This window comes from Balaenoptera musculus, chromosome 13 (genome assembly GCF_009873245.2).
Source record: "Balaenoptera musculus isolate JJ_BM4_2016_0621 chromosome 13, mBalMus1.pri.v3, whole genome shotgun sequence".
NCBI classification, from domain to species: Eukaryota; Metazoa; Chordata; class Mammalia; order Artiodactyla; family Balaenopteridae; genus Balaenoptera; species Balaenoptera musculus.
In genome coordinates, this window is record NC_045797.1 from 13,792,041 (window position 1) to 13,899,768 (window position 107,728).

At 38.0% G+C, this 107,728-nt stretch overlaps 1 protein-coding gene, 1 long non-coding RNA gene and 1 pseudogene across 3 annotated transcripts; 1 reads left to right on the forward strand and 2 right to left on the reverse strand.

The window, feature by feature from the left end:
• Positions 1 to 47,330: 47,330 nt before the first annotated feature.
• Positions 47,331 to 48,016, reverse strand: LOC118906193 (annotated as a pseudogene).
• Positions 48,017 to 73,339: 25,323 nt separating this feature from the next.
• On the reverse strand, positions 73,340 to 86,034 carry LOC118905895. Its single transcript, XR_005022363.1, has 3 exons — positions 85,909 to 86,034; positions 74,033 to 74,197; positions 73,340 to 73,369 (listed from the first exon to the last, which is right to left on the reverse strand). It is a non-coding gene; the product is annotated as an uncharacterized LOC118905895 (long non-coding RNA).
• Positions 86,035 to 86,183: 149 nt separating this feature from the next.
• On the forward strand, positions 86,184 to 105,849 carry RNF103 (ring finger protein 103). Of its 2 annotated transcripts, XM_036872865.1 has the most exons (4): positions 86,184 to 87,368; positions 89,794 to 89,933; positions 98,358 to 98,473; positions 103,832 to 105,849. In XM_036872865.1, the coding sequence occupies exons 1-4, from the start codon at positions 87,143 to 87,145 to the stop codon at positions 105,405 to 105,407; spliced, it is 2,058 nt and encodes a 685-aa protein (XP_036728760.1). In that variant the 5' UTR covers positions 86,184 to 87,142; the 3' UTR covers positions 105,408 to 105,849. The 2 variants fall into 2 exon arrangements, with proteins under 2 accessions (XP_036728760.1, XP_036728761.1); XM_036872866.1 differs by lacking the exon at positions 98,358 to 98,473 and having other exon boundaries at positions 86,758 to 87,368; positions 103,832 to 104,046.
• Positions 105,850 to 107,728: the final 1,879 nt, after the last annotated feature.

A 107,728-nucleotide genomic window follows, 5' to 3' on the forward strand; every position in this document is an offset into this window, starting at 1 on the left:
TGTTAACACCTAGGTCAGGGCTGACTTTTCTTTCCTCTCCCATGATTTAATCAACACAGGAAAAGCACTCTAGGTATTTGTTAAAGGAAAGAAAATAAACAAGAGGAGAAGAGGCCTCAAATTTAACCGAGGAGAGAAAAATAGTACTTTTAAGGGCAGAGATCTTTATGTTCTCTCCTTACTTTGTATTGGCCCTTCCTACCCAGTGCACAATTGCTTTAAGCCTAAACCTTGATTTCTCAGAGAAGGGTCTCTAGAAGCAACATTCGAAAAATTCCATTTTCAGAACAACTGCAAATTATTTTTCTATGATTGCATTTTTACCACACAACAAAAAATAATTCACTCACACACGAACACCAACCAGCCAACAAACCAAAACCCCAGCCAGTATCAAATGGAGTCCTGCCCCATATTTTGTTCAATCTAGAGAACCTTTCATTTGCAATTATTCTGGTCTTTGCATTGGTCCTCCCCTCCACTCCAGATTCCTTTCTCTGTAACATTTAAGAAAACAATCCAAAGAAAGAAAGACGAGAGAAAGAAAAACCCTTTGTCTTATGACCAAAATACATGTTCATTGTAAGAAAATCAGAAAGTACAAATAGGTAAACAGAAATAATCAACCCGTGAAATCCCAAGACCCAGAAAAAAAGAAAAATCAGTTTTAACATGTGGGGTGAATTTCCAGAGTTTTTCCTGCATATACACATAGACCCATATGTGAAGGGTAGCTCTCGTTATATGTAACTATTTTGTAAACCACTTTTACTGTCCACTTAACATTTCTCTAACAAAAGGAAGTTTCTAGAACTGCTTGTGCCATCTTTTTGAAATGTTTAATAGTTAACTATAACTTAGCATTCACCCTTATTCTCATATGTATTCTTTTCATTTTGACTTATTCTTAGCTTGAAACTAGACAGAGGCAAGATAGAAAAAGTCAAAATTTCATCTTTCAGATTTGAGAATCTATAAAAAAACTGCTTTAAAAATATGCTTTTATGCAAAATGCACTTTCAGATATGAGTAAGAAAGACTATGTTTATAATTGTAAAAAACAGACCTTGTGAAAGAGACCTTGCTCATTTACTGACTGTTCTAGCTGACAGCCAATATGAAAGTAAGGTTAAATTGACAAAATGCATTATTATGAAATACTGGATTACAAAAAATAACATTCCTTTTCATCATTTCTTTAAAAATCGATTTTCATCATTTTTAAGCCAAAAAAATAATCTCCACACGGACATATCTGGAAATTGCTACTAAGAATAATTTAAGAAATGGGTGGACTTCCCTGGTAGCGCAGTGGTTAGGAATCTGCCTGCCAATGCAGGGGACATGGGTTCGATCCCTGGTCTGGGAAGATCCCACATGCCCCGGAGCAACTAAGCCCGTGCGCCACAACTACTGAGCCTGTGCTCTAGAGCCCGCAAGCCACAACTACTGAAGCCCGTGCGCTTATAGCTCGTGCACCGCAACAAGAGAAGCCACAGCAATGAGAAGCCCGTGCACCGCAAGGAAGAGTAGCCCCAACTCGCCTCAACTGGAGAAAGCCCGTGAGCAGCAACGAACATCCAACGCAGTCAAAAATAAAATTTAAAAAAAGAAATGGGTGAAAGCATAACTACTAGCAAAAAATATTGATCTGAATGTTTTTCACTTCTTTTATATCTCCTCTGTGGTTTGGGGTATATTGCCACTTACATGCCTGTTTGCCGACATGGATGATACTTGCCTGCCATAATGACCTACTGTTAGGGATTGGACAGGCAGTGTTGACAATAATGCCTTTCCTTCTGTATCCATTATCACCTTCTTTCAGCATCACTAATGTTTGTAGAAGACAGCCTCTCTCACCAGCAAAGCCCACCCCAATGTAGCCATCACCCCTTCTGTAAGCCACTCACTGGTTGCCTTCTAGTTTAGATACCCCCTTATAGATCTCTACGAGGATGATATGTAGGCATTGCCCTCGTATATGACGTCCCGTAGGGAGGTATTTACACCGTTTGGACCTGCTCCCTCAAGTTTTATTGGTCTGAATCTTTTTCTTTTTGGAATCCTGGTGTCTTTCTGTACTTTGTTTCCTGCTCACTCTTTTGTGTGGTTTACCAGGTCAGGGGTAGCCAGAAGGGTGCTAGCACTGTAACCCTGAAGTAATTCATGCAGCCCCTCTCAGGCCCAGTTTCCTTACATATAAAATGAGAAGCTTGAAATAGATGACCTTTAAGTCCCTTCCAGTTCTAGAACTACAGAGATGTCAGTGTTTATTAAGCAACATGTGAGGTACTGCACAGCCGAACAGGAATGGGTAGATGCACCCTCCCTGCTTTTGAAAGCTTTGATTCTGAATCATTACTTCCTCATTATGGAAATGCAATGGGCTTCCCCCCACCTGGCTTTGTTTATTTATCCTAGCAATAATAATAGCTGCCATTTATTGAGTGCTTACAATATGCCAGGCACTTTGCTTTAAATGTGTGATTATCCAAAGCAATCTTTTCAAGTAAATATTATTTTTATCCGTATTTTACAGATGAAGAAACTGAGGCAGAGAGGGGTTAAGTAATTTCTCGAAGATTACACAGCTAATACACAGTGGAGCTGGAATTTGAATTTGAATCTGTCTGACTCCAAAACCCATAAGCAGTGTACCTCAAAAAAGCAAAATTATGCTCCATGATTACTTGTTAACATGGGGTTTCTAATAAAACAAAAGATCATTTATCCTAAGTAGTGTGGTTAGGTAATAGGAGTCTAGGGCTAAAATTCACAAAAATTGTAACACTTCTCCTTAAGATTCTTTGGTAAGAATCTTAACCAAACAGCCTTTTTTTTTTTTTTTTTTAAATAACAATATCTACTTCACCCACCTTGCAACATCACTGAGTTATATATATTTATTTATAAAGTAATATAAATATGTTTTCAATAGTAAATGTATACATGTAATTAGTAAATGTATAAGAATATATATGTATATGTAGATATATAGAAAGTACTCTGTAAACCATGAAGCCCTATAAAAATTTGGGGTGCCGTTATTTCCTCTTATTATGTATGCATTTGATTCATCTGTTTATGTATCTTACTATGCATCTCTTCAGGGCAGAGTCTAGGTTGTAAATTGTTGAAGTACAAGTTTCATGACTTCTGACAACCTGGGGGAGACTCCAGATAGTAAACTAAGCAAATGCTTAAAAATGGCCTTTTGAGACTTCCAGTTCCACAAACATGAAGTAATCCCATTCCTCCAGGCTGTTCCTAAAAAACTCTGGACATAGCACAGAAAACAAACATAGGAATGTTTTGAAAGGTAGGAAGAACATACATAGGAACAAACATAGGAATGTTTTGAAAGGTAGGAAGAAGTTGGGCTGCATAGGGGTCTTGGGACTTGAGAAATGCCATGGTGGTAAATTCACAGGTTTCCTCTCATATCTCAGATGGGGCACTGCAGAAACCTTCAGCCCAGCACCACAAACAGGCACAGACAAAAGCTCCAAGAAAAGCCCTAACCAACGAATGGAAAAAAGAGTGGCCTAACGATGAAAACTTTGTTGACAATATCTGTCCTACTCCAGCCAAACACACAAAAAACTGCATCCTCTCCCCCTAGCATGGTATCAGCAGAGCTGAGCAGGGACTTAATTTTCCACTCAACCCCCTTTAATCCATGGACGTGGAGGCAGCACTCCAATTCCTCTGCAGGATGGTTTTGGCAGGGCTGAGTCAGGGAGCTGATCTTCCATCTCCTGCCTGGCAAAAGCAGGTGGTGCTCCAATTCCCCCAGCAAGTGGTATCAAACACGTTGAGCAGGGAGCTGAGCTTACAGCCCCATTAAGAGGCAACAAGACAGTGGGAGTTGGTGCCCTGATTTCACTGGGAAGTTGTCAGTGGAGCAAGGGGAGTGTTGAACTTCCACCCCACCTATTTGCAACAAGGCAGCGTGAGTCAGTGCTCCACTTTTGCCAAGGTGGTGTTCGCAGGGCTTAGAAGCTAAACATACATACCCAGCCGCCCATGTGCTAAATCTCAACAGGGGACTGCCTGCTAAAGAAAAAGGAAAAAGAAGACAAAGATGAAATGTGATCCAGAGCTTTGTTAATATGCTATCAAGAATGTCCACTATCCAATTTTTTAAAAAATTACTCATCCAACAACCAGGAAAATCACAACATGAGTGAGAAAAGACAATCAATAGATGCCAACAATGAGATGAATCAAATGTTGGAATTATCTGATAATTATGTTAAAGCTATCAAAAAAACAATCATTTACAAACTTTTTTTTTTTTAAAGAAATTCACGTTCTTTTATTTATTTATTTATTTATGACTGTGTTGAGTCTTCGTTTGTGTGCGAGGGCTTTCTCTAGTTGCAGCAAGTGGGGACCACTCTTCATCGCGGTGCGCGGGCCTCTCACCATCGCGGCCTCTCGTTGCGGAGCACAGGCTCCAGACGCGCAGGCTCAGTAATTGTGGCTCACAGGCCCAGTTGCTCCGTGGCATGTGGGATCTTCCCAGACCAGGGCTCGAACCCGTGTCCCCTGCATTGGCAGGCAGATTCTCAACCACTGCGCCACCAGGGAAGCCCCTACAAACTTTCTTGAAACAAATTAAAGACAAATAATTCAGCAAAGATATAGAAATTATTAAAAGAATGGAATGGAAATGATAGAACTGAAAAATACATAAGTAAAATTAAAAACTTGCTGTTTGGGCTCAATAATAGAGTGAAGATAGCAGAGGATAGGATCAGTGAACTTGAGGAACAGACCAGTAGAATTTACCCACTCTGAACAACAGAGAGAAAATAGTCTGGAATAAAATGAACAGAGTCTCAGTGACTGTAGGGTGTTTTGTTTTTTAAAGTAACAATCATATCACTGTCGTCACAGAAGGAGAGGAGAATGAGAGGAAGACTTAAAAAGTATTCAAAGAAATAATAGCTGAAAACTTCCCTAACTTGGCAAAAGATATAAACCTATGAATTCAAGTTGAACAAATACCAAATACTGTTAGATAAACCCAAAGAATTCTACTTCAAGACATATGATAATTAAACTTCTGAAAAATAAAGAAAAAGAAAATATCTTGAAAACAGCCAGAAAGAAATGACACCATTTTGTATAGGGGAAAACCAAAACAAATTGCAGCAGATTTCTCACCTGAACCACAGAGGCCAGAAGGAAGTGGCACAACATTTTTCTCTTTTATTTTGAATTTTAGAATTTTATTTTTTTTTATACAGCAGGTTCTTATTAGTTTTCCATTTTATACATATTAGTGTATATATGTCAATCCCAATCTCCCAATTCATCAGACCACCACCACCACCCCCCCTGCCACTTTCCCCCCTTGGTGTCCATACATTTGTTCCCTACCTCTGTGTCTCTATTTCTACCCTGCAAACCAGTTCATCTGTACCATTTTTCTAGGTTCCACATATATGCATTAATATGATATTTGTTTTTCTGACTTACTTCATTCTGTATGACATAGATCCATCCACATCTCTACAAATGACCCGATTTCGTTCCTTTTTATGGCTGAGTAATATTCCACCGTATATATGTACCACATCTTCTTTATCCATTCATCTGTTGATGGGCATTTAGGTTGCTTCCATGACCTGGCTATTGTAAATAGTGCTGCAATGAACATTGGGTTGCATGTGTCTTTTTGAATAATGGTTTTCCCTGGGTATATGCCCAGTAGTGGGATTGCTGGGTCACATGGTAATTCTATTTTTAGTTTTTTAAGAAACCTCCATACTGTTCTCCATAGTGGCTGTATCAGTTTACATTCCCACCAACAATACAAGAGGGTTCCCTTTTCCCCACACCCTCTCCAGCATTTGTTGTTTGTAGATTTTCTGATGATACCCATTCTAACTGGTGTGAGGTGATACCTCATTGTAGTTTTGATTTGCATTTCTCTAATAATTAGTGATGTTGAGCAGCTTTTCATGTGCTTCTTGGCCATCTGTATGTCTTCTTTGGAGAAAAGTCTATTTAGATCTTCAGCCCATTTTTTGATTGGGTTGTTTGTTTTTTTAATATTGAGCTGCATGAGCTGTTTAAATATTTTGCAGATTAATCCTTTGTCTGTTGATTCGTTTGCAAATATTTTCTCCCATTCTGAGGGTTGTCTTTTTGTCTTGTTTATGGTTTCCTTTGCTGTGCAAAAGCTTTTAAGTTTGATTAGGTCCCATTTGTTTATTTTTGTTTTTATTTCCATTACTCTGGGTGGTGGGTCAAAAAGGATCTTGCTGTGATTTATGTCAAAGAGTGTTCTTCCTATGTTTTCCTCTAAGAGTTTTATAGTGTCCAGTCTTACACTTAGGTCTTTAATCCATTTTGAGTTCATTTTTGTGTATGGTGTTAGGGAGTGTTCTAATTTCACACTTTTACATGTAGCTGTCCAGTTTTCGCAGCACCACTTATTGAAGAGACTGTCTTTTCTCCATTATATATCCTTGCCTCCTTTGTCATAGATTAGTTGACCATAGGGGCGTGGGTTTATCTCTGGGCTTTCTATCCTGTTCCATTGATCTATATTTCTGTTTTTGTGCCAGTACCATATTGTCTTGATTGCTGTAGCTTTGTAGTATAGTCTGAAGTCAAGGAGTCTGATTCCTCCAGCTCCGTTTTTTTCCCTCAAGATTGCTTTGGCTAGTCAGGGTCTTTTGTGTCTCCATACAGATTTTAAGATTTTTTGTTCTAGTTCTGTAAAGAATGCCACTGGTGATTTGACAGGGATTGCATTGAATCTGTAGATTGCTTTGGGTAGTATAGTCATTTTCACAATATTGATTCTTCCAATCCAAGAACATGGTATATCTCTCCATCTGTTGGTATCATCTTGAATTTCTTTCATCAGGGTCCTTTCTCTCTCTCTTCTCCTTCTGGGACCCCTATAATGCGAATGTTGTTCTGTTTAATGTTGTCCCAGAGGTCTCTTAGGCTGTCTTCATTTCTTTTCATTCTTTTTTCTTTATTCTGTTCTGTGGCAGTGATTTCCACCATTCTGTCTTCCAGGTCACTTATCCGTTCTTCTGCCTCAATTATTCTGTTATTGATTCCTTCTAGTGTATTTTTCATTTCAGTTATTGTATTGTTCATCTCTGTTTGTTTGTTCTTTAATTCTTCTAGGTGTTTGTTCTTTAATTCTTCTAGGTCTTTGTTAAACATTTCTTGCATCTTCTCGATCTTTGCCTCTTTTCTTTTTCTGCGGTCCTGGATCATCTTCACTATAATTATTCTGAATTCTTTTTCTGGAAGGTTTCCTATCTTTACTTCATTTAGTTGTTTTTCTGGGGTTTTATCTTGTTCCTTCATCTGGTACATAGCTTTCTGCCTTTTCATCTTGTGTGTCTTTCTGTGAATGAAATTTTTGTTCCACAGGCAGGATTGTAGTCTTCTTGCTTCTGCTGTCTGCCTTCTGGTGGATGAGGCTATCTAAGAGGCTTGTGCAAGTTTCCTGATGGGAGGGACTGGTGGTGGGTAGAGCTGGGTGTTGCTCTGGTGGGCAGAGCTCAGTAAAACTTTAATCTACCTGTCTGCTGATGGGTGGGGCTGGGTTCCCTCCCTGTTGGTTGTTTGGCCTAAGGCGACCCAACACTGGAGCCTACCCGGCTCTTTGGTGGGGCTAATGGCGGACTCTGGGAGAGCTCCCGCCAAGGAGTACTTCCCAGAACTTCTGCTGCCAGTGTCCTTGTCCTCACATTGAGCCACCGCCACCCCCTGCCTCTGCAGGAGACCCTCCAACACTAGCAGGTAGGTCTGGTTCAGTCTCCTATGGGGTCACTGCTCCTTTCCCTGGGTCCTGATGCGAACACTACTTTGTGTGTGCCCTCCAAGAGTGGAGTCTCTGTTTCCCCCAGTCCTGTTGGAGTCTTGCAATCAAATCCCACTAGTCTTCAAAGTCAGATTCTCTAGGAATTCCTCCTCCCATTGCCAGACCCCCAGGTTGGGAAGCCTGACGTGGGGCTCAGAACCCTCACTCCAGTGGGTGGACTTCTGTGGTATAAGTGTTCTCCAGTTTGTGAGTCACACATGCAGCAATTATGGGATTTGATTTTATTGTGATTGCGCACCTCCTACCATCTCACTGTGGCTTCTCCTTTGTCTTTGGATGTGGGGTATCTTTTCTGGTGAGTTCCAGTGTCTTCCTGTCGATGACTGTTCAGCAGTTAGTTGTGATTCTGGTGCTCTCACAAGAGGGACTGAGCGCACGTCCTTCTACTCCACCATCTTGAACCAATCTCGGCACAACATTTTTCAAGTACTAAAAGGAAAGGATTGTCAACCCAGAATTCTATGTCCAGTGAAAATATTTTTCAGTAATGAAAGGGAAATCTTGGCATTCTTGTTGAAGGAAAACGAAGAGAATTTGTCACCCGCAGACATACCAAAAAGAATATTTTCCAAACAAAGAAAACAAAAAAGAAAATTGGAACATCAGGAAGAAAGAAAGAACATAATAAGCAAAAATATTGGTATGTACTATAGACTTTCCTTCTCCTCTTGGGTTTTCTAAATTTCTAAATTTACAGTGCAAGCAAAAATTATAACACTGTTCGACGTGGTTCTAAATATATGTAGAGTAAGTATTTAAGACAATTACATTAAGAGGGAGGGCAACACATAAAGGGAGATAAGGTTTCTATACTTAACTTGAATTGGTAAAAGGACACTAGTAGACTGTGATACGTATGTATAATGTTATACCTAGAGCAACCACTAAAAAAAAAAATTTACAGAGTAAAATTTAAAATACTGTAGATAAGGGGAAAATGGGGAGTTACTGTTTAAGGGGTACAGAGTTTCTGTTTGGGATGATGAAAAAGTTACCAAAATGAATAGTGGTGATGGCTGTCTGACACAGTGAATGTACTGAGTTTCATATTTCAAATGATTAAATATGGTAAATTTTATGTTATGTATATTTTGCCAAAATTTTAAGCATAGGTAATTAAAATAGTTAATTAAAAAAAACATAGCAGTGGTAATCATTTTGCAATATATAACTGTATCAAATCAACATGTTGTACATCTTAAACTTACAGAATGTTATATATCAATTATATCTCTGTAAAGTTGGGGAAAAACACTATAGATAAATCAAAAGGTAATTCTTCAAACATGTTCAAGTAGGAACTTCCCTGGTGGCATAGTGGTTAACAGTCCACCTGCCAGTGCAGGGGACACAGGTTTGAGCCCTGATCAGGGAAGATCCCACATGCCGCAGAGCAACTAAGCCCGTGCACCACAACTACTGAGCCTGTGCTCTAGAGCCCATGAGCCACAACTACTGAGCCCACATTCCACAACTACTGAAGCCCACGCACCTAGATCCCATGCTCCGCAACAAGAGAAGCCACTGCAATGAGAAGCCCGCTCACTGCAATGAAGAGTAGCCCCCGCTTGCCACAACTAGAGAAAAACCTGCACACAGCAACGAAGACCCAACGCAGCCATAAATAAATAAATAACTAAATGTATAAAAAAACGTTCAAGTAATCCACAGTATGTCTAGGAAAAAGAAACCAGAGAAACAGAAAACAAAGAGAAGACACAGAAAGCAAAAAATAGAATGGCAGACTTAAGCTCTAACATATCATTAATTACATTAAATGTAAATGATCTAAATACACCAATTAGAGGACAAGATTGGCAGAGTGGATTAAAAAACATGACCTAACTATATTATGTCTACAATAAGCTCATGTCAAAAATAATCATATAAGTAGACTGAATGTAAAAGAATTTTAAAAGATATCATACAAACATTAATCAAAAGAAAGTAGGAGTAGCTATGTTAATATCACATAAAGACAACTTCAGAGCAAAGAAAACTACCAGAGATAGAGGTGGCCATTATATCATAGTGAAAGGGTCAATCCACCAAGAAGACATACCAATTAAAAATATGTATGCACCAGACAACAGAGATGCAAATTATGTGGAACAAAAACTGACAGAGCTAGAAGAAATAGGCAAATTCACAATAATAGTTGGAGACTTCAACACCCTTCTTTCAATAGTTGATAGAACAGCTAGACAGAAAATAAACAAAGATATAAAAGAACTTAACACCGCCAACAACCAGTAGGATCTGATCAACATTTATAGATACCAACCCAATAACAGCAAAATATGCATTCTTTTCTTTTTTTAATTTATTATTTATTTATTTATTTTGGCTGCACTGGGGTTAGTTGTGGCACACAGGATCTTTGTTGTGGCATGTGGGATCTTTTTTAGTTGCGGCATGCAAACTTCTTAGTTGCGGCATGCGGGCTTCTTAGTTGCAGCATGCGAACTCTTAGTTGAGGCATGCATGCAGGGTCTAATTCCCTGACCAGGGATGGAACCTGAGCCCTCTGCATTGGGAGCTCAGAGTCTTACCCACTGGACCACCAGGGAAGTTCCAAAATATGCATTCTTATGAGGTGTCCATGGAATATATATCAAGATAGATCATATCCTGGGCCATAAAACAATTCTCAGTAAATTTAAAAGAATTTGAAATCATACTGCATATGTTATCCAAACACAATGGAATCAAACTAAAAATGGATAACAGAACGATAACAGGAAAATAACAGGATAATAACGATAACAGGAAAATCTCCAAACACTTGGAAACTAAACAACACACTTCTCAATAATACATGGGTCAAAGAAAACTCTCACCTCAAGAAACTAGGAAAAGAAGTGCAAGATAAACTGAAAGCAAGGAGAAGGAAGAAAATAATAAATATAAAGAGAGAGATGAATAAAATTGAAAATAGGAAAACAATAGAGAAAATCAGTGAAAGAAAATTAACAAACCTCCAGCAAGATTGACAGTGAATAAAAGAAGACACTAATTATCAATATCAGGAATTAAACGGGATATCACTACAGACTCTGCTGACATCAAAAAGATAAGGAAATACTACAACTCTATACATATAAATTTAACAACTTAGATGAAATGAGCCAGTTACTCAAAAACACAGACTACCACAACTTGCTCAATATGAAACAGATCATTTGTATTTTTTTGTTGTTTTTTTATTTGTTTTTTGTTTTGTTTTGTTTTTTTGGTCACGTGGGGCTTGTGGGATCTTAGTTCCCCAATCAGGAATTGAACCTGGGCTTGGCAGTGAAAGTGTGGAGTCCTAACCACTGAACCACCAGAGAATTCCCTAAAACAGATCATTTGAATAGCCCTACAGCTATTAAGGAAATTGAGTGCATAATTTTTTAACTCTCAGAAAAGAAATCTCTAGGCTTACATGGTATCTCTGGAGAATTCTGCCAAAACTTTAAAGAAGAATTAACACCAATTCTATACACTCTCTACAGAGAATACCTAATTCATTCTATGAAGCTAGTATTACCCTGGTACCAAAACCAGATAAAGACAGTAAGCCAAAAGAAAACTATAAACCAATATATCTCATGAACTTAGTTGCAGTAATACCCATGAAATAGTAAATTCATTCCAGCAATGTGTAAAAAGATTTATATACCATAATGTACAAGGAATACAAGGCTGTTTCAGTGTTCAAGTATCAACTCATAAATCCACCAAATCAACAGGCTAAAGAAGAAAAAGCATATAGTCATATCAATTGATGCAGAAAAGGCATTTGACAACATCCAACATCTGTTTGTGGTAAAAAGACTCAGTAATGGGAATTCCCTGGTGATCCAGTGGTTAGGACTTGGTGCTTTCACTGCCAGGATGAGTTCAATCCCTGGTCGGGGAACTAAGATCCTGCAAGCCAAGTGGTATGGCAAAAAAAAAAAAAAAAAAGGCCTCAGTAAGCTAGGAATAAAGGGGAACCTTCTCAACTTGTTAAAGAACATCTACAAAAACCTACAGCTAATGTAGTTACTGGCGTAAGGCTGAATGCTTTTCCCCTAAGATGTCCTTGGATGTCCATTTTCACCACTATAGTGAAGTGGCTAGAAGCTCTAGCCAGTTCAATAAAGCAAGAAAAAGAAATAAAAGACATGACATACATATTAGAAAGGAGGAAATAATACTGTCCCTATTGCCAATGATGTTAGTGTCTACATAGAAAATTCCAAAGAATTTACACACACACACACACACACACACACACACACACACACACACACAATCCCAGAACTATTTAGTGAGTTCAGCAAGATCTCAAGATACAAGGTCGATGCACAAAACCCAATTGCGTTTCTATGTATTGACATTAACAACATGTGGAAACTGAAATTAAAAACACAATGCCATTTACAATTGCTCCAAAGAAAAATACTTACATATAAATCTAATAAAACATATACAACATCTGTATTCTGAAAATTACAAAATGCTGATGAAAGAAATAAGAGAAGACCTAGACAAATGGATAAACACATTGTGTTCATACATTACTCAGTAAAGATATGAATTCTCCCCAAATTGATTGCTATAGATTTAATGCAATTCTGGTCAAAATCTCAGCAAGGTATTTTATAACATAGACAAGCGTGCTGTAAAATTTATAGGTAAAGGTGCAGGACCTAGAATAGTTATAATAATTTTGAAAAAAAAGAATGAAGTAGGAGGAATCACTCTATCCAATGTAAAGTCTTAATATGTAGCTACAGTAACCAAGACTGTATGGTATTGGCACAGTGATAGACTGATAGATCAATGGAATAGAATAGAGAACACAGAAATAGGCCCACACAAATATGGCCAAGTGATTTTTAGCAAAGGTTCAGGAGAAATTCAGTAGAGGAAGGATAGCCTTTTCAGCAAATAGGGCTGGAGTTATCGGGCATTCATAGGCCAAACAGAAGTGAACCTCAACCTAAGTCAAACACTTTTTACAAAAATTATCTCAAAATGGATTATGGACTTAAATGTAAAACAGGTCATGTAAAACTTAAAAAAAAAAAAAAGTTGGCCAAAAATCTTTGGTGCATAGGGATAAACAAAGAATTTTTATATATGACACTAAAAACAGTATCCATAAAATGAAAAACTTGTTCATGAACCTCATCAAAATTAAAACCTTTTGCTCTGTGAAAGATCCTGTGAAGAGGGTGAAAAAGACAAACTATAGACTGAGAGAGTATAATTGCAAACCACATATCTGACAAAGAACTTATTTCTGGAATACATAAAGAACTCTCAAAACTGAACAGTTTTAAAAAAAAACAGTCCAATTAGAAAACGGGCAAAGGGGACTTCCCTGGTGGTACAGTGGTTAATCCACCAGCCAATGCAGGGGACATGGGTTCGAGCCCTGGTCCGGGAAGGTCCCACATGCTGAGGAGCAACTAAGCCTGTGCACCACAACTACTGAGCCTGCACTCTAGAGGCCGCGAGCCACAACTACCGAGCCCACATGCCACAACTACCAAAGCCTGCCCACCTAGAGCCCATGCTGCACAACAAGAGAAGCCATCGCAATAAGAAGCCTGCACACCGCAATGAAGAGCAGCCCCCGCTCACCTCAACTAGAGAAAGCCCATGCACAGCAACAGAGACCCAATGCAGCCAGAAATAAATAAATTATTTTTAAAAAACACAGGAAAGAAAACAGGGAAGGACATGAACATACGTAGCACTGAAGAGGATTTACAGATGGCAAATAAGCACATAAAAAGCTGTTCAAAAATAAATAGCAATTATACATATACATGTATCTATTCTTTTTCAAATTCTTTTCCCATTTAGGTTATTACAGAGTATTGAGCACTTTGCTGTACACCTGGAACTAACACAACATTGTTAGTAATCAACTATGCTCCAATATAAAGTAAAAATTTTTTAAAAACAAGAAAAAGGAAAAAAATTAGCAATTAGCAAAATACAAATTTAAACCACAATGAGATATCACTATATACGTATCAGGACGGCTAAAATAAAATGTAGCAATATGCCAAATGAGGGTGAGGATGCAGAGAAACTAGATCACTCACACATTGCAGATGGGAATGTAAAAAGATACAGCCATTCTGGAGAAGAGTATGGCAGTTTCTTATAAAACTAAACTTGCGCTTACCATGTAACCCAGCAGTTGTTTACAAAAGTTTTATTTGTGATAGCTCCAAGCAGGAAACAACCCAAATGCCCTTCAACAGGTGACTGGTTAAACAAACTGTGGTACATCCATACCATGGACTATTACTCAGCAGTTAAGAGGAGTGAACTGTTGATAACACATGACGGCATGGATAAATCTCAGGGAATTATGCTGAGTGAAAAAAAAGCCAATCTCAGGAGGTATTTTTATGCAGCATTCTTGAGTGACAAAATTACAGCGATAGAGAACATATTGGAGTTTGTCAGGGATTGGGGACAGTAGGAGGGGCAGGGGTGGCTGTGGCTACATAAGAGTAACGAGGGATCTTTGTGATGGAGCTCTTCTGCATCTCGATTCTGATGGCCACACGATTCTACCTATGTGATAAAATTGCATAGAAGTAAGCTTCAGCATATACACACACACACACACACGTGCATGTAAAATAAATAAGTTTGATGGGTTGTACCAGTGTTAGTATCCTGGTTGTGATATAGGCCTATGTAGGATCTCTCTGCAGATTATTCTAACTGCATAGGAGTCTACAGTTAACTCAAAAAATTTTTTTACCTGGCCTTTTGAGAATAATTATGATAATGAAGGGGAAAGGCAACCACTCTTTATGTCCCTACTTATTATATCTACATCTTCTTCTCTTTGTTTTTAGGTATACCTGGTTCCTTTTTTCCAGTGATTAATTCTGAGTTATGTTTAGTCCCCCTTCTTCTATCTTCTCCATTTTTCCTGTCAAATAATCAATAGGTTTTTTGGGCCTGATGCAAGATTATTTAAAGTTATATTTAAATATAGAAACTATGATCATAGTTCTCAAACTTTTGACTGATTTTCCTTACTGTCCCAAGGGAAATAAGGAGAGTGTTGTGCTCTCTAGTGGACAGCACGTGAGAAGTATGTAAACAGTGAGCGTCTGTTGCTACCAAAGAAATGCCTCCATTACTAATCCTCTAAATCGTCTTGTGTGTTGAAACAAGTGAAGGGATTGTTTTCTGCTCAACTCATTCTGAGCTCCTGCCTTTACCCTTGGTTGAGAATCAGGCATTATTCTTTTTGGAAAAGAGTAACAGCTTACTAGAATTCCAAGAGGGTAATGTTTACCAGTAGAAATAAAGGTCAGGATATAAGGAAGACCACATAACTGATTACAAACATTTGAAAGGAATAGTAACATGTCCTTGGCAAGTATGGCGTCGTTTTGTGCCCCCGTACCTCAGCATATGCTATTCCATCTGCCTGGAATGCCTTCCTTCCGTCTTTCAAATCCTGCTTAGGTGTCTGAATCCTTCTGACCCCTTTCTTTATCCTACAGATATAATCATTCCATGTGCTGTACTACTCCTACAAAGAATACATACTTATATTGTGACATATAAAATGGAAAGAAGCAGTGCAATACAGTGATTAAGAACTTGAACTCCGGCACCAAACTGAGTTTGAATCTCAGTTCCACTATCTGTATGACCATGACCAAGTTATTTAACCTCTTGTTGCCTCAATTTCCTCATCTATAAAATGGTGATAGTAATAATATTTACCTCATAGAGTTGTTATAAGATGAAATTAATCAATATATATAAAATCCTTAGAAAAGTACCTGGCATGTAATAAGCACTATATTAAGTGTTAGCTATTGTCTTTATGTATATATTTATTTCACTTAATCAGACCATAAACTACTTGAGGGCAGTGTAAGTTATCTATTGCTATATTCAAATTACTCTAAAACTTAACGATTAAAACAACAAACATTATCTCATGGTTTTGTGGGTCAGAAATCTGGGAACACTTAGGTGGGTCCTCTGGTGCAGGGTTTCTCACGAGGCTGCAGTCAAGGTGTTGGCTAGGTTGGCAGTTATCTGAAGGCTCGACTAGGGGAGGATCATGTGGGTTTTGGCAGGATTAAATTCCTCATGGATTGTTGGACCGAGTTCTCAGTTCCTCACTACCTGTTGGCCACCCTCGGTTCCTTTCGACTGGGCAGCTCACAACGTGGCAGCTGGCTTCCATTGAACAAACAAGCAAGAGAGGCTGAGCAAGAGATGTCACCCTAATTTTATACCCTAATCTCAGAAGTGACATCCCTCACCTTTCCTGCATTCTATTTGTGAGAAGCACGTTACCAGGTCCAGCCCACATTCAAGGTGAGGGAATTACACAAGAGCAAGAATAAGAGGAGGCAGGGCTCCACAGAACCCATCTTAGGGGCTGCCTCCCTCCTCCCACGTGCAAATTACACTCATTGCCTCCCAAAGTCCCCCAAAGTCTCATCTCATTATAGGCAGAGACTGTAACTACAGCTACCTTTTCTTATGGGTTTGAACAAAGGGAAAACAGTAACATTCTTCTTTGTTTTGAAGGAAAAGTATAGAATCTCTTGTCACCAAAACTTAAGCTATGTGAACAAAATTCTATAAACAAAAATGTATTAAAGAACAAGATTTTTTTTAGCCGTTATTTTTTTTTAATTTTTATTGGAGTATATTTGATTTACTCTTAGCACTTATTTTGGATGCCCTGAAATCTTTTGGAGAATTTAATAACTACACAAATTTTAAACATTCATCATTTGATTTCATTTCCATGTTTGGTTTGAGTGTAAAGATATTCCAAGAGATCAGGAGGTAAAACTTAATTTTACATCTTAAATTTCAATAAGCTCATCCATGTAATATTTATCTCGTCTATTTATAGTTGGTTTCATAATGCCAAGGAATGTGGATAATTTAAACTCCTTTTTCCAAAACAACTCCTGATCATGGTTGTCCAAGAAGGTACAACCAACTAAAACACAGCATTGTATTCAAATAGAACTCTTCTCATCTAGCCATCTCCAGGGCATTTCTCCAATCTCTAGCTATAGGTGCATTCATTCACCTGTGATATGAAAGAAACACAGAGTAGGTATATGACATACCTTGCTTTCTATCCATGAGACATATTTTCCCAAGGCATAAGCAAAGCCATCTGCTTTGCCATGGAGCCTCTGGTTGGATGTGTAATAGCTGTTGGAGAGGGTGTTGGAGAAAGGGCAGAGGGAAGGGGATTTCTCCTTATGAAGAGCTGAGTTCAGTGCCTTGAGACAAACCAGAGGAGTTGAACTTGAAGCCGACAGGTCTCCTCAAGGGGTATGTATTGATGGCACAATAATTAAAATCTACTTTTCTTGTTCCCAGTCCAGAAAACTTTTTTTTCTGTTTTAAAACTTTGGGATTTTAAGACAAACTTAAGTTTTTAGATTTAAATTATCAATATAAAGGGAGATTTTCAAGCTACTTCATCTATCAGCACTAAAAACCTGTAGGGATCTTCAGGATAGTAGTTTTATTTTTCCTGAGAAGCTATGAAGGCTATAATTCATAAAAAATCAAATGGTGTATTATAAATAGTAAATAGTTCTGTCAGTGGACCGCCAGTCTCCTGAAATAGCACTTCTAGGAATCTCTGAGCAATGCCTACTTACTAAATCCAGTAACGTTCCTGTCCTGCTTGCTACTGACCCATTTGTTTTCAAAACTTCTTCCCAGCATGAACCTTCAGTTCTGATCTAAATCAATCTCCTCATTTTCTCTGCTCACACTGTCCTTGCTTCTGTCCACACCCCTCTGCTAATCTAATGCCCTTTTCTCAAGCCTCTGAAGTCTGATCCTAACCCTCAGAGCCCAGCTTATATTACAGTTTTTCCTTGAAGCCTCCCCACACCATGGGAGCCCTCCTGGATCTCTGCCTCCTGTGGATTACTCTTGCAGATAAAATTTGTCACTGCTTATTTTGGCTCTTAACCAAATATTCTTTCTTTAGTTATCATATAACCTTTTCATGAGTGAGTGTACATCACAAAGCTGTCATGTCATGATATTTGTTTTCAATTTTCAAAGACCTGTGGAGGGACTTCCCTGGTGGTCCAGTCGGTAAGACTCCACGCTCCCAATGCAGCGAGCCTGGGTTCGATCCCTGGTTGGAGAACTAGATCCCACATGCATGCCGCAACTAAGAGTCCACATGCCACAACTAAAGATCCCACATTGCTGCAACTAAAGATCCCGTATGCCACAACTAACACCTAGCACAGCCTAAATAAATAAATACTAAAAAAAAAAAAAAAGACCTGTGGAGATTAATAGGTTGTAAAGTGGGAGTTTGTCCTGCAGATGCTGTACAACACTACCAGGTGGTGGTGAACAGTGCTGCATATTCTTGAGATTGAAGGGTGCAGAAACAGAAGAATGTGTCTTGACTGAATTAAATCGTAGGTTTCTGCCTGAAACATTGAAATTAGACTTCCAAATCACAGTACAGAAATAAACTAAAACAACTTCAAATTAAACATGTAAAGCTGGTATTTCTTTAGAGTATCTTACTAAAAATGTTATATGGTGTATCTGCATGTGCACGCATTTGTATGTCTGTATTCTATGATACATGTGGATTCCTTTCCTCGTGGTTTCTTAATTATTTCTGAAACTATAATTTTGAAATTTTCCTGAATTTTTACTTAAACTAAGTCATTTTGTGGGCAGTTTGTCAAGTTTACTACCTTTTCTGGCAAGAGTTTTATCGTGACTACTGCTGGGCTCAGAAGTAAAACATCTACAAACTTCTGAACTAAATTGTAATAATGGTGACAGGTTTTATTCACCCTTCTTGGGTACCTTCTCACAGAATTTTCCAACCTGTCTCTCACTTGCTCTCCAGTCATTTCTCAGTACAAAATACACAAGACACTGTTTTATAGTCAGCAGCCAAAAATTCTTATATATTTTCCACCAAACAGAAGATAATACTCAGCCACTTAGGAAAATTCATCTTAATTTTACCCTCTCTCATGGCCATCTCAGGCAGGGAGTCCTTTAGGCATTTTTTATTTACTAACCTAAGTTGCCAATTTAACAACTTTTTCCCTTGGCAAATTATAGTGTGTGTGTGTGTGTGTGTGTGTGTGTGTGTATGTGTATGTGTGTGATTTCAGTGGTTTCTTCATATTACATTTAAAGTGACAGTATCCCTTTTGGGAGACAGAAAAATAGCTGGTTTCATCATACTCCATAACTAAATTATAGGTTTTTTAAAAAATAAATTTATTTGTTATATTTTTGGCTGCCTTGGGTCTTTGTTGCTGCACACGGGCTTTTCTGTAGTTGCGAGTGGGGGCTACTCTTTGTTGCGGTGCACGGGCTTCTCATTGCTGTGGCTTCTCTTGTAGTGGAGCACGGGCTCTAGGTGCTCGGGCTTCAGTAGTTGTGGCACACGGGCTCAGTAGTTGTGGCACACGGGCTCAGTAGTTGTGGCTCACAGGCTTAGTTGCTCCGCGGCATGTGGGATCTTCCCAGACCAGGGCTCAAACCCGTGTCCCCTGCATTGGCAGGCGGATTCTTAACCACTGCGCCACCAGGGAAGTCCCTATAGACTTTTTAAAAAATTTTCTCTTTCCTGCACCTCTCCCAACTTAGCGCAAGTGTTTAAGTAGTATAGTATGTAGTCCTAAATTAAAATTCTGTTTAAAATTCAAAAATTAGAATATGTCAGGGCACTAACTGCTACAAAAAGTTCTAGACCTCCTCCCCTACCATTAATATTACCACAGTATTATAAATTGCGTTTGTTGGAAATGAAATTTTAATTTTTAAGACTAATAAATAATTAGCAATTTAACAAATTACATTTAATATTTGTTGATGAGAGTTTACAACAGTGAAGCTGCTAAATTTCTCAGCATGTTGCCCTTATCCACACACAACAAGTGAAAAGTGCTCTCCGTAAGAGACTCCATGTTCTCGCTGCGATCAGAGTCCTGGTTCTCTCTTTAGAATTAAGGGAGCGTCCAAAATTCAAGATTCAATACTGTTGGAGAAGAAGTGATAAAGCCTTGATCCAACAACTCCCAAGAATGAAAATTCTGGAACAATTTCCTGGGCTGGTCTTCTTCTCCTGTTACCCAGCCTCTGGACCCAGAAGGAGTTGAGAGGAAATGTCATAATAGAGTTGCTCTATTAGTTATCTCTTGCTACATAACAAATTATCCCAAAACTTAAGAGCTTAAAACAACAAACATTAATTGCCTCATTTAATTTCTGAGGTTCAGGAATCCAGGAGTGGCTTAGCTGGGTGGTTCTAGCTTAGGGTCTTAAAAATAGATGACTCATTTATATATACATATGTATATGTATATTTATATATAAATGAGTCATCTATTTTTATAAATTTATATAATTATATATAAAATTGCAAAAAAGTGAGCACATTTTATTTTACATGAACATTGCATTTAATCAGAATGTATCATGTGTTTCATTATCATTTCAATTAACTTCTGATTTTTTTTTTTTTTTTTGCCTCTTTGATCAGGTCTTTATTCAAAATTAGCTGTCCAAACTGATTTGACCTTTACCGAATAAACAAATTTAAGTTTATGCAGCAGCCTTCTTTTCCTCTGTGGTGGGTTTCTTTTCTGTGGGCTTCTTTTTAGCAGGCTTCTTTTCAGCTGCTGGTTTCTTGGTCAGAAGAAAGGCTATAAAAACTTTTTCAGACAGCACAGGTTTGCTCCTCCCAGAGAAATGCAGCAACATCGCAAATAATTAATAAATGGGAAAAAAGACTAATGAAAGCATCAGTGTCAAATCATGGGGCAGATTAAGCAGAGAGCCATTAAATTGACATTGACAGGCCATAGTAGAAAGAGGAAGATGATGAAGTACAAAGGGCATGGAACATGGAATCAGAAGTCTGGCCTTCCAGCCCAGTTCTTCCAGTTGTTTGGCCTTAGGTAGGACACTTACTTCTCTGTGACTTTGTTTCCTGAACTATAAATTGAGGAGATTAGAAGATCATGGTACCAGAAATCTCTTCTTAAAATGATGTAGCTTTGTGTGTCTAAGCTCTAATTGGCAAGACATAGAAGTATACAAGACAATAAAGAAAAGGCAAACAAAATACACACTTTAAGGAAATAACTGAAGAAAAAACTTCTGAATCAAACAAGCAAACAACTTAAAGGTCAAGAAAGTTCAAGCTGCCTCCAAAGAATAATGATCAAAGAAAAACTCATTCCCACCATTCTCCCACCCCCAGTCAAGCATATTTGAAAGAATAATTGATCATAAATTAAGCAATAAATGAAAGTCTAATTATAATAAAAGATATGAACTCCGCATTTTCAAAAGATTATAATAAATTTAACAAAGGTACAGTAGATTTGAACAATACAATGAATAAAATGTAACTGATTGAAAAAAATCTATAAATGTACTTCCTTTCAGATGAAAAGATTCAAATGAATCTTTTATAAGAACTACACGATAAGCATAAAGAGTATCAATTCTATAAATGACTTTACACAGTTTCAAATAATTTTTTTAAGTACCTAACCATAAGGGAAAATAGTAAAACATTATTTTTACAAAGGTTCTCTTCAAAGAAGAAATACAGGGACTTCCCTGGTGGTGCAGTGGTTAAGAATCTGCCTGCCAATGCAGGGGACACAGGTTCGATCCCTGGTCCGGGAAGATCCCACATGCCGCGGAGCAGCTAAGCCCGTGTGCCACAACTACCGAGCCTGCGAGCCACAACTACAGAGCCCGCGTGCCTAGAACCCGTGCTCTGCAACAAGACAAGCCCCTGAAATGAGAAGCCTGTGCGCTGCAACAGAGTAGCCCCCGCTCGCTGCAACTAGAGAAAGCCCACACGCAGCAACGAAGATCCAATGCAGCCAAAAATAAATAGATAAAACAAATTTTTTTAAAAAACTTATGAAAAAAGAAGAAATACAGACTATAATAATGGAATTTTAAATTAGCTGTATTGAGGTATAGTTAACATACAATAAACTGCACGTATTTAAAGTGTACAATTTGACAAATTTTGACATATGTATACACCCATGAAAACATCACCACAATCCACACAATGAGCACACCCATCACCCCCAAAATGTTCCTTGTGCCCCTCCACAATCTCTCCTGCACTGCCCTGCCTCCTGCCCATCCACATGGTCTACTTTCTGTCACTATAAATTACTTCACATTTTCTAGAGTTTTATATAGATGGAATTATACAGTATGTACTCTTTTTGCCTGGCCTCTTACTCAGCATAATTATTTTGAGATTCATCCATGTTATAACTTGTATGATCAATTCATTCATTTTTATTGCTCAGTAGTTTTCTACTGTATGGATATACCACAATTTGTTTATCCATTCACCTGTTGATGGACATTTGGGTTGTTTCCAGTTTGAGGCTATTACAAATAAAGCTGGTATGAATATTTGTGCACCAGTCACTGTATGGACATACACTTTAATTTCTCTTAGGTAAATGCCTAGGAATTGAATGACTAGGTTATATGGTAAGTGTATGCTTAAGTTTTAAGAAACTGACAAACTGTTTTTCAAAGCGCTAGTACCATTTTTCTTTCCTACCAGCAGAATGTAGGAGTTATAGCTCCTCCACATCCTTGCCAACACTTGGTATGGACAGTCTTTTAAATTAGACATTCTAATTGAGGCATAGCGATATCTCGTGATTTTAAATTTGCATTTCCCTAATGCTAATGATTTTTAAGCATCTTTTCATATGCTTATTTGCCATCTGTGTATCTTCTTTAGTGAAGTATCTTCTTTTGCCCATTTTTTATCGGTTGTCAGGTTTTAAAAAATTTTTTAGTAATCTTGAGAGTATTTATATATCCTGGACACAAGTCCTTTATCAGATATGTAACTTACAAATACTTCTCCAAGACTGTGCCTTGTCTTTTCACTCTCTTACCACTGTTTTTCAAAGTGCAGAAGTTCTTGATTGTGGTAAAATCAATTTTTTTTTCTTTAATGGATTGTGCTTTTGGTGTTGTTTCCATGAAATCTTTGCCTAACCCCAAAACGTAAGATTTTCTTCCATATATTCTTCTAGAAGATTTATAGTTTTAGGTTCTGCATTTAGTTCTATGAACTAGCATGAGTTAATCTTTCTGTGTAGTGTGAGATATGGATCAAAGTTCTTTTCTTTCTTTTTTTCTTTCTTTTTTTTTTTTTGGCATATGGATATCCAATTGTTCCAGCAGAATTTGTTGAAAAGAAATGTAATTTCTTTGGATGTTTGTGAAAACTCAGTTGTCTGTATATGTGTGGGTCTATTTTTGGCCTCTGTGTTCTTTCCATTCATCTGTTTGTCTATCTTTTTTTTTAAAGCATTTTTAAAAATTTATTTTATTTATTTATTTTTGGCTGCATTGGGTCTTCGTTGCTGCACGCGGGCTTTCTCTAGTTGCAGTGAGCAGGGGCTACTCTTCGTTGCAATGCACGGGCTTCTCATTGCAGTGGCTTCTCTTGTTGCAGAGCACAGGCTCTAAGCACGTGGGCTTCAGTAGGTGTGATGCATGGGCTTCAGTAGTTGTGGCTCACGGGCTCTGGAGTGCAGGCTCAGTAGTTGTGGTGCATGGGCTTAGTTGCTCCGCAGCATGTGGGATCTTCCCGGACCAGGACTTGAACCCGTGTCCCCTGCATTGGCAGGCGGATTCTTAACCACTGTGCCACCAGGGAAGCCCCTGTTTGTCTATCTTGATACCAATTCCATATTGTCTAGATTACCGTAGTTTTACAATGTCTTGAATTCAAGTAGTGGAAGTTCTTCAACTTCGTTCTCCTTTCACAGAGTTGTTTGGCTTTCTAGGTACTTTGTATTTACGTATGAATTTTATAATCAACTTGTCAGTGTTTACAGAAAAAGCCTATTGGGATTTTGGTTGAGATTGCATTTAATATATAAATCAGTTTGGGGACCGTTGGCATTTTAACAATATTGAGTCTTCCAACCCATGAACAAGGTGTGTCTCTTCCTTTATTTACATCTTTTTAAATTTTTCTCAGCAATATTTTGTAGTTTTCAGAATACAGCTGTTATACATCTCTTTTTCAGGTTAATCACTAAGTATTTCATATTCTTTATGCAAATATAAGTGGTCTTTTAAAAGTTTTTTCAGTTTCCAATTGTTCTTTGACCATGTATGGAAATAGAATTGAATTTTGTATATTGACTTTATATCCTACAACCTTGCTAAACTCACTTCTAATTAATGATCACTTCTAATACCTCTTTTGCAAACTCCATTGGATTTCCTAAATGATCATGTCTGCAAATAACAATAGTTTTACTCTTTTCTTTTCAATCTGGATTCATTTTATTTTGTTTTCTTGCCTGATTTCATTGGCTGTACTTTCCAGTACCAAGCTGAATAGCAGTGGTGAGAATGCACATCCTTGTCTGTTCCTGATCTTAGGGAGAAAGTATTCAGGCTTTCACCACTAAGTATGACAGCAGCTGTAGATTTTTTTTTAGATGCCCTTTATCAGGTTGAGGAAATTCCCTCATGCTTTTGTAATTATTGATATAGTTAGGTTTAAGTCTATCATTCTGATATGTCTTTTCTAATTGCTCCATATGTACCTTGTTCTTCTTTTCTTCATTTTCTTTGGATTGAGGATTTTTTATGATTCCTTTTTATATCTTGAGTTGGATATTGGCTATTACTTTTTCTGTTGTTCAATGGTTGAGTTAATGTTTATAGTATATTTTCCTTGATGCATCACAGTCTACCTTGAAGTGATATTATGCCACTTCATGTATAGTATACAAACCTTAAAATAGTATACTTCTACTTCTTAGCTCCTGGCTTTTATGCTATTGTTGTCATGTATTAGAGTTAATACATGTATTAGAAACCCCACAATACATTGTTCTTATGTTTTCTTAAACAGTTATCTTTTAAAGATATTTAAATAAGAAAAAAGGGCAAATATTTACCCATATAGTTACCATTTCCAGTGTTTTTCATTCCTTTACGTAGATTTATATTTCCACCTGATACATTTTTCCTTCTGTCTGAAGGACTTCCTTTAACATTTATTTCAGTCTAGGTCTGCTGGTGATTAATCCTTTCATTTTCTATGTATTTCAAAAAGTCTTTATATTGCCTGGGTTTTTTGTTTTCTGGGGGTTTTTTTTTTTTTTTGGCTGTGCGGCATGTGGGATCTTAGTTCCCCAACCAGGGATTGAACCGTCACCCCCTACATTGGAAGGTGAAGTCTTACCCACTGGACCACCAGGGAAGTCCCTAGGCTGACAGATTTTTTTTTTTTTCTTTTAGTATATTAAACATGCTGCTCTCTGCCATCTAACTTGCATTGTTTCCAAAGAGAAATCTGATGCTTCTTTGTGTCTTTCTACATAACTTGTATCTTTTCTTTGGTTGGTTTTATCACTTTTTTTTGTAAACTGATAATGATGTACCTTGGTGTAGTTTTTGTTATATTTCTTGTGTTTGAGATTTGTCAAGCTACTTGAATCTTTGAATTTATAATTTTCATCAAATATGAAAAAAAAAAAGTTGGACCATTGCTTCTTCAAATATTTTGCAGATCCCCACCCTGTCTCCGTTGAGGACTCCAATTACATTTATATTAGGCTACTTGAAGTTGCCCCAAAGATCACTGATTTTCTGTTCCTTTTTTCTTGAATTATTTTTTAAATCTATGCTTCAGTTTGGATAGTTTCTATTGCTATGCCTTGATGTTCACTTATCTTCTTTATGTCAATTTATAATCTGCCATTAATGACATCCAGTTTATTTTTCACCTTAGATACTCTACATATTCAATTAGGTGTTTTTTAAGTATATTTTATGTTTCTACTTAAGTTTTGAACATATGGAACACAGTTATAATAAGTCTTTTTTTTAACATCTTTATTGGAGTATAATTGCTTTACAATGGTATGTTAGTTTCTGCTTTATAACAAAGTGAATCAGCTATACATATACATATATCCCCATATCTCCTATAATAACTCTTCTAATGTAATTGACTGCTAATCTGACAGCTGTGTAAGTTCTAGTTTAGTTTTGTTTTATTGATTCAATCCTCATCAAGGGTCATATTTTCCTGCTTCTTTGTATGTCTAGTAATCCTCAACTGGCTGCCAAACATTGTGAATTTTGCCTTGTTGGGAAGTGGCTATTTTTATTCCTATGAATATTCTTGAACTTTGTTCTGGAATGCATTTAAGATAATTGGAAACACTTTGATCCTTTCAGGTCTTTCTTTTACAATTGTTAGGTGAGACCAGGGCCATGTTTAGTCAAAGGTTAGTTATTTTTTACTACTGAGGTAAGATCCTTTTGAGTACTCTACCCAACGTGCCATAAATTATGAGACTATTCAGTTTGGCTAATGGGAACAGGCCCTATTCCTGGCCCCCTGTGAGTTTCTCTAATCCTTTTGGATGGTTAATTCCCAAGCCTTGAGTAATTTCCTTACACATATGCACTGATTAGCACTCTGCTCAATACTCAAGAGGGACATTCTGAAGATCTTCAGGGTTCTCTTTTTGTATCTCTCTGGTACTCTGTCCTGTGATGTATAGCCATCTGGGTCTCTCCAGACTCTCAGTTTCATTTCCTCCATTCAGGGAGTCCAGTGAATCCCCTTTCTAGGCTCTAGACTGGAAACTCTCTAAAGGTAAAAAGCCGGGACAATTATAGGGCCTACCTCATTTGTTTCTTATCTCTCAGGAATCACCTTCTTTCATTGCCAGTGTGCAATATTGAAAATTATTGTTTCAAATATTTTGTCTGGTTCTGCTGTTGTTGCTTCAGATGGGAGGGTAAATCCATTTCCCATTACTCCACATTAGCCAAAAGCTCAAGTCCATTAGTCTTTTATAAGAACTATACAATAATCTTAAATAAGCTTAAATTCTACAGAGAATTATGTGTGTGTGTGTATATATATATATATATATATAAAATTTTATACATATACCAAATTATGTGAGTAAATGACAAAAATTATGTTAAAAGTAAATATTCTCTTCAGAAAGTCCAGAAATAATAATGGCATATTTTTAAACAATGGAAATCCTAGATAAAACATTTAAAAATCACTGGAATAGAGCCAAAAACAATATGTTTGCTTCAAATGCTTACACTGACAAGAAGAGAGAAAAGAGAAACCCAATTAGTCAAATTATATTTTAGAAAAATAGAAAAGGAAACTAGGAAAGGTATAGTAATAAATTTAAAAGTAGAAATATAGTATTGGAAAATGATAACTTAGTATGAAGGATAAATAAAACTTAAAATTAGCTCTTTGAAGAATAAAATACAGGTAAACTATCAGCCCAACTAATTTTTTTAGAGCACAGAAAGTACATAAATTAAGAATGCCCAAAATGAGGAAGAAGATATTGCAACCAATAAATACATGTATAGGGAAATGATGTAAGCCAAAATGCAGTAGTCTCCCCTTATCTTCTGTTTTGCTTTCCCCAGATTTCAGTGACCAGCAATCAACCACAGTTTGAAAATACCTACAATACAATAAGATATTTTGAGAGAGAGAGAGACCATATTCACATAACTTTTATGACAGTATATTGTTATAATTTTTCTATTATATTAGTAGTATTGTTGTTAATCTCTGAGGTTGCCCAATTTATAAGTTAAACTTTATCATATGTATGGATAGGAAAGAACATAGTATACATAGGGTTTGGTACTATCCGAGATTTCAGGCATCCACTGGGGTTCTTGGAATGTATCCCCCTTGGATAAGGGGGGACTACTGTATTACTTACTAGTTATCATTGGGAGCTGGGGTTACATATAACTTTTATTTATCTCTTTCTCTGTTGTATGTATGTGTGTGTCTGTGTGTGTTTTACATTTTCTGCAAAGAACATATGATACTTTGTAATAAAAAAGGTATTTGGAAAAAAAGTTTATGCAACAAGATTTAGAAAACTTAAAGGAAGTAAGAAGGAAAGAAAGAAAAACGTTTATCCAGTTGATTCACAGAAGGAAAAATTGGAGTGGCCAAGAAAAGATTAAAGAGATGTTCACACTTACTAGTAATCAGAGAACACAAAATAAAACAATGTGAGAACATTCCACATCTTTGAGTTTGCATAATTTAGTAAGTCTGATAATGCCACGTGCTGGCAAGGATGTAAGACCCAGGAGCTCTTATATTCTGCTAGCAATAGTGTAAACTTATAATGTTGCACTTTGGTTCTCTGGGAAACAGGCTCTGAGACAGAGATCTGTGTATGGAAGATATTGGAGAGTGTGCTTGGGAGCAATACCTGTAAGGAGGGAGAGAAGTAACATTCAGCAAAAAGAGAAGTTGAGCACTCCTTACTCCTCTTCCCCAAGACCCTGGCAACCATGAATAGGCTTTCTATCTTTATGAATTTTATTTCATATGAATGTAATCATATGACATATGTCCTTTTCTGAATGGCTTCTTTTACTCAGCATGTTTTCAAAGTTCATCCATATTGTAACATGTATTAGTACTTCATTCCTTTTGATGACTGAATATTTCATTGTATAGATATATCACATTTTGCTTATTCATTCATTAGTCAGTGAATACTTTGGTTGTTTCTGCCTTTTGACTATCATGAATAGTGCTGCCATGAACATTTATGTGCAAGTGAACATCTATTTTCAATGGGTATATAGCCAGGAGTGGAGTTGCTGGGTCATATAGTAATTCTATTTTGAACTTATTGAGGAACTGCTAAACCGTTTTCCATAGTAGCTGCAACATTTTTCACCCTACCAGCAATGCATGAGAATTCTACTTTACCCACACCCTTGGCCAACACTTGTTATTTTCTGGGTTTTTTAATTATTATTATTATTATTATTAAAGCCATTCTACCCGATGTGAAGTGGTATCACATTGTGGTTTGAGTTGCATTTCCCTAATGACTAATGACATTGAACATCTTTTCATGTGCTTGTTGGTGATGTGTGTATCTTCTTTGGACAAATGCCTATTCTGAAGTGTTTTTTTTCTATCACCATCCAACAATTCTCAGCAGACACTCACAGGGTGTCTTACAAATTTAACTCAGTTCTGACACTATCTACCTGGAGGTAGCATCAGATCCCACAGGTTAAGGACCCGGTCCCATAAGACTGCTCCCACATCAGACACCAATCAAAACGCTAGACATTCCACAGCCCCCGCCTCCAGTTTGATCATTTGGTTAGAATAGCTCACAGAATTCAGGGAAATGTTTACTTAGGTTTACCAGTTTATTATAAAAGATATTATAAAGGATCCAGATAAACAGCAAGATGAAGAGGTACACAGAACGAAGTCTGAAAGAGTCCCATGCACAGAAGCTTCTGTCCCTATGGAAGTGGTATATGCCATCCTCCAGTATATGGATGATTTTACCTGCCCAAAAGCTCATCAAATCACGTGTTCAAGAGTTTTTATAGAGCTTAATTTGCAGATTCTCCCTCTCCTTCTGCCCCATTCCAGAGGTTGATAGAGGGGACTGAAAGTTCCAACCTTCTAATCACTTGACATTTGTGGTGACCAGCTCCATTCTGAGGCTATCTAGGGGCTCACTCTAAGTCACCTCATTGGCATAATAAACTCCCTGTGCTCTAAAGGGGGCTTCTTAATGAATAACAAAAGATACTTCTATTACTCAGGAAATTCCAAGGGTTTTAGACACTTTGTGCCAGGAACCCAGAGACAATCAGCAAATATATTTCTTATTATACTGCCCCTATTTAAGTCCTTTATCCATTTTAAAAATTGGATCATTTGTTTTTTTGTTGTTGAATTTTAAGACTTTATACATTCCAGATACCAGGCCTTTATCAGATAATATTGTTACTGAACAGAACTTTGGTCTACTCACCTGCTGCACAGCAAAGCCAATCTACTGACACCAGGTTATAGTGAAGGAAAGTACAGTGTTTGTTGCAGGGCACCAAGTGAGGAGAATAGGCAGCTAATGCTCAAAAGACCTGAACTCCCCGATGGCTTTCAGGGAAGGGTTTTAATGGCAATATTTGAGGTGATGGTTGCAGCTCGTGGACTTTCTTCTGATTGGTTGGTGGTGAGGTAATGGTGATGTTTCAGAAATCTTAATCATCAACCTTCTGGTTCCAGCCAGACTGGGGTCTACGTGCTTGTGGTCAACATGTAGCCACCATCCTCCACCTGGGGGGTGCGGGTCTTGGCTCCTTCAGAACAACTCAAAGATCTGCATCAGATTGTTATGTATGTCCCTTTGAGGAGGAACTAGGACTCTGTTTTATCACTGAACTATTGTTTAAGCTATCATTACTTTTTTTGCTTGATTGCTTTTCCTTTCTTTCTGCATTCCCTCACTTCCCCAACTAGTAACTGTTGAATCTGCTCTTTGAAACTTAGGGAAGGCCTAGGAGAATAAATCCTTTTTCTACAAACAAGAAACAGGGGACACAGAGGGACTTTTGTACCCAGGAGGGCCCTGCAGGGTCCTGCTCAGTTTCAATATAATTTACAAATATTTTTCTCCCTTTCTCCAGGTTTTTTCACTCTCTTTATAGTGTGCTTTGGTGTACAAAAGTTTTTAATTTTGAAGGCTGGTTTATGTATTTTTTCTTTTGTTGCTTGTGATGTTGGTGTCATATCTAAGAATCCACAGCCAAATTGAGGTCATGAAAATTTACCCCTATGTTTTCTTCTAAGAGCTTTTCAGCTTTATCTCTTATATTTAGATCTTCGCTGCATTTTGAGTTAATTTTTGTATATTGTGTGAGTTATGGGTTCAATTTCATTCTTTTACATGTGGATGTCCAGTTTTCCCAGCATCATTTGTTGAAGAGACTATTCTTTCCCCATTGAATGGTCTTGGCACCTTCGTTGAAAATCAGTTGACAACAGATGTATGGGTTGTGACTAGGAATTCTGTGATTAAAACGGTAGCTTCCAAAGTGGGTATATACACCCCTGAAAGTATTTAAAATGATCTGTTAGGATACAGAAAGAAATTTTATAAGCTATATATACTTTTAATTTAATATATAATTTATAAGATATGTGAATTAAAATTATATATCATTAAAATAACAAATTAATCATATTAGTATTTACTTTGCTAAAAAAAAAAATTCCACTGAGTAAATCTGAAGATCTAGTTGACTTTATTCAACGATTCATGAGCAACATCCCATCTAGTAAAGAGAAAGGACTCTCAGGGGTTGTACAAAATGGAAGGTTTTTGTAGGCAGAAGGAGAGTGGGACAAGAAGGGATTAGCAAAAGAAAAAAAAAGGATTGTTTTAGGCCAAGCCATCTTCTTTTGTGGGGAAGGGAACAACAACACGGGGTGGGGAGGTTTTTTTGTTTGTTTTTGGTTTTATTTGGCTACGCTGCACAGCACGCTGGATCTTAGTTCCCCACCAGGGATCGAATCTGTGCCCCCTGCAGTGGAAGCACGGAGCGCTAACCACTGGACCGCCAGGGAATTCCCCAAACACAGGTTTTATTATGCATTCTTCCTCTGGGGGAAGGGGGAGTAGAAAGGCCCACGTGACAGATTACCTCACTGGTGCTGATCAGAAAATCCCAGACTGGCCCACTAAGATTACATTCCTGGGGAAGGCCAAAACTAAAATTAGGTCAGGTATTAAATCTAGGTTTGGTATCCTGGGCTTTAGCAAAAGTGACACCACTTTGGGCCTGTGGTTTTCTCTTTAACAGCTTTATACATTGACCCTGTGATATACCTTTTCTTTTATTTTCTGTATATTGTGACATATCACAGTGTATTTGCTACAGGGTGTCATGAACATGATTAATCTTAGTTTTTTAAAAAAAGAATTTTCAGTGCTAGACCCTCTACAATATTTTGTATTGACATGGGAAAGCACAAATGCAATTATTTGATACCACACGGAGTTTCACTAGCATAATCTTTCTCAATCTTTTCCCTCTAGAGGAGCTCTTGGAATAATTTTCAGGTCTCAGAGAACATCTGTATAATTTTTTTTTCTTACAGCTCATAGTACATTAGCATGATCGTTAAATTGTAGATATAACAATCCAATAATAATTTCCAATGATCTTTTTTATTTAATTAATTTATTTATTTGGTTGCACTGGGTCTTAGTTGTGGCATACAAACTCTTATTTGCGGCATGCATGTGGGATCTAGCTCCCTGACTAGGGATTGAACCCAGGCCCCCTGCATTGGAGCGCGGAGTCTTAACCACTGCGCCACTCCAATGATCTTTTGAGTAGAGAATAATTTTTTTTTGAGGATCTGTTTATTTTAGCTAATTGATTAGCCTACTATGTTGTGAGGTTCTTCCTACTAACAAAAGATGTTGTTAACTTATAATACCTACTTGATTTTTTATCTTAACCAACTATTCTGAAATTCTTATCACAAATTCCTACTAAAGGATATTCTAATGAGGTTGCTATGTGGTATATGATGTGCGCGAGTATTTATTTTCCTTATTTAAAATTAAAATTTCTTTTAACCATCTGTCTTTGAAAAAGAATCAGATAATTAAGATTAGCTTACCTTTCTTGAAATCTATCTCCTTATTGCCTTGTCATAAATATTTAAAACTCATGAGGCAAATATAATACATTTTTGTTAAATAATTGGCTTAAGACAAAATGAAATTTAATTTTTTAAAGGTAGGGGAGTAGATTTAATTTACGTGAAGGTCATAAATTGATTTTAATTAATGTTATTTACAATATGAAATTTATTGACAATGCTGAAAGTTACTAAAATTATAAACCAAACGATATGAATAAAAATATCACCTAAGACAGTTTGATTCAAGATTGTATAAAAGCATTCCCTTGCTGAGTGACATGATCAGGCTCCCATGTAGGTCTAGCAACTGCAAAATTATTATAGGCATGTTAATTTCATGATCTCTTTTATCAGACCATATAAAAGCATTAATACTACTCATTATGAAAGTAAAAGTAAAGAATGAAATTAACCTCTTAATTGAAACCTGTGCCTGTTTGTTTGTTTTTTTTTTCTGGTCCAACACACAGATTTTTTTTTTCCATTGGGGTATAGTTGTTTTATAATGTTGTGTTAGTTTCTACTGTACAGTGAAGTGGAGTTCCCTGTGCTATACAACAGGTTCTTATTAGTTATCCATTTTATACATATTAGTGTATACACGTCAATTCCAATCTCCCAGTTCATCCCACCCCCCAACCCCCGCTTTCCCCCCTTGGTGTCCATACGTTTCTTCTCTACATCTGTGTCTCTATTTCTGCCTTGCAAACCAGTTCATCTGTACCATATTTCTAGATTCCACATATATGCGTTAATATACGATATTTGTTTTTCTCTTTCTGACTTACTTCACTCTGTATGACAGTCTCTGGGTCCATCCACGTCTCTACAAGTGACCCAGTTTCGTTCCTTTTTAATGGCAGAGTAATATTCCGTTGTATATATGCACCACATCTTCTTTATCCATGCTTCCATAACCTGACTATTGTAAATAGTGCTGCAGTGAACATTGGGGTGCATGTGTCTTTTTGAATTACGGTTTTCTCTGGGTATATGCCCAGTAGTGGGATTGCTGGGTCATATGGTAATTTTATTTTTAGTTTTTTAAGGAACCTCCATACTGTTCTCCATAGTGGCTGTATCAATTTACATTCCCATCAAGATTGCAAGAGGGTTCCCTTTTCTCCACACCCTCTCCAGCATTTGTTGTTTGTAGATTTTCTGATGATGCCCATTCTGACTCGTGTGAGGTGATACCTCATTTTAGTTTTGATTTGCATTTCTCTAATAACTACTGATGTTGAGCAAGTTTTCATGGGCCTCCTGGCCATCTGTATGTCTTCGTTGGAGAAGTGTCTATTTAGGTCTTCCACCCATTTTTTGATTGGGTTGTTTGTTTTTTTAATATTGAGCTGCATGAGCTGCTTATATATTTTGGAGATTAATCCTTTGTCTGTTGATTCGTTTGCAAATATTTTCTCCCGTTCTGAGGGTTGTCTTTTTGTCTTGTTTATGGTTTCCTTTGCTGTGCAAAAGCTTTTAAGTTTCATTAGGTCCCATTTGTTTATTTTTGTTTTTATTTCCATTTCTCTAGAAGGTGGGTCAAAAAGGATCTTGCTGTGATTTATGTCAAAGAGTGTTCTTCCTATGTTTTCCTCTAATAATTTTATAGTGTCTGGTCTTATATTTAGGACTTTAATCCATTTTGAGTTTATTTTTGTGTATGGTGTTAGGGAGTGTTCTAATTTCATACTTTTACATGTAGCTGTCCAGTTTTCACAGCACCACTTTTTGAAGAGACTGTCTTTTCTCCATTGTATATCCTTGCCTCCTTTGTCGTAGATTAGTTGAACATAGGTGTGTGGGTTTATCTCTGGGCTTTCTATCCTGTTCCATTGATCTATGTTTCTGTTTTTGTGCCAGTACCATATTGTCTTGCTTAGTGTAGCTTTGTAGTATAGTCTGAAGTCAGGGAGTCTGATTCCTCCAGCTCTGTTTTTTTCTTTTCCTCAAGATTGATTTGGCTATTCAGGGTCTTTTGTATCTCCATACAAATTTTAAGATTTTTTGTTCTAGTTCTGTAAAGAATGCCACTGGTAATTTGATAGGAATTGCATTGAATCTGTAGATTGCTTTGGGTAGTATAGTCATTTTCACAATATTGATTCTTCCAATCCAAGAACATGGTATATCTCTCCATCTGTTTGTGTCATCTTTAATTTCTTTCATCAGTGTCTTATAGTTTTCTGAGTACAGGTCTTTTACCTCCTTCCGTAGGTTTATTCCTAGGTATTTTATTCTTTTTGTTGCAGTGGTAAATGGGATTGTTTCCTTAATTTCTCTTTCTTACCTTTCATTGTTAGTGTATAGGAATGCAAAAGATTTCTGCACCTTCATTTTGTATCCTGCAACTTTACCAAATGCAATGATTAGCTCTAGTAGTTTTCTGGTGGCATCTTTAGGATTTTCTATGTACAGTATCATGTCATCTGCAAACAGTGACAGTTTTACTTCTTCTTTTCCAATTTGGATTCCTTTTATTTCTTTTTCTTCTCTGATTGCCGTGGCTAGGACTTCAAGAACTATGTTGAATAAGAGTGGCAAGAGTGGACACCCTTATCTTGTTCCTGATCTTAGAGGAAATGCTTTCAGTTTTTCACCATTGAGAATAATGTTTGCTGTGGGTTTGTCATATATGGCCTTTGTTATGTTGAGGTAGGTTCCCTCTATGCCCACTCTCTGGAGAGTTTTTATCATAAATGGGTGTTGAATTTTGTCAAAAGCTTTTTCTGCATCTGTTGAGATGATCATATGGTTTTAATTCTTCAATTTGTTAATATGGTGTGTCACATTGATTGATTTGCATATATTGAAGAAGTCTTGCATCCGTGGGATAAATCCCACTTGATCATGGTGTATGACCCTTTTAATGTGTTGTTGGATTCTGTTTGCTAGTATTTTGTTGAAGATTCTTGCATCTATATTCATCAGTGATACTGGTCTGTAATTTTCTTTTTTTGTAGTATCTTTGTCTGGTTTTGGTATCAGGGTGCTGGTGGCCTTGTAGAATGAGTTTGGGAGTGTTCCTTCCTCTGCATTTTTGGATGAGTTTGAGAAGGATGAGTGTTAACTCTTCTCTAAATGTTTGATAGAATTCACCTATGAAGCCATCTGGTCCTCGACTTTTTTCGTTGGAAGATTTTTAATCTCAGCTTCAATTTCATTACTTGTGATTGGTCTGTTCATATTTTCTATTTCTTCCTGGTTCAGTCGTGGAAGGTTATACCTTTCTAAGAATTTGTCCATTTCTTCCAGGTTGTCCATTTTATTGGCTTGTAGTAATCTCTCATGATCCTTTGTATTTCTGCAGTGTCAGTTGTTACTCCTTTTTCATTTCTAATTCTGTTGATTTGAGTCTTCTCCCATTTTTCTTGATGAGTCTGGCTAATGGTTTATCAATTTTGTTTATCTTCTCAAAGAACCAGCTTTTAGTTTTATTGATCTTTGCTGTCCTTTCCTTCATTTCTTTTTCATTTATTTCTGATCTGATCTTTATGATATTTTTCCTTCTGCTAACTTTGGGGTTTTTTTGTTCTTCTTTCTCTAATTGCTTTAGGTGTAAGGTTAGGTTGTTTATTTGAGATTTTTCTTGTTTCTTGAGGTAGGCTTGTATTGCTATAAACTTCCCTCTTACAACTGCTTTTACTGCATCCCATAGGTTTTGTGTCGTCATGTTTTCATTGTTATTTGTCTCTAGGTACTTTTTGATATCCTCTTTGATTTCTTCAGTGATCTCTTGGTTATTTAGTAGCGTATTGTTTAGCCTCCATGTGTTTGGGTTTTTTTACGGTTTTTTCCTGTAATTTATTTCTAATCTCATAGCATTGTGGTCAGAAAAGATGCTTGATACAGTTTCAGATTTCTTAAATTTACTGAGGCTTGATTTGTGACCCAAGATGTGATCTATCCTGGAGAATGTTCCATGTGCACTTGAGAAGAAAATGTAAGCTGCTGTTTTTGGAGGGAATGTCCTATCAATATCAATTAAATCTATCTGGTCTATTGTGTCATTTAAAGCTTTTGTTTCCTTATTAATTTTCTGTCTGGATGATCTGTCCATTGGTGTAAGTGAGGTGTTAAAGTCCCCCACTATTATTGTGTTACTGCTGATTTCCCCTTTTATAGCTGTTAACATTTGCCTTATGTATTGAGGTGCTCCTATGTTGGGTGCATATATATTTATAATTGTCATATCTTCTTCTTGGATTGATCCCTTGATCATTACATAGTGTCCTTCCTTGCCTCTTGTAATATTCTTTATTTTAAACTATTTTATCTGATATGAGTATTGCTACTCCAGCTTTCTTTTGATTTCCATTTGCATGGAATATCTTTTTCCATCCCCTCACTTTCAGTCTGTATGTGTCCCTAGGTCTGAAGTGGGTCTCTTGTAGACAGCATATATATGGGTCTTGTTTTTGTATCCATTCAGCAAGCCTGTGTCTTTTGGTTGGAGCATTTAATCCATTCACCTTTAAGGTAATTATCAGTATGTATGTTCCTATTACCATTTTCTTAATTGTTTTGGGTTTGTTTTTGTAGGTCCTTTTCTTTTCTTGTGTTTCCCACTTAGAGAAGTTCCTTTAGCATTGGTTGTAGAGCTCGTCTGGTGGTGCTGAATTCTTTTAGCTTTTGCTTGTCTTTAAAGCTTTTGATTTCTCTGTCGAATCTGAATGAGATCCTTGCCAGGTAGAGTAATCTTGGTTGTAGGTTCTTCCCTTTCATCACTTTACGTATATCATACCACTCCCTTTTGGCTTGCAAAGTTTCTGCTGAGAAATCAGCTGTTAACTTTATGGGAGTTCCCTTGTATTTTATTTGTCGTTTTTCCCTTGTTGCTTTTAATAATTTTTCTTTGTTTTTAATTTTTGTCAATTTGATTACTATGTGTCTTGGCATGTTTCTCCTTGGGTTTATCCTGCCTGGGACTCTCTGTGCTTCCTGGACTTGGGTGGCTATTTCCTTTCCCATGTGAGGGAAGATTTTTACTATCATCTCTTCAAATATTTTCTCTGGTCCTTTCTCTCTCTCTTCTCCTTCTGGGACCCCTATAACTCAAATGTTGCTGCATTTATTGTTGTCCCAGAGGTCTCTTAGGCTGTTTTCATTTCTTTTCATTCTTTTTTCTTTATTCTGTTCTGTGGCAATGATTTCCACCATTCTGTCTTCCAGGTCACTTATCCATTCTTCTGCCTCAGTTATTCTGCTATTGATTCCGTCTCATGTATTTTTCATTTCAGTTACTGTATTGTTCATCTCTGTTCATTTGTTCTTTAATTCTTGTAGGTCTTTGTTAAACATTTCTTGCATCTTCTGAGTCCTTGCCTCCATTCTTTTTGCGAGGTCCTGGATCATCTTCACTATCATTATTCTGAATTCTTTTTCAGGAGGTTGCCTATCTCCACTTCATTTAGTTGTTTTTCTATGGTTTTATCTTGTTCCTCCATCTGAGACATAGTCCTCTGTGTTTTCATTTTGTCTATCTTTCTGTGATTGTGGTTTTTGTTCTGCGGGCTGCAGGATTGTAGCTCTTCTTGCTTCTGCTGTCTGCCCTCTGGTGGATGAGGCTATCTAAGAGGCTTGTGCAAGCTTCCTGATGGGAGGGACTGGTGGTGGGTAGAGCTCAGTAAAACTTTAAGCCGCTTGTCTCCTGATGGGTGTGGCTGTGTTTCCTCCTTATTGGCTGTTTGGCTTGTGTCCACCCAGCACTGGAGGCTACAGTCTCTTTGGTGGGGCTAATGGCGGACTCTGGGAGACCTCACGCCAATGAGTACTTCCCAGAACTTCTGCTGCCAGTGTCCTTGTCCCCGTAGTGAGCCACTGCTGCTCCCTGCCTCTGCAGGAGACCCTCCAACACTAGCAGGTAGGTCTGGTTCAATCTCCTCGGGGTCACTGCTCCTGCCCCCTGGGTCCTGATGCGCACATTATTTTGTGTGTGCCCTCCAAGAGTGGGGTCTCTGTTTCCCCCCCAGTCCTGTCAAAGTCTTGCAATCAAATCCCACTGGCCTTCAAAGTCCAATTCTTTGGGGATTCCTCCTCCCATTGCTGGACCCCAAGGTGGGAAGCTTGACGTGGGGCTCAGAACCTTCAGTCCAGTGGGTGGACTTCTGATATAATTGTTCTCCAGTTTGTGAGTCACCCACCCAGTGGTTATGGGATTTGATTTTATCTTGATTGTGCTCCCCTACCATCTCACTGCAGCTTCTCCTTTGTCTTTGGATGTTGGGTATCTTTTTTGGTGAGTTCCAGTGTCTTTCTGTTGATGATTGTTCAGCAGTTAGTTGTGGTTCCAGTGGTCTCTCAAGAGGGTGTGAGCACACGTCCTTCCACTCTGCCATCTTGAATCAATCTCTCCTCCACAGATTTCATTTTCAACTGAAATGAGACAATTTCTGATGCTTGTTAAATAAGAAAAAAACTTATTTACACATTTAAGAAAAGTTAAACACGTCAGCAAACTGTTCATTGTTTTTCCATAAATAGCAGGATCCTACTTTTTCAGAGGAATCCAGAACTTATTAACCTCATCTTGAGTATACAATTAGACTGCATCTCAAAAAGTCCTTCTCTTCTCCAAAAGGCACAGTTCTCAGGCTGAGCAGCAGGTTCAGGTTATGTCAGTTGCCTAAGTTATCACTTGTGTATACAGGGAGTGTGATTCAGCATGATTCTGTGGTTCTTCCAGGAGGTTTTCAATAAGATGTGAGGTTTGCAGAGACCCTTCTTCACCTTCAAACCTAATCAACAGTGGAAACACATCAGTATTTCCCTTTGCAACATAATTTGTCAAAAGATTCCATTTTTTCTAAATCCAAGAACCTTGCCTCTTGAAGTTAAAATGTTTTCTCCAAGGTTTTATGATTCATCTTTTAGCCCAAACACCTACTGAGAATTCTTTCTCTGCTAAACCACTATATTTCTGTTTGTAGCAGATTTATGTGCTCTTTATCCATGTGTCCATGCAGTTTATAAAATATTCTCAATTGTATTGGCCACTTTTTAATAAAGTTGACTGTTTTTGTCACATCATGTAGACTTTTAAAATTTCTTCTTTAATAGGCTTTGACACCAGCACCTCACTGTGGAAAAAACAATATGTTGTGAACAAAGTCAGAATTTTCTTTGTTCTTTAGAGGCAAAGCCTCTCCTGGGGACAACCTTTGGTGGGCCCATTCAGTACAGATGCCCACACAGTTCTTCCAGGTCAGATCTTTTGATTCCAGATACAAAGACAAAATATTAAATGTATCTTGGCCTTGACTTGTTTAGGGAGCTCCTTGCAGAAGAAGAAGAAAATGTTCTCAATTTTCACCATTTTTTACAAATCTTACCAATGTTATGCTACAACATTTATTGGTAAAATATGTTGACTCATCAACCTGGATAGAAAAACAATTGTTGTTCAGTCTATCACACAAAACTTTGTTGGTCTAATGTTATGTGTCCCTAATATGTTGACTGATTATACTGCTGGGTGATTTTTCCTTTTCTGGACAATAAATAAATGCTACTAAATAACATGCTTTCTGAGCTTTTTCACCAATTGTGACTTTTTTTTCTTTCCTATGTTTTTATTGAAGTATAGTTAATTTTCAGTGTTGTGTTAGTTTCAATTGTACAGCAAAGTGATTCATATTTATATATATATACTTTTTCAGATTCTTTTCCATTATAGGTTATTACAAAATATTGAATATAGTTCCCTGTGGTGTACAGTAGGTCCTTGTTGTTTATCTGTTTTATACATAGTAGTGTGTATATGTTAACCCCAAATTTTCTATCCCCTTTGGTAACTATAAGTTTGTTTTCTATATCTGTGAGTCTATTTCTGTTTCATAAATAAGTTCATTTGTATCATTTTTTTAGATTCCACTTATAAGTGATATCATATGATATTTGTCTTTCTGTGTCTGATTTACTTCACTTAATATGGTAATCTCTATGTCCATCCATGTTGCTGCAAATGGCATTATTTCATTCTTTTTTATGGCTGAGTAGTATTCCATTGTGTATATATACCACATCTTCTTTATCCATTCATCTGTCTATGGACATATATGTTGCTTCCATGCTTGACTATTGTAAATAGTGCCACTATGAACATCGGGGTGCATGTATCTTTTTGAATTCAAGTTTTCTTCAGATATATATCCAGAAGTGGGATTGCAAGATCATATTGTAACTGTATAGTTTTTTAAGGAACCTCCATACTATTCTCCATAGCGGCTGCACCTATTTTCATTTCCACCAACAGTGTAGGATGATTCTTTTTCTCCACACCCTCTCCAGCATTTATTATTTGTAGACTTTTTAATGATGACCATTCTGACCAGTGTGAGGTGATACCTCATTGTAGTTTTGATTTGCATTTCTCTAATAATTAGCAATATTGATCACCTTTTCAGGTGCTTATTGGCCATCTATATGTCTTCTTTGGAGAAACGTCTAGTTAGGTCTTCTGCCCATTTTTTGATTGGGTTGTTTGATTTTTTTGTTTTTGTTTTTTATTAAACTGTGTGAGCTATTTTGTATACTTTGAAAATTAATCCCTTGTTGATAACATCGTTTGCAAATATTTTCTCCCAGTCTGTAGTTGTCTTTTCATTTTGTTCATGGTTTCTTTTGCTGTGCAAAAGCTTTTTTAAATTTATTTATTTATTTATTTTTGGCTGTGTTGGGTCTTCGTTTCTGTGCGAGGGCTTCCTCCAGTTGCGGCAAGCGGGGGCCACTCCTCATCGCGGTGCACGGGCCTCTCACCGTCGCGGCCTCTCTTGCTGCGGAGCACAGGCTCCAGATGCGCAGGCTCAGCAGCTGTGGCTCACGGGCCCAGTTGCTCCGCGGCATGCGGGATCCTCCCAGACCAGGGCTCGAACCCGTGTGCCCTGCATTGGCAGGCGGACTGTCAACCACTGCGCCACCAGGGAAGCCCTGTGCAAAAGCTTTTAAGTTTAATTAGATCCCATTTGTTTGTGACTTTATTTTTTTTAACAGTGGTTACTCTGTTTCAAGATTCCAATAGCCACTTAAAATAATCAGCCCCCTTACTTTTCAAATGACTGGGATTTGAAGTTAAGTATCTTTGCAATTTGTGGGAGACACTGCTTACTTTGTAAGCTGTTTAGTACAGACATGCACAAAGGAATAGAACAACTTGGATTATCAGAGTCCATTGTCCCCAGGTACAATGAGATGCTTCAAAAGATTGAAACTCTTCATCGTAAACTCGATCAGACTCTTTCTCTTCCATCTTACAACTTGTCTTTAAAAGTAATCCTGTTGGACAAACACACATGTTTAAGAACACAAACACTAATAAAATATGAAATGGTAGATTGTTATAAATAACTTTATGAGAAGAATTACTGCAAAATGTGACATTTTTACTGTGCAATTCAGTTCTAACTAACGCAACCCATGCTTTCAGTGATTATAGTTTATGAATAAGTGAAATGAATAACAGCAATGTTATAAGAAATGGGAGGGAGGCATTGATAATACTCTGTTATAAAGTACTTGCACTACCCATGAAGCATTATAGTGAATTAGTTGTAAATGTAGATTGCAAGCCCTAGGGAAACCACTTTAAAATATTTTTAAAGAAGTATAATTGATATGCCAAGAGAGGAGAAAAAATGGAATCATATAGAATGCCCAATTAAAACTAGAGAAGGCAGAAAGAGTGGAAGACAAAAAAGAAACAAAGAATAAGGGCAACAAATAGAAAACACTTAAAATATGGTAGATATTAATCCAACTATATCAATAATTAAGTGTGAATGGTCTAAATACAACAATTAAAAGACAGAGACTGTCAGAATGGATAAAAATGCAAGACGCAACTATATGCTGTTGAAAAGAACCCCATTTAAAATATAAAGATACAGATTAAAAGTAAAGATATGGAGAACAATATACCATGATAGCACTAGTCAAAAGAAAGCTGGTGTGACGCATGAATTTCACACAAAGCAGACTTCAGTGCAAGGAAAATTATCAGAGATAACAAGGGGCATTACACAATGATAAAGAGGTCACTTCTCCAAGAAAACATAACAATCCTTAATGTGTACGCACCTAACAACAGAGCATCAAAATACATGAGGCAGAAACTGGTAAAACCGCAAGGAGAAATACATGAATCCACTATTATATTTGGAGACTTCAACACCACTTTATTAGTATTGGAGAGTTACAGCGGGCATAAAATCAGCAATTACACAGTTGAACTAAACAGCACCATCAACCAACTGGATCTCATTGGTACTTATAGAATACTTCATCCAACAAAAATAGAATACACATTCCTCTCAAGCTCACATGGAACGTTCACCAAGAAAGACCACATACTTACTCATAAAATATACCTTAACAAATTAAAAGAACAGAAATCATATAGCATATGCTCTCAAATGACAGTGGAAGTAAACTAGAAATCAATAACAGAAAGACAGCTGGAAAATCCCAAAATCTTTGGTAGTTAAATAACATATTTCTAAATAACAAAGGAGTCGAAGAAGAAGTTTCAAGAGAAATTAAAAATTATTTTTAAAAAAATTAAAATGAGAATATAACTTATCAAGATTTGTAGGATACAGTGAGAGCAGTGCTTAGAGAGAATTTTATACCACTAAAGGCATATATTGGAAAAGAAGAAAGATCTAAAATTAATAATCTAATTACCTTAGGAAACTAGTAAATAGTAATAAAATTAGTAATAAAAAATTTTTGAACTATTAATAAATATTAGAACAGAAAACAATGAAATTGAAAACAGGAAATCAACAAGAAAAAAAATCAATGAAACCAAAAAGCTGGTTCTTTGAAAAGATCAGTGAAATTGATAAACCCCTAGTCAGGATAACCAAGAAAAAAAGATAAGGCACAAATTACTAATCTCAAAAGTGAAGAGGGGCCATCACTACTGATACCATGAACATTAAAAGAATAGTAAAGGAATGTTATGAACAACTCTGTGCCCACAAATTTGATAACTTGAATGAAATGGACCAATTTCTTGAAATACACAATCTACCAAAACTCACACAAGGAGGAATAGGCAATATGAGTAGGCCTAAATCTATTAAAGAAATTGAATCAATAATTAATAAACTTGCAAAACAGAATGCACCAGGTCTAGATTGTTTCCCTGGTGAATTTTATCAAATATCTAAGGAAGAAATTATACCAATTCTCTATAATCTCTTCCAGAAAATAGAAATAGAGGGAATACTTCCTAACTCATTCTATGAGGCCAGCATTACCCTAACCAATTACCAAAACCAGAGAAATATATTACAAGAAGGAAAAAAAAAAACTACACAGTGATATCTCTCATGAATAATGGTGCAAAAATCCTCAATAAAATGTTAACAAATAGAATCCAATAATGTATTTTTAAAATGTATACACTATGGCCAAGTGGAATTTATTACTCCACGTATGCAGAGCTTGTTCAATATTTGAAAATCAATCAATATAATCTACCACATCAGCACACTAAAGAAGAAACATCATATGATCAAATGCAGAAAGAACACTCAACAAAATCCAACACCCATTTATAAAAAAAACTCAGCAAACTAGGAATAGAGAGGAACTTCCTAAGCTTGATGAAGAATATGTATAATAAACCTGTAGCTAACATCATACTTACTGGTGGAAAGCTAGACTCTTTCCCTCTAAGATCAGGAACTAGGCAGGGATGTCTCCTCTCACCACTCCTATTCAAATTGTACTAAAAGTCCTTGTTAAAGCAATAAGGCAAGAAGAGTAAATAAAAAGTATACAGGCCAAGAAGGAAGAAATAAAACTTTGTTCATGCAGATGATATGACTATCTCTGTAGAAAATCTCAAAGAATTGACACGGTAGCAACAACAACAACGAAGTCCAAAATTCCTGGAACTAATAAGAAATTATATCAAGGTTGCCAAACATAAGGTTAACATACAAAAGTCAATTGCTTTGCACAGCAAAGGAAACCATTAACAAAACAAAAAAATAACCTATAGACAGGGATTGCAAACGATGTGACTGACAAAGGGTTAATATCCAAAGGGTTAATATCCAAAATATACAAACAGCTCATACAACTCAATATCACAAAAGCAAACAACTTAATTTAAAAATGGACAGAAGACCTAAATAGGCATTTCTCCAAAGAAAACATACAGATGGCCAAAAAGCACTTGAAAATGTGCTTTCAATATCACTAATTATTTGAGAAATGAAAATCAAAAGCACAATGTGGTATCACCTCACACTGGTCAGAATGGCTTTCATCAAAAAGTCTATAAATAATAAATTCTGGAGAGGGTGTGGAGAAAAGGAGCCCTCCTACATTGTTAGTGGGAATGTAAATTGGTGCAGCCACTATGGAAAACAGTATGGAAGTTCCTTAAAAAACTAAAAATAGAGTTACCATATGATCCAGCAATCCCACTCCTGAGTATATATCTAGAAAAACATAAAACAAAAACTGTAATTCAAAAAGATACTTGCACCCCATTGTTCATAGCAGCACTATTTACAATAACCAAGACATGGAAGCACCCTAAATGTCCATCAACAGATGAATGGATAAAGAAGATGTGGTATGTATATGTGTGTGTGTGTGTGTGTGTATGTGTGTGTATATATATATATATATATATATACACACATACACACACACATATATACATATATATGTATATACATATGTATATATATACATATGTGTGTATATATATACACAAGGGAATATTACTCAGCCATAAAAAAGAATGAAATATTGCCATTTGCAGCAACATAGATGGACCTAGAGAATATTATATTTAATGAAGTAAGTCAGAGAAAGATAAATACTATATGATATTACTTATATGTTGAATCTAAAAAATAATACAAATGAATCTATATGCAAAACAGAAACAGACTCAGAGACATAGAAAACAAACTTATGGTTACCAAAATGGAGAGGAAGGGAGGGAGGGACAAATTAGGAGTATAGAATTAACAGATACAAACTACTCTACATAAAACAGATAAGCAATAAGGATTCACTGTATAACACAGGGAATTATATTCAATATCTTGTAAGAACCTATGATGGAATAGAATCTGAAAAAATATATGTAACTGAATCACTTTGCTGTACACATGAAACTAACACAATATTGTAAATCAGTTACACTTCCAAAAAACAGTCAATTGCTTTGGTATGTGCCAGCAATAACCAATTGGAATTTTAAAATTTAAAAATTACACCATTTACATTAGCACCCTCCCCCCCTCAGAAGGACATACTTAAGTATAAATCTAACAGAATATGAACAGAGCTATTTAAAGAAAACTACAAAACTCTTATAAAAGAATTGTGGAAAGGAGATCAATATTATTAAGATGTCAGTTTTTCATACTTGAAATCAATGCAATCACAATCAAAATCCCAAGTTATTTTATGGATGTTGACAGATTCTAATGTTTAGAGAGGCAAAAGACTCAGAAATAGCCAACACAATATTGAAAAGAAGAACAGGGAATTCCCTGGTGGTCCAGTGGTTAGGATTTGGCACTTTCACTGCAGGGGCCTGGGTTCTACCCCTGGCTGGAGAACTAAGATCCCGCAAGCTGCATGTGGCCAAAAAAAGAACAAAGTTGGAAAACTGACACTACAGAACTTTAAGACTTATGGTAAAGCTACAGTAATCAAGACAGTATGATATTTGGCAAAAGAATAGATAAATAGGTCAATGAAAAGAAATAGAGAGCGCAGAAGTAGAATCACACAATATAGTCAACTGATCTTTGACAAAGGAGCAAAGACAATTCAATGGAAAAAGGATAGTCTTTTCAACAAATAATGCTGGAACAACTGGACATCCACATGGAAAAAAAAGAATCTGGGCATATACCTTACATCTTTCACAAAAATTAACTCAAAAAGGATCATAAGTCTAAAGGTAAAATGCAAACTATAAAACTTCTAGAAGATAACAGAAGAAAAAATCAGCACAATCCATGAAAGAAAAATCTGTGAAGTTGAACTTCAAAAAAATTAAAAACTTCTGGTCAGAGAAAGACACTAAGTGAATGAAAAGACAAGTCAAAGACTAGGGGAAAATATTTGCAAGACACATACTTGATAAATGACATATATCCAAAATATACAAAGAACTCTTAGAACTCAACAATAAAAAGACAACCCAATTGTAAAATGGGCAAAAGATCGAGCAGACACCTCACCAGAAAGACATACATATATCAAATAAGCATATGAAAATATGCTCACCATTATATGTCATAAGGGAATTGCACATTAAAACCAATGAGATACCACTACACACCCATTAGATTGGCTAAAATCAAAACATTGACAACACCAAATGCTGACGAAGTTGTAGAACAACAGGAACTCATTGGGGGTGGGAATACAAAATGGTACAGTCACTTTGTAGGGTTTTTGTTTCGTTTTGTTTTTGTTTGCTTTTTCCTAGTAAAAAATTGTATTTACTTAGAAGCATTCAGAATGTCAACAAAAGAGCTGCAACTTTTTTTCTTTCTTTTGCGATTATGGACTGGTATTCAGTTAACAAAACAACAATTATTTCATATAAGCTGCATCAGAGACAACTGAAGATGAAAAAACTACCATCCCCATATATAACTAATTTGTGCTGTGCACCAACAAGAACCTGCTTTAAATTTCCATGCCAATTTACAACCCCCATACCGTACCAGGCAAGGTTAGTGGCTGTGGAAAGTACCACCAGGACACAGCTATCTAAATACACATTCAGTAGTGTGTTAACTGTACAAAAAAAGGCACTGTACAGTTCAAAAACAAATCATACACAGCCTTAACATTTCAATTTTTTTCTTTAAAAGGGGTGAGTTGTGTACGGGGGGGTTAAATACTTTATGGACAAGAAAAAAAAACTGCACTAGAACCAACTTATTCATCATCTTCTTCTTCCTCTTCATCCTCATCTTCCTCATCTTCCTCTTCTTCCTTCTTTTTCTTTCTTTTCTCAGCCTTGACGATTCCCTTTTTTGCTGCATCAGGCTTCCCTTTAGCTCCTTATGCAGCAATATACTTTCTGTACTTTTCCTTCAGCTTAGGAACCTTCTTCTCATAAAGCTGCTTTTCATCTGCAGCAGTGTTACTCCACATCTCTCCCAGTTTTTTTGCAACATCACCAATGGATAGGCCAGGATGTTCTCCTTTGATTTTTGGATGATACTCAGGACAAAACAAGAAAATGGCTGAAGGAGACCTCTTAGGTGCATTGGGATCCTTGAACTTCTTTTTTTGTTTCCCTTTAGGAGGAATATAAGTTTTCATTTTTCTTTCATAACAGGCCTTGTCTGCCTTTACCATGTCTTTGAATTTTCCTTTCTCTTTAGCAGACATGGTCTTCCACCTCTCTGAGCACTTGTTAGAAAACTCTGAGAAGTTGCCTAAAATATCTGAGTGCTTCTTCTTGTGCTCCTCCTAGCAAGTTTTACAAAGAATGCATATGATGACATTTTGCCTCTCGGCTTCTAAGGATCTCCTTTGCCCATGTTTAAGTATTTTTCCTCAGCGAGGCACAGAGTCGCCCAGTGCCCGTCTGGCTCTCACTTGCCTGGGCACTGTCTCTATGGAGCTCAATGACTGTATAGCCACTTTGGAAGACAGTTCGGCAGTTTCTTACAAAACAAAACATACTCTTACCATACAATCCAGCAGTTGCACTCCTTGATATTTACCTAATGAGTTAAAAACAAATTCACATCAAAACTTGTACACGTGTTTATAGCAACTTTATTCATACCTGTAAACACTTGGAAGCAACCAAGATGTCCTTCAATAGGTATATATATAAACAAACTGTGGTATATTTATACAATAGAGTATTTTTCATCATGAAAAGTAATGAGCTATGAAGCCATGAGAAGACATGGAGTAACCTTAAATGCATATTTCTAAGTGGAAGAAGCCAGTCTGAAAAGCCTGCATGCTGTATGATCCCAACTATACAGCATTCTAGAAAAGGAAAAATAGAGACAGTAAAAAATCAGGATTCTCGGGAAAAGAGGGAAGGATGAACAGGAGGAGCACAGAGAAATGTCAGGACAGTGAAACTACTCTGTATGATACTGTAATGGATACATTACATTATACATTTTTCAAAACACATAGAATCATACAACACAAAGAATGAACCCTAATGTAAACTATGGCCTTATTTAATAATAATGTATCAATATTCATGTATCAATTGTTAACAAATGCATCACACTAATGCAAGATGTTAGTAATAAAGGAAACTGGGGAGGAAGGAGTTGGATAAAGAAGATATATGTTTCTCTAAACCTAAAACTGTTCTAAAAATAAAGTCTATCAATTATTTTTTAAAAACTCTATCTCCAGAGTTAATTTTAAAAAGGTAAAAACTTTTAAACAGGATTTTCTAACCTATTTAAAAGTTTCTAAAGCACTCTAGTGGGTTTTGAACACATTTATTTAAAATGTAAATGTAGCATATTCTGATTAGCTTGCAGGAACAATTGATTGTCATTAGGGAAGATGAAAATTGACTAGCCAAATTTCAACATAAATTTTTGCATAATTGTTGGATGAGATTGAAATATAAATCACTTGGAATTGATTATTTTTGTGAGGTGTCTTTTACAGCTATTTTAGATATTAAAACAAAACTTTAAATCCCTATGAAACAAAATGTCAAATCCAGATTTTAGCTAACATTTATTGTTACTGTGTACCAGACACAGTTCTGAGCACTTTATATGTATTAATGATGTATAGTATTCCAATAAAAATCCAACAGGTAGGTACCACTATTCATCCTATCATCCTATTTTACAGATGAAGAAACAGAAAGAAAGAAGAAAGAAAGAAAGAAAGAAAGAAAGAAAGAAAGAAAGAAAGAAAGAAAGAAAGAAAGAAAGAAAGGGAAAGAGAGAGAGAGAGAAAGAAAGAAAGAAAGGAGGGAGGGAAGGAAAGAAGGAAGGGAAAAAGAAAAAGGGAAAAACGGTTAGGTAACATCATCAAGGTCATACTGACTTTAAGTGGACTAGCTGAGATTTGAACCCCAACAGTCTGTCTCTAAAACTTATATAAATTATTTTAAATATAAATAGATTAAGTACTCCAATTAAAAGGCAGAGGCTATCAGATTGGATTTAAAAATCAAGATCTAATTAAATGCTGTTTACAACATACGTACTTCACATTTAAATACACACATAGGTTGAAAGTAAAAGGATGGATAAAATATACCATGCAAACATTAATCATAATAAATCTGAAATGGCAATGTTAATATCAGACAAAATAGACACAAAACAAAGAGTATGAATAGAAAATTAAATGGGACATTTTCATGATAAAAGGGTCAATTCATCAATAAGACATGAACATTATAATATGTACACACCTAATAAAAAAGTTTCAAAATACACTAATCAAAAACTGCAGAACTAAATGAAGACACAGACAAATCCACAATCATGTTTGAAGAGTTTAATATCTTTCTCTCAGTAGTTGATAGAACAAGCAGGCAAAAAGTCAGTAAAGACACAAGAGTTCAACAATACTATTAAGTGACTTGATCTAATTGACATTAATAAAACATAGAATACACACTCTTTTCGTGTGGAAATCATCATCATAAAGAAAATCTTGCACATGTTCATTTTTTGTAATAATGAAACACTTGAAACAAAACTAGAGAATTCGTAAATAGTAGCATTTTTTACAAAGAAAAATCATACAGCAGCTAAATAATCAGAGCTAATTTCATTCATATGGATCAATATGGATAAATCTAAAAAATCTAATAATGAGTAAAAGAAGCAAGTTGCAGAATGATAAGTACAGTGTGATACCAATTTATTAAAAGCCTTAAAACATACAAAACAATGTTGTATTTTAGTTATGGATACTACATACTTAATGAAAATGCATTGGCTGTTTGGAAATGACATATTGCCACTTTAGGACAGTGGTTACCTCAAAGAAAAAGGGGAGGGAAATGAGATCAGGCATTCAAATGTATTAGTAATATATTTTTTTAAGAAAAAAGGAACTAATAAAAATTACTTTTGCCATTACTTAAAATATTGAAAAACTAGATATTATCATAGTGATTGACTGTAAGAGAATCCAACATTCCACCTACACCTATGTTGCTGAAAGCCTCTGGGGCAAACCACACAACCAAGCAAGATGGTGTCCTCTCAAATTGATGATTGAGTGTTTTGGGGGAGAGAGTCTTAGTGCCCTTCCTTCCATCTCAAAGGATGAGATGGCTCTCTTCCTATCCAATCCGTCTATGTCTACATATAATCCCCATCTCCTAGTCCCAACTCCAGGATCCTGTTCCATCAGTTATTGCCTCCCTCTCATGCTTGTTCAATCTCTTGCTCTTGATAGCCTATGAACATGCTCAGATCTCTGTTAATTAAAAAAGAAAACTGACCTTGGCCTTGATAATGTCATCTTTCTTTTTACCTGCAACTAAATTTTTCAAAAGGAAAGTCTAATTACCGCCATCCATTTTCTCAGCTCGCAGCAATCTGGCACCCACTCCTATCACTCCTTTGAAACTGCTGTGGCAAGCTCACCAATGATCTAGTTTCCAAATCCAGAGGTTATTATGCAGTCCTTATCTCACCTACCTCTCTGAGACACTCTCTTTCTGAAATTTTTAACCCCCGGACTTCTAAGAGCCACAGCTTTCCCATTTATCTTGGTCCTCTCTTCTTCAGGCTTCTTCTTTGGCTTCTCATTGCCCACCCCCTCCACCTCAATGACTATTCTAACTAACCTTATCTACCTTATCTCTTCTTCTACCTATGTGCTGGTGATCTCCCAAATCTCTGCCTGTAGCAGGACCACTTCCAGACTTCTAGACCTATGCATCCAATTGACAAATAGTCCTCTCCACCTGGACATTCCACAAATATCTCAAATTCAACAAATACAAAATAAACTCATTAGCTTTCCTATGGTGCTATCTCCTCCTGCTCCCCATCTGCATTCCTTGTCTTAGTCAATGCATCTATGGCCACCCTAGTTACCCAGCAGTTAGATCTTCCTAATTCCTCATCCCCCAAATATCAACACACACTAAGTTTTGTTGCTCCTGTGTTAGTTCAGGCCCAGCTCATTTCTCACCTGTGCTATTGCCATAGTCTTCTGCCTAGAAATCTACCTGCAGGGTTTTCCTCAAACCATCCATTCTCCTCCCTACTGCCAAAGTCATTTTTCTAAAATGCAAGTTTGATAAGTTCCCTCTCTTGCTTCAGATCCCTCAATGGCTTCCCTCTGTCCATGCCACAGAGTTCAAGTTCCTCAGCATGTCTCACAAGGTCCTTCATAATCTAGCCCCTGCTCACTCATTCAGACTCATCTCTAGTCCCTCCTCTGTTATACTCCAATAGTAATCAAAGAAATTAATATTGAAACACTTCTAAAGTATCAACACACAACTATTGAGCTATTAAAATAAGTGAAAAAACGTTTAAAAAACTTTATTTAATAGCACCAAACTGAAATTACTGAAATGTCCACCAAAGGAAGAATGGATAAGGAAATTGTGGCATCCTCAAGGGATAATATTACCAATAAAAAAGAATGAGCCACTGCCATACACAACAAGAACATGGATGAATTTCACAGATATAATAATGAGCAAAAGAAGGCAGACACAGGAGAATACAATCTGCATGGTTCTATTTATATGAAGTTCAAGAGTAGATGGAAAGAGTGATGGAAACCAGAATAGTGGTTACTTCTGGGGGTGGTATTGACTGGAAAGGAGCACAAGAGAAATATCTGGGGAGCCGGAAACATTCCAAATCTTCATCTGGGGGTGACTACATGGATTCTGTCTATCTCTCTATCTATGTCTATCTATCTCCCTCCCTCTCTCTCTCTCTCTCTCTCTTTGTAAATATTAATCAAGACATATAGTTAAGATTTGCATACTTTGCTGTATATATGCTACATCTTAATTTAAAAATTGCTGGGAAGTCCCTGGCAGTCCACTGGTTAGGACTCGGCGCTTTCACTGCCATGGCCCAGGTTCAATACCTGGTTGCAGAACTAAGATTCCACAAGCCACGCAGCACAGCCAAAAAATTAAAAATAAGCAAAAAATGCTAAATTTTTAGAAAGTTTGATAGCTGGGTATGGAGAGACAGATATATTGCTGGCTCCACTGTAAATTGATAACAATCTTTTGGAAAACGGTCAGGCAATATGTAATGAGAATTAATACTTGACATCATTTCACCCACCAATTCCACTTTTGGTAAAAAAAAATTTCCTAAGAAAATAACACGGAAAAAATTTAGAGAGCACTTGTAAAAACATGTTTAGAACAGTATTATCCACAAAAATGGAAAGTTGTATACAAACCAAATGTCCAATTACTGGGAAAAGTTTAAGTAAACTGTGGTAAAGGAATACAATAGAATTGCATATAACCATTTTAAATTGTCTTGCAACTTGGTCAAATACATAAAAAATTATATCAAAATAATAATTCCAAAATTAGAATGCAAATATAATATACCAAATTATATCAGTTATCTATTATGCCCTACAAACTACCTACAATTTAGTGGCTTTTTTTTCTTTTGGCCACACCATGCAGCTCATGGGATCTTAGTTCCCCAACCAGGGATTGAACCCACTCCCTCAACAGTGAAAGTGCAGTCCTAACCACTGGACTGCCAGGGAATTCCCTAAAATTTAGTGGCTTAAAACAACCATTTTATTTGCTCACACTTCTGTGGGTTAGCAATTTGGTCTGAATTTAGCTGCATGGTGTTTTAGCTGGCCTGACCTGGGGTCACTCTTGTGATTGTAGTCATCTGGCCGCTCGACTGGGGCTGGATGGTCTTAGACGGTTTCATTCACCTGGCTGGAGTTTGGTGCTGGCCGAAGGGTAGGCCTTTCTCTCTACATACTCTCTCATAGCAAGGAGGGCAGGTCAAGCTTCTTCACAGGATGGTGGCAGCATTGCAAGGGGGCAAGAGCAGAAACTGCAATCTCTTGATCAAAGCCAGTCATAAGCCAGTAGAGATTCAAGAGGGGAGGCAATAGACTCTATACCTTGATAAGAAGAACATCTAGGTCACATTGCAAAGGGTGTTATGAGAAGGGATGGTGGAGTATGTGGTCATTAAACAACTTACACACCAATGATTCACAGCCAATCCCACAAGGAACATATTAATCATGTGTAGTACGCTAATAAGGATTGAAGAAAGATCCAAAAAGCTGTAGCAAGTTGTTTTATACATATGATTTTTTTTCTGTAAAATTGTTTGCAAATTGTTTTTAGAACTAAGAAAAGAAATTTACATACCAAAATATATTCATTTGACCACATTAAAAGAGAACACAGACGACTATTTTGTGCACAAGCAGTGCTCATAAAAGGTATCAGATAAGTAACTCCAGTGTTTCAGATTCTATATTTAATGACAGAACAGATATGGCAGGGACCGAATCAGCTTTCCAGGAAGCTTCAAACAAAGATTTTCTGAAAGATTCCCCACAGTTTGTGATAGAAGAAAGTGCTACATACCTGCTTATGAGCAAAGGTTTTTATTTCACCTAGGACTTCTTAGTAGCACTGGCCTACACTACCAAAACAGGTTCCCCACTCATTATTTCAGATTTCTTCCACTCACTGAACATGTGTCCTCACATTCTTATTTCTAAAAACTTTGTACTTTACATCCATACTCCTTTGCTACCCATTATTGTATTTATTTTACCATTTTGTTCTGATTTCTTCTTGCTTATATGCCTAAGATTTCTCCTAGATATAAGGATGTACAGCCCCTAAAACTTAGTGTGACTAAACTGAACTCATGTCCCCCCAAACCTGCTGCTCTTTCTGCCCCCCTGGGTTAGTGACATCTTCATCATTTTAGGCACATCCAGGCTCAAAACTCTGGAGTCACCTCCATTCCCTCCCTCTCCCTCTTCAGCTAGCATCCTGTTGGCTTCCTCAGCCAGCTGAGTTGACCTTTGAAAAGCCTCTTCTGACTGCTTCCATTCTAATCCCCAAGGAAGCCCAATTCAGGACCTTATTAACTCTTGCCTAATTACAGCTGCCTCTCATCTCTTCATGATTTTTTTTCCATGCCTCATGCTGACATCTGCATTATCCTTATAAAATAGACCAGTCCAGGTACCCCAATCAGGAAATTCAAGTACCACTTGTCTTCTAGGTTATAGACAGAAGGGGATATTTACCTCCTTCCCTGCCCTTAGCAGCTGAGGTTTTGTGACATAAAAGATTGGACACCAAGCTTGAACTCTTGGAGAGTCAGGAGGAGAGTCTGAGGGTTGAAGATGAGGTACATCTAAGGTTATGGGGTAATACTTTGTGGATCAAAATGTCGTCTACAGACCAACAGAACCAGTAGCACGTGCGAGTTTGCAAAAATGCAGAATTTCAAGAGCTACCCCAGACCTACCCCAGAGTCAGGATCTGCATCTTAGCACTATCCATGTGATTTATGTGCACACTAAAGTTTGGGGAGCATTCTAAGGGGCACCCTTTGTGCACTACTTTAATCCTTTTGGCCTCAGATCTTACTCCAGTGGAGACTCCTGGAGCTTAGTTTCGCAAAGTAGTGTAGCCTACATGAGATTGCCTGCCCTCAGGGCAGGGCCAGCTTCATGCGTCTGAGATGGGTCTGTGCACTCACACACAGAAGGGCCCCACACTGGGTCTAATTCTCTGCTGTCGCCATCTTGAAATTGTCAACGATTTTTGAACAAGGGGCTCTGTATTTTCATTTTGCACTGAGTCCTGCAAATTATGTAGCAGGTCCTGCTCCAGAATAGGGAGAAACAGCAAAGTCTGGGTCACAGGCTGAGTGATTTCTCTTTAGGACATCCATAAGCTCCCAGACTCTTCTATGATCCTAATGGAATTGGGAGGGTGGGGAGAACTCCTCCCCAACACCTTCATCTGGAACGAAACTGGGTTTTTGCAACTCTGACAAATGGGGGAATGAAGCAAATTTGATTTGATTTTGGAACACAAAAGAGTATAATAGTACTTGCATTTCAGGTTACAGAGCAAATTATTACCCCTTCCATGAAGACTTTATTATGTCAGGAGTATATTTCAAATTCTGTGGTGGCTTTCCATTACCCAGAAACTAAAGTACAAACCTTGTAGTAAAACATTCGAGGTTTTGTTTGATCTAATGCCACCCTAGTCTACTACCCACTAAATTCTCTCTTGAACCTTAAAGATGGGGGATAGGGAGTGGAGGGAGTCAAGTCTTCCCTCCACCCCCATCCCCCGTCCACCCAGACCACATACTTGACTCCAAATAGCCAACCCTGATATTAGGTTCTTATGAGTACACAGAAACTTTAAGCATTTATACAAATAAATAATATGCACTTTGTTTCCTTTTCTTATACAAAAGGTAGCATACTGTATTCACTGTTCTCTCCATTATTTTACTTATGCTACTGTCCTTAGCTTGAGATATTTTTCTATATCATCTTCATTACTATGTCAAGCAATCTTCAACACTCATTGCAAACCCCTTGCCTGAGCATTCCCAAATCCCACTAGTTGCAATTTAAGATTATGTTCCTGGGAAATTAAATAGGAACTGTATAACTGAACTGTAATTAGCTGTTCATTATCTCAGAAAGTGTCTTAGTTTTGACTTAAAAATGGCATTTCATATGGGTAATCAGATAGATTTAAATTTAAATAGACTTTTCCCTCCCCTCTTTAGATTGCTATAGGATCCTTTTCTTACTGAGAAGCATAGCATTTAGTGACCTATATTCTTTTATTCCAACACTTCGCATCAATAATATTAACCTTGTATGAATCTAAGTCTTTCTAGGTTTGTAACTGTCTTTTTTTTCTTTTTTCTTTTTGGCTGCGTTGGGTATTTGTTGCTGCGCGCGGGCTTTCTCTAGTTGCGGCAAGCGGGGGCTACTCTTCATTGCAGTGCGTGGGCTTCTCATTGCGGTGGTTTCTTTTGTTGTGGAGCACTGGCTCTAGGTGCGCAGGCTTCAGTAGTTGTGGCACATGGGCTCAGTAGTTGTGGCTCACGGGCTTCGTTGCTCCGCAGCATGTGGGATCTTCCCGGACCAGGGCTCAAACCCATGTCCCCTGCACTGGCAAGCGGATTCTTAACCACTGTGCCACCAGGGAAGGCCCTCATGATTATCTTTTATGCCTACGTCACACACGGCTCTTACTCAAGAGTACTGACTCTTACTGCCTCCACAATCCTTATGACCAGCACAACCTGCACAGGTTGTCATCAACTTTACAACCCACTGCTTAGGTAAGCAAAGCATGAAGTCACTCAGGCATTGCAGCTGGTATTGCTTCCAACTATGTGGGTTTTTTGGTTTTTTTTTTTTCTTTCTACACTGCTTGCTAGTTCTAAATGAGGTCATAACAACAGCAGTTGGCACATCACACAGATCATGTTCTCTAATTAATCAATAACCTCATCACTAATTCAGGTTAGGAAAACTTGTGCTGAAGACCTCCTCTTGCAGATGGACTCTCCATACCCAGCACATATGCCCTCCAACAGCTCTGGGCCCACAGCCAAAAAAATCAGTGACCAAAAGGGAAGAAAAGAAGACCAGTCCTGTTAGAAAATGTTTGGATAAGGATTCTGATTGTCTTGGCTGGGGTCCTATGCCCATCCCTGGACCAATCACTGTGTCAAGAGAGATGGAATAATATTATTGCCCACTGCTATAACAAGGACCACATTATTAACAGAAGAAGCTGGGGAGGCAAATGTATCCTGAATAGATAAGAACACTAATTTCTACTCCACGTTGATTTGAAACAGATTCCCTGACCTTCACCTTCACCAAGTGGGTTCTTTTTTGTTTTGTTTTGTTTGTTTGTTTGTTTGTTGGCCATGCAGCATGTGGAATCTTAGTTCCCCGACCAGGGATCAAACCCATGCCCCCTGCATTGGAAGTCTTAACCACTGGACTGCCAGGGAAGTCCCACCAAGTGGGTTTTATTTTACCTCTTGTGTTATATACAGGCATACCTTGCTTTATTGTGCTTCACTTTACTGTGCTTCACAGATATTGTGTTTTTTACAAGTTGAAGGTTTGTGGCAACCTTACATTAAGCAAGTCTATCGGCACCATTTTTCCAAAAACATTTACTCACTTCCTGTCTCTGTGTCACATTTTGGTAATTATCACAATATTCCAAACTTTTTCATTATTATTATATTTGTTATAGTGACCTATGATCTTTGATGTTACTATTGTAGTTGTTTTGGAGTGCCATGAACCATGCCCATACAGGATGGTGAACTTAAGTGTGTGTGTTCTGGTTTCTTCACTGAATGGCCATTCCCCTGTCCCTCTCCCTCTCCTCGGGCCTCCCTGTTCCATGAGACAGAACAATATGAAATTAGGCCGGTTAATAACCCTACAATGGCCTGTTGGTGTTCAAGTGAAAGGAAGAGTCACAAGTCTCTCACTTTAAATCAAAAGCTGGAAATGATTAAGCTTAGTGAGGAAGGGATGTCAAAGCCAAGATAGGTGGAAAGCTAGGCCTCTTGCATCAAACAGCCAAGTTGTGAATGCAAAGATAAAGTTCTTTAAAGAAATTAAAAGCACTGCTCCAGTGAGCACGTGAATGATGAGAAAGCAAAACAGCCTTATTGCTAATATGGAGAAAGTTTTGGTGGCCTGGATAGAAGGTCAAACCAGCCACAATGTTCCCTTAAACCAAAGCCTAATCCAGAGCAAGGCCCTAACTCTCTTCAGTTCTATGAAGTCTGAGAGAGGTGAGGAAGTTGCAGAAGAGAAGTTTGAAGCTAGCAGAGACTGGTTCATGAAGTTTAAGGAAAGAAACCATCTCCATAACATAAAAGTGCAAGGTGAAGCAGCAAGCGCTGATGTAGAAGCTGCAGCAAGTTATCCAGAAGATCTAGCTCAGATCATTAATGAAGGTGGCTACACTAAACAACAGATTTTCAGTGTAGATGAAACAGCCTTCTACTGGAAAAAGATGCCATCTAGAACTTTCATACCTAAAGAGGAGAAGTCAATGCCTGGCTTCAAAGCTTCAAAGGACAGGCTGACTTTCCTGTTAGGGGCTAATGCAGCTGGTGACTTTAAGTTGAAGCCAGTGTTCATACACCATTTTGAAAATCCTAGGGCCTTTAAGAATTATACTAAATATACTCTGCTTGTGCTCTATAAATGGAACAACAAAGCCTGGATGACAGCACATCTGTTTACAACATGGTTTACTGAATATTTTAAGCCCACTGTTGCAATCTATTGCTCAGAAAAGAAAGATTCCTTTCAAAATATTACTGCCCGTTGACAATGCACCTGGTCACCCAAGAGCTCAGATGGAGAAGCATGACAAGATTAAAGTTGTTTTCATGCCTGCTAACAATCTCCATTCTGCAGCCTATAGATCAAAGAGTAATTTTGACTTTTAAGTCTTATTATGTAAGAAATAGATTTTATAAGGCTATAGCTGCTGTAGACAGTGATTCTTCTGATGGATCTAAGCAAAGTAAATTGAAAACCTTCTGGAAAGGATTAACCATTCTAAATGTCATCAAGAACATTTGTGATTCATTGGAAGAAGTCAAAAGATCAACATTAACAGCAATTTGGAAGAAGTTGACTTTGAGGAGTTCAAGACTTCAGTGGAGGAAGTAACTGCAGATGTGGTGGAAATAGCAAGAGAACTAGAATTAGAAGTAGATCCTGAAGATGTGACTGATTTGCTGCAATTGCATGGGAAAACTTCAGCGAATGAGGAATGGCTTCTTATTGGATGAGCAAAGAAAGTGGTTTCCTGAGATGGAAACTACGCTTGGTGGAGATCTATGAATATTATTGAAATGAAAACAAACAATTTAGAATATTACATAAAAGTAGTTAATAAAGCAGCACAGGGTTTGAGAGGATTGACTCTCAAAATTTTGAAAGAAGTTTTACTGGGGGTAAAATGCTATCAGACAGCGTTGCGTGCTACAGAGAAATCTTTCTTGAAAGGAAGAGTCAATTGATGTGGCAAACTTCACTGTTGTTTTATTTTAAGAAACTGCCACAGCCATCCCAACCTTCAGCTACCACCACCCTGATCAGTCAGCAGCCACCAACATTGAGGCAGAGACCCTCCACCAGCAAAAATATTATGACTCGCTGAAGGCTCAGATGATCACATTTTTTTATCAATAAAGTATTTTTAATTAAGGTATGCACATTGTTTTTTTAGACATAATGCTATTGCACACTTAATAGACTACAGTATAGTGTAAACATAACTTTTATATGCACTGGGAAACCAAAATATTCACGTGACTTGCTTTATTGCAATATTTGCTTTATTGCTGTGATCTGGAACCGAACCCACAATATCTCCGAGGATGCCTGTAAATAATTGTCACATACTTGTTATATAAATAAATTTAATCTCTTTTCCACAAGAAAACCTTCAAATATGTTAACAGCTTATTTGTCCTCCCTGTTTCTTCCCTTCTCCAGCCAGTAACCCCACTGCTGGTTTCCTCCTAGGTCTGGCCGTTCCTTCTTCTTCTCCTTCTCTGGCCCTTCTTCCCTGAGCCTTTCCCTACCCCACGATGTGGTCTTTTGTGGGTTTTTCCCTTGACACTTTTCTCTTCTTCACTCTCTACATTCTCCCTGGGTCAGTTAGCCATTGCCTGCTGCTCTGTCACTAGCACACCACACCAGCATTTCCTATGCTTTCAGACCTTTCTGACTCTATGCTTTTTCTGACAGTGTTTACCTTGTCACAGTTAAATAAAATCATGCAACACCTCCACTTAGGAATTGTATACATTATTTATTTTATTTTATTTTATTGAATAACTTTGCCTTACAATGTTGTAATTTCTGCTGTATAGCAAAGTGATTTATTTATTCATTTATATATTCTTTTTCCTATTCTTTTCCATTATGGTTTATCACAGGATATTGAATATAGTTCCCTGTGCTATACAGTAAGACCTTGTTGTTTATCCAACCTATATATACTAGTTTGAGAATTTTATAAATTACTTAATCATTTGTATAAGTTAGGATTGTATTTGCTTGCACATAAAAGATAGCTGGTGGGACTTCCCTGGTGGCGCAGTGGTTAAGAATCCACCTGCCGGTGCAGGGGACACGGGTTCGATCCCTGGTCCAGGAAGATCCCACATGCCACGGAGTGGCTGGGCCCGTGTGCCACAGCTACTGAGCCCAAGCACCACAACTACTGAAGCCCACGCGCCTAGAGCCCGTGCTCCGCAACAAGAGAAAACACTGCAATGAGAAGCCCACGCACCACACGAAGAGTAGCCCCCGCTCGCCGCAACTAGAGAAAGCCCGCACGCAGCAACGAAGACCCAATGCAGCCATAAATAAGTAAATAAATTTATTTTTTTTAAAAAAAGATAGCTGGTGTCTTGGTCCATCTGGGCTGCTATAACAAAAATACCACAGACTGGGTGGCTTAAATAACAAACACTTACTTCTCGCAGGTCTAGAGGCTAGGAAGTCCAAGATTAAGGTGTGGGCAGATTTGGTGTCTGGGGAGGGCCTGCTTCCTGGTTCATAGACAGTGGTCTCAGCAGACAGGGCAAGGCAGCTCCCTGGGGTCTCTTTTACGAGGACACTAATCCCATTCGTGAGGATCCCACCTCATTACCTAATGACCTCCCAAAGGCTCCAGCCCCTAATACCATCACATTGGAGATTAAGTCAACATGTGGATTTTGGGGAGACACAGACATGCAGTTTATAGCAGCTGGCTACAGCAGTTCAAAAAAGTAAGTTGTTTCTATGCCTCAAGTCACAAGAAGTTAGGAGGTAGTCAGTGTATTGCTAGTGTAGACCCCCCCAGCACCATCCATAACCAGGTTCCTACGACAATTGATGTTCTACTATTTCTCTGCACTTCATGAAAAAGTACTTTGTAAACTAAAAAGTGCTGTATAAGCATGAGTTGTTAACAATTAATCCTTAGATTTTCAATCCAGACTTCCTGAGGTCCTCTCTTCCACTGACTTCTGAGCCTGCACCCCTCCTAGCACCTTCACCCTCCAGCCTTGGCATGACCTCCCTAAAGCCCCTCTGTTTGTTTGTGGAAAATGTATTGGTAAGAACAATTTTACAAGATAAACAGCAAAAATACACTATTAATTGCTTCACCTTTTCTTGGGTAGCCTTTTCCTTTTTTTCTATTTCTTTTATTTGTAAACATTGGTTAATGTTTCAAGCTCCCCAGCTCTGGAGAAATCCTCCTGCCTAGCCCTGATTACCCTGAGCTACCTACCCTAATCCCAATCTAGATATGGAAAGCAACTGCATTTGCATTGTGTTCACTGCTCAAAGAAAAAGGGACAATAATACATGAGTTTATCACACTCTTCTCTCGCGGAGCTTGTTGAAAGTAACAGCATGAGCACTGACAGTGGGAGTTGTAAATTGGTACAACTACTTTGAAGGGACATTTGGAAAACATATCAAGATGTCTTTTAAATGTTCACATCCTTTGATAAGGTAATTTCTCTTCTATAGAATTTCTCCTAAGGAAATTATCAGTGATAATAATTTGTAGAATCATGTGGTAAAGTCAAAGATGGTCAGCAAAGCCTTGTTTGGAGTCTCAAATTATCAGAAATGTTGAAAATTATGGGATTGATCAAACAGATGATCATATATCCATGATGTTGCAGAAATGCATCAACTTGAAATGAAAAAAATTCAGAATATATTGGCAAGTGAAGAAAACAATTTATATTAAAGTGTACATTGTGTTATTATCCCATTTTTGTTTCTTTAAAAATACGTAGAAGAGGTTCTGAAGGATTTCCACTAAGGCATTAATAGAGAGAGGGGATTACGAGACTAAGATTATGAGAGTCTCTTCTTTTTTTATTATTATTATTATTTTATTTTATTTTTTAATTTTTTTAATTTTTTGGCTGCGTTGGGTCTTCGTTGCTGCGCGTGGGCTTTCTCTAGTTGCGGCGAGCGGGGTCTACTCTTTGTTGCCGTGCGTGGGCTTCTAATTGTGGTGGCTTCTCATTGCAGAGCACGGGCTCTAGGTGCTTGGGCTTCAGTAGTTGTGGCACGTGGGCTCAGTAGTTGTGGCTTGCAGGCTCTAGAGCGCAGGCTCAGTAGTTGTGGCAGACGGGCTTAGTTGCTCCGTGGCATGTGGGATCTTCCCGGACCAGGGCTTGAACCTATGTCCCCTGCATTGGCAGGTGGATTCTTAACCACTGCACCACCAGGGAAGTCCCTGATAGTCTCTTCTTGCTTGGTCATATTTTTCTGTTTTTCTCTGAACATCACAAATTATTTGTGCAATCAAATGTCAACAATAAATGATGTTTGATTGCTGTAAGAATTATGTGAAGAGTCGGGATTTCCCTGGTGGTCCAGTGGTTAAGACTCTGTGCTTCCACTGCAGGGGGCACGGGTTCCATCCCTGGTCATGGAACTAAGATCCTGCATGCCACGAGGTGCAGCCAAAAAATAAAATAAATAAAATTTAAAAAATAAAAAGAATTATGTGAAGAGTTAACGTCCCTGCCTATTCTAATAAGCTGTCACCTGCTTCTCCCAGGCCAGCTAAAGTCAGTATTCCACTGTGGGTGGGTCTGCCTTTCTGGTAAAGGAGGTATGTCTTCAAAAAACAGGTTTTCTAATTTTATACCCTGCTCATCTCTGCTCAAACAACTGCAGAACTATCAGGAATTACAGTTTTCACAACTGATGTAGACAGTTTGGCCCTAGTTTCAACAGATTAGCCTATTTGCTAAAAGAATGAGGTCTGCAAACCTCACTCACTGTCTCCAGAATTCAGTAATATTTTATTAAAATTTAGTGCTGTTTTCTTAGAAAAAAAGAGCTCTCTGTATTTAACTTCTCTAAGATACATGGCAAAATATGGCAAAGCATCCTCTGCATCCTAAATCCTCTCAATTATGCCCTCTGTCTACCTGATTTTTGGTCTATCGTTGCTCTACTGTAAAATCATTTATCATCATCACATTATTGAGTACATACAATATGCTAGGTACCACATATGTACATAGGTTTATTGCTGAACTCTCTATTCTGTTCCACTAATATATTTTCCTGATTTTGTGCCAGTACGACACAATCTTGATTACTGTAGTTTTATAATAATTTTTGAAATCAGATAATGTAAATTCTCTACCTTTGTTCTACTTTTTCAATGATGTTTTCACTTTTTCAGGTCCCTGCATTTCCATATGAATTTTAGAATCAGCTTGCATTTCTACCATAAAAAAAGTCTGATAGGATTTTGATTAAGGTTGCATTAAATCTATATATCAATTTGAGGGTAAATGACATCTTAACAATATTGAGTCTTCTGACCCATGAACTCTCTGTTCTTTAATTTCTTTAGTTTCTTTCAACAATGTTTTATAGTTTTCAGTGTGCATGTCTTTCATATCTTTTGTCAGAATTATCTCTTTCAATTTTTTATGTTGTTGTAAATGGAAATTTTATTTCAATTTCCAGTTGTTTGTTGCTAATATGTAGGACAATTGATTTTCGTCTATTGATCCTGTATTCTACAAACTTGCTAAATTCACTTATTCTAAACCCACAATGGAATTGGGATATTATATTGGATTTCCTACATGTCATCTATTATGTCATCTCAAATTAAAACAGTTTTACTTCTTCTTGCCCAATCAGGATGCCTTTTATTTCTTTTTATGGCCTGATTGCACTGCGTAGAATCTCCAGCATGATGTTACAAATAGAAAGGAAAAGCATTCCGTTTTCACCATAGAGTGTGATGGTATTGTAGGAATTTGTGGATGCCCTTTATCAGAATGAGGAAGTTCCCTTCTATTCCTCATTTGCTGAGAATTTTTATCAGGAATGAATGTTAGATTTTTGACAAATACTTCTCCTGCGTCTATTGAGATGGTCATATGACTTTTCTTTTTGAGTTTATTGATATGGCAAATTACACTGACTAATTTTCAAATGTTAAACCAACCTGGAATTCCTGGGATAAACCCCACTTACTTACGATGTATTATCTTTTTTATTTATTGTTGGCTTGATTCACTAAGATTTTGTTTAGAAGTTTTGCAGGTATGTTTATAAAGGATATTGTTTTGTAGTTTTCTTCTGTAATGTCTTTCTTTGGTTTTGATATCAAAGAAGAATTTGTATAATACTGATATTATTTGTTTCTTAAATTTTGGTAGAATTCACCAGTGAAGTTATTTGGGCCTGGAGTTTTCTTTGTGGGAAGGTTTTTAACTACAAATTCAGTTTCTTTAATAAATATAAGGCTAGTCAGTCCATCTGTTTCTTCTGCATAAACTTTAGTAGTTTGTGTCATTCAAGGCATTTGACCATTGTTTCTAAGTTATTGAATTTATTGGCATAAAGATGTTTATAATGTTCCTTTATTATCCTTTTAATATCTGTAGAATATGTTGTGATTTCACCTCCCACTCTTTATGCTATCATTGTTATATTTATTTTACTTATATGTGTTATAAACCCCATAATGCATTTTTATTATTATTTCATCATTTTCATTTAAAAAGCAGTCATCTTTTAAAGAGATTTAAATTTTAAAAAGTCGTATATTTACCATATAGTTATCATTTACAGTGCTCTTCATTCCCTTGTGTAGATCTATATTTCCATCTGGTATCACTTTCCTTCTGTTCATAAGATTTTCTTTAACATTTTTTGGAATGTAGTTTGGCTCATGATAAATTCTTTCATCTCTTGTATGTCTAAAAAAGTCTATGATTTTTTTTTTTAGTTTTTAAAAAAAATTTACATGTAATTCAGATATCATAAAATTCACTCTTTAAAGGTGTATAATTCAGTAGCTTTTAGTATATTCACAAAGTTGTGCAACTATTACCACTATTTAACTTCAGAATATTTCATCAGTTCCCCTAAATCCATACCCGTTAATAGTCACTCCTCATTCTTCCCTCCCCCCAGACCCTGATAACCATTAATCTACTTTCTGTCTCTATGTCCTTAATTTTTGAAAGATATTTTTACTGAGTAAAATATTCTAGGTTGACAGGTTTTTGGTTGTTTTTTTTTACATTTCTTTAAAGATGTTCTCCCACTGTCATCTCATATTATTTTCGGCAAGAAAACTAATGCTTTCCTTATATGTGCCCCTCTGTGAGGTAGCTTTTTCCCTGGCTGCTTTTAAGATGTTTCTCTTTGTCATTGTTTTTGAGCAATTTGATTATGATGTGTTTTAGTGTAGTTTTCTTCATAGTTCTTGTTTTGAAGGTCCATTGAGCATCTTGGATCTGTGGGCTTATGATTTTCACGAAATTTGAAAAAATTTTGGCCATTGTTTCTTCAAACATTTTTGAGCTCCCCTTGTTCCCCTTCTACCTCATCTGGACCTCCAATTGCATGTGTATTAGGCTTGAAGTTGCCTTATAGCTCTTTCTTTTTTCCTTTTCAAATTCACTTTTTTCTCTGTATTTCATTGGAGACTTTCTAGTGCTGGGTCTTCACTAATCATTTTCTAAATAATGTCTAATCTGCAATTAATCACATCCAGTGTGTTTTTCATCCTGGACATTGTAGTTTTCATCTCTGTAAGTTCAATTTGGATGGTTTTCTATCCTCATGTCTCTACTTGACTTGCTGAACATATGGAATACAGTTATAATAGCTGTTTTAATTTAGTTGACTGCTTATTCTAACAGCTGTGTCAGTTCTGGTTCATTTTTGATTGATTTTTCTCCTCATTATGGGACATATTTTCCTGCTTCTTTGCATGTCTGGCAATCTATGGGTGCCAGGCATTGTAAATTTCACCTTGTTGGGAGGTGGATTTTTTTGAAAGACAATTTTTTAAGGCAGTTATAAGTTTACAACAAAACTGAGAGATAGAGACTTCTCACATATTCCCCTGTCCCCATACATGCATAGCTTCTCCCATTTTCAACATCACTGACCAAAATCGTACACTTACCAAGGATGAACCTACATTGACACATCATGATAACCCAAAGTCCATAGTTTACCTTAGGGTTCACTCTTTTTTTTTTTTAATATGTATTATTTATTTATTTATTTATTTATTTATTCTAGCTGCACCGGGTCTTAGTTGCAGCACACAGGATCTTTAGTCTGGCATGAGGACTTCTTAGTTGCAGCATGCAGACTCAGTTGCGGCATGCGGGATCTAATTCTCCGACCAGGGATCGAACCCAGGCACCCTGCATTGGGAGCACGGAGTCTTACCCACTGGACCACCAGGGAAGTCCCAGGGTTCACTCTTGATGTTGAACATTCTATGGGTTTGGATAAAAGTATAATGGCATTATATCAGGCATTATAATATCAGGCAGAGTATTTTCATTGCCCAACAAATCCTCTGTGCTCTGCTTATTCAACTCCCTCCCCAACCCCTTCCCACAGGTGGATATTTTTGATCCTTACAGATATTCTTGAGATTTGTTCTGGATTGCAGTTAAGTTACTTGGAAGCAATCTAATACTTTTGGGTTTTGCTTTCATGACTTGTCAGATAGGACCAGACCAGTGCTCAGTTTGGAGTTAATTATTCCCCTCTTGAGGCAACACACTTCTCTGTAAGCTCCCCAATGACCTGGTAGTCTTCCAGCCTGTGTGAATGCCAGGCACTCTTACCTCTAATCTTTATGGGTGATTCTTTACCTAGCTTTGCAGAGTTTCCTCACACACATGTGCTGATCAATACTCAAAGGGCACACTCTAAAAATCTTCAGAGTAGTCTCTCTGTGAAGCTCTCTCTCCTTGATACTCTGTCCTGCAAACTCTATCCTCTTTGGTCTTCAATGCTTTGAGCTTGATCTCCTCAATGCAGGGAGATCACTGGTCTCTCCCTGGGCTCCTCCTCCCTGTGTCATTGCCTTGAAACTCTCTCTACACAGCAAATTGAGACAAGGAATAGTCCATACACATACAAATGTATTACTAAATGTTTAAGCATATATGGGTGGTTCAGAGGTATGGACTTAGCCTAGGATGGAGGTTGAGAAAAGGGGATTGTCAGCATGGGCTGAGGCAGCTGCTTGTGGCTTAATGGATGACGCTGGTCTTGAGCTAGTCTCAGTAGAGCATATTCCAGGACAGGGAGCAGCTTCCAAAGAGATTTTTCTCCTAAAGTGAGTGATATCAGTAGCCAGCATGCCAGAGGCAGGAGAATTAGCAAGACATGGATCTGAGGTTGCTTCATGGAGAGGGAAAGAGCTGCAGATTAAAGAATGTTCTGACCTGGACAGATAGAGAACAGAGGAAAGGTATTTCAAGGAATGTTTGAAGAAATTCTGAAGTGTAAGGAAAAGTAAAGGTGAGTGGAAAGAGGAGGTCAGCTATGGGAGACATTCCACAGAAGGCTCTGTGGAATATGGATGTTGCATTTGGTGTGGCCTATGAAAGAGAAAGAAAAGCCAGTGCTGACTCTGATATTCAGAATTTTGTTCACTCCTGGGGAAGTCTTTGGGGATAGTTCTCCATGGCTCTCTAGTTTAGGACACTGCTGACCACCTGTGGTAGCTAAGCAAAGAGCAGGCATAGTAGGGACGGGACACATTCAGTTCACAAAGGGCTGACTTGCAAACCTATACCTTAAAATGACTGTAAACACTAGCCATATATCCCCATTTGAGAATATCCCCCCGCAAAAGACATCTCAGAGTCGCATGCATATGTGACCTTTAAATAAATTCTGTTTGATGCTGACAATCCCCAGGTTATTAAATTTGGGGGAAAAAATTCCCCAACGTCTTTGTCTTTGACTTCATCAGTGCCAATTTTCTACATGGAGCACCTCTAGATCCTTCTCTCTTTTGTTTGCTTTCAGTAGAATAGCATATAACATCCAGCTGAAAGTTTGGGGAAGAAAATAAAGATGTTTCATACTGAGATGGATTCTTCTCAGAGCTAGGGACAAGTTGGGTTTTCCATATACACTTGGAAGCTCCCTTTTTTTTCAACACCAGCGATAGCTGGAATTTATAGTACGCTTGCTGTGTAGCAAGCAGTCCCCTACATGCTTTTCATGGATTATTAATTTACATTCATACAAACCTTGTAAAATTGACACAAATGTTCCCTATTTTACAGATGATGACCTGAGGCACAGAGAGATTAAATAATCTGTGCTTCCCCAAAAGCAAAGCCCAAGACAAAAACTTTTGGGGGAGTAGTTTAATTGGGAAAACGATCCCAGGGGCAGGAGTGAGGGAGGAAGGGAGTGAAATGGGAAGGAAAGGAAACCAACACAGGGATGTGTATTGAGATGACCAGCATTGCAGAGACTGGTTGCTTGATTCCATGGGATCTTCTGAGAATTTTCCAGCCAAGGAAGACAGAAGACAAATTTGTACATCAGCTACCTCCAGCCCCATTCCATTAGTCAGCATTTGCCCCATAGTACATAAAGTGCTGTATTTCCAAGCTGCACATGAGTGAGAGCTGAGAGGAGTCCTGTAGCCATACCACAAGGCATGTCAGAAAAGCCCCGGGACTGAAATCAAGAGGCATGTAGCTTAGATGCTATCAGGCTACACCATCTAGACTTGCATAGAACTGGTCATTTCATCAATGGCCAGAATAAGAGGTGAGGCTGAGAGCTTCTGAAATGCACAAGAGGTATTTTGCTCAAGGTTCCACCACTAGTGTTCAGTGGAACATGGCAGAGCTGAGACATGAACGCAAAGCCCTCTGAGAGCTCTTGCCAGGAACATGGCATCCTTGATATGTTTCACTCTTGCTGTTGCTGGGGAGACTGAGGGCGGGAGAGGGTAGGGGAAGAGGTGGGCAATGGTGTGGCTTTAATTATTTTGTAATGTACTACATCTTATAGTCCCTGCTAGGCATTGCACCTTGAGTTGTCATAGTAGCAAAATTTGCAAGACTCACACAAATCTACTGCAGGACCCAAAGTCCCCTGGGAGAGGGTCAGACACCTGCACCTGCAAAACCACCTGGAGTGGGAGGGTGGACAGCAAGCGACGAGGTAGTGTGGGTACTTTTACTGTGACAGATGACTTTTTCCCACACACCCTTCATGGTTAGGCTGCTCCCCATTTGGTCCTTTTAATACACAGGAGTTTTCTAAGTAAGCCCAGGGTCCCATGCTGTCTTCCACTTCAACTGTTCATGAACCATTACATGATTTCCTGTAAAATATTCTTCTGGCTTCCCGTTGATCTTTATCTCCTGTTATCTATTTTGTTTTAAATAGTTGTAACTTTTTGCAGCAGCATTGGCTTTGAACTCGGATAGATCTCAGTTTGAATCCCAGCTCCACGGCTTACTAGCTTTGTGACTCTGGCAAGTTACTTCCCTGATCATAAAGTAAAAGCACATCTTGTTTTAAAACCTGAAAAGAGCCCCAGGCTTTGTTGGCTGTCAAAGTTCTTATCAAAGCACAGATTATGCTCGGTTCATAGGATTTGGCTCTGCTAAACACAAGGAAGTTTCTGGAGCAAATAATGCAGCATCGTTACTCTCTTACATTTATTCAACAAGGGTCTGAACCAGGCATCATTCTAGGTGTTGGAGATAGAGCAGTGAACAAGTCAGGCAACAGCCTTACCCTTAAGGAGTTTACATTCTAGTTGTGGGATGTCAGACAACACACAAGTAAATGATTTATTAAAGATGGTAATAAGCTCTATGGAAAAAAGAAAACAGGACACTATATTAGAAAGTGACTTTGGGAAGAGACAGGGCAGGAAGAAAGTCACTTTAGCCAGGCTAGTTAGGAAAGGCTTCTCTGAGGAGGTGACACTTGAGCTAAGCCATGAAGAATGAGACTGAGCCAGCCATTTGTAGTCACTTATTGCTGCATAGGAAATTACCTCAAAACGTAGCAGCTTAAAACAGCAAACATTTATTACTTCATGGTTTCTGTGGGTCAGTGATCCAGGCATGGATTGGCTGGATGTCTCTGGCTCAGGGTCTCCCACAAGGTTAAAATCCAGGTATTAGCTGGGCCTACAGTCAAGTCAAGGTTCTTCTGGCGGAGGATCAGATTACAACCTGACCCACGTGGTTGTTGGAAGGCCTCCTTGCTGTCTGTTGGCCTGAGACATCAGTTCCTCACCATGAGGGCCTTTCCATAGGGTACCACACAGTAGGCAGCTGACTTCCCTCAGCATGAGCCAGAGAATGAGAGGGAGCGAGTGTACCCCAAATGAGAACCACCTTCCTTTTGTAACCCATCACCTGTACTCCATTTTATTTGCTAAAAGCATGTCACTAAATCCAAACCATATTCTAGGGGAGGGGATAACACAAAGGTGTGAATACCAAGAGGCAGGGATGATTGGGGCCATCTTAGAGGTTTCCTGCCATACCATGCAAAGAACTGGGAAAGTGTTCAAGGCAGAAGAAAGAAATTGCAAAGGTCCTGAGTGCGAGAAACCCTAATTATGTTTCAGGAAGCGAGAGGAAGATGAGGGAGGTAGAATGTAGTGAATAAAGTTAAAAAGCGATGGTAGAAGGTGAGATAGTCAGAAGGCAGACCATTCAGGGTCTGAAAAGAAGTTTTGATTTTATTCTAAGTACAGTGGGGATCCAATGAAGGGTTTTTAAGCAAGGGAGTCAAGGATGTAATCCAACCATTTGACGTTTTCCAGAGCTCTATGATGGATGGAGTCCCACCAGGACTTGATAGAGCAAGTGTGGTGGGTGAAGGAAAATAACTTTTGGGCTCAAAAAATCTTAATGCCGCCCAAATGCTTATTCATCTAAGTATAAAGACCTCAGAGTCTTATAAAATATTCCCCTTATCTCCCACCACTCCCCTAACCTTCAGTCAAAGTGAAGTTCCCCAAGCATGCACTGTGTATTCTTGTCTCTGAGCTTATGCTGTTTCCTCTGCCTGGAGGACCATCCCACCATCTCCACCTGTCAAACTTGAACACTTCTTTCAAGACCCTTCTTAAGGCCCACCTCCTATGTGAAGCCGTTCTCAATTCTTCCCTTCCTTGAACCCCTCTTTTTCTTTGTTTAATCTACTTTTTGATTTTACCATGTCTTTCCTAGTATCAGTAGTTCATATCTAGATTGTAAGTTCCTTGAGATCAGGCACTCTACTTTCCTTATTTTTGGAACTTTATTTTTGGACTTGAGCATATATAATCACTGTTCAACAAATATTTGTTGACTTGAATTAAACTGGGAACTATCAATAGATGATTACAGCAACTTTGGTTGGCTGTGAGGGTTTCCTGAGAAATAATAGTTTCCCTTTGGTTGACACTAAGCTATAATTTTCCTACCACAATTCACAAGCTATACAAATTATGTTCTTTGACCATAATGGAATTAAATTAGATATTAATAACAGAATATTCTCAGAAAAATCTCCAAATATTTGGAAACTAAAAAACACACTTCTGAATAATACATGGGTGAAAAAATAAATTAAAAGGGTAATTAAAACTTATTTTGAACTGATAAAAATAAAACAAATCAGAATTTGTAGGATACTCCTAAGGCAATTTTGAGGGAGAAATTTATAACATCAGACACCTATATTAGAATAGAAGAAAGATTTCAAATCAATGATCTTAACACACTAGAAAAATAAAAGCAAATTAAACCCAAAGTAAGCAGAAGGAAGCAAATAAGAAAGATCAAAGTATAAATCAATAAAATAGAAACAGGAAAACAATAGAGAAATCAATGAAAGTGAAAGATGCCTCTTTGAGAAAATCAATAAGTTGATAAAATTCTTGCCAGACGTATTAGGGAAAAAAGAATATATAAATGAAAAATATTAAGAATGAGAGAGGTGATATCACTTCAGATTCTACATATATATTTTTTATATATTTGTTTATTTCATTTATTTATTTATTTATTTATTGGCTGCATTGTGTCTTCTTTGCTGCACACGGGCTTTCTCTAGTTGTGGCGAGCAGGGGCTATTCTTTGTTGCCATGCAGGGGCTTCTCATTACGATGGCTTCTCTTGTTGTGGAGCACAGGCTCTAGGCACGCAGGCTTCAGTAGTTGTGGCATGCAGGCTTCAGTAGTCATGGCTCACGGGCTCTAGAGTGCAGACTCAGTAGTTGTGGCACACAGGCTTAGTTGCTCCATGGCATGTGGGATCTTGCTGGACCAGGGCTCGAACCCGTGTTCCCTGCATTGGCAGGCGGATTCTTAACCACTGCGCCACCAGGGAAGCCCCAGATTCTACATATATTTAAAAGACAATTAGGAATTATTATGAACAACTTTATGGTAATAAATATGACAACTTAGATGAAATAGACAATTTCCTTTAAAAACAAAAATTACCAAAGCTCACTCAAGAAGAAATTAATAATCCAAATAGCACTATATCTATTTAGGAAAGTGGCATAATTCAAAACTCTCCTCCAAAGAAACTCTAGGCTGAGATGACTTCATGGGTGAATTCTATTAGACACTTAAAGAAGAAATAATACCAATTCTATACAAACTCTTACAAAAATATCAGAGAAGAGAATAGCTCTCAGCCCATTCTAAGAGGCCAGGATTATCTTTAAAATGAAACAGGACAAAGGCATTACAGTATAGACCAAAATCCCTCATGAACAAAAATTCTATACAAAATGTTAGCAAATTGAATTCAGTAATACATTAAAAGTATAAAACATCATATTGATGTGATCAAATGAGGTATATCCTGGAACCAGGACTTAGAAGGTCTGTTTAACATTTAAAAATCAATCAATATATCAGTACTGCAACAGGACTTCCCTGCTGGTCCAATGGCTAAGACTCCAGGCTCCCAATGCAGGGGGCACAGGTTCCATCCCTGGTGGGGGAAGATCCTGCATGCTGCATGGCTCAGCTAAAAAAACAAAAAAAAAGTCAAAAAAATATATGTACTTCAACATACAAACTAGAAATAAAAATCATAAGCTTATCTAAACAAAACCCAACATTCATTTCTGATAAATACTCTCAGTAAGCTAAAATTAGAAGGGAACTTCCTCAATTTCATAAAGGTCATCTAAAGAAGCCTACAGCTACCATTATACTTAGTGGTGAAAACCTAAATACTTCCCTCGTAAGATCACGAACCAGGTAAGAATGTCTGCTGTTATCACTTTAATTCAAAACTTGGAGTGGTTCTAGCCAGTGCAGTCAGACAAGAAAGAGAAATAAAGGGTATGCAAATTGAAAAGGAAGAATTCAAACTGTTTTTATTTTCAGATGACATAATCACCTATGTACAAAATATGATGGAATCTTTTTTAAAAGCTATTAGAACTAATAATTGAGACCAGTAAAGTTGCAGGATACAAGTTCAATATACAAAAATCAATTGTACTTCTCTGTAGTAGCAACAAATAATCAGAAATTTGAATATAAAAACATTACTATATACAATAGCATAAAAAAGAAATACTTAGTGATAAACTTAACAAAAGAGGTAAAAGATCTGTACACTAAAACTACAAAATATTGCTGAAAGAAATTTAAAAAGACCTAAATAAATGGAAAGATATACCTTGTTCATGGATCTGAAGACTCAGTATCATAAAGATGTCAACTGTCCTTGAATTAATCTATAGACTCAATGCAATTAAAGTCAAACTCCCAACAGGACTTTTTGTAGAAATTGACAGGCTGATGCTAAAACTTTTATGGAACTGCAAAGAATAGCCAAACCACCCTGAAAAAGACATACAAATTTCAAGGTATAACACTGCCTGATTTCAATAATTATTATAAAGCTACAGTAATGAAGACAGTGTGGTATTAGCATAAAGATAGAATAATAAATCAATGGAACAAAATAGGAAGTCCAGAAATAAACTCATACATATATCTGGACAACTGGTTTTTGACAAAGGCACAATGCAGTGGAGAATAAATAGTCTTTTCAACAAATTGTACTTGAACAATTGTATATACATATAAAAAAAAAAAGAACTTAGATCCATAACTCACACCATATGCAAAATTTAACTCAAAATGGGTCATAGACCTAAATGTAAAAGCATAGATCTATAAAACTATTAGAAGAAAACAGGAGTAAATCTTTTTGACCTTGGGTTAGGCAAGGATTTCTCAGACATAACATCAAAAACACCATTCATAAAAGAACAAGTTGATTAATTGGGCTTAGTTAAAATTTAAAATGTCTACTCTTTAAAAGACACTCTTAAGATAATGAAAAGACAAGACACACACTGTGAAAAATCTTTGCAAAACATATATCTGATTCCAGAATATATACTCTCAAAATGCAAAAATAAGATAACAAACAAACCAATAAAAACTGACTAAAAGATTTGAACAGACAAGTTAAGGTACAGAGATGGCAACATAAGAAAAGATGCTTAACATCATTGTCATTAGGAAATGAGAATTAAAACCACAATGAGAGGGGGGAAAGTGGCGGGGGGCAGGTGGTGGTGGTGAGATGAATTGGGAGATTGGGATTGACATGTATACACTAATATGTATAAAATAGATAACTAATAAGAACCTGCTGTATAAAAAATAAATAAAATAAAATTCAAAAATTCAAAAAAATTACCCCACAATGAGATAACACTACTTAGCTATCAGAATAACTAAAATTAAAAAGACTTGTCATACCAAGTGTTGATGAAGATGTGGAGAAACTAAAACTCATGTGAACTTATGGTGACAATGTCAATATTACAACCAAACAATTTGGCAGTTTCTTAAGATGTTGAACATACAATGACCATATTATCCACCCAATTCACTCCTAAGTATTTACTCAAGAGAAAAATTAATTTGCGACCATATAAAGACTTGTACACAAATGTTTACAGAAGCTTTATTTGTAATAGCCCCAAACTGGAAACACCTCAACTGTCCATCAGCAGGTAAATGGATAAACAGACCATGGCATATCCATAAAATGGATTACTACTCAGCAATAAAAAAGAATGAACCATTGCTACATATGATGACATGGATAAATCTTAAAATTATCATGCAGAGTGAAAGAAGCCAGCCAAAACAGAGTACATACTATATGATTAAACTGTGGAAAATTCAAAACTAATCTATAGTGACAGAAAGGAGATTGATGACTGCTTGGAGATAGGGGACAAGGAGGTGTGGGAGGGAGGGATTAGAAAAGCAAAAGTGAAAACTTTTGGAGGTGACAGATATCTTCACTATCTTGACTGTAGTGATGATTACACATGTAAAAACGGTACACTTTAAACATATGTAGTTTATTATAAACTTTATATATAAACTTTAGTAAAATTTATTTACATATAAACTTAATCTGTATAATTGACATACAGTAAACTATATATAAAACTTTTTTTTAACTTGGGCCCAGAAGTGAAAATGTCATTTCCTGTCATATTTCATTGGCCAGTGAAAGTCACATGACCTCACCTAACTCCAAGGGGGCAGAAAAGAACATTCTTACCACATGCCTGAAAGGAGAGAGAATATTTTTGTATAATTCTAAAGAGTACCATACTCAGCAGTAAGCATGCTGATTGTTTATAAATGGAACACTTGTCCCAGTTGTTATATAATAGAATTCACATTCATTTGCAGAACCACCAAACAACAGTGGACTTAGCAGCTCTTACTCAGAAGACCTGCAAAGATACAGCTATTCTGCTTACAATGGTGAAGAAGACACACATTAAGTCAAATTAGCCATGTAACCCAGAACTTTTCCTACTAATTTTGAAATTCGTGCTTCCTAGAATCTAGGAAAATGTGAACAACCACTTGGTCTAGCTTCTGTCTCCTAGCCAATTAAGTTTAAGGTGAATCACAGAAGAGAGATGGTGGGTCAGAGATTCCATAATGACAGATTCCTTCTCCTGCATTTATTCTCTTCATCATCAGGAAATTGTTTCTCATATCCAACTAAAAAAATTTTTTTTAATTTAAACTAATTTCCTTTTGTTCTTTTCAGTCAAAAATATTAAAGCAAAAGCTCTATGTCATAGAAAAAAGGTTAGCACCTTAACATACAAAAAACATTTGCATATCAGTATGTAAGAAAGACAAACATTTAACTTTTTTTTAGCAACATGGCAGATTGTGTTAATACAGCCCCCATCTCACACCTAACAGGCTTTCTTTCTGAAAAACACATAGAAATACTGTATGCTATATTATTATCTGTACTTTTTAAATGCATTTAAAAATATTTCTGATTATTTAAAAGAAAAACAGTGAATTCCCTGGCAGTACAGTGGTTAGGACTCCACGCTTTCACTGCCGAGGGCACGTATTTAATCCCTGGTCGGGGAAGTAAGATCCTGCGTGCAGCGCTTCACGGCCAAAAAAATACACACACACACACACACACACACACACACACACACACAAATATATATATGAACAATAAACTTACAAGATGAGAAAGAAGTAATTTATTATTCAAAGAAGTAATTTAAATCAAAACAGCAATGAGATGCCATTTCAGATGTAAAATTGGCAAATACTTTTAAAAATGCAAATGCCCAGTATGCTCAAACCTGTATTTACAGTAGGATAATCAACTGGTACAAACTTGTTTGTTGTGTGAGAATAGTGGGATTGTGCATATTTTAGATTTTCGTCTTTTTGATACCTGTTTTCTATAATAAACATACTACTTTTATAACAAAATATTCACTTTTAATTGAAAGCAATATTGCTATTTTAAAGTTCTCTCTTATCCTTCTCTTCTCCATGCTCTCCAGCTCCAACTTCTTTCATCTTCTCTATTTTCATTCTGAAATCAGATTTACCAAGGTTTTCAGGACGTTCTTCATTTTCTCCATGTCCTTAATTCAGTTGCACTTAGTTTTTGAATTATCCCATCAAAACAGGTTTGAGTTTTTGAAAAAAGCTTTTCTGCTTTCTTCTTTCTTCTTTAAATAATCAACTTATATTTGCATTGCATTTCACCTAAAGCATTCATTAGCCAGATTGACATTTTAAAAATGTTCCTATTATCCATGTTCTTTGTCCAAAACATAGATTTATTACGTACCTTCTATGTACTCTGGTACCGTCCCTGTGCGTCATAGCAGAGATGTATGGGTGTCATGTACATGGGTAAATACATATATGTATGTGTGTCCATTTGTACACAACATGTGCCAGTCACTGGGCTTAGTGCCTTATCAGCTTTACTTCATTAAACCCTCATAACAATCTTATGAGATCATTGTTTTATTTCTGTTTTAGAGATAAGGCTTAGAGAGGGGCTGTAATATGCCAGAGAATAGCTGATAAGGGTAGGAGCTAAGCCTTGCAGATGGTGTCCAGGAAGTGTTACGTACAGAAATAAAACCATCTACAGCAGCCTATGCATGCCACAAATGTGATAAAAAATAAAGAATTTTCTGGACCTTCACTGATTTCAATAATTCTGTCCCACACAGCTGGCTTCATGGGTGTGTCAACAAAGCAGAGGCTCAGGACCCCAGGTTCAGAGGGATCCTGCGGGTGCTTGGAGTTTAATGCTCTGCAGTTGCCATCTTGAAATTCTAAATAATTTTTTCTTTGGCTTTGTGTTTTATGAGTGAGGTCTGATGAACATTGGAGCATGTGCCGAGGCCTTGGAGCCTTCAGCTTACACGCGGTCTGCCTGCGGTCAGCTCCCCGCCTCCTGGCAGCTGGCCCTCCATTGCCTGGTGCCCAGGGCCCCTGCCCAGTCTCTCCCTCTCCACGACTGCCCTTCCCACTGGGGGGCATTTCCATGTTCTGCTGCCTCCCTCAGTGGGGCCCTGGGCTCAGGTCTGCAGAGGGCTGGGGGACAAGTCGCTGAGATCATGCCTCTTGCCCACCCCCAGTCCAGGTATGAGCACGTCCTGGTGCTGAGTTGCAATCCTTTCAGGACGCACCATCTGCTGCTGGTGGCGGGGGGTGGAGTCTGCCAATGGAGGGGGGCGGTCCAGAGGAGGTCCAAATGCCTGTGAGGACCTGCACCTACCCTGTGAATGTCCCCTGCCCAAGGGAGAGTTACATTAAATTGCAAATTAAAAACCACTGTAATAGGTCAAGAGAGCGAGGGGGAAAGAAAGGAAAAGCTTTATATAGTACCCCTTATGGCACTTTTTTTTCCTGCTTTTTGAACAAAGGGCTTGCATTTTCATTTTGTCCTGGGCGGGAAAACTCTGCAGCAATGCCAGCTGTCCCATGGTCTGACCACGTGTCATTGTAGCTTCGGGTGATCAGAGAAGGGAACAGTTTACTCCAGGAGGAAAGGTGACTTACTATTTGCTTATTCCACACTTATTGACCTTTGTCGTCAAAGTGTTTGTACAGAGTCCTCCTGCTTGCTGCTCCTGGTGTTGGAAGATGAGGGCACCGGTGACTGCTGGCCGCTGGCTGGCCAGGGGAGAAGGGCTGTGTATTAAATGGACAGCAACATGCAAAGCAGAGCTGCCCTGCCAGGGTGCATTCCTCTCAGCTTTGTTGAAAGCCATGTTCTGTAGGTATGTCTCTGGTGAAAAGAGGTTCCTCCTTTTGAAGATTCCAGCTTGAGTGCCAAACAGGTCTCTGAATATCGCTTCAGGACGTTGCTTATTCCTGCAGATAATGGCCTAGTGCACTGGAAAACACAATGTGGTACCAACGCTGTGGTCATAGTCAGTCAACAGGGTGCTGTCCACAGAGAAAGGACTGGACGGGCAGTTCTCACAGTCACGGCAGGGGATGTTCCTGGAGAAGGCACTCAGGCAAGTCTGATTTTCTCACAGAAAAAAAAAAAATGTAATTAGGTAGCTCCATGCCTAGGGCTTTATCTTAACTCTTCTCTCTCTCATTTTTTTTAAAATTAATTAATTAATTTACTTTTGGCTGCGTTGGGTCTTCATTGCTGCACACGAACTTTCTCTAGTGGTGGCGAGCGGAGGCTACTCTTCGTTGTGGTGCACAGGCTTCTCATTGCAGTGGCTTCTCTTGTTGCAGAGCACAGACTCTAGGCGCCTGGGTTTCAGCAGTTGTGGCACATGGGCTCAGTAGTTGTGGCTCGCGGCCTCTAGAGCGCAGGCTCAGTAGTTGTGGCGCACGGGCTTATTTGCTCCACGGCACGTGGGATCTTCCAGACCAGGGCTCAAACCTGTGTCCCCTGCCTTGGAGACGGATTCTTAACCACTGCGCCACCAGGGAGGTCCCAACTCTTCTCTTTTAATGATCATAAATGCCATATTCAGATCAGCTATAAATACATCATTGTACACTGTCCAATAGTAAACTTTCAAAATGTAAACCTATCAGTCTGGTAATAAAGAAATAGATCCTATAAATTTTAAGTTAACTTTGTTTAATTGTTTAGGAGATTCCTCAGGTAGGGGGCTTGTGCAGGGGTGGGAAGTATGGGAGGAGAGGGTCCAGAAAGGGCAGAGGATCTATGGGCAGAGAGGGGAGAAGCCAGGGGGACAGCAGGTTTCAGGGGGTGGATGTATGCACTGCCTGGCATCACCTCACAACAGTGTGTATCTGGCAAAGAGCTCCCAGGAGAAATTGCCGGAGGGTGAGCTGCTCTACCCACATCATCCTTTTTATTATTAGTTACTCATGAAGTGAACATTTATGTCCCTGAAATAAGAAATCTCGAATACATTTATGCACAGGAGATAGACTTAAAACTGCTCCCTTACCTGCCTCAAATCTGTGCTTAGCTGGGTGTATCAACCAGACACACGATGATAAACACCCAATCTATCTACTCAATCTACCCATAGGACTTAAGATTTCTAGCCTTTCTTTTTTTAACCATTTCTAGCCATTTTTACCATTTTTGTACCAAAATGTGTTCTCGATAATGGAGTTAGAGAACAAAGTGAGGAAAAGGGGGTTATTTCCTTTGTCTTTATCTGCCACTCTCCTTGCCCCCCACCAGCAGGTAAAGTAGCAAATGTTGGGATTCATTTTCCCATGCTCCCTGTCTACCATTCTGAGGTCCCTGCCAGCCCCACTTTTGCTCCTCTGGCTTGTGGAATTGATTGTGTCTTGGAGGCAGAGAGCTCTATGGGCAAAAACTAGAGGCAGAAGAGAAGAACAAATCCCAGGGGCCCCAAGGTAAAGGTCTCAAGGCTGTTCTCTGGGCCCACCCCTCTCCCTGGCCACCCAATCTAGAGAGGGCTCAAGGCTGTTTATGAGGGCCAGGTCTAGAAGGCGTGCACATCACTTCCGCTTGACCCCCACTGGCCAGAATTCAGTCACTTACCCAATCTACCCGCAAGAAAGTCTACAAGCTGGTCTGCCTAGACTCCTGGAAAGAGGCAGTGGTGTGGTGGATCTGTGGCACTACCTCTGCCATGCTAAACAGCTGGTGCCAGAGAACTCAGGAAAAGTCCAGAAATTGGAAACACAGCACTTTGGAAGCCCAGGGTGTTGGGCGGGGCTGAAAACTAGAGGATTTGCTAAAAGTTTCATAAGATATAGTTGAACCCGGTGCAACCAGGCACTTTCCCCTCTCCCAGCCCAGAGGAGGATGTGACATTTACCTCCTGAAGTGAACAAAGAGGCTCTGGACTTGAAAATATGGACATAGCTATGTGAGGGAGGTGAGGAACGTCACGGAAACCCGTAGTATTAAGTTCAAGCCTAAGGGCTGAGACTTGATATTCCCCAGCCTCCTCCTCCCACTCAGTCCCTGGATGCTGACAGTGAAACCTGTACTTTCCAGGCAGGATTCCTCTCTGACAAAAAGGAACAGCCCAAGAGGAAAGACTTACAGATCCTTCTAGTGAAATGGCTGGGCCCTGATCATTATTCACCCTAAGTGAGCCCCAGTCACTCTCAGAGAACTTCCAATGAGCTTTTTAGTACCTCACATTTATGAACTTACGAACAAGGAGAGAGAGTCAAGAATTACCAAGTAGTTAAGGTGAGCTTCTAATGTTAAAGATGAAGTCCAAAACAAACAAACAGAAAATGAACCCTGATCCAAAGAGCAAAAGAAACCTTAGGGGGGAAGCCACTATCTTCAGAGAGATACGAGAATGTATTGCATACACAAAACAAAAAGCACAGGGTGCTATAGAAAAGGCACATCCCTGTGACAAAAAAGAGCCTTTGAAAATTAAAAAATGATAGACAAAGTTAAGAATTCACTATAAGAGGTGAAAGATAAATTTGAAGAAATCTCCGGAAAAGTAGAACAAAAAGCAAAGAGAGGAAAACTGGAGAAAGAAAAGAATAAAATTATAGGATTGATTTAGGAGTTTCAATATCTCACTAGTAGGAGATCCACAAAAGTGAGAAAATGGACAGCAGAAATTATTGAAAAGTTTCCCAACTGAAGGTCACGAGTTGCCCCATTGAAATGGCCACTGAGCGCTCAACACAATGAAGGAAAGGAGACCTGCACTAAAGCACATCATCGTAAAAGTTCAGAACACCAAGGATGAAAAGAAGAGTCAAATTACAGAGAGAACGGTCCAGTCACAACAGAAGCCATAAGACAGTGGTTCAATGCCTTCAAAATTCTGAGGGGAAATGATTTCCAATTTAGAAGTCTCTACTTGGCCAGACTATCATTCAAATAGGAAGAGTAACTGCAACTAACTCCTAAGTGGTTTAAGAAAAAAAATTTACATATTCAAAATAAAGACATGATAAAGCAAGTACAGCAAAAATGTTGACAACTGGTGAATTGGTGAAGGGTATTAAGGAGGTTTTGGTAATAGTCTGCCAAGTCTTTTAAGTTTGGGGGAAAAAAAAGAATAAGAGTAGAATAAAGGAATTTTTAGGTGTGTAAGGTCTCCAAAGTTCACTTTCTTATTAAATCACTGTAGTTGTGTCACATGCAAACAAGGGAGTGAAATAAAGGGTCACCAGGATCAAAAAAACAGGATCCAACATGAAAGAGAAGTGAAGGGTAGTCCTGGAATGACTACATAGCTATTGCAATAGCTGCGTAATTGGTCTGCAAGGTAACAAGTCTAGCCTAGAGCAGGAGGACCAAGGACAGAAGGTTTATTTCCAATAAAACATGGAATTGATAGATTAGCCATTTGAGTAATTTGATAGTTCAGACAAGAGAGTTTGGGAATGAATAAGTGGACAGGGCCCTAGAAAATAGAACCAACCAAAATTTGAGTTAATTATTAACTTCAGGAAAAATGAACAATTGCACAAGAAGAAATATAAATGATGTGGTTCAGTCATGAACAAGATTTATATGGACACATTAATATAAAAGTGAATATGTAATATAATCACGTTGGGAATGAGGGGCGGGAAATGGTGTGTGAATGGAGGGTATAAAAGAGATCATTCCTCATCTTCCATGGTAAGAAATCAATAGATAATGTATAAAATGGAAAAATCAAGAAGAGCAGTGGAAACCTATTATTAGGAAATACAGAAGTAAACATGAAAAAAATGCTTAATAGAATTGAAGGCAGTTGCCTCTGAGGAATGGGAATCAGAGTGGGTAGGGACAAGCAGAGGATCTGTTTTTTATGAGTAGGGTTTGTCTGGGACAGTCCCAATTTATCCTTGATAGTCTGGCATAATTTTGTTACCATTGCCCCTTCCACCCTCAAAATTGTCCCAATTTTGAAGCCTTGGAGTGTTACTTGATATGGGTAATACTTTAATAAAAATAAGAAGGGAGGGCTCTTTGGACCCTAAGTTAAATGACCTTGTTTCATCCAGCTCAACCAAAGGCATTGACTTCCTTTTCCTCTAAAATTAATTCTTTATTTTAAATTAAATACAAGCAGTATGTTTATTTCAAAGCACTTTTTACATTCACTACCTCATTTAATCTTTACAACAGCTTCATGACATAAGCAGCCTTTCCCATTTTATAGGTGATAAAAATGAGGTTCACAGTGGTCTTGTGACTTCTTAACAAGGTGACACAGCTAGTAGATACTAGTCTACACTGGACCAGCCCCTCCAATTATGGTTCCCGTGCTCTTGCCACAATATCAAATGATAAGGCATTTAAGTCATCCCACAAATGAACAGAATCTGAGATTCTGAACCCAGATTAGCAGCCTAGCTGTTAGAAAAACAGATTATGAAAAACGGTAAATATTTCAAACATCCTTTTGTCATCCTGGTCTTGGAACAGAAATTCTAATTAATCTGCCCAGTTAGGCGTAGTGGAAACTGAAATCATCCTCATGGGAGGACAGCCCACACCTCCCTTAGAGTCCTGGAGGATGAATTCCTGCTGCTAAACCTCAAGACGAGGGAAGCAGTTCTAGTGGGGCTTTTTTTGTTTGTTTGTTTTTTAATATTTATTTACTTATGTATTTATTTTGGCTGTACTGGGTCTTAGCTGCTGCATGTGGGATCTTTAGTTGCAGCATGCTGACTCTTAGTTGTGGCATGCATGCGGGATCTAGTTCCCCGACCAGGGATCAAACCTGGGCCCCCTGCATTGGGAGCACAGAGTCTTACCCACTGGACCACCAGGGAAGTCCCTGTTTTATGTTTTAAAACACAATTTTAAATTACAAAAATAATGTATGATTGTTTCGGAAAAAGAATAGAGATAAAGCACAAGAGAAAAAAATTTAAATCACCTAAATCCCATCACATAAAGATGCATACAGTTAACATTAGAGAATATATATATATTTTTTTCTAATACATATACAAAAAGTTTGCATATCATGCAAACTTCTCAGTAACCTGCTTTTTCCCCCAAACACTATATTTTGGACATGGTTTCATGTCCATAACCATGTGTCTTTATTGTTTCTGTATCTTTCTTTTTAGTAGCTGCCTAATAGTTCATCTGGGTTTTCCCTTTTTTTCTCTCTCTCTTTTTCTATTATTAACTTTACAACAATAACAAAACTCTGCACATGCATCTTTGTGCACACATTCTATCCCTTCCTCAGGATAAGTTCCCTGAAGTGAGATCACTGTGCCAAAGAGCATATATTTCAGGGGGCCTTCTAACTCACGTTGTAAATTCCTCTCCTGAAAGGTTGTACATTCCCATCAATAGAGGATGTAAATATCCATATCCCTATTTCCCACCAACCCTGCGTTTTCTTTTATCAGTGCTGTAATCTTTCCTAAGTGTTTTAACCTTGAGGAACAAATCCAGGGTGTTGAGGATGGGAGGCAGTTAAGACAAACAAGAAATGTCCAAAGTGTTCTTTAGTAACTCCTTTCCAGTCCCTTCTACAATCTAATATTTTTCTAATTTGAAACTCTGGCCTGGCTGGTTCCATCCTCAGCTCACACCCCAGTTTTCCCCACCTGCCCCTCTTGCGGTCAGTCTTTCCTCTCCAGTGAGTACATTTCTTTGAGATGAAGGACATCACTTTATATGTCAAGGTTTGGACAGCAATATCACCCAGTAACAGCATCACTGTGACATGCCCAAGGATTCTGAAATTTCAGAACCAAGCGTTTTAGAATGTTTAATACAGTCTCCCACGTTGATCTGCCAGCCCTGGAAACAAAGCCACATTGACGCTAGTTAAGACACACATGCAGAGGCCAAGAGCCGGTTGTACATTCCTACACCTCCTCCTCTGATTCTTTCTCCCTCGTCCCTGGGCCCATCCCCGCTAAATAATCCTCCACTAGCTGGACACTGAAATGCCTTTGTTTGCTTTATTCTAAAAGGGTACCACTCTGAGGCTACATTCTCACGGTCCATTCTTTGCTTTCCATTCCTCATTTGTTCCAAGCCTGAGGATCACACCCCCATTCTTCCTACAATTTTCACCCCTAGTTCAGGACATATGACAGCTTTGCACAATAGCTAACGTTTCTCTTGTAATTTCTGGGTCTTTTTCTTCCTCATCAAGGGGTCTGGTAGAAGCCAGCCGTGTTTATTTTACGTATGCAATCCCCTTCTCCCTCAAGATTGGCACAGAGATCGACAGGAAGAGTATGCTCTACCGGGGTTAAACGACTACAGAACCGCGTACTGCGTGCTCACCCACGTTGCTCATTTTATGTAAGTTCCTCTTGCTGGCGGTGCCCCACTCAGCGAGGGTAATGAAAGAAAACGCACGGAAAATTTGCACTGGGACATATCCACACCCAACAACCTTTGCCCTGGGAACTCAGCGCTTCGATACCTGGCTTATAACGCCCCTGAGACTGGAACTGCAACGGGTGAGGAGGGGGTGTGGGGAGGCCTTTGTAACGCGCAGGGACGGGTGAGCCTAGTTCTGCCTCCCCCTTTGACCAAATCTCCTCCAACACATTAATGCGCAAACTACTACATTCTCACCTAGAGATGGAAAATCATTGTTTTCTGGGTTTCACCTTCTACCATCTCAAACCAACTGCATCAAAATTTTCCCAGTTAACCGGGACCTGGCATACACGTACTCTTATTTTTACTTATTTTAAGAGGATGATTAACTGCCCCATTTTTACCAAAAAACACACAAAGCGACACAGTCCTAACTGCAACCCTCAGACAAAATCACTTACTAAACATCTGCAGGGCAAAAGGAAAGAGAGAGGAGGAGACACTGGAGAGGCAACTTCGGGAGCGCAGAGGAGACCGTGTCGAGGCTGCGGCTCCGCGCCGCTCTCCCGCCCCCAGGCTTGGGCGCCCCCTTCCTTCCCCGCACCCTCTACTCCCCACCGCCGCCCCGCGGGCGCTCCCCTTGTGGCTCCGCCCGAGGCCCCGCCCCGCCGCCGACGTCAGTTGTTATGTCTCGGTTTGGGCCGTGGCCGCCGAGGATCCTGTAGTCCCGAGGCGACGGCAGCGGCCTCGCGCGGTGGAGGGGGCGTCGGGGACGGCGGCCGGGACCCGCGCCGCCCATCCGAGCGGGGCGAGCGCTGCGTGACCAGGAGGCAGCCCGACAGCCGCCCTGGGGAGACGTCTCGGGCCTATTTTTGCGTTTTTTTCTCCGGGACCGTCGCCTCGCGCGCCCCATTTCTCTCTGCAGAGACTGCGACGCCCCCTCCTGGGCCGGGCCGCGGTGCCCGCCCGCCTGAAAGGCGCCGCCCGCCGGCCTGAGCGAACCTGCACTCGCCGCCGCCGCCGCCGTTCCCCGCCGCGCTTCTCGTGGAGCCTTCGCGGCCGGCGGGGCCTGGGGCCTGGGCGCCGGGCGCGGCGCTGCAGCGGCCGGTCCTCCCTGCGCTGGGCGCTGGGCCCCGGGCCTGGCCCCGCCGAGCACCGCGCCCTCTTGACTGCCGCCGCGGGAGCCCGGCCTCAGCCCGGCCGACTCCAACAGCCTCCCGGGACCGCCGCCCCTCCGGCCGCAGCCTGCAGCCCGGCCCCCTCTTCCTTTGTGAATCTGAATGATTTTTTTGGCCTCCCCCCTCCCCCCTTGAGATTACGGTGCAGGAAGGCCGACCCCGCCACATCCCAGTGCCCCCCGCCCGCGGAATCGGCCCTCATCTTGTTCTTACCCGCGGGCTCTCCCCGCGCCTCTCTCCTTTCGGGGTTTCATGGGTGGACTTTTAAATTTTTTCTCCCTTTATTTTTCTCGCCTCTTGACTGGAAGGCCCCGCGCGAGGCTCTGCGCCTCTGCCCCTCCTGGTCTGTTCCTCACCCCCGCACACTCCACCTGCCTCCCGCCGGGGATGGCCCCGCAGTGACGGCGGCGGGCGCCGTACCCCACGCCGAGCTGGTGCCCTCGCCCACACTCCCCCAGTCTCCCCTCCTCTCCTTCGTGTTCTGAGCTCTCTGAAAAGAGCGAAGACGCAGGGGAAGATGTGGCTGAAGCTTTTTTTCTTGCTCCTCTATTTTCTGGTCCTGTTCGTCCTGGCCAGGTTTTTTGAGGCCATTGTGTGGTACGAAACTGGCATCTTTGCCACCCAGCTGGTGGATCCGGTGGCGCTCAGCTTCAAGAAGCTGAAGACCATTCTGGAGTGCCGGGGGCTGGGGTACTCGGGGTTGCCCGAGAAGAAGGATGTCCGGGAACTGGTGGAAAAGTCAGGCGAGTATCGGCTCCCCGAGGGTCCCCTCCACTCGGAGGAGGGGACGACCCGTACTTCCTCGTACCTGGTGGTCCCCCAGAATGAGGCGGTACTTGGAAGGGTTAAGCAGACTACTTCCAGAGCTGCCTGGGTTTCCTTTGTCCAGGTTTTCTACCAAAAAAAAAAAAAGTAAATCCCAGTTTTTGGGAGGAGGCTGGGCTGGAATTATTTGTAGGGGTGTTGGTGTGTCTTCCTAAGGTTATTTTAAAATAACAGTTTAAAGTGCAGCTTCTTAGTGTTGTTTACTAAATTGAGGGTTTTTCTCAAATTTCGGAAATGTCAACCAGTTACAAATTGGAAAGCATTATTTGTCAGTTGAAATTCATACGTATATAAGAGAAACCCCAAAACGTTGCCTGTAGATAGCAGCATTTGTCACCATAGTAATAACAAGTTACCCGGAGGGAAAAACATCATTGGAATACTTAATATCAAAGAGGCATTTAGGCCTAGGATTTAAATTTTATTTTATATGTTTTTTATTTTATTTTTTCTTCCACATTTATTGAGATATAGTTGACGTGCTGTTTAAGGTGTATAGCACGATGATTTGATTTACATACATCATGAAATGGTTATGACAGTAAGTTTAGTGGACATCTATCATGTCATATAGATACAAAATTAAATAGAAAAAATTTTTTCTAAGATTTAGATTTTAAATAATGAGTTTAAATACAGAGAAAGTGTACAGGGCACAGTATTAGCTTTTCATACTTTAAATTTGGTGAAAATAAGGTGAATATTTTTTGTGAATGCCTATCTTGTTTGTTTCGAAAGAGTTTATTTATATTTCTGTAAGGATTTTTTTTTTAATTCTTATATCTTGGGTGTAAACTACTTTTTCCCTTCTGTGCCACAGGGGCTGCATCAGCTTAAATGGGTTGAGACATATGGATAGAATTGAGCTAAGAGATATTTAACATCTTAAAGAATGCATTTTCAATAACTGTTGGTTTTGGGGTAGGACTGGGTGAGAAATGTGCTTAATTTTTTTCACCCCTGGACAAAATATATCTTGGTTTAGATACACTTCCTGGAAGGGGAATGTACTGTAATTTGAGAAAGGCATTCTGGGTTGCTGTAGGAAGCAATTGAAACTGATAGTTATCTTTTTTTTGTTGTTTCATGTATATCTGTCAGCTGTGTCTTTTGCAAGACAATTTTTTTTTTCCTTATTTAGTATCTTATAGCCATGTAGTATGATAGACAAGAATACTAACTCCAGAGGACTTGAGCACTCACGTATTCACAGGTTAAGGTTAAGATCACTACTGGGATAGAGGAGGGAACACTCTCTGTAAAAGTGATGCATTTTTCTTTAGAGAAAACGTAAAATTGTGTGTTATTTGCATAAAATTGTGCCTCTTGTTTACTGACTGGTTTATGGTGACTTTTATTACTACCATGGCTGGCATGTAGGGTAGGGGGAATAAAGTAAAGTAGAAGATCTCTAATAAATAAACTTTCTAGGTTTAGAAGTGAAAAGTACCTTAACTGCCCAAGCCAAATCATTTTTCATGGTAAAGTAATTTGATACCACATTTTTTTTCTTGTGACCTTTATTTAGTGTTGCCTTCCTCTGGGCCTAAAAATACTTGTAACTTTGAGTGTACAAGGAGTGCACATAATATTTAAAGAATACACACAGCTCACAAAAATATGACTCAGATCACACATTTTATAGCAGAAAGGTCTTGGTATAGCAATTTAACTTTATAATTTAAATATTTGTTGTGAATGGTTTTGCTGTCATGATACAGTGCTTGTTTTTGCATTGTTAACATTTAAGACAAAAGTTAAAATAATTTGACGTGTTTTTCTTTACTTTTTATTTGATGATACAAGGTGTAAATTTACACTGTAAATTTGTGTATGAATATGAAATTTGTTCTTATAGGTAAACTTTTGTATCTAACCTCCAAGTCATGTAAGCCCTGTTGCTATGTTACACAGGTGGTGATTGCAAATTTTGTAAACCCATTTCTAATTCTTGTAAGTCAGAAGTATATAAATCATACTGTTTAAAAATTATTTGTTGCCTGGACAAAAACTAAATAATATTGTGATGGCTTTTTGGGCTGGTATAAATTCAGTAATTTCCTAATAAATTATGTGATGATGCCACTAGAATATAAACTCCATCAGGAGATGGATTTTTATCTGTTTTGTTCATTTTTGCCTGACACATAGAAGGTTCTTCTTACATATTTACTAAATGTATGAATCTTAAATAGGTGTATTCAGGTTCTACTCTTCTTTTCTGTAGAGTGCAATGAAAGTACAATGACATAATTTTTTAACAGTATAACGTAGCATTTATCATTGAAGTTGGGAACATGAGATTTTTGCAATCTTATTAGTGTTATTTTTTCTTTTCTTCAGGTGACCTGATGGAAGGTGAGCTTTATTCTGCACTCAAAGAAGAAGAAGCATCTGAATCTGTTTCTAGTACCAATTTCAGTGGTGAAATGCACTTCTATGAGCTTGTAGAAGACACAAAAGATGGCATCTGGCTGGTTCAGGTATTAGAAACAGTGATAGAAGTGAAATTATTTTTGCCAAAATAGTAGTCACCAGCTGGTGACACTTCTGTGTACTTGTGTCATGTTTCTTAGACATAACTCACTTCTCATAGGGAGGCTCCAGTGTCCCCTTAAAGAGGTTTTGCAGACCAACAAAAATGAAAATTAATTAAAGAGTGGGGGAAGGGAAGTGTTGGGGAAAGAGGGTTGACTGTTTTGTTTAGAATCAGCAGAAGCAAATCCATTTTAGTTGTTGGATCTGCATTATAAAGTAAGAAACACATATATATTCCTTTTATTTAGTGATTTGTGCTGTTTCTCTCAGCTTTTGTTAACTCCAGTTTTTAATTCAGTGATCCAAGTCATTTTTGTTTCTAAAGAAAGAACTATAGCCAACTTTGTGCCTATAGAGGAAGAACTATTGTGGGGAATGATGGGGGCACTTATTACTTTGCTCATGAAATTGATGAGATTATAATTTTAAACCCTAGCTCTTACGCTATCAAAACTGTGAGATTTAATTAGCATATTAGAATTTTAGAGCTATGAAGGGCCTTAAAAATCATCTTTTATGCTTCCCAAAGTGTGGTTTATGTGCCACTCATGGTAAATGAGTGGACACACATTATCATTTGTGTATTTTTATGTAAATTAGAAAAATCAATATTATATTGAACATGTAATTTCATAAATATTGCTTAGGGAAAGTCTAAAGTTATTTAAATTTTTTAAAATATAAGTTCACTTAAAGTAACATATTAAATAAATTAGCAACATGAATTCAGCTAAAATTATGATTATTGAACCAGAATCAAATCCCAGGCCCTCTCATTTCTTGTCCAGTGTTCTTGTTATTTCACACTGGGGTTGGCAAAGTTTGGTTCAGGGTATATTTTGTTCAGCAACAAAATAATTGCTGCTTCATATTTCTTTCTGAGAACAATGACTGCAAAATAGGGTAGAAAAAGCTATTGAGTCCAGACACCTTATTTGCAGATCTGGTCCTGTCACTGATTTGCAATATGATTGTGGATAGATAGACATTCTGTTGCACATGGCCTCAAATAAATACATATACACCTAAAGAAGATAGAATAGTACTATAGTCCACTGGGCTAACGGGTTGACGTTTGGGAATTCTTCAGGTGATTGCATTGGATATCCATGACCTTTCCTTTACTTACAACCTTCCTATTGTGTTGACCTTTTACCCTCCAGATAATCTAATTCGGCATTTTTTAAGTCTAGCAAACAGAGAAACTGGGAGGAGGGTATGGGTATTGTCTATACATTATCCATCAAATTCTAGTTTATTTCTGTGTTAAATTATTGGTATTGAAAAAATAAACTGTAGCATCTTTAAAGCCTTAATTTATAAATAGTTATTCTATTTCTTTTCCCAGATATTTATTTCTGATAGTTTGATCGAAGAAGACTTATTGGTTTTGGTAACTTCAATTTTATTACTGAGATTGAACTGAATAACCAGTCCCACTGCCCTATGTCCTATGTCTCATGTTTGTCCGCACATTGAACGGTCCCATAGAGATGAATGGTAAAGATGCTGAACACCTTCCAAAGTTGGAAAAAGCTATGTCAAAAGTCTGGAAATTCTTTTGGTATATAGAGTGCTGCCTATAGACAACGAACACATTCTGCTTCACTAATTAGCATTATAGTCTTGGCTTATAAATGATCTACTATTTTTCTATGTCATATTAAAGATAAGCATGGGTTAAACTCTCTTAAGATGTTACAAAATTCATACAGTTCATTCAGCAGTTAATTGTACACCAGGCTCTGGAGATATACCAGGAGCTTACAACAGGCTAAGTCCTTGCTCTTTCAGGCAGCTCACATTCCAGTTGGGAGAGGGAGGCACTAACTAAATAAATATTTAATATAATATCAGTTAGTGGAAAGTGCTAAGAAGAAAAATAAGCAGGGTAAGGAGACAAGAGAGTGGCAAAGAATTCCCTGATAAGGTGATACTTGAATGAAGTGAAAAACAAGTAATGAATGGTAGTGAATGTAAACATTATAAATTCTAATCACTGAATTATTTTTCTCTGAAAATGTTTTTTTAAACTTCATAGACATCAATAGTCAATGATGCAGTAAGACACAATTTTTCCAGTGACCTTCAAGATTTGCACTGATCACCACTCTCTGGCTTGTGTTCCCTCGGGCCAGTGGCTTACATCTGTCAAATGGCTGGCTTGGGTTGGAAGAACAGTCTCTGGCAGGACAACTGAGAAGATTGAGATCGAAACCTCAGTCACAGTGCCTTCAGCACTCTGAACTCGCTAGCTAAGCTAATCAACACAGACACTTTGGTTTAAGCTCCTAAAAGAGGGCCATGTTGTTTTGTTTTTTAATTGAAAATATCTTCTAAAAACAGAAGAGAAATACTCTCTCAGTTGCTTGTCATTCTTTCAGCTCAGATTATATTTATCTCATCTCTTGTGAAGGATAACATTCAAGAATTCAGTTTGTAGCAATTTGAATTATCATTCTTTTCTATTTGTTTTAAAAGAAGCTGACTCATTTCAGTTTGCTCTATCATTGTCGTTTTTTTAATCTGTGAGGGTGCATAGATCCCAAACAATTCAGTCTTCTTCATATTGCATTTATTTTAGGTATCCTGGATAAGAAATATTTAAGCACATCAAAGTTCTTTCCTCTTTTCTTCCCAGGTTTCCAATATCATTTTCTTACTCAGATGAATTACACTCTCAGATGAATACCTAACTCTCAGTTAGGTAGCATATAACTGATAATTAGCACTTTAGACTTTATATGTCATTGAAAGGATGTCTAGATTTACTGATTTGGGGAAAATGTGACTTTAATAAATGGGTATATGACTTAGCTATTCCATCACTTGGTCAGTTCATTATTTTTCTGGAATGGGTTGGTAATAATAAAAGATAATCTAGGTTGATTATCTTTTTTGGTGACACTGCATGTGGAATGACACTACAAAATGAAACATGAATTTCTATAATTTAATTAATTCATTCTATATCCCTTATGATTTCTATCTTCTCGGTAACTCATGAGTTTATTTTCTGAATAATACATGTTAATGGTCTTCATATCTTTCTCCTAATTGTTTTAAGATGTATTACTGCTCACGAATTATCCTTACATTAAAGCAGAGTGTTAGCACACTTCTTTTCATGTGAAGCTTTTCCGTGTCTCTCCTATATTCTCTGTAATATGAGGTGGAAAGAACTAATTTTAGTTTCTAAAGCAGCAACACATATGGGACATCTTTACCAACAATACACTATGTAATCCATGAAAGAACCAAGTCATCTTTTTTCTATCAGTTCTTTCTAACATTCTAAGTTTCCCTGCTTTGTTCCTAACCTGACCTCGTATCTTTCATTAGCTCTTTATTTCCAGTTTTGTGGATTCTTTGATTCTGCTGCCTACCAATCTTTTTAGCATCACAAATAGAAGTTACTTCTCTTTCAAAAGATTCTTGGTCAGGCTTTTTTTTTTTTTTTTTTTGTGGCTGTGTTGGGTCTTCGTTGCTGGGCGCGGGCTTTCTGTAATTGCGGTGAGCAGGGGCTACTCTTCGTTGCGGTGCGTGGGCTTCTCATTGTGGTGGCTTCTCTTGTTGCGGAGCATGGGATCTAGGCACGAGGGCTTCAGTGGTTGCAGCACGCGGGCTCAGTAGTTGCGGCACACAGGCCCTAGATCGCAGACTCGGTAGTTAATGGTGCATGGGTTTAGTTGCTCCACGACATGTGAGATCTTCCCAGACCAGGAATTGAACCTGTGTCCCCTGCATTGGCAGGTGGATTCTTAACCACTGCGCCACCAGGGAAGTCCCAGTAGATAGGCTTTTGAAATGGAGAAGTTAGTGTACATTGTGGGTTTTATGGATTTATCCTTATCTTAACATTTCTATTTCTACATTTTGACTTTTGTTCAAAGAAGTTCAAAGAGGGATGTGCTATCTGTTCTCTACTGGCTTTGTCACATCATAAGGAATTAAACAGCAGTGGAATTGAGGTAGCAGTGAAAAGCATCATATGATTTAAAGTAAAGCTTTAGGTCAATATTTAGTGTAGTATTATGTTAATACAGTTCCTGTTTGGCTGAAAAGAGTTACTAGCTGTTTTAAAACTTGTTTATTTTTTACTCCTAGACAGTAGTTTTGTTCAGGGAGGTTCTAAGTTATTTATTCCTCTCTTGACACTATGCTAAAGGAGAAATACTTGGCAAGCCATCTTATCCTTTATTTTGTATTGGTGAAGAGCTTTTATTTGTGTTTACTCATAAAGAAAGCTAGTGAGGCTACCAAAGAAATAATTAAATGATGTTGAATTTTGTTTTTGTCAATTACTCATCTTCACTTTTAATGATTTTATACAATTTGCATATATATATTTAGGTTGGTCTATGATTTATTTTTTTGGCCATGCCATGCAGCATGCAGGATCTTAGTTCCCCGACCAGGGATCGAACCCGTGCCCCCTGCAGTGGAAGCACAGAGTCTTAACCACTGGACCTCTGGGGAAGTCCCTGTGGTCTATGATTTTGAAAGTAGAAACTCGCTGTTATAATGAAATATTGAGAGATGCAGAAAAATATAGCTCTACACTCCTTTTATATGGAGTTATGTTATTTAATTTAGCCTCCATGTTGTTGTATGGGGATTAACAGTATTAAAAGCGAAATGACAGATGTTCTGATTAGTAATAAAACCCACCTCTAAAAAATAGGCCAAAGTGTGTGGGTTTTTTCTTATACCAGTGTAATACATGTGGAAGGGAGTAAGCAATAACCTGAGGCCCAGTTTTTCTTTGTAAGTTTAACTGGACTACACAAGACTGACATCAGAAAATATGGCAACTTAGCATCTCACACTGTCCAACTCAGTTCCTTCCAGTGCTGTGCTGGAGCCAGCTCAAACTGCTTCATGAAGGGCGATTGTTAACATCCCTTCCCAACTCCACAGTTAGAGGTGTCACGTTGGTAACTTGAAATCAGCCATGTGGGAGTATTTACACCAAGGAAATAAGTAAATGTTAGAAATCAGAGCTTCTGTTTTCTTCTAGACAGCTAGTTGTTAAACATTTACCAGCAAACCACTGGTTTCATCCATTCATCCAACCATCTAACAAATATTTGTTGAAATCTAATGTGTGGCAGCTGAACCTGTGATAAGGGCAAAAAAGACGAATAACCTACAGTCTGTGCCATAAGACAGCTTACAGCTTGGTTTACTAAAGTGTGTGGGCCAGTAAAAAATCTTAGCATAGATTACCTTTTCCAGCTCAGTTAGATGGTCTGTGATGGTGCTACCATCTTGAGAGATCCTAAAGAACTGTTAGACAATAAAGTAGAAACCAGGAAAATTAGTACTAGGAAAAACTTAGTAGTTTTTTTTCTGGAAAAAGTGTATTTTTAAATACACTGAACTGGAAGTCTTTGTGTGTGACTGGGGTCAAGAACATTGATGTGCAGTTGCATAGCCAGGTACTAGTTATGCTAATGTTTGTCAGAAAACATCCCAGATGACAGGTTGCTGGGGAAGGGACTTTAATTATAATGGAAATCGGAAACTTGGAGCCTTTAGAGAGCCTATATAATCAGAAGTAAGAGAATGAGTTACTAAACCATAAAAAGCTGAAATAGTTTAATTCAACATAAATATTTAATAAGTGCCCAACTGACTTAGGCACCATACTAGCTGCAGGGAATAAATACAATGGTGAGCAAGGGTAGGGATGCTGGTTAGAGAGGCAGATACCCTGGGAAGGGGGATGGAAAGATTGCTTCACTGCTAGCCGGTGTTGCCACGTCTGTTCCAGACTTGAGACTTGGAACTCAGGCTGTACTTTCATCTAGTTTTTTCTAGTCTCTGAAAATATTCCCCACAGAGAATGCAACATCCTTCGTGAACTGCAGAGAAATGTTTCCCCTTTCACCAGCAGAGTGAATGCCATTCAGAATCACTGTGCGTGCTTTTGGATGTGAGCTATAACTTGGAAACTCTTACTGATGTGACACAGTAGTAATAGGCTTAGAGTATTTTGTTGTGCCATGTGACAAGCCAGATGAGTTATTTTGTTAAAACATTTTTAGTGGTTGTTTAATTTGGCCTCCACGAAATTTAATTTATGCTAAACCTTCAGTTGAATAATATAACTATATAGGACATTGGACAAAGCAATTTCTAATTGCGTAAATATAACTAAAGAGTCAAATAAAATGCTTTCATGCACTGCCTAAGGGATTTTTCATTTTTGTGTGGTTCTCTTAGTCAGGAATTACTACACTCTTCAAAGCAGATGTTGGAATAGCTTGCTGAATAAATAAGGCCCTGGGGTTAAACATTGTCATGTACCTGCCTCGGAGATATTCACCACCTCTCTTCACACACTTTTGCTGTCTGTCCTGTAACCAGGGGTGCCTGGAACAGCCCCCTCATTCCTACTTCCTTTCCTAGCATTGGATGACTGTGCAGTGATCAGGATCTTCACTGAAAGATGCCCCTAGACTGAGGGCCAAATCCTACACTGATTAAAGCAACCGCTTGATTAACCCCTTGACACAGTGTCATTATGAATACAGACCTGAAGTGTCTGGGTTATTTGCAGCCTTGATCAGGAAATAGGAGTGAAAGGGGAGTTATTTTAAAAAAACAGGGCAAAGACCAGGGAGTATAGCGATATGATTTTACAGAGATTTCTTAATCCTTCTGAGTAATCTGAAAAATAAGTTCAAGATTTCTTTGGTTACTTGATGGAAAAAAGAACTACCATATTAACTCTTCAGTGGTAGGAAAAGAAAAAAAGAAGAGACGAGAAAAGCCTTCCTTGCTTGATCTCCCTTATTCTTCAGATAAAATTTATAAAGCACCTTTAGACAATGGAAAAATGTGGAAGCCAGGAACTTACTGGGTAATGTAACCTGTGTGAACCTCCTCAGAAAGTGCTTTCACCTACTAAGACCGTGTCCTCAGATTGCTCTCCTCCTGGTTACCTCAACGGTCTGAGCATTTTAATAACATGTGCCTCCCTCGTTAAGGCCATTTATTTTCACTTAAAAGTACTATCAGAACCATTTGTTCAATGCCCTAAATTGTATATTTGTATATGTATTTATCAAGCATCAAAGTTATGTTACAAAGTGTTACATACCTATGTGTGTCTCTGTAGGTATGAGGATGATAGTATCAATGATATATGGCAAAGGTTATTGGACAGTAATCTGTTGGCACATAAAGTGAACTTTAAGTCACTTGTCACCACCATGCACGTTCTCTCCTCCTACTGCCCTTGAAATTTGTTAGACTTCCCAGCGGAGAGACCAGAGGTGAGGTATTTGCACCAACTCTTGCCTCTCCCAGGCACTCATTGCACACACTCACCTGGGATTTCACTTCCTGGAGGCTTTGTGAACGTGAAAATGGCCCTTCCTCCTAGAGAGTTTAGAGGCCCCCAGAGTATTGTGCTGTAATTTTGAATTAAATAATATCAGTAATATAGCATTCATGAAAATAAACTTGGCCTGTATACCCTGGGCTTAAAGTAAATCAAACAGATGGGTTCATGAGGACATAGGACACTTTTGGCTTTCCTTTAAGTTCCCATTTAGTTATTTTTGTTTTTAATATATAATTTTTGTTTGTTTTTTACTGGTATCTCTATTCATTAAAATCAGGAAGATAAGGAGTAAAGGGAAAGGGTATTAACAATTAGAAAGTCTGAGAAAAGTCACTGCATATTTTGAAGGTTAATCTACATTTAAAAAAAATTTTTTTTCTTCTCCCAATCCTAACTGTTTGAAAGCTATTTGCAAATTTGAAGTTAGAAGTTCAAGAATGTAGAATTTATTAATGGTAATTTTTTAATATGTTAGAACCTTTCGTGATTGTTAAGAAAAATGCCATAGTAGTAGTATGTTGATTTAGTCAAGCATAGTTTAATAGAAAACATGTGTTTGACTCTTGGCTCCATAATTACACTTTTAAAAAAGTGAAATTTGAACTCGTTGAACCCACATGTGGTAATTTTTAGTAAGCTTTATTTGGGTTATTTAAAATTTTCTTTTCAGAGCAGAGAAATGACTCCAAGGGCCATTTTCTTCCTGTGTAAGTTAATTCTAGAGGATAAGCCACATGGAGGAGAATGTGGCTAGCTTTTTAATATGGTTTTGACTCCCCCTCTGCATAACTACCACAGAGTGTGAGAGTTTAATGTACTATATTCAGTGTTTTAAATCTTTTCCAGCTGGACAGTTGCTCCTTTTACAAGAATTGCAGTGATAATATGATGACATAGTAAACAAGACCTAGGAACAGAATATGTTTTTCAAAAAAAGTAAAGTTATAGCTGTAAATGGTTGGTTTGACTCCATTTTAGGTGATTAAAGTATCTGTTTTTCTTTTTGGGGGAATAGGTTATAGCAAATGACAGAAGTCCTTTGGTGGGTAAAATCCACTGGGAGAAAATGGTGAAAAAGGTGTCAAGATTTGGAATACGTACAGGCACGTTTAACTGTTCCAGTGACCCCAGGTAAGCTGATTAGGCAATTCTTAGAATTTGAGTTCTGACCAGAATTTTTTTAATGTGATAAAGACAGTGGTATTAGAAGCCTGTTTAAACTGAAAGTTAATTAGCGTGTTTAGCACATTGTTAGTTACACAGGTATTTGATTAATAGTTTTTGATAACTGGCAGTTATTTACTTTCTCTCTGAGATCTCTTTTTGTCTGGTTCTTCTATGTTGTTTCTAACGGGGGTGACTCTTTAGAGTATGTCTTCAGTCTTTTTTGTTTCAGTTTTACTTCCCAAGGAGGCTTCAGTACATTGATGGCTTTAGGTGACACCTTTGTGCTGATCTAAATCTTCTTTCATAATTCGGACCTCTAGTTTGCATTTTGACACTCGTTTCCATTTGCCATACAAGTACCCCAGATAGACTCTGTTCCCTAAACCTGGTGTTCAAATTCATATTCATCTTTTTCTTTAGTAAACCGTGTGCCCTTTCTACCTTTTCTTTTTCTGTCCTTTACTATTTTTTTTTTTCCATTTTCTCAGACAAAATTCTTTGCAGGCATTTTTGTTTTTCTTTTTGTCATCATCTCCAGTATTTAGTCTGTCACATTATTTCTTGTTTCATTATTCCATTGTTTCTTCTTTGAAATGTGTTTTATTTCAATTTCTAGTTCCTCCAAGTTATGACTTGAATTCATTTGTTCATTTAATTATCCATTCAGTAGACATTTAATAAAAGATTAGCTGGACTTCCCTGGTGGCACAGTGGTTAAGAATCCGCCTGCCAGTGCAGGGGACCACAGGTTCGAGCCCTGGTCCGGGAAGATCCCACATGCCGCAGAGCAACTAAGCTCGTGTGCCACAACTACTTAGCCTGGGCTCTAGGGCCCGTGAGCCACAACTACTGAGCCTGCGTGCCACAACTATGGAAGCCCGCGTGCCTAGAGCCCGTGCTCTGCAACAAGAGAAGCCACTGCAGTGAGAAGCCCACACACCACAATGAGTAGCCCCCGCTCAATGCAACTAGAGAAAGCCCACGCGCAAACAAAGACCCAATGCCAAATATAAATAAATTTATTTTTAAAAAAAAGATTAGCACGTACAGCATGTTCTGTTCAGTGCTGAGAACGGGGCATATGATATGTGTGGAGAAGCCCCCATGTTACGTAGTTTCTAATGTAGGTAGATACGCCTGGCTTATCTATGTCCGTTATATGTGGTCTCAATGGGAGACCCATTCGCTGTAGAAAACCCTCCTCCACCACTGCTTCACCTCAGATTCTCCTGCCCTTCTCCTTCAGGCTTATGTTTGCTTCGATTTTCCTCACTGTCCTTGTTTTGCTCACTTGTAGTGTAGGCTGAGATGTGTGGTAGGAGGACTCCTTAAAAGTTGGGGATAAGAAGGGAACTTGTTGTGTCTCCTGACTCACATTTAGTTTCCTCATTTACCCACAAAGCTCCCATTTTCATCTTCACCACAGAACCTTGATCATATTCTAATGCCTTTGGTTGAAATGTCCAAGATAGCGTAAGTGTTCATGTTCTTATGAAAAGGAAATCATTCTTATTTCTGTCTTGTGTTTACCAAAGACAATGGCATTTAGTCTTATTCCATCATTCCCAGATGGTCTAAGTGAAAGATCTTTTTCCCTCCCACTGGTGATTGCAATACCAGAATAAATGATAGTTCTGATGTTTTGATTTTTTTTTCAGATAATGCCAAAGTCAGTATTAAGATCACTGATTTATTGAATAATATTCAGAACTTATTTTTTTTAATGAATAAACTAAACAATACATTTTGAACACTATATCAAGTAAAAAGAAATGTACAAAAATATAAAGGTCAAACATATTTCAGTCTAACTTAAGTTCTTAAATAACAATAGAGAATTCAAAATGAAACTAAGCATGACATAAAGTGAAGATGATCTATTCAGCACGAAAAACTGAAGGAAATAGTAAATTAAAATTTATTTTTAATGTAATTTTATAAAGCAAAATGCATCAGAAGTGTCATAATTGAGTCCAGTGGACTTTAGCACAAATTTTTCTAGCTTTTCTTTTGAAAAGCCCTTTTTGATTCTATACCAGCTGAGCAGCAGTGAAGAGATACATATAATCTACCTCCAAGTTTCCTCTAAATCCTTCATCTTCGTCTTCAGATAATCCCACCTCTTATTTATGACGGAAGAGACCTTTTTTGAGCAACTTTTTGCTTTTTTGTTGACTGCAGCTATAATTTTTTGTTATTAAAGAAGCACTTTTACGTCATCTTCCTTAGTTTCATCACAAAGATGAAGATCTTGATGCAGAGTTACTTGTATCAGTTTCAGTATTGTCATGTTCGTTTCCTTTTATTTGGAAAGGCTTCCAACTAGAGTAAGAACTATTCTTGTCATAGATGCTGTGCTTAGTCAGGGTCATTTTTTTTCTTTTTTTTTGAGGATTATGGAGATACAGAAGAACAAAATAGGGAGATAATAGAAAAGCGTGTTCAGAATGTCAATGCAGGGTGTAACTGGGCAGAGAATAGTGTTATTCAGCAAGCAAGCATTTTAATATGTTGAATAATTCAGTCATCATCTTGATCTCAGATTTTTAACAACAGCAAAACTCTCTACGCTGCTGCCTACATTGCTGTCTTTGACTGTAGTTCCTTCTCTTGCGTGGCCTCCAGGACAGCCTCTGATGTGCTGGCCCCATCGTATAGTAGTATTTTCCTGACCTGTTTTGCTCCCCTTAAGAACATTCAGGACCCCCACTCTGTACAGTGTCTGACTCTGTCCATGGCAGCAGTTTTCATTTCTTTCCCACACAGCCATTGTGCCTGGCCCCAGTTCCTCTAATTCCCCAACCCAGTGATCTATCTCAGGGGCCTTTCCCCTGTCAGGTCTATTCTCTACTCTTTTTCTCCCCCCACCTTTGGACAAAGTAGGAAGTGACGTGGGATATGTATCGGGAGGTTGGAGACGCGGGGCAGAGATAGTAAAGAGTGGGATGGCACTGGAATTACAGGAGCTGAGTGATACATGGGCCAGGAGGGCTTATGGTGAAAGAATCAGGGATGCGTGCCCATGGGCTAAGCAGGGAAAAGAAAGTAAAGGGAAGATTGGTGAGCAGGACAGGAAGGCCAAGGAGACCAATGACCTTGTCTGAAGAAACAGCATTTTATGAACAGAATACCAAGGTTGCTTTTTAAATATAGTATGCCTTACCAGAAACTGGAGTGCCAGAACTCACTAGTCATGTTTTTTTAAAACTCATTTTTAGTCTTCAAATTCTCTAAGAGATCTCAAAAGGTTTACTTTAAGAACTAGAGGATATTTTCGTGGTGTCATCATTGAACTTACTCAGACCTTTAAAAAGGTTTTTTAAATTGGCAGTAAAAAGTTTTTATATTGATATGAACATTAGTCTTTTCTGTCTAACAGTGGGGTTTTAAAATTAATATGGTATACTTTATTTGTGTGTTGGATTTCAAGTCTGGAAAACATGATTTAATTTGAAAGATACATGATGGCATACAAAATTTTATTGTCCTGGGTACTCTTAAATTCTTGTGAAATGATAAACCTTAAAACTGTCACTTAGTTCTGAACTGAAAAGAAAGTACATAGTACATTTGTTTTCTTCCATGAAGAAATGTATGCACTAAGATAAGACTTTGCTTGTTTTACACAGTAAAATTTTCTGTTTGAAAGACTGTCATTTAATTTATGACACAAATCAGAAGCCAAATATTCTCTGAGGTGGTTACAGAAAGATGAACAGAATGACCAAGAGTAGAAATGTGTATCCTATGCAATTAAAAAAGTAAAGCTAGTTAGATATTTAAGATGTGAATAAGGCAACTATCTATATGTAGTTGACTTGTTTTGGGGGGAGGGTGGTGGAAATACCATGTCAATGAACTATTATTTTGCATTGGACAAATACACTGTTAGAGAATAGAAGATATTTTATTTTGTAGGAGTATATAATTCTTAACCCGTTTCAATTAAAGCAATATTGACATTAATGGTATCTATCTTGTTAAGGAAGTAAATCAACTCAACAAGAAGCTGAGTCGTAGTCTCTGATCCTGAGTCACCCAGATAGTTTCCCAGAGTCGTTACTAACCTTGTCTTTGTGACATAACATGTTGTCTTCACTTATCTTAAACTATATCATGAAATTCCTGAGATAAAATTAATTAATTGTATTATCATCATAAAACCATATGCCACGTACATCAAGACTTCTATCTTAATCTGATCATATAAATGTATAATATGCTTATTGAATTTAATAAAATATAATCCATACTTTCTAAGTAAAGCATAACATTTATAATTTTTACATCAGTATTCTGAATAGCAAAATTAAAAATTAAACATTTATTACCATCCACTTACAAATCTGTAGTGAACAAAATGTATCCACATGGTAGATTTTCCTTTTTCCAACTTTACTGAGGTAAATTTATGTATTGTAAAACTCCACATGGTAGGTTTTTAGAAAAAAACTTTTTTTTTTTAAAGGAAATTGTTTCTCTGAGTATCTCTGCAAATACCCCTCTTCATGGTCCTCATTAAAGAGATGAGAGAGTACAGAAAAATATAGGACTTGCTCTTTTCTAGGTGAGCTTTCGTGCAGATTACTTTATGGCAGTGCTTGTGTGTGTCAGGCATTGTGGTGGGTGCTTGGGTTAATAAGTGGGTACAGCATGGCTCCTACCCTCAGGAGCTCGGCATTCAAGTCAGGGACTCAGCATATAAGATAATCTATTTCCTTCTCTCTTCTTTGCCCACCTGAATCTAACCATCCTTAGAGAGCTAGTTCAATTCCCAAACTTTTCGTGAAATCTTCACCAGCCCAAACTCCCAGTGATACTCCCTTTTTTTTTAACTTCCTTTACATTATTTAGTAATAGAATATATACAGTTTTATACTTTTGTCTCCTTAATAGGATTTTAAATTCTTTGTGAACAGGAATTATTTTCCTATTATCTTTAGGATCTTATTAGCACATAATGCATTAGTAGTTTCATAGTAGATGCTGGAAGTACTTGCCAATTCTCTTGGCTCTAAGGCTTTTCAAGCTACACTTTTCTTTTAAAAAAAAAAGAAAGAAAGAAAAGAGAGAAAGAAAAGAAACATAGAGATACAAACGAAAAATATGATAAAAAGAGAGCTTGCTTTTCCTCTTATACAACTGCCAGGTATTGGTACTACTTTTGATTGTTTACAGGTAATTTGTTTTTGGGGAGAGGGTATCTTTCAGGTGCTAAGGAAATGTATCAGGGAAAAGACAAACTGTTTGCACAGCAGTGAAGATAAGCAAGCTAGCTCATCTAGCGGCCTAGCTATTTACTTACAGTCTCCTCTCTTATAGATACTGCAGGAGAAGAGGCTGGGTACGATCCACACTCATTATGTCTGTTCCACAAACAAGTACTTCTAAAGGGAAAGTCATGCTTAAAGAATACAGCGGCCGCAAGATTGAAGTAGAGCACATTTTTAAGTGGATAACTGCTCATGCAGCTTCACGGATCAAAACCATTTATAATGCTGAACGTTTGAAAGAAGAATGGAATAAAAGTGATCAATACTGGGTAAAAATATACCTATTTGCAAACCTTGACCAGCCCCCAGCTTTCTTCTCTGCACTAAGCATAAAGTTTACTGGAAGAGTTGAGTTTATTTTTGTAAATGTGGAAAATTGGGACAATAAGAGTTATATGACAGATATTGGTGTATATAACATGCCATCATACATACTTAGAACTCCTGAAGGAATTTACAGGTATGGAAACCACACAGGCGAATTTATATCCCTTCAGGCCATGGACTCATTTTTGCGCTCATTACAACCTGAAGTAAATGATTTGTTTGTTTTGAGCTTGGTTCTAGTTAATCTTATGGCTTGGATGGACTTATTTATCACACAAGGAGCTACCATAAAACGATTTGTGGTTCTCATAAGCACTTTAGGGACATATAATTCTCTATTAATTATTTCCTGGCTACCTGTGTTGGGCTTTTTACAGCTCCCTTACTTAGATAGCTTTTACGAGTATAGCTTAAAATTGTTGAGATATTCCAATACAACCACGCTGGCTTCATGGGTCAGGGCAGACTGGATGTTTTATTCTTCACACCCAGCCTTGTTTCTTAGTACATACCTTGGACATGGTTTACTAGTCGATTACTTTGAGAAGAAGAGACGGCGCAACAACAACAATGATGAAGTCAATGCCAATAACTTAGAGTGGTTATCAAGCCTGTGGGACTGGTACACCAGCTACCTCTTCCACCCGATTGCTTCTTTTCAGAACTTTCCTGTAGAATCTGATTGGGACGAAGACCCTGACTTGTTCTTGGAGCGATTAGCTTTCCCTGACCTTTGGCTTCACCCTCTGATACCAACTGATTATATAAAAAACTTGCCAGTGTGGCGATTTAAATGTCTTGGAGTCCAGTCTGAAGAGGAGATGTTGGAAGGTTCTCAAGATATTGAAAATGACTCAGACAGTGAGAGCATAGACACTTTTAGCAGTGAGAAGGAAGTATTGGAAGATAAACAAAGCGTATTTCACAATTCTCCAGGAAGAGCAAGTCACTGTGATGCTGAGGCTTGTTCGTGTGCCAATAACTATTGTCAGACCAGCCCTTATGAAAGGAAGAGGCGGTCATATGGATCATACGGCACTAATGAAGACATGGAACCTGATTGGTTAACTTGGCCTGCTGATACGCTGCACTGTACCGAATGTGTTGTTTGCCTAGAGAATTTTGAAAATGGATGTTTGCTAATGGGGTTGCCTTGTGGTCATGTGTTCCATCAGAATTGCATTGTGATGTGGTTGGCTGGGGGCCGACACTGTTGCCCTGTTTGCCGGTGGCCTTCTTATAAAAAAAAGCAGCCATATGCACACCACCAGCCCTTGTCAAATGATGTCCCATCTTAACCATGTGCAATTTGTCCTTTATAAGCTTTGCGTATCTTACAGCTTGCCTTTTTAATGTTAGTCACAATGTTTTTGTGGTTTGACGTTTAGTTTAATGTTAGTGCAGTGACAGGAAATATACATTTTGCTAATGTTGATGACAATTATTTGGTTGCCTTGTGTGTCAATATGAATGCATACTTAAATGTAAAAATTTTTATTTACAACATTGGAAATTCAGAAGTTAATGTTTTTTTGTAAGCACAAAAGAAGTATGATAGAAATTTATCCTAGCAAGACTTTACAAGGTAGGATCAAATTCTAATGGAATTGAGGCGGTTTCTTATCCTAAATGTTTCCTCCCTTTTTACAATCTGTGTCCAGCACCTCTTGGTTAAATAATGTATGCTCTGAGACATGAAATTAAAACAGACCTATGAAATAAATTATTTTAAAACCAGAAGATTACAGCTTTTTTAAAGTTGTTTTTGATAAGGTGGCTGAGTGCTATAAGTGTTTTGCTGGTTTGTTAATTTCACAGGTAAGTCAAATATGATTCTTGACTCATGTGGGGGAAAAAACAAGACAAATTATGTTGCTGACACTAGCCAGAGGTGATGTTGGTCCACCTTGGTTAGCTTTTATGGGAAGGAATTTCATGGTGGGCTTTTTTTAAAGTATTAAATCAGTTATGAGTATATTCATGTAAATAAAATCAACTATAGCATATTGGCCACACATAGATTACTTTATATATTTTTCCTGACTTTTTATTTTGAAAAAATTAACTATAGAAAAGTTGGAAACATAGTACAATGAACATTCATTTCTCTATCTAATTCACCAGGTGTTTACATTTTGTTATATTTGCTTTATCTCCTCTCTCTATGTCTATAATCTTTTTTTCCTTTCTCTCTCTCTTCTTTTTTTTTTTTTTTTTTTGCTGATCCCTTTGAAAGTAAATTTCAGTCATCATGATGCTTCTTTGCCACTAAAATGTATCACCATGTAACTCCTAAGAACAAGGACATTTTTTATATAACCACCACACCATTATCACACCCAGGAAATTTAACATTGATTTAATAATATCTAATATACAATTCGTACTTCCCAGTTGCTCCCCAAATAGTCTATATCTTTATATGTTTCTGTTTTGTTTTTATTGGGAACTCAGACAAAGTTTATGATTGGGTTTAGTCTACTTTGTTTCATTCTTTTCTCTAGAGCAGTTCCCCTGCCCCCTTTTTTTTAAAAAAAGTCTTTTCTGACATTTTTGAAGAGTACAGGCTAGTTGGCTTATGGAATGTTCCACATTTCTGGATTTGTCTGAGTGTTTCTTCATGATTAGATTTAAAGTGAACAATATTGCCTAGATGATATGTATTTCCCGTTTGTATGACATCAGAAGGCACGTGATGTCAGTTCATCCCATTGTTGGTGTTGCTAAACTTGCCTAAGATAGTATCTGTCTTATCTTTGCAATGTAAGGTACTTTCCACTTGATAAGTAAGAAGGAACCTGTGAGGCCACATGAGTATCCTGTTCTTCAACAAACTTTAACCCAATGGTTTTAACATCTGTTGATGATTATTAGCCTGAATCAGTTATTAAATAGGAGTCGTGACTTGAAGATTTTTAAATTCTATCCTTCATTCTACATTTATTAAGTGGCATTTTTTGTGTGTGAAAGAAGAACTTTCCATTTTTTCATCTTGTGCTTTGAAATATCACTGTAGACCCAGATTCTTTTTATATTCAGTGTGTTAAAATTCATTATTCTTTTTGACGCTCAAATCATCCCAAATTTGGTAAGTGGGAGCCCCTCTAAGCCAGCTCTTACGTCCTATTTACATCCCTTTGTGATCTTGAAGCACTTCTTTGCCTTTTGACACAAGGTATTCTAGGCTCACTTTGTATTTTTCCTGGCCCAACCCTGTAATCAGTCATTTCTTCAAAGGGTCCAGGTTTCATGGGGGACTTTAAAACCCTTTATTGACTGCCCCTCAAAATGGTAAGAAAATTAAATTTTCTCCTTCGGAATTGCTGCTGGATTACTAGCAGAAACCTTTTTTTCTCTTCATGATACACTGAGCCTCATTTTCACACAGTAATGAGAATAGTAAGGACTAGCATTTACTTACTCTATTAATATTTGAGAGCTTTTAAAAATTTTAAACGAGTACAAACACTACTCCTTGTGCTCTAATTTTCCTTTCAAAAAAAAAAGTAATCATGTTACTGTAAATGTTTGTGTTTCTCAGAGTTCTGCCATCATTCCACTGCTCTTTTCTCTCGTATTTTCAGCAGATGTCCCAAATCGACGTGTCCAGGCAAAGGCC

Coding starts and splice junctions, on each gene's coding strand:
- RNF103 (XM_036872865.1), top strand. CDS start 87,143: ATGTGGCTGAAGCTTTTTTTCTTGCTCCTCTATTTTCTGGTCCTGTTC. Junction 89,934..98,357: donor ATGGCATCTGGCTGGTTCAG/GTATTAGAAACA, acceptor TTGGGGGAATAG/GTTATAGCAAATGACAGAAG. Junction 98,474..103,831: donor AACTGTTCCAGTGACCCCAG/GTAAGCTGATTA, acceptor CCTCTCTTATAG/ATACTGCAGGAGAAGAGGCT.